Below are 142,310 nucleotides of genomic sequence, written 5' to 3' on the forward strand. Positions count from 1 at the left end.
AGTGCATTCTCACCACTGCTCACAATCAGCTTAAGCACTTCTCAAGTTGTTATTAAAGAGTATATCTTCTTAAAATAACTAATATTTCTAATACAGAAGAATTCATATCTTTTCTATATTTTCTATTATATAGAAAATATGATAGTTCTAAAAATACCACTAACATTGAGAACAAATACAATACTTAATTGAACACAATATATATGTCAAAGATTATGACAAGTAAATATGTACACTATATGTGAAAAGAAATTATGCCCCATGGCCACCAGAACTGATGCTGTATCAGCTAAGTAAAGAGGACTCATAAATGAGACTTAAAAAAAATGTATAACTATAGTCTGTGTTTTCTTCACTAGATTTTACCATTAGCTTTCTTGTTCACTCATGTATTTCAAGTATGTAGCAGACTGGTTCAAGGGTGAATGATTGATGAAAAGTTAAAATTATTTAAATGCTGCATACGGATTTCCTGCAGAACCCATATGTACAACCACATGTCAATTAAGCAAAGAACAGACTGTAGGAAATCTCTGTTAACGATAAAAAAAATGGAAGATTTTAAAAGAAGGAAAGGGAAAAGTTCTCTGTCTAATTAGAAATCACCAAATAAGAGGAGAAAGCTGGCAACTTCCAGAGAGGGCTTTCGAGAAATGCATTGCTCATTTCTCCAAGTGCACTGCACATAGACAGCTCCTGACTGGGAAAAGGAAATTGTCATAGTCTACTCCAAACCCTATGATTTTGTCATTTGGAGACAATGGAGTATTAAAGAACACAGTTCTTCATATGAGGACTAAATGGTCTATGGGAAGCAATTCCATTCTTGCAATTCCAGTATCCCATCTGAGTGGTATCCCATGGTGCTTCTTACTCTAGCAAGATTAGCAAATGACTAGGCAAGTTTATTGCAGAATCCTCATTTGGCCTGGGAAATTCATTACAGGGAGCCAGCGATGTAAATGCAGGAAATGCAGGGAGTACTAAGGGAAAAAAATTCCTTCACTATTTCTGTCTATAAAGTGCATTCTCACCACTGCTCACAATAGGCACTTCCTCAAGCTGTTATTAAAATAAAGAAGTATGTCTTCTTAAAATAACTAATGGGCTACATAATTAAAAGATTAGCAAAAAAAAAAAAAAACCTGCTTAAAATGATTAGATTAGAATTAATACTGGAAATTAAATTTAAAAACAAAAAATTGAAGATAAAAAAACAAGAAGTTAAAAATCTAAGCACAGTAATCTCAAAATAGAAGGTGAAGTATAAAATGCAAGCTACAACAAACTAACAATTTGGAAAATTTCAAAAGAGGCTTAGAATCATTACAGTAAAAGGTTAGGAGACTTAAGGTTGATCTTAGAGCTCAACCCTCAAGAAAAATTATTTTAAAATTATTTAAAGGCTGCATACGGATTTCCTGCAGGACCCATCTGTACAACCACATGTCACTTAAGCAAAGAACAGACTGTAGGAAATCTCTGCTAACCATAAAAATGGGAGATTTAAAAATCTTGAAGAAGCTTAAGGTAATATGAATTTAGAATTAGCAAAAAAATAAAGGCAATAGGCAAAGAAGTAGGTAGGCTGGGAAGGGCCGGGGCGGGTTCTTTGAGAAGTGTAACACCTCCAAGCCAGCGCTGGCAGGATTGATACCAGATATGCAGTAAGCCGTCTAATGGCTGTAAGGGAGAAACACATCCCTTGTTGAATACACAAAGTCCCCCTCTCCTCTTTATTTCCCATATGTTCTTTGTGATGGCATTATTTTGATTAGCAATATTTAATGGATTATTAAAAAATAAGAGGGAAATGTGTAATTCATGCTTTCATTTTACATTTGTATATTATTCCCCCCAAATACCTTTTTGTCACATTATATCAATTCCGCAACAAATATTAAAGAAACTGGAAAAGAAATGGCATTATTAAATAAACCTTAGATTGGGGCCATAGAGTCCTCATGTTATTGTTAATCAAAGGACAATGAAGGGAACCCTACAAAACAGCTTTCATTAAAAGTTGCTTTTTTGCTGGGCGCGGTGGCTCACGCCTGTAATCCCAGCACTTTGGGAGACTGAGGTGGGTGGATCATGAGTTCAGGAGATCGAGACCATCCTGTCTAACACAGTGAAACCCCGTCTCTACTAAAAAAATGCAAAAAAATTAGCCAGGCCTGGTGGCGGGCGCCTGTAGTCCCAGCTTCTCCGGAGGCTGAGGCAGGAGAATGGAGTGAACCCAAGAGGCGGAGCTTGCAGTGAGCTGAGATGGAGCCAGGGCACCCCAGCCTGGGCGACTGAGCGATACTCTGTCTCAAAAAAAAAAAAAAAAAAAAAAAAAAGTTGCCTTTTTAACATAAGGTCTTCCTTATGGTAAAGCAATTTAGCAACATTATGATGACCAAACAAGTCACTGCAAATATTTTGTTCTTTGTGATGGACGACCTTTAGAAAGTGAAAAAGCTGTGACCTGTGAGAGAGTCACTTAGAACTCATCTGATGAATTTTGTTTTTTAATTCATCTGCTTTCGTTGTTGGGAAGTAAGGCAGGATTTTGAAATTTAGGATTCTCTTAAAGAATAAAATTACTTGTGAAATAAAGGTAGTCTGTATCTATAGGTCTGAAATGTTCCAAAGACATGCAGCTTTGTCAACATTTCTTAAATACCTTATTGATGTCAAATAATTCATTTTAGCATTTTCCTTTAGAAAATGGTAAATTGTTTTTTCATTTTTTTCTGTAAGTTGTACCACTCTAGATTAATAAAAAGCAGAGGGCCAGGCACAATGGCTCAAGTCTATAATCCCAGCACTTTGGGAGGCCGAGGAGGATAGATTGCTTGAGCTCAGGAGTTTGAGATGAGCCTGGGCAACATGGGGAGACCCTGTCTTTACCAAAAACAGAAAAAAAAAAAAGCCAGACATGGTGGTGCACACCTGTGGTCCCAGCTACTCAGGTGGCTGTGGGGGGAGGATTGCTTGAGTCCTCTCTCTTAGTAATAATAATAATAATAATAATAATAATAGAGGATGTGTTTGTTTATTGGCAAAATAGCACAGCAAATAAGGAATAGACCATGAACCTAAGTGTCAGGCTTATGTCTGTTGGGCTATGTTTTATAGTTGCCCATGAACAGTTTGGAAGTTTCCAAGAACTTGTTAAAGAAACCTGGACATGCTCTGCTCAGAAAGTTGTGTGCCCCAGAGTGTGTTCCTTTGGGAACATTGCTCACCCACAACAGGGGTTTGGTGAAATGAGTTTGAGAAATGTTCCATACTATATAACTCTTCTTGGACTTTCAAATGCACATCATTATATTTAAGTCAGAGACGTCATGCAGTAAGCCTGTTTAAGTTTGTAACAGTGTTCCATGACTCTTCATATTTTCCATGGATCACAGCTCCGGCCTGGGGAGTAATGGATGCTGCCATGAGCCTGTTCAATTGACCATTTTCTACTCATGAAATACCGGTTTGACTATGTTGGATTTAGATACAACTGTCAGTTAAAGTCTTGTAGGGCTAAGATGATCAAAATGATATAAACTAAGTTCATAGTCCAAATAATCTACGGAGAAAGGATGGTCCATGATGATGATGTAAGCTTTCCGTAAAGCTAAATTTATTCAGTTTGAATAACTGATATTTATTTTGAATCTTTCCAATTTGTAAAATGAAATGTTGGTGATAGGAGGTTTAGTGTACTCAGCTATGGGGCTTCATCACAATTGTAAGCCCAACACTGTAGTACAGAGCATGGTTCAACATAAACTCGATACAATTTGTTGATTTATTAAATAAATAATAACTATTCTGTTTAGTATCCTATTTTGCCAAACATATAGTTGACAACCCTATGTTGGTTTGATCATTGTTTTTAAAACTCAAAAACCTTGGAATCATGTGAGTAGATGAAAGTCAATTTTACTGAAAATACATATTGCAGCAGAGATGGCTTCCTTTCTGTAGTGTTGTCATTCTACAGGTACCCAGAGAGAGATGACATTCTTAGCCCCTCTTGCATTTCAATGAGATCATGTGATTTATTTTAACCAACATGGTGAAAGTGGAATTGATTTTTGCCCTTTCCAGATCAGGTCCTTCTCTATTAGCAGGCTGAATGCAGATGACCCTGAGGCCCTAGGAATGATAAGGCCACAGGATCCTGGGTCCCTGAACCACCACAAGAAGGAAAGCCAGTGACTAAATGAATCACACACATTGAGCAATTAATTGAATACAGAATAAACTTCATTGTGTTAAAGCATTGATAGTTTGGAATTTGTTTCAGAAACTAGTGTTACCTAACATCTATATCTCCATCTACATATGAATACACACAGATACACACCTTCACGGACATATACTAGAAGCATATGCACATAAAAGTTAGAAGTGGGGAATAGAATTAACATATTTTATTTATTTGTATTTATTAACAGGTTTTATTTATTCTCTGGGCAATAGGATTAACAGATTTCATTATTTAAAAAATTATCATACTTGTCTAAATTTTCTTTAGCAAATGGGCATTATTACACATTAGGTTTATAATCAGGGGGAGAGCAGATTTCCAGCCTGCAACACCTCGTCCTTTTCTTTTTTTCTTTTCTTAGTTTTTGGGATTTTTCCTCATTCCCTGGGTCCCTCAAGCCCTCTGTTTTTTGGTTGGTTGGTTTCTTTCTTTCTTTCTTTCTTTCTTTCTTTCTTTCTTTCTTTCTTTCTTTCTTTCTTTCCTTCCTTCCTTCCTTTTCTCTCCTTCCTTCCTTCCTTCCTTCCTTTCTTCCTTCCTTCCTTCCTTTCCTTCCTTCCTTCCTTCCTTCCTTCCCTCCCTCCCTCCCTCCCCCCCTCCCTCCCTCCCTCCCTCCCTCCCCCCCTCCCTCCCTCCCTCCCTCCCTTCCTTCCTTCCTTCCTTCCTTCCTTCCTTCCTTCCTTCCTTCCTTCCTTCCTTCCTTCCCTTCTTTCTTTCTCCAAACTGGAAGCACATCCTATCTTTAGTCTGAACTGACAAACTTGCAATCATCTCTGCCCTCTCTCAGGGGCATCTGAGGAGTAAGCACCATCCAGTTTCTCTCTTTACCACCTCAAAATGGAGCAATACTGCATAGGGAAGAAAACCTACCTGGATCACTGTGCTGTAGCTGGATCCTTCATGATGTGTTTTGTGTTTCTAGCTTTTTATTCTGAAATAATTTCAAACTTAAAAAACTGTGACAATAGTACAAAGAAATCTTATGTTCTCCAACTAGACTCACCCATTATTATCATTTCACATGTCTCTCTCTGTAGATAAATAGACAAATGCCAGATAGATAGAAGATAGATAGATAGATAGATAGATGATAGATAGATAGATAGATAGATAGATAGATAGATAGATAGATAGATAGATAGATATTTTTCCAAACCATTTGAGAATAAGTTAATCTGGCAATATTTCTTCAAAATTCTTGAAATATGCAATGATTATTTCTGTCATTCCACTTATTATGACCTAAATATAAGAAAATACTTAGCGATATAAAAAAGTTTTAATTTCAAAGCTGTTAAATCAGCAATACTTATATTAGAAATTGAAATGACTTTGATACCCAATAGTGAGTTTAGCTGAGCGAATTATACATAGCCATTACATACTGCTTCCAAATGTCCTTTTGTTTGCCAACCATCATTGGCCTCTGGAGCCATTAGGACAAAGTCCAAAACTATTAATATGTTTACCTTTATTGACTACATACTCTTATCACTGCTAGGACTCCTTTGATTCTGCCTGAGCCCCCTTCAGAAAAAAAAAAAAAAAAAAAGATCACCTAGTATACCTTCAATTTCACATGGCACTGATGAATATTGGTTTCACCAGATATGTCTTCTCCACACTCCCTGAACCTAAGGATCCAACCAGGGACCATCGTACATGGAGACCCCATACTCCCCGAAGTCTCGGGGACTTGTGCCTGACAGCCTAGGCGTCAGGAGATGCTATTTAATCCAGGAAAGCAATTAAAAGCCTCTCTGAAAAAAGTGTAATAAAAAACCTGGCTATTCAGGAAGGTGTGCTCAACATAAGATCAAACAACTTAGAATATAATCAGGATTCTATAGAACTTACAACAGATAACCTATCCTAATTTGAAACAGAGTCTAGTCCTTGAAATCACATGTATTCATGAGAATTTCCAGAAGAATAATGTCAACTTTCTTCTTAGTAACATCAGTGGAACAGATTCCCTGGCCTGGCTCCATAAATGTAAGATTCCAAAGCTATTTACCTTCTTCTAGCTGGTATGTTCACCTTGCTTACCAAGAACAAATATAATATTACAGAATATTTGTTCTTGGTAATAACAAATATAATATTACAGAATCTCAAGAGGAAATCATTTGACGTTGATACATCAAATTCAGAAATTCTGAAGTAAAAATCAACATAAAATTTCAAATAGGGAGTATTTGGAATTATATTTCTCATATAAATATTTGAATGGAAAATCATAGAATGTGAAATAGCACTTATAAAATAAAACAAAAAGAAATAAAGTAAATTCAAAAATATACCTCATAAATATTAAAAACATTTCATCAAATGTACAAGTTCTAAGAATCAAGAAGGAAATACTCTGAAACATATTTATTTAAAAGGCAATATGGTTTGTGTTGAAGACATTGTGGGGCAAAAAGGGCTTCAAAATGGAATGGAAAATGCAACATTCTTAATTGACTTTTACTGTCAATGCTAGGACTGAATCACTTATTTTTCTTAAGGAGTGTATAAAATACCACACAAAAATATCATTTCATTTAGTTTATTAACATGATCCAAACAGATTTAGCTTAAGAGATGAGGAGAGGACATAAAAAAAGATTTGACTGAGTTATATAAAGAAAAGCGAAAGAGTGACAAGATTTTCAACTGCTGACGATTTTAAGTCATTTATTAACTAATATAAAAATAAATCTACAGTAGAACCATGACTTAAATGGAGACAGTATGTGGTACGTGTGTCACCCAACAATCAGCAAGGAATATTCAGAGAACTTACACCCTTCTGGACTGGCTCACACGGTTTGTCTTTGACCTGGAACCTCATACAAGTCCCCTCACAGCACTGGGTTTGCAGTCAGCTACATTTTTTTCTCTTCCGCCTATAATCAGTTATTAATGCATACCATTTCTGTGTTTCCCACAGCCTCTTTCTTTTCAGATAGTGACAGAGTGCTAGGAAAAACTCATCTGGCCAGTACTAAACAGGGAAGGTGAAAAAAAGTACTTTAAGATGGGTGTGGGGTCATTTGGGGTACCAACAGACTCAGATAAACAAGGGAACCAGAGTGGGCATCAACAAAAAGCATTGAGGTAAGGGGCCCAGTGGTAGTTCACAGAAAAGACCAGAACTGGACAATGTTAAAGACAGGAAGAACGGTGTTACACTTGAAAAGTCATACTAGAACAACAAGAAAGAAGAAGAAAACTGGAATGAACAGTAGTCCCTTTTATATTTTTTAAAAGGAAGGAAATTTTTAAAGAAATACAAAAGTCAAGTCAAAAAGTGAAATAGCAACAATAAGTATTTAAATAAAACAGAATGTAATAGGAAATAAAGAACATTCCCACATGATGGCCCAATTTTTAAAAATGGTTATCTTAAGTCAGGCCAGTTTTATTTTATTGACCATGCATATGTAACATCAGATATTTCTATGAAAGATAAGAGAACCTGATTGATGCCTCTCGTGTAACATGGAAAGGAAAAAGGAAGGAGGGAAAAGGGGGAAGAAAAGTCTCCACACTCTTCATGCCCAAAGTGGGCACAGTCTTTAACCTGTACTTCAAATGACAGGTTCAGATCATAGAAAATATTGTCAAGTTCAGCAGAATTTTGATCACAAGCGCTTGGTGGTCAGCGTGCAGCTGAGTAGCAGAAGGCACACAAGCAAGTTGATGGAGAAATCTCTGTGCAGGGAAGAGGAAGAAGACGTGCCACACACCAAAGGCTCTGCTTTATAGGGTCTTTCTATATCTGGAGGTAATGCTGTCATTCCTTGAATCTGAAAACGGAAGCACAAAGAATGCAAATGAACATCTGATTTAAAGCAGGGCAGTGACCAAGCACGCTCAGCTGCCCACACTTCTGCAGGGGATAAAGGAGGCACGAGTGGTTACCAAAGGAGTCACACACTGGGGGAGTCAGAAACCTAGGATTTAGGAGGCAACGGAAAAGAGGACCAGGCATGCCTTTGGAAAAGAATACAAAGCAGGCTCTATTGCTTTTTGCAGCACTCATTCCAGCCTGTTCCTGCTCTATCCCAACCTTAGTTTTAGAACTAATGTATCTCTTGAAAGGGGGTAGAATGAGGAGTTTTCAGTCAACCCAAGTAATCACTGAACAAAAATTATCAGACATTAAAAGGCAACTGGACCCCTGCATTTATGGATATTTGTCTTCTCCTTAGGTTTTCCTGTAATAGATTCAGGTAAAATATGTCATCTGGGTTGTCAGAGGTTAAAAAGAGCTTACCGACCACTCGGCATTGTCTGTCTTGGAACATCTCACATTCACTGGCAGGCTGAGGACCAGCTTGTTGAAGGAGAGACCTTCCTTTTTAGTCCATTTAAACTTATTCATAGCATCCATGAAAGAAAGGTTTTTATATTGCTTGGGGCTTTTGATAATGAAAGGCCAGGTCCTGAATTTAAAAGACACAATTAGTCATATTCAGAACAAATGCATTACATGTTTCCTTTACTTTTCAGCATCCTAAAATAGATCTCACACTTACTCATTTTCATGCACATAGATAACCTAATGCAAAACGTTAATGAGCTCATCAGCGATTACTAGAAGAAATGTACCAAATAAAATCTTTCTAAAGAATGATTTTTTTTTAGTAGCAGATTGGCAATAATTTTATTTTTAATTTTATATTTTTAAATACAGATGGGGTCTCGCTATGTTGCCCAGGTTGGTCTGGAACTCCTGGGAGCAAACAACCCTGCCACCTCCATCACTCAAAGTGCTGGGATTATAGGTGTGAGCCACCATGCCCGGTCAAAGTTTAAACAAATAATTTTGTCTCAGAAAGCTTCTACGGAGCCTCACAATTCTACACTAATTTGGTTTGGTTCTAGTTAACAAATTAACTGGTAAGTATTCATTTCTAAAGAGTACAATGCTAGTGGTGTAATCAAGAAACCTGCACGTTCCTAAAAGACACTGTGAGAGATGGAAAGTTCAAATCCATACACTATAAAAGCCTGACCCCTGCTGGTTGCTCTGTTTTGGTTTCGATAAGTGAGAAGATAAATACAACAAAAAACGTGATGCAATCAATGTTTCGAAAATTGTACTCATTTCTCAAAAGAAGACATACATAAGGCCAAAAACATGAAAAAATGCTCCACATCACTAATAATCATCAGAAAAATGCAAATAAAAGCCAGAGTGAGATACCATCTCACCAGTCAGAAGGGCTATTATTAAAACGCAAAAAAAAAAAAAAAAAATTGATAGTGGCAAGGTTGCAGAGAAAAGACAATGCCTATACATTGTTGGTGAGGATATAAATTAGTTCAGTCAACTGTGGAAGTAGTTTGTAGATTTCTCAAAGAACTTAGAACAGAACTACCATTCAACCCAGCAATCCTATTACTAGCTATATATCCAAAGGAAAATAAATAGTTTTAATTGACCACATGCATTCATTCATATGTTCATCATAGCACTATTCAGAATAGCAAAGACATGGAATCAACTAAGGTGTCCATCAAAGGTGGACTGGATAAAGAAAATGTGGTATATATACACCATGGAATACTATGTAGCCACAAAAAAAGAGAGAAATCATGTCCTTTGCAGCAGCATGGATGCATCTGGAGGCCACCATCCTAAGTGAATTACACAGGAACAGAAAACCAAAAACCACTTGTTCTCACATAGAAGTGGGATCTAATCATTGAGTACACATAGACATAAAGATGGGAAAAACACACATTGGGAGCTACTAGAGAGAGAGAGAGAGAGGGAGACAAGAATTTAAAAACTACCTGTTGGGTGCTAGGCTCACTACCTGGGTGATGAAATCATTCATACCCCAAACCTCAGTTTCACACAGTATACCACTGTAACAAACCTGAACATGCATCCCTTGAACCTAAAATAAAAGTTGAAATTTTTAAAAGTACTGAGAAAAAAAAAATACTGTATATAGAATTACACTCAGCCTTCACCTGCCACTCAAAAAATCACATGCTCAATATCCAAGAAAGGAGAAAGAAATCACAACAATGATATGAGCAGACAGAAAAAGTGACAGAAAAAGTGAAGTGAAAAAGTGAAAGACGTGACTTGCTTGAAAAGATAGTTTTCAGGTGTTGTCTTTCATTAAATATAATATTATTGATTCCTGAAAAACAGAAAAATGTAAGTGTTGGCATATCACAAAATTTTACATTAATCCATGGACCTTGCAGGAAATTATCATGGTGCCTAGGAAGTATTTGGCACCCATAACATCCCAAGATGTTCCAGTAATTTCTATAATTACCAAATAATCTCAGCTGAAAAACATACATTAATCTTCACAATTTTTAAGTTTATTTATGCCATTTCTCTCTCTCTTTATCTCTCTCTGACATACATAACCCACTCAGGCACATTGAATATCATCTTCTTAAGTAAATTAAACATTCTTTATTAATTTTTTGGAGTTACAAAGATAATTTTTAAGTCTAAATTTGAAATGTTTCTTCCATATCTAATCAGTGAGACAATGAGGAAAATAGGTAATATATGCAGATCTTTACATTTTTGGTAACTTCCTTTAATTAGAATGAATATATATCTTTGTTGAGTTTTTAAATGCATAATTTTATACAAAGACCTTAAAGCGAAGCCCCATAAAGTAAGAACAATCAGCATCACATTACATAAACATACCTAGCAACAACCTGAAATCTACAGCATTTGAAAATTAAACATATTGTGACAATTTTATAGAGATACAATCCAGAATTAGTATAAAGCAAAAACTTGACTTGAAAGAAGTTTTTATATTCGCATACAATGTCCTTTTAAACGCTCTAAAAGCTACAGCTATTGATGATTTTAAGTCAATTATTAAAAATGAAATTTACTTTTCAAAAAGATAAAATGCCTAATTTGAAAAAGAGAAAATCAATTTTATAATCAGAGAAATGCTAGGGGAAAATCATCAGTCTGTAACCATCTGAAACACCAACACCACAAGGTGGCACTACAGTCTATACTATGGTGCTTAGGCGGCCTAAAGCCTCTGGCACCTGGCTGGTTAGAGTGAATAGTGTCACCATTATACACAGATGAAATCTTAAAAAGCTTTGTTGCTGTAATAATTCAGCAAATTGCCTATTACTGAGATTGCCCAACATAAAGTGACACGAGAGGTGTAACCCTATTTGCCGGTTTTTAGAACAGATACGTAGAAGGGCCAAGCCCAAATGGCTCGTATGTTGGAGACACAATGACAGAGGCTGGGTGACCTGGGGATGTGGTCATCAACCTTTCTGAGATGGCATCTTTGTCTCATATTTATCATCTCCTTTCCACTCCTACTAACTTGGTTTAGGTCCGTGTTCTATAATAACTTTATACTAATAAACATCCTACTTGTCATCTCTAATCTTCTTAGCCTATCCTACACACTTCCAAATTATCTTCTAGAGAAAAGAGCAGACAGAAAAAGTGAATATTTATCCTGAATACTTTTTTTTTCAAAAAGACTAAGCTTTAAACCAGAAACAGGTAACCTTAAAGTAGCAAGTATTTCTGCTTTTACTGGGTTTGGGGATTAGTTAGAAATAATTAGGAATGTTACAGAAATAAAAACAGTTACATTTCTTCATATCTTGTCAGTGTGTAAATGTCTATCCATACATACATGTAAATGAATGGTATTATATATATATTACTGTAGTTGATAAAAAACAGTGTTACTATTATGCTTTAATATTGATGGGTAATTTTCCTTTGTAAATTCCATCTAAACTCTGAGACATGTTTTTCTAAGAAGATAACAAAGTTCACTGCAATACACCATGGTAGAGTAATTTTTTTAATTTTTAAGTGAAACATAAAGCTATTTATTCTTATAAATTCAAACTGATCAATGGAAATTTTAAAAGTTTAATGATTTTTATACTTGGTCCCCCTGTTCTACATAAACTGAAAAGCAGATGGAGAAAGATAATCTGTGGTTACATTTCTTATCTGAGCCTCTCTGGAATCTTGTTTTAAAAGTTTTATTGCTAGTGTCTTTCTTAGGGTAGTGAAGGAGGAGGAAGGAAGAGAGATGGAAGATCTAACCAAGAAACAGTGTCCATATACTTATAGCTAAATGAACTATATCAGACTCTCCATCCATCAAGCAAGTAAACATGTGATCAAAAACTAGCAAAAGGAACAAAAATTCCATAACAGACTTCCACTTTTGGCCATGTTGAAGTAACTGACACTAACTTCCTGTAAAAAACTCAAAATTCAACAAACCATATGAAACAGCTGGTTTGGACATTGGAAAATGGCATAGAACTATGATCCCCCAAAGGAAGGAAAGAAATAAGGTGTTTGAATATTATGTTCATCCCAGCTTTCTGCCTAGAAGCATTCTCTGGACCAGAATGCAGGAAAGGCGATTTTGAAACAGAAAATGACAATCTCAATAAGTTAAGGAGATGAAAACCAGAGTTAAGGGAGTCTGAAGAAGCTTATGTATTCAAGGTAGACTATTGCAGAGGAAAAATCTGTATAAGGATCCTCTGAATCAGTAACTAAGCAATAAGTCAACTATATTTAGGGTAAAATGCACAAGACTGGGCAATGAACAACTAGAAGATTGTAACCTAAACAATTCCCAGAGCCTGTATAGAGTTAACAGACATTTGAGCTCAAACTAGCCAGAGTGGAATGTCTCTGTTGACTACACGGAGTAAACATCTGTTCTAGACTCACACTAACAAGGCTCTTTAAAGAAATAAAAACAACCTAGTACTAATTAACACAACATGCATACTGCCCTGTTGTCTATGCCTAGTCAAAAATTATTAAACACATCAACAAGTATGTAAATGTGAATCTAAACCAGAAGAAAAAATCAGTCAATACTCCAAGATCTTGAAATGACAGAGATTAAAGAATTAGCAGACAAGGATAACTAAAACTTAAAAAAAAAAATATTAACAAAACGTGCAAAACTTCTATATTAAAAACCACAAAAAAGTGCTTACAGAAATGAAAGAACAGTAAATAAGTGAAGAGGCATACCATGTTCATAGATTAGAAGACTCAATATTGTTAAGATATTGATTCTCTCAAATTGTCTAGAAATTCAGTATAATCCCAATCAAATACCAGCAGGTCCTTTTTTAAAAATGAAATTGACAAGTTGATTTAAATATATGTATGAAAATAGAATAAACCTATGCTATCAAAATAATTTTGGGAAAAAATGACAAAGTTTTGGAGGCTTACATTTAAGACTTCCTATAAAACTATAATAATTAAATTTGGTTTTAGAGTAAGACTGAACATATACAGCAATGAAACAGAATAGAAAATCCAGAAAGAACCAATTTATGGACAAATGATTTTCCAGCTAATATTCCAAAGTAATTGAATAGTAAAAAGGTAGTTTTCTTTCATCAAATGGTTCTTGCACAACTTGATATCTATATGAAAAACAATGAACGTTGGATTTACCTCACACTACACACAAAAATGTGTTCAAAATGGATCCACCTAAATGTAAAAGCTAAAACTGTGAACTTTTCAGGGGGAAAAACAAGAGAAAGTCTTCCCTTGGGTAGGCAAAGATTTTTTAAGCAGGATATGAAAAGCACAAAACAAACCAAAAAATGATGAAACAAACTGCAATAAATACAGCTATAAAATGAAAGTCAAACCACAGACTGGGAGAAATGGTCTGTAAACATGCATCCAACAGAGAACTTACATCCAAAGTATAAAGAACTCTTACAACTCAATAATAAAGCAAGTAATTAAATTAACAATGAACAAAAATTCTAATAAACAATTAAGAAGAAATACAAAGTTGTCCCTTGGTATCCATGGGGGACTGAGGATTGCAAAATCTGTGATGTTCAAGACATTATATAAAATGGTGTAGTAGTTACATATAACCTATGCACATGCTCCCATCTACTTTAAATTATCTCCGGGTTACTTATAATACCTAACACAATGTAAATGCTATGTAGGTGGTTATTATGCTGTATTGTTAAGGAATGATGACAATAAAAATATTCTGTACATGTTCAATATAGATGGAATTTTTTCAAACTTTGTTTTATCTGAAGTTGGTTGAATCCATGGATGCAGAATCCATGTTCTGCATCTGAGAAAGCAGAGGGCTGACTGTATACACACACACACACACACACATATTTATTTATACACACACACATATATATACACATATATACACATATATATGTGGGTGTATATATATATATAAAACTTTAGGACAATTCTCTGAGTGGCCCTGGACCAATCCGATCCATTCTCATTTTTGCCTGTAGTTTTCAAGAATAACTATAGGATGTGCTAGACATGCAAAAATCTTGAAATAGGAAGGGACTGACTGGAATAGCCCAGGTTCTGTTCCAGTACCCCCAATAGGGTTTGAATGTTCATGTCCCTCCAAAACTCATGTTGAAATCTCATCTCCACTGCAGTGTATTAAGAGGTGGGGCCTTGAGGAGGTGATCAGGTCAAGAGGGTTCCATGCTCATGAATGGAATTAGTACCCTTACAAAAGAGGCTTGAGGGAACCTTCCAACTGTACCTTCTACCTGTGAGAACACAGCAAGAAGATGCCATCTTGGAGTGGAGAGCAAGCCCTCAGAAGACACTGAAACTGCTGGTGCCTTGATTTTGGACTTCCCCATCTCCACAACAATAAGCAAGAATTTCTGTAGTTTATAAATTACCCAGTTTATAAATTACCCAGTCAATTTATAAATTACCCAGTCTAAGCTATTTTGTTATCACACCCCAAGGTGACTAAGAGACTCCCCTGGAAACAGAGTGTTTCAATTGTTAATTGAATTACTTCAATGCTTTAGCCTTGAATCTCACATTGCCCCCGGATATAAAACCAAGAATGGGCTGCTTTTCAAGCTGCAATGCAACTGGGACATGTACAGTAGAGGTTCCATCTATTCCAGGCAGATTACCTGAGCTTTGGAGAACTGGCTTACAATAAATTCTAGGATTCTGTTGTTTTTGCGGCCTATGTGTAAGCAATAAACCCATTTAATGTAACTTGTTGTGTATAAGTACAATCTTTCTTACTGGACTCAGACAACCTGCACAGTGAACCTGCTTTACAATAACCAATAAACATGTGAAAGAGGCTCAATATCATTAGTCACAAGGAAAATGGAAAATAAAGCCGTAAGAAAATACCACCAATACACATTAAAATGGATAAAATGCAAAATACTGAAAATACAAAATGCTGCCAAGAATATTGAGTAACAGGAGTTCTTACACTTTACTGGTAAGAACGAAAAATAAATCATTTTAAGAACATTTTGAGAGTCTATAGAGTAAACATAAACTTAGCCAACAGTCTCTCAACTGGAATCTGCTTAAGCCTACCGAACTCCCGAGGGCAGGGTCGACCAGCACCACAGCTGCCTGCTGTCTAAGCTGTTTGAGCTCCTTGGGAGAGGAGCAGCAGCCAGCGCTGGGACTTGCAACTGCCTAACATACTAAGCTCTCTGGGTGGGGGAAGGGCGACATCCATCTCTATAGCTCCAGGCTGTACTTTTCCCCTGCTGGAGCCAGAGAGGCTGGATGGCTTGGTCACAAGATTCGTCACCCACAGCCCCACACACTCTGTGGCAGTCTTCCGCCAGAATGCCTCTTCAGACTTGACCCTGACCCGTCCTTCCTCACTGGGTGGGGCTTCCCTGGAGGAACTCCAATGACTCCAACTGGAGGCTCAGGGACAGAAGCTGGATCTCCCTAGCCCTGAGCCCCTAGCAGGAGGGGTGGCCGCAGTCCCTGTGGACCAGCAGACTTAGCCTTTCCTCCTGGTAGCTCTGAGGAATCCAGGCAGCCCAGATGAGTGGGTTTTCTCCCAGCAAGGCACACCCCCTCCACCCAGGGACAAAGTGCTTTGTTAAATGAGTCCTGTTCCCTGTGCCACCCAAATGGGTGAGAACCTCCAACAGGGGTTGTCAGACACCCTGTACAGGCGTAATCCTACTGGCATCAGGTTGGTGCTCCTTAAGGTCAGAGGTCCCAGAAAAAGGAGCAGGCACTCATCTTTGCTGTTCTCTAGCCTCCTTGAATGACATCTCCAGGTGTGGGAGTAAATCAGATGAATAGGGCCTGAAGTGAACCCCCAGCAAACTGCAGCAGCCCTATAGAAGAGGGACCTGACTGTTGAAAGAAAAACAAGCAGGAAACAACAACAGCAGCATCAACGACAACAAAAAAAACACCCACAAAAATCCCATCCAAGGGTCTGCAACCTCGAAGACCAGAACTAGACAAACTCTTGAAGATGAGAAAGAGTCAATGAAAAAATGCTGAAAATCCAAAAGGCCAGAGTGCCTCTTCTCCTCTAAATGATTGCAACATCTCTCCATCAAGGGCGCAGAAATGGATGGAGGATCAGATGGATGAATTGACAGAAGTAGGCTTCAGAAGATGGGTAATACAAACTATGCTGAACTAAAGGAGTATGTTCTAACCCAATGCAAAGAAGCTAAGAACCTTAGTAAAAGGCTGAGGAGCTGCTAACAAGAATAATCAGTTTAGAGAGGAACATAAATGACCTGATGAAGCTGAAAAACACAGCACGAGAATTTCGTGAAGCATACACAAGTATCAACAGTCAAATCAACCAAGCAGAAGAAAAGATATCAGAATTTGAAGACCACCTTGCTGAAATAAGGCATGCAGAGAAGACTAGAGAAAAAAGAATGAAAAGGAATGAACAAAGCATCCAAGAAATATAAGACTTCATAAAAAGACCTAACCTATGACTCATTGGAGTTCCAGAAGGAGATGGGGAAAATGGAAACAAGCTGGAAAACATACTTCGGGATATTATCCAGGAGAACTTCCCCAACCTAAAAGACAGGTCAACATGCAAATCAGGAAATACAGAGAACACCATTAAGATACTCCACGAGAAGATCAACCCCAAGACACATAATCATCAGATCCTCCAAGGTCAAAATGGAGGACAAACTGTTAAGGGCAGCCAGAGAGAAAGGCCAGGTCACCTACAAAGGGAAGCCCATCCGACTAACAGTGGACCTCTCAGCAGAAACTCTAAAGCCAGAAGAGATTGGGGGCCAATATTCAATATTCTTAAAGAAAAGAATTTTCAACCAAGAATTTCATATCCAGCCAAACTAAGCTTCATAAGTGAAGGAGAAATAAAATCTTTTTTAGATAAGCAAATGCTGAGGGATTTTGACACCACCAGGCCTGCCCTGGAAAGCTCCTGAAAGAAGCACTAAATATGGAAAGGAAAAACTGGTACCAGCTACAGCGAAAACATACCAAATTGTAAAGACCAATGACACTATGAAGAAATTGCATCAACTAGTGTGTGGAATCACCAAATGACAGCATGATGATAGGATCAAATTCACACATAACAACACTAACCTTAAATGTAAATGGGCTAAAGCCCCCAATTAAAAGACACTGATTGGCAAATTGGATAGAGTCAAGACCCTTTATTAGCGTGCTGTATTCAGGAGATGCATCTCACATGCAAAGACACACATAGGCTCAAAATAAAGCGATGGAAGAAAATTTACCAAGCAAATTGAAAGAAAAAAAAAAAGCAGGGGTTGCAATCCTAGTCTCTGACAAAATAGACTTTAGACCAACAAAGATAAAAAAAGACAAAGAAGGGCATTACATAATGGTAAGGGGAACAATTCAACAAGAAGAGTTAACTATTCTAAATACATATGCACGCAATACAGGAGCACACAGATTCATAAAACAAGTTCTTAGAGCCCTACGAAGAGACTTAGACTCCCACACAACAATAATGGCAGACTTTAACATCCCACTGTCAGTATTAGACAGAACAACAAGACAGAAAATTAACAAGGATATTCAGGACTTGAAATCAGCACTGGATCAAGTGGATCTAGTAGACATCTACTGAACTGTCTACCTGAAATCAACAGACTATACATCCTTCTCAGTGCCACATGGCACTTATTCTAAAATCGACCACATAATTGGATGTAAAACACTTTTCAGCAAATGCAAAAGAACTGAAATCATTAAACAAACAGTCTCTCAGATCATAGTGCAATCAAATTAGAACTCAGGATTAAGAAACTCATTCAAAACCGTACAATTAATGGAAATCAAACAACCCGGTCCTGAATGACTCCTGGGTAAATAATGAAATTAAGACAGAAATCAAAAAGTTCTTTGAAACCAATGAGAACCAAGAGACAACATACCAGAATTTCTGGGACCCAGCTAAAGCAGTGTTAAGAGGGAAATTTATAGCACTAAATGCCCACATCAGAAAGCTAGAAAGATCTCAAATCAACACCTTAACATCACAGTTAAAAGAGATAGAGAGGCAAGAGAAAATTAATCCAAAAGCTAGCAGAAGACAAGAAGTAACTAAAATCAGAAAAGAACTGGTGGAGATAGAGACAAGAAAAATTCTCCAAAAAAATCAATGAATCCGGGAAGTGGTTTTTTGGAAAAAAAAAAATAACAAAATAGATAGACCACTAGCTAGATAATAAAGAAGAAAAGAGAGAAGAATCAAATAGACACAATAAAAAATGATGAAGAGGATGTCACCACTGACCCCACAGAAATACAAACTACCATCAGAGAATATAAACACCTCTATGCAAAAAAACTAGAACATCTAGAATAAATGGGTAAGTTCCTGGACACATACACCTTCCCAAGACTAAACCAGGAAGAAGTCAAATCCCTGAACAGACCAATAACAAGTTCTGAAATTGAGGCAGTAATTAATAGTCTACTAACCAAAAAAATCCCATGACCAGATGGATCCACAGCTGAATTCTACCAGAAATACAGAGAGGAACTGTTACCATTCCTTCTGAAACTATTCCAAACAATTGAAAAAGAGGGACTCCTCCCTAACTCATTTTATGAAGCCAGCATCTTCTTGATACCAAAACTGGGAAGAGATGCAACAAAAAAAGAAAACTTCAGGACAATATTCCTTACGAATATCAATGTGAAAATCCTCAATAAAATACTGGCAAACCAAATCCAGCAGCACATCAAAAAACTTATCCACTACAGTCAAGTCAGCTTCATCCCTGGGATACAAGGCAGGTTAAACCCATGCAAATCAATAAACATAATCCATCACATAAACAGAATCAAAGTCAAATACCACATCTCAATAGATGTACAAAAGGCCTTTGATAAAATTCAACATCCCTTCATGTTGAAAACTCTCAGTAAACGAGATATTGATGGAAATATCTCAAAATAATAAGAGCTATTTATGTCAATGCCACAGCCAATACCATATTGAATGGGCAAAAGCCGGAAGTACTCCCTTTGAAAACTGGTACAAGACAAGCATGCCCTCTCTCACCACTCCTATTCAACAGAGTATTCGATATTTTGGCCAGGGCAATCAGGCAATAGAAAGAAACAAAGGATATTTGAATAGGAAGGGAAGAAGTCAAATTATCTCTGTTTGCAGATGACATAATTTCATATTTAGAAAACCCCATCATCTCAGCCCCAAGACTTCTTAAACTGATAAGCAACTTCAGCAAAGTCTCAGGATACAAAATCAATGTGCAAAAATCACAAGTATTCCTTTACAGCAACAATAGACAAGCAGAGAGCCAAATCATGAATTAACTTCCATTCACAATCGCTACAAACAGAATAAAATACCTAGGAATACAGCTAACAAGGGATGTGAAGGACCTCTTTAAGGAGAACTACAAACCACTGCTCAAGGAAATAAAAGAGGACAAAAATAAATGGAAAATCACTCCATTTTCATGGATAGGAAGAATCAATATCATGAAAATGGTCATACTGCCCAACATAATTTATAGATTCAATGCTATTCCCATCAAACTACCACTGACATTCTTCACAGAATTAGCAGCAACTATTTTAAATATCTATGTAATCAAAGAGGACCCTGTATAGCTAAGACAATCCTAAGCAAAAAGAACAAAGCTGGAGGCATCACACTACCTGACTTCAAACTATACTACAAGGCTACAGTAACCAAAACAGCATGGTACTGGTGCAAAAACAGATATACAGACCAATGGAGCAGAACAGAGACCTCAGAAATAACACCAAACATCTATAACCATTAACAAACTTGACAAAAACAAGCAATGGGGAAAGGATCTCCTATTCACTAAATGGTGCTGGGAAAGCTGCTTAGCCATATGCTGAAAACTGAAACTGAACTCCTTCCTTACATCTTATACAAAAATTAACTCAAGATGGTTTAAAGACTTAAGTGTAAAACTGCAAACCATAGAAACCCTACAAGAAAACCTAGGCAATACCATTCAGGACACAGATATGGGCAAAGACTTCATGACAAAAATGCCAAAAGCAATTGCAACAAAAGCCAAAATTGACAAATGGGATCTAATTCAACTAAAGAGCTTCTGCACAGCAAAAGAAACTATCATCAGAGCAAAGAGACAACCCACAGAATAGGAGAAAATTTTTGCAATCTACCCATCCAACAAAGGTCTAATATCCAGAACTTACAGGAAACTTAAACAAATTTACAAGAAAAAAAATCCCATCGAGAAGTCAGCAAAGGATATGAACAGACACTTCTCAAAAGAAGACATTTATGTGGCCAAAAAACATGAAAAAAACTCAACATCACTAATCATCAGAGAAATGCAAATCAAAACCACAATGAGATACCATCTCATTCCAGTCAGAATGGCACTTATTAAAAAGTCAGGAAACAACAGATGCTGGTGAATCTGTGGAGAAATAGGAAAACTTTTACACTGTTGGTGGGAATGTAAATTATTTCCACCACTGTGGAAGACAGTATGACAATTCTTCAAGGATCTAGAACCAGAAATACCATTTGACCCAGCAATATCCCATTCTTGGTATATACCCAAAAGAATATAAACCATTCTACTATAAAGACACATGCACTTGTATGTTTATTGCAACACTATTTACAATAGCAAAGCCATGGAACCAACTCAAATGCCCATCAATAATAGACTGGACACAGACAATGTGGTACATATACACTATGGAATACTATGCTGCCACAAAAAGGAGTGAGATCATGTCCTTTGAAGGGACATGGGTGAAGATGGAAGCCAATGTCCTCAGCAAACTGACACAGGAACAGAAAACCAAACACCACATACTCTCACTCTTAAGTGGGAGTTGAACAATGAGAACACATGGACACAGAGAGAGGAACAACATACACTGGGGCCTGTTGGGGGATGGGGAGTGAGGGGAGGGAATTTAGAGGATGGGTCAATAGGTGCAGCAAACCACCATGGCACTCATATTCCTATGTAACAAAACTGCACATTCTGCACATGTATCCCGTTTTTTGTTTGTCTGTTTTTAGAATAAATAGATAAATAAGAACACTTTGTGTTCCAGGAAAACTTAATTCAGATGCTCAACACTAAAGTGTATTCAGTTTGACTTATGAATCCTACAGGTAAAGGAAAAATTATTCCATTGGTCCAGAGAGATCTCCCAAGGGAAAGAAATATGACCCCAAAATATTATATCCAGCCAAACTGCTGTCCAAATAAAAGCGTAGACATTCCCACATGTGAAAGAACTTGAGGCATAAGGCACTCAGAAGCGCTTACTGATTAAACAACTTGAAGATAAAATTCTAATGACTCAAATTTAAAAACTCGTTAATGTAGAAATCATAAAAATTAGGGTTATCATTGAATCGATTTATACATACAAGTCATGTTAAATATTCTGGGAATTACAGTTTCATAATTAAGTGTAAACATTAAAAATCTTGACAATACAGTAATTATAATATAAATAATAAATATTTGGTGGTATAGAAAGCAGAAGTGGGAAAAATGTGAAAGTATAAACATCTTCATCTTTCATGACCTAAAATTGAAACATAGAGTGAATCTAACAACTTGACAAAACCTATTTTGTCTACATTTGCAATCCTCTTTATAAAATATTATTTCTTGTGGTTAAAACACCACCACCAACATTTATTTGAACTTCAGCAAATGTTCAGTTTTACTTTAGTTTCTTTCTGATAAGTTAAAACAAAATTAAAATTCAATGGTTTTTAAAAATTACTGCACAAATTATAATCTTGTAACAGTATTTAATCAATTCATTTTATATAAATATACACATATTAAGATGTCTAGCATAACATTCAATCAACACGTTAGCAATGTTCATTTTGAGTAGAATTTGAGGTGGTTGCTTTTGCCTTCTTTGTAACAACTTGTTCTGCATTACCTGAACTCTTTGTAATAAGCATGTGTGAGTTTTAAATAGTAAAAACACAAAGTGATTTTTCCTGCACAGAGGAAGAGAAACAGCTATGGATGCTTTTTTAGGAACAGAACCAATAACACAGGAAATTTCCATTACTTATATCTCACCAGACCTGCATATTCAGTCTTGATTTATGGTACGACAGGGAATACACAATTTATCTAAACTCATTATCTATTTTGTTATTTGATCTTTGTGAGTTTTTTGTTTTTCCCTAAGACTTGCCAGATCTGTAGGAGGCAGACAGAAATAGCACCCCCGAGAACAGACAATAAAATTGAGACAAGACGTAGTTGTCTCATGTTTTCTATCAATCCTTCCTAGGATTGCTATAGAATGTTTAAAATAAATTATAGAACCTGATTAATCATTATATGAAAAGCACAGAATAGAAGATTTTTGTTCATGTTATATGATATTCCTTTTTAGTACTGTATGCTGAATTGGTGATATTCTTTTAAGCAAAACAGAAAAGAAAGCACCTAAGCCATTTTTCATTCTGATTTTTGAGCCAGCACCTTGTTAGTTTGGCCTTCACTATCATTTATGTCACTGCGGTGATGAACTAGATTTGAGTGTCTAATCTAAAGTCGAAACGTATTTTTAAATAGAGGCTCTTTTTTGCTCATAATTTTGAGGAATAAATTTAACCATGAAGTTAAATGGGTTTTGTCCTTTTTTTTTTTTTTTCTTTTTTGGCACTGGAGAATGACATCTCAAAACTAGCCTTATTCTGTAAAGCAATTCTTCCTGTCTTTCCAAATGATGAAAACCCAACTTGAGTATTTCCTGAGGGAGACCAAAGTTACGGACACTGGCAGAGCCCATTGGGAAACAGGAGCTGAGCATTTTTAGAGGCTTCATACCATTTAAACTTAAAAAAAAAATAAAATAGGCCATAGAATGCATTTCAATCATCTTGCAAACACACAGCTTTTAATATCCTTTTGTTTTTAACATTCTCTCAAATTAACCATCGATTAGAAAATTTCCATTCAATATGTAAAACATATTCTAAATGAGAAAAAGACTACTCAAAGCTAAGTAAGGAACAATATAACATCAATATTTGAGAACCAAGATTATATCCTAGTGTTTTTAAAATGATATTTTATGTGATGCTTGGATTTTTGTTGTTTTAATTTGTTTCAATACGTAATTATTTATTTGTTATATATTTATGTATATTTATACATTGACCTATATGTTCATATTGTATGGAGAGAAAGAGATCAGAGACTACATACAAACCCCACTCTCCCTTTTATTATGTACTATATAGTGTTGAATAATTTCTTAATCTCTTGGTTTCTATTTCCTCCCCTATAAAGCTGGGATTACATGTCTTGCTCTACCTGTTGGAATTGTGTAAAAATGAATTAAATAAAATCATGCATACGAAAATACTTTAGTAAACTATAAACCAATTTATATAAGCATTTTGTTATTTGTATATCTAATAGGCATTTCTTCCAGTGGTTATTTTGTTGTTTGCATAAAAATCCAGTAAAACCTATCTATGAATGATAAATTTAATTCAAAAAGAGAGGTGAGTCTCAGTTCATAATTTATAATCCTGTAATATGTAGGCACAAAAACTTGATCATATTTCTATTCTCCTTCATCATCTGCATTTTACCATATCCTCACTGAATGTTTTTTCACTCTCTCCTTAAATACATGTCTCAAAACTCTATGTATGGCCAGGCACGGTGGCTCAGGCCTGTAATCCCAGCACTCTGGGAGGCTGAAGCAGGCGGATCACCTGAGGTCAGGAGTTCGAGACCAGCCTGCCCAAAATGGCAAAACCCTGTCTCTACTAAAACTACAAAATATTAGCTGGGCATGGTGACAAGCACCTGTAATCCCAGCTACTCAGAAGGCTGAGGCAGGAGAATCACTTGAACCCAGGAGGTGGAGGTTGCAGTGAGCTGAGATCACATCACTGCACTCCAGCCTGGGCGACAAGAGTGAAACTCTGTCTCAATAAAAACAAAAACAAAACCAAAAAACCTCTATGTGTATATTTTCTCTAATTACGTAATTACATCAGTACCTTTCATTTTGAAAAGTAATGATCATTAGAAAATTCTTCTTTATATTAAAACAAATTCAGCCATCTCCAAATTTCCACCAGTCATTCTAATTCTTCTCACTGACATCAGTAAGAATAGATACATCAACCTTAATATATCCGAAACAGAATTCTCAATATCATCCTCAGGCTTGTTCCCCTAACGCCATTCACACTCTACTCTGTCCTTCACTGCCTCCCTGAGATGCCATTGATCAGCAAGCCTGTGGGTGCTCCTTTGAAAAGGTAACCAGAATGGAACGTGTCTAATCAGCTCAGTGTCACCACCTTGGCACAAGTGACCTTCATCCCTCAACTAGACAATCACAATAGTTTCCTGATTGATATTCCTTCCAGTCTAGCCCTCTTAGAGTCCTTTCTCAACATAGTAGCCAAATTGACTTTATTTATATCCTTTAATTGCTTCCCTTTGCACTTAAAGCCCCAAGGCCTTATGTTGCCCATAAAGTCCTAAATAATCTGGTCCCACCTGTTCTCATGTGTCCTCACTTATTCTTTACCATACTTCACCCTTCTCCAGACAAATGCACCCTCTTGCTGCTCCACAAACATGGTAGTTTCAGACTAACCACAGGGTCATGGGTCATTACACTGGCTCTTTCCTTTGCAGTATTTGCATATCTCTATAGCTGGCTCCTTATCATGGAGGTCACTGCTCAGATATCATCAACCCAGAGAGGCTTTCTTTATCCTATTGACAACAGCTACATACTTCCTTCACTGTTTTGTCTTCATAACATCTATTACTATTTAAAATATCATATTTATTTTTTTGTTTATTACCTCTCCCTCACTCCAGAATATAATCTCAAGAGGGCAGGGATAATATGAATCTTGTTTATTATATCTTAAATAGCTCCTATAATTGTACCTAAAGAGTACAATTGTACCTAAAGAGTTAACATAATAGGCCCACCTCAGAAAGGCCTGCTTGCAAGGATAATCCTTGGCAGGTGCCTGGAAACTTAAATAGTAGACGATTTCCTATATGGGCATAAACTTTCTTTAATGATAAGAGTGACTCATTGTGCCTAGACTGTGCAACAATGCAGTTTATGCTGAACACCTGCTTTCCATCTGGAAGTATGGAATTTTGGTAAGTGGTAGGCAGAGCGCACCTGTGTGACTAGTTCCCCCCAAAATCTTTGGGCACTGAATCTGTGATGAGCTTCCCCGATAGACAACGTTCCATACATGTTGTCAAATTTGATGATGGTGGAATTTGGTGCATTCTGTGTGACTCCACTGGAAGAGGGCTCTTGGAAGCTTGCGCCTGCTTTCCTCTGGACTTTGCTTCATGTAGCTTTTCCTTTTGTTCTTTCTGTTTTGTATGCTTTCACCATAATAAATGTTTTCCATGAATACAACTATTTGCTGAGTCCTGTAGGTACTCCTAGCAAATCACAGAACCTGAGGGTGGTCTTGGGGACTCTGGACATAGTAATCAAAAAGATTATTTGGTCTCCCCAGTTAAAAGTAATCAAATAGAACAGAGTGCATAAGAATTTCTATAATGTGGTAATGGATACAGTATGACAATAAAGCCCATCTTCCTCTGAAATACATTACCCCGTCATGAAATACATTTACTACTTACGTGACTGGTCTGTAGATCTCCTTAACACCAATGAACTGAAGTTGTTCCATAATGTCTGGAATACTTGCACATCGAGTAAGATTGATTCTTGGGTAATAAAGAAGGTATGAGAGACACATTTCACTCCTGGTGCTTAGTCCTCCCTAAAAACAGAGAGTTTATTTAGCAAAGTATGTGGTCTACCAACTTTGACATTTAAAGTACACAAGTCATCAATGTCATACAGTTCCTTCCAGTATTAAAATTTAATAAACCTTAAAGCTGAAAAGTAAAAAAACTGGCTTTTTAAAAAGGTAGTGATACAATTAAAAATTAATAGAATTATTTCCACTTTTAAAATTTGCCTTTCTTAAATAACCTAATAAATTCTGCTGATGGGATGTAAACTTTTCAACACAGTGAACATTTCAGAGAATCATAAGGATGTTTAGTTAGCATAATACCAATCAATCAGGAATTTTTTCAGGACATTTTTCTGATTTAATTGAATTTTCTAGAATCTTGTCTTCATGTGTATAAACATTAGCAGCTGCATAACACAGGGGAGAAAGATTTCATGTTTTGAATCCAGGTAGTTGATTATCTATTAAAATTTGGAAAAAGATTAAAGACCCTCAAAAGAACAGAATCCAGAGTTACTACAACATATTATCTAATATGTCTAATTTCAACCAAAAATTATTAAGTGGGAAAAGAAACAGGAAATTATTGTCTATATTCAATGGAGAAAAGTCAGTAGAAATGGATTGTAAGATTGAGATGCTGGATTTATCACACGATGACTTGAAAACAGATAAAAAAATATGTTCAATAAAGCTGTTTTAAAAAGTGTTCAAAGAGTTAAAGAAAAACATGCTCAAGTAATTAAAGGCAAATATCTTAAAAATGAGTGAACAGAGAAGGAATGAAATCAGGAAAGAAAAACATTTTTAAAAATAGAAATTCTATAGCTGAGAGGTACCAAAACGAAATAAAAACTTCACAGGATGAGCTCAACAGCAGGTTTCAGATGAGCAAGGAAAATATCACTGAACTTGAAGATTAATCAATAAAAATTGTCCTATTCAAATAATAGAGAGATAAAAGACTAAAGAAAAGTGAAAATACTTCAGAGATCTATGGGACAATATTAAATGTTCTAGCATTTATGTCTAACATATACATATGTTTTCATTTATGTTAAATACATGTAATTGGACTTCTAGAATGAGAGGAAGAAGACATAAAGGTAGAAAAAATATTCAAAGGAATAATGCCTGAAATAATCTCCAATTTAATGAAAAACATTAACTTACAGACCCAAGACGCTCAACGAAAGCCAAAGGTAAATACAAAAAGAGCCATACCTAGACACATCACAGTCATACTGCTGAAAACCAAAGATAAGAGAAAATCTTGAAAGCAGCAAGAGAAAAATGACACATCACATATAGGTGAACAAGAATACAGCTGACAGCTGATATTTCATCATAAATGATGGAAGTAACAGATATTATAATTATATATTCACAAGTGTTGCAAAGGAAAAAGCAACTGCCAACCAAGAATTCTGTATCCAACAAAATCCAACTTTCAAAAACAAAGGTGAAAAATTTAATACTGTTTATATTCTAAATTAATGTAGGGGCTAATATACAATGATTTTACTAATTGCAAAAACATGACATTTTGCACTTGATGAGCAAGGTAGGATTAGGCAAAGGGAGATGCTGATCTGCAAATGAAGTTGCATCTGATGCCTCAGTAAATGCTGTATTTAATATATCCTTAAGTTAGGATGGCTGTTCAGAGTTGTACCAAATTGTAGAAAGAAAGCTGGGCCTTTGCAGCCTCTTATCAACTAGTCATTGACTGCTGGCTCTCCTACTGTAAGAAGTATAATTTTAAGGAGTTATTCTCTAATACCAAGGGGAATTTTCATTGAGGTACACTCCTGTTAACTATCATATTGTCATCTGATATTCCCAGTGGCTGAGGTTTGGTTGTGTTGGCCCTGAAGAGGGTATCAAGACAGTGCACCAAAATACTCACTACAATAATAACTTATTTATTATATATTTAGTAAAATATTTCAACAACAAAAATTATAAATAAGGCATGGGAAAAAAATAAAACCAACACCAGTATCTTGACTACTCCGTGTGTGTCCAGCTTCTAACCCTCTTCTTCCCATTTCAACCAAAGGTGATTACTATGTTAATATTTTTTCTTTCTGTTGCTTTTCAGTACACTTTACATTCAGTATATTGAAGTTTGTATCCCCAAATAATATACTGCTTAATTTTCTTGAACTTTACATACATAATATCACACTATATATATTCTGCTACAAGCTCACTCTTTTCAATCAACATTATTTCTTCTTCAGATACATTCATGTTAATATAGGCAGCTTTCATTCATTAGTTTTCATGACTTTACACTGTTTCATTATATAATGCCATATTTATTTGTTCTCCTTTTGATGGGTATTTGAGATATTTCCAGAATTTTTTCATTCCTATATTATTACATGTAACTATGAATAGCTTATATATTTCTCTCCTGAAACACATTCTGCAAAAGTAATTCCAAGGTTAAATCTACATAGGAATGGAATTGAGTAGAGTATATATGAATCTCTAATTTTACTAGATAATGCCATGTTTTTACCCAAGATGGTTTTACAAATTCAAATCACTACTAGCAACATATAAGTGTTCCAGTTTCAGCACAATGGAAATGCTATTTTAAATGTTGCCAAACCGGTGAGTTCAAAATATCTTACTCTAGTTTACATTTGCATGATTTTGGTTTTAAACAAAATTGAGCATCTTTTCATATATTTATATTACCTATATGGGTTGTTATTTCTTTGAAATGCTTTTGTCTTATCCTATTTTATTGTATACTTCTCTTCTGTTACTGATTTGTGGACTTTGTTTTATAAGCTGGATACTAATGGCCTGTTAATCTATGTATTGCAAATATTTTTTCCCAGCTTAAAACTCCTTTTAATTTCTTAATAGTGTTTTATTTTAGTAAGCAAAAGCTTTGATGTAGTCAAATTCATTAATCTTTTATTCATAGTTTGTGCTTTTTATGTTTTGCTTAAAAAATTCTTAAGTACTCCAAAGTCATGAAGACATGTTCAAGTACTTTTTCTTCCAGTGGTTTTAAATTTTCACTGTTCACATTTAAATATTTAATACATCTGGCATTGATTGTTATGCATTTTGTAAAATTAAGACTCAGTTTTATTTATGTCAGGGATATCCAATAGTGCCAGCATCATCCTTTAATAAAAAGTTTATCCTTTTCCATTTATCTAGGTGCTATGTCTGTCATAAACTAAGTTTCCATCTGCAGAATTTGTAGGTCTGTTTCTGAGATGCCTCTTCTGTTCCAAGTCTTCTAACTTGGGACTCAAAGCATACTGTAACAATCACCAGCTTTAAAATAAGCCTTCTTATCTAGTAGATTGTTTTCTATTTTGTTCTTTTTAGTTTTGTCTTGCCGATTTTTAACATTTTGCTCTTCTGTGTAAATTTTAGAATCAACTTGCTCCACATAAAAGCTAAAACAGCAAAATATTTACCTAAATAAAAATAGATGAAAATATTTGCAGCCTTGGTCCAGTAAAGATTTCTTAGCTAGGATACCAAAATCTCAAATTGTAAAATTTCTCTGATTTGTTTTTACTAGAAAATATCAAATTTATGGGCCAATTTGAATAGAAGTATTTTCTTTATTTTACTGAGCCTTTCTATCCATGAACACAGTATGTCTTACTGTCTTTAGGAATTCTTTAATGTTTCCCAATAAAGATTTATACTTTTTTTTTTACAGAGATCAAACACATCTAGTGTTAGATTTTATTTCTGTTTAATTTTTATTTTAAATTGTATTTTCTTGAGATAATTTCTTATACACTGAAATGCAATTAATTTTAGATAGTATCAGTTTGGAGGAGGGTTTGATGCAGAAAACTACAATATCTGTGAATAACGTGTTTTGCTTGTTCACTTCTTCCTTTCTGAACCTTATATCTCATTTTCGTTTCTTTTCCAGTACAATGTTGAATACAAGTAGTGATAACAAATACTCTTATATTCTTCCTAACTTGACAAAAACACTTATGGTATTTCATTTAATTTAATATTTGCTATAGCTTTTTCATAGCTAACTTCTACCTAGTTAAGATAATTCCTTTCTATTTCAGGCTTGCTAAATGTCTCCCCTGTCAACAATAAACTTGAATTTTATGACTGCTTTCTCTACCTCTGTTGAGGTGATTATATGTCTTTTTCCTTCCATATCTTCATGTAGAAGGCTTTAATATATTTTCTAATTTAAATCCATTTTATATTCCTTAGCTAAACTCAAGTTGGTCTTATCATTAGATTTGTATATAAAAAAGGATTTGGTTTTTCAAGCTCTTGTCCAAGTTATTTCCAACGGTGCATACTACTGGCCCCTTCTATACTATCCTTGTGAAGTTTTAGTTTAAAGGTTATGTTAACTACATTTTATGACTTGGTGGGAGGTGTTCCCTCTTTTTGTGTTCCTGAAAGAGATTGAGTAAGACATGAATTATCTATTTCTTGAACGCTTGGTGGAATTCCCCCAATAAATCTGTTGGGACCAGATTTCTCTTTGAGTCAGAGGCCAAGAGGTCATGAAATTCATTCTTCCTTTGGAGGTCTGGATTTATCTAAGCCAGACACAAGCATACAGTCAATTAATGACCACAGTTCTTTTAAAACTATTAGATGAGAAAAATTAAAAGACTAAGGATAGCTTTTAATGAAAGAATCAATAAATTATACTCCAAATATTATTTAATACTATAATATCATTAGTTAATTTGAAGTCTTAGAAAATGCTAAAACATCTCCGATGTCACTTTTATGATACTTGATGCTCAAGATTTTCAGAACTTTTCTTTCCAAATGGAAATGGTTTTTACTTGTTTCTTCTAAAATCAAGTTTATTTCTTTTTCTCCATAAATGAACTTTATTAATAATAAAAGTTTTCTTACCCAAGTCATCTCAGCTCTATCTTTCGTGTTGTAGCGACATTCAGTAATTAGGTTATCTCCCTGAAACATAAAAGTAAAAGCTTTCAGATTGAAGTTTTATGCTGGCTTATTTATCAAATATATTTGTACTTCAACAGTTAATATTTGCTGTATGAATGGATGCACCAAGTAATTTGATTCAGCAGAAGACCTCTGATCTGTTTAATTCTAGGTTTGTTAATATAACAAGCAAGCAAACAAATAATACTCTCTGTGTTTCAGCCAGACTCCACAACATTCTAGCTGGATGACCTACGTATAACCCAGGCATAATTTGTTCATCTAAAACCTAAAGATAAAAATTGTTCTTATTTTTGGTCCCAGCGATGAGGCTCATGCCTGTAATCCCAGCACTTTGGGAGGCCAAGGCAGGTGGATCATGAGGTCAGGAGTTCAAGACCAGCCTGGCCAAGATGGTGAAACCCCATCTCTACTAAAAATGCAAAAATTAGCCAGGCATGGTGGTGGGCACCTATAATCCCAGCTCCTCAGGAGGCTGAGGCAGAGAATTGCTTGAACCCTGGAGGTGGAGGTTGCAGTGAGCCAAGATCGCACCACTGCACTCCAGCCTGGGTGATAGAGCGAGACTCCATCTCAAAAACAAACAAACAAAAAAGTACTTATTTTTTTCACAGCTGTTACAAGGAGATTAAATGACATAACACATAGTCATTAGCAGCAAATGAACACTTAATAAACCTTAGATATAGATAGTAGATATTGTGATCACCTCTTCATTTACATTATTTTCTTTAAAGCTCTCTAATCAAGCTTTTATTTCCTTACAATTGAATTGTGAGGAAAATTAATAGAAATTTATTGATCTAGTGTTTTCTACCCTTTTGTACATAACAATACACATGGAAAATGATAACATTTTTATGTCTCCCATTTAAGGTAAGCAGATGAAGCTATTCATGGACCTGAGACTGCCATCTTTGGGCTTTCCCCCTTAAATTTGACCTCCCTGCAACACCACTCAGAGGGCCCGCAACACCACTCAGAGGGCCCAGAGATTAGTATCTCATCGCACTTAAGCCATAATCATGGTACAACAGTTAGGAAGCTCTGAGATAACACTGTTTGGAAAGCCCCGGAGACATCATAATAAAATAGAGTGCAGTCCTTAAGAACCTTGACAAGATCACTGTTTCTTAAACTTCTTCTTTCTACTCTCAGGATGTATCAAAGAATTTCTAAGATCCAAAGCTATGGATTTGTAAAAAGAAGATCCCTTTCCTCTTTATCACTTTCTTACGTTTTTTTCCAACTTTCCTTTTATATCCTATTGTGCCATGTCTTCTCCTTGACAGTTCATCCCATCTAAAAACCCTATCTCCAGCATCACGTAGAAAAGATATTGCCATTACTCTCATTTAATAAATGGTATAGGGATCTAACTTTTAAAAGTAAAATAAGGGGAGAAAATTAAACTACAATTAAACTTGATGGTCATGGAATAAAAATTTGAGAAAACAAAGTATTATAACATTTTTAAAGTCTTCATTCTCTTCTCTCCTTCACCATAACCTCAAATATGTGTCAAGCTTGATCACACAGCAAAGTTTAATTAGCTACATCCAAGTAGCTTTATCAGATAAAAGAATTATCCTTACATTCCTTCTTCCTGAAATGAAACTTCTAAAAATATCCTATCTTGTCAATGTAGCATAAATACACCTCTGATTTTACCGATGCAGGAATCGCAACCCAAAGAATCACTAACTGGAATGTCAAATATAAAAAAAAGAGTAATGTTTAGTCCTCAGAACCTGAGATTTTTGTTTGGGGTTGTTTTTCAGTCAGCAACTTGAATTACTCCTGTGAATCATAAGAAAAATGAGTTTCAATTTTGGAAAACAGATCAAACACATTCTATCTGGGTTGTACAACACCCACAGTGGGTGGTGTTAAGAATACAGATACAAAGAAAAATTCATTTCACTAGTAGAAACCTTGCACATCTCAGCAAATACGTCTCATGACTTTTATAACAGTCAATGAAAAAGAACAAAAACAAGCATACTGGTAAGATTGTTTGCTCTTCCTTTAGATACTGAAACTCCTGGAAATTGAAGTCAAAATCATCATCATAGGCAAGTAATTTCATTTCCTTCCCTTTTCGAAAATGACGCAGCCTGATGCCTCTGCCAGCCAGGTGAGCATGGAGAAGAACAGCAAACACATGAATTCCACTTGGCTTTTCGGCTTCCAGAGCCTGCAGGGGACACCGAGGAAGACCCGATTAGCCCAAAGAAATGCATGTTCAGACAGTTCACATTCAAACACACTTGGAGGGACAACTGAGATGAAAAGCTAAAGCAATTTAAATGAATGCTTGAGCTGCCAAACATTTTGAACTCGGATTGTTCAGTGTTCTCCTTGTGAAGCAACATATGCCGGGAGAAAAGGAGGGGAGCTGATGCCTATGAGGGGCCTCCCAGACAATCTATACATGTTATCCTCCTTTTTCCTTCTTTTAGGAGGATAAGAGGCAGTAAACACTCTTAGCAAAAAGATTCCAGTATGTTAGTAACCTGAAAACCCAAATTCTTAAAAGGAATATTATTCCCACTTTTGCAGATAAGAAAGTGAAAGTGGGTCAATGGAATTAAGTGAATCACTCATGGTCCTACAGCTTGTAAAAGAGGTCATGGCAATTTGAATTATGAACTGTGGCCTAAATAACTCGGAAGAGCATAATCTTTCCACTTCGCCAGTCTGCCATACTGTCCTGAACCACAATATCATATAATTCATAAACAGTCTGATCCATGCTGAAATATTTTCATTAAAAAACTTTAAGTGAAAACTGTCATTACTAAATACTTATACTTTTCTCCTATTCAATGTCTTTTTTTATATTAGTTATTTTTGCTCTCTGGTGAAGGAAGGGAAGGAAACTATAAGGCAGAGAAAAATGAAAATAAATGATGGAAAAAATCAATATGGATAAAAGATAAACTAGAGAAAGGAAAAAGAGACTACACAAAAGTCGAAATTGTAAAAGATGATATAAAGCATGCAACATGCAACAAACAAAAAAGGTAGGAGTAAGAAGGAAAACACCCTGCCAACTATTTCCATCTTTAGAGTTCTACTCCTGTAGCTTCAAGACTTAAAAAAGCAGTCAAAAGTCCTACTAAAATTGCATTAATGGTTTCACAGTGTGTCAACAAAAAAGGAATCGATAATAAACATGCACAGAATGTTTCACACAATAGTTTGTAAGAGCATTGATGAATCTGCAGAGAGCAGCTCAGACTCAGATGCTGCATACCTCTTCTAGGCACTCCAGAGTACAGTGACCCTCAGACTGGAACTCAGGCATCCCTGGAGGGATGGTATGGAAGAGGCTCACCCAGAGGCCAGCCTCAATTACCCCAGCATCATATTTCCTTATATCCATGGTATAAAATAACCTCAGTCCAGAATTATCTATTAAGCCTAGAACAAAAGCACATAATTAAAGGGAGTTTCAGTTCTTAAAATGTTTTCATTCCCAAGAAAATTCTTGGTTTGAATTTTTTAAAGTTTTCATATTCTGTTGAAATAGGTTTATTTATTTTCCATAAATTGTCATGAGGGAAAGAGATACAAGCAGAGATTAGTGGCAGACAACATTCAGTTGCATAAACAAGAATTAAAAGATGAGTAGCCATATTGCCTGCAACCTTTGTGGACTCACACAGCATACCACAAGAGAAATGTTTCAGTTATCTGGCTGTTATATTCCACCAATTATCTAATATGAAGACAGAATGAAGATTCTAAAGTCATTCATTAGAATATAGAATAAATAACTCAATAAAAGTTTTACATTGTTTCAAGATGAAGTTCGATAACATTTACTTTGAGGTAAAAACTCCTTAGTTTAGAAACCATCTGCTGATTAAGAAAACTGCTAAAGATTCACTTTATTTCTTTAAAGTTTGTCACCATTTTCTTCTTCATTCAACAGCCATTCAATCAACACACAGTCATTAAGAATCCATTATGTAAATGGCACTGCATTAGGCACTGTGGGGATGAGAGATGAAGAAGACATACTTGTTGTTATGACATATTCATTACAGGGAGGGAGAGTATAAGCCCTAAACATTTCATAAATTCATTTCACTAACTTGGAAATTAATTGACTTCCTGCTGCAGTAACTAATAGATTGATTCCTTCCCCTCAGTTCCTTTTTTGTCTCATTTAAATCAATCAGCTTAATCTATTTCTAGTCGATCATTTTTAAACACAAAGTCTTTATATCAAATATTCCTCATTGTATGTTATACACCCCTCGGTCACGAACACACACACACACACGCACACACACACATTTAGAAGATATCCATTACTTTGAATGCTTTAGGATATAATAAGTTGTTAAAATTAAGTATTCCAACAATTATCCCAGGAAATTCTTACCTCTTAACCTCCCTAACAGCCTTGGAAAAAATCCAAGCTTCCTTTCCTGCTTTGTGAGTGTGTTATTGTGAACATAAAATAATTTACTATGTGTTTGTTGACTCCAGCTTGTTCAGATATTCAGGGTCATCACAAGGAAGCACTGTGATGTGACAATTAAGGACACTGACTCTGGAGCTGACCAACCTGGATGCAAATCCCAGCTCTGCTGCCTCTGAGTTATGTGACCTTGGGCAAGTGCTATGGTTAAATGTTTATCCCCTCCAAAAAGTACGTTTGAATGCTGTCAAAATTTAATGGCCATTGTGATGGTATTGAATGGTGAGACCTTTGAGAGGTGTCTAGGCCATGAGGGCTCTGCCCCTGCGATTCGATGAATGCCATTATTTCAGAAGTGGCTTTGTACTATCTTGCTCTCTTTACCCTTCCACCATGTGAAGCCTACTGCCATGTTATGACACAGCCCTCATCAGATGCCAGTACCTTGTACTTGTACTTCTCAGCTTCCAAAACTGTGACGAATAAGTTTCTCTTCATTATAAACCACCTAATCTGTGTTATTCTGTTACAGCAGTACAGAACAGATGAAGACAGGAAGTTATCTAAACTGTTTGTGCTTCAGTTTTCCAGTATGGAAAATGGCCATAATAATAGCACTAGTACCTCATAACGGTGATGTGTGGCTTGAACACGAAGTTCTAAGAACAGTGTTTGGCACAAATGAGGTGCTCAATAAATGGCAGCTAGTCACACATATATTGGTCACACATCTACCAGGGTTTCAATCAATTGTTAAACAAATAAATCATAAAAATCAATTCTCCTTTTGTGCTATTATCAGTGCAGATACAAATGAGCATGATAACGTAGAACATCTATAGTGACCTTAGAATTTTCTCTGGACATATCTTGCAAAATTTTGTTTTGTGTTTTATATTTTTGGGACCTACCTCCTTATAATAGCTTGACAGGGAAAAAATATGAGTAGAAATTTCAGTTGCATTTAGTATAGTTAGGTTCATTAGTTGCATTAGCTGTTTGGACCATTAATAGATAATCTAGTAAATAAAGTAATAATTTCTTAAGCAAATATAAAATGATTATTAAAAAACTTTTCTGGAAACATAGATTTATATTATGCTACATTTATAAAAATAAAATTATTATAATCTAAAATTTGGTCTAATTATGTATATGAATAAAAATAGAAAGTACTAAAAATCCTGAGTTCTCTATTAATCTGTTAGGAAAATAAGCTTATGTTTCATTTTTACATTGAAACTATGATAAAGTCAACTTAATTGACAACAGAGAAGGCAAATAAATTAAACCTTCTACTTTTGTAATAAACACTAAAAGGAAGAAGTAGTTCACATGGAATTTCCAATTGGAGAAGTATCATACATTATATAACATATTTATTCTATTAATAATTTAAAATAAAAAATGTAAAAAATTTTTAAAAGAAAAGTTGCAATGTAAGACATATTCAATAATTAATCCCACTGTTATTGTGATGAAAATTTTTATGTTTTATAGTCACATATAATTTCATAGAAAATCTAACTTTTAGAATTTATTAACAGGTTATTTTGCTTGGTTTATGAAAGTTTTAAACTTTATCATAGATTCATGGTTCAGAGTATGGGATATAATTGGTGGGTAGAAATTAAAGTGAATTCAGAGAGAAACTATTTCCTATTAATTACTTTAGGGTATGAAAAAGATACTTCATTGGCTTGCTCACAAATAGAATAGCTTAACACCTACTTTTATAGAAACATCACTCTTCAAATATCATACCACGTGTGCTCTCTTCAAAATCTATTATTCATGCTGCAGCAGCCAGAGTGTTCTTTCCAAAATACAGATCTCAATATTTGATTCCACTGTATCAAACTCTTCAATTGCTTCTCATTGTCTTCAGGGTAAAAATCCTTAACAGGCCCTACAAGATCTTAGATGGTCTGCTTCAGCCTTCCTCTGCAGGTTCATCAGCATCTTTCTTCACTGCACCCTAACCCTTCAGCATCTCCAGTCACCCAGATGAACAGTTTGAGTCTTTAACAAAGACTTTCTAGCCCATCCTCACCACCACACACCCCTGGCTGGATGAGGTCACTAATTAAATACTCTCATAGTGTCAGGTATCTCCTTTGGATCAATTGGCACATATATAATTTCATATGATTGCTGTGATCATTTGATTGTTTCTCTTTCCCACTGGGCTATAATTTCCATGAGGGTGGGAGCAGCATCTGTTTTTCACACACATTATATCCTCAAGCACAGATCTGGCACATAGGTGGAGCTCAGTATTTGCTAAAAGATTGCATGAGTCAATACAAAATAACAACTTGGAATTACTCCTGTTGATAATTTCATGTTAAATCTACCAATGTTGGGATTTGGAATATCATACAAATGATTTCAGAAATCAAATGCACATCCTTACATTTCTTCACTTCAATATCATATTACACGGTGTCACTGCATAAGTACTTTGTATCTATGATTTGCTTACCACACAACAAAATGCTTACACTTTTTAGTATAATAAATGGTATCTTTTTCTTATGTGCAGTTAGAAAGAAAATGTTCCATAAACACCATGTACTGGGACTAATCTACATCACAAAGGAAAAGTCTATTACTCTACTTTCTGGTAGGTAGTATGCAAGTGTTTTGTTAAGATTAGTGACTGCATGTGCTCATTTACCTAGTTTGGTGCTGGTTAATGCCTGCTGTTACAGTATAATTATAAACAGTACCCATTTTCACTTCTAAAAGTCTCCTAATTTGAATGACAAATGTATAGGTTAATTCTTTCTAGCATTGGCTTCCGTTTTGTTTCAACTCTGTTAAAGACACGACTTACAAGGTACAAAACTTTTTATAAAAACCATAAGTAAAATATGTGAACAATAAACTCACCTTCCTCATAAGTCGGATTGTCATAATGGACTTCTAGGAGCACATAATGCGGATCTAATGGAGTGCCGAGGGATAATCCAACATGAGGTGGATAAGAAAAACCCTAAATATGGAAAATGCCATGAGACAGTGTCCTGTGAAAGTCCCTGAGAGCTCTATTCCACTCAAAAACCCACCATCTTCAAGGATATTTCAACCCTCTGGAACCGCATTCATCTACAACTGATGAAATAAAATAAAAATAACTTAAAGAAAGGATCCCTTCCTATGAAAATGGAGTTAAGCCACCTTCATATCAAAAGTAGCATTAGAGCTTTACTCCTAAGTACTAATTTACTTCCAAGTATTTACTTCTAAGTAATAATTATTAATCATTAGCCCCACCTCTCCACCAATAGCCCAGGCAAAAATCACGGTTTCACAGGTGAGGAATGCATCGGGCATGTTGGGGTGATAGCACTCGTGGCCGGACTCCAGAACACTGTCGTTAAAGTTGCTGCTGCACTGATAGAGCAGGATGTGGTGCACCAGACTCTCGTGGCCTCTCTGTATCACTGGCTCAACCTACGCGAACATAAATGAGAGGGAGGACACAATAAATAAAACCATCCTACAACACCCCACAACAAACATGAAACTAGCATAAATTATTATCAGTTTCTCAAAGGGACATTCTTCTCAATTATGTCAAGGTTGTGTAGTTCAAGTCTAATTTGTTCTGGAGATAGTGACAATGGTAAAGATAATGATGATGACAATGGCAACAACAAAGATGAGATAACCATTTACTCCAAGAAACAGGACTCTACTAATCGGCTTTTTTGGTTGTTAATTCACTGATGGTGTCCCTTGCCCATTCTGCGGAGCAATTGTTTTGAAACTTGTTTGCTTTCCCCCAGACTTGCTCTTCCTCTTCCTCCTTCTTGCTTTTTTGTTTAAAAAATTATACTTTAAGTTCTAGGGTACATGTGCACAACGTGCAGGTTTGTTACATATGTATACATGTGCCATGTTGGTTTGCTGCACCCATTAACTCATCATTTACATTAGGTGTATCTCCTAATGCTATTCCTCTCCCCTCTCCCCTCCCCCCACCCCATGACAGGCCCCAGTGTGTGATGTTCCCCTTCCTGTGTCAAAGTGATCTCATTGTTCAATTCCCACCTATGAGTGAGAACATGTGGTGTTTGGTTTTCTGTCCTTGCGATAGTTTGCTGAGAATGACGGTTTCCAGCTTCATCCATGTCCCTACAAAGCACATGAACTCATCCTTTTTTATGGCAGGATAGTATTCCATGGTGTATATGTGCCACATTTTCTTAATCTAGTCTATCATTGATGGGCATTTGGGTTGATTACAAGTCTTCGCTATTGTGAATAGTGCTGCAATAAACATACGTGGGCATGTGTCCTTATAGCATTTTTTTCCACACACACAAAAAAAAGAAGTCAAGGCTGTGGGCACAAACGCTCTTAGTCTCCCTCTCTTCCACCTCAAAATGTTATCTTTACCCATCCCTACCAGAGGTAAGAGGTGAGATCTCATTCATCTCTATAAATGCCTGGTGCTGAGAAGAAGGCTAGGGCTTAATCATTTTTAGTGATGATTTTATCATCAATAAAATTCAAGAAGAATTAAATTGTAAACTGACCTCCAGATTACAAATTGAGGGTATAGCCTAAAACACGAGGATTTCCGAAGAAAATGAATCCACCCATGAAACAACAAGGAAACTTGCTGCAAGTTTCCTTGCACATTTTATTTTTATTTGAATGATTAAGATCAAAAGCCAATAACAATTTTGTTATTAGAATTTGGAAGAGAAAAAATAAAACATTGTTAGCTATGTGCTCTTGTGACACTGCTCAAGTTAAAAGAGGAAAACTAGAAACAAGGAGAATGGGCAGTGAAATTGGTCCTAATGTGAAAAGCGTGATCTACACGAACATGCTCCTTCCACTGTTTGCTCTGTTAGTTCCCTTCATGACGCTACCCGCTTTAGTCTAAGAACCTAGGAATCAACTCAGAATGAGCAAAGCACACCCTAGCATCCCAGAGATTCTATATGTAGACCAAATGGAGCCTTGTACTTGGTGTAGGTGGGCTGTGGGTGTTGGCATCAGTTAGAGCAGCGGTCCCCAATCCAGTACTGGTCCGTGGCCTGTTAGGAACTAGGCTGCACAGCGGGAGGTGAGCAGTGGGCAAGTGAGCAAAGCTTCATCTGTATTTATGGCTGCTCCCCAACACTCACATTACCGCCTGAGCTCCACCTCCTGTCAGATCAGCAGTGGCATTAGATTCTCATAGGAGTGCATATCTTATTGTGAACTAACTGTGCATGTGAGGGATCTAGGTGGCGTGCTCTTTACTAAATTCTAACTAATGTCTGACGATCTGAGGTGGAATAGTTTCATCTCAAAACCACCTCCCCCATCCTCCAGTCCATGGAAAAACTGTCTTCCATGAAACCAGTTCCCTGTTGCCAAAAAGGCTGGGGACCGCTGAGTTCCAGGGTTCCTTTTTCTCCCCCCCCTCGGAGTTCTTTGAATCTTTGTTCAGCTGGTAAAGAAGCTCTGGTGTACTCCTAAATATCCAAGAGTTTAGCCTTAGAGTTCATCAACACTTCTGTGTTTAGTCCTAACTACTCAAATTCAGGCACTGCATTTTGAAATCTTTGCTTGCTCTCTACTTTCAGCATGCACATTTACATGAAGCGTTTTCAGCTGTTTTCTCCTATGGCTTTGTTTTCCATTTTCTCCATAGTTTTTCTCTTTTTTGTAGGAAAATATAAGCAAGTGGGGAAACGGTATGTAGTGGGTCGAGTCTGAATGGGCAGCCAAGGACTTCAAGTTTTTAAATCCAGTTTTCTTTTGTGTTACATAGTGAGTCATGGCACACCTAAGCCTCAGGTACATTTTCAACATCACATTCATGGAAAAGACATTGCACACGGTTTTGTTTGCACTTGTTTTGTCTCTAAAAGGTCGTGAGCCCTGAAGGCAGAAACTTTTCTGTTTTGCTTGAAGAGGGTAGTTATTGTTCAAGCATGATTGCATAATAACAATGATTGCACAGAAGTATAACCCAGCATTTCTATAAGAATTTCATTTCTATGTCTAGTTTGAGCTTCTGTCTGAGACTTGACATTTTTGGGTTCCTCAGTCCTCCAAGGGGGACAGGGCACTGCTAAGATGTCAACAGTAAAATATTCAGGCTCATGTGAGATTTTTGCTTTGCTAAGTACCTCATAAGTTCAGGCAGAACCTTAAGGTTGTACTGAGCTCTACAAGGTAGGTCTTGGAAATAAGCCGTTAGGGCAAAGGAGAGTTGGTTACTGTCACGACAGTTTCAGAAACTAGTGGCTTTCACTGAAGAGTAGGAAGAGGGAGTTAAGGGTGTGTGATGCTGGGTGGTGCTTGACTTTGGAGAGCTTCAAATAAACAGTTTGAAAAAAACTTTTAAGAGCAAGTGTTCTTTTTTTTTTTTTTGTCTTCATAGGAAGCGCTAAAACTAACACCAAACTGCAAAGCTACCAATTTATCCCTGGAATAATAATAACATCTATCTTTTATTTAGACCTACTATCTACTAGCCACATATGAATCTTTCTATGTATTTCATTTAATATTTACAACAAATTTATAAGAAAGATGTTATAACCTCATCTTACAGATTTACTGAAACTCAGAGATTAGACAACCAGCTCAAAGTACCACAGCTGGGAAATGGTAGATGGGATTTTAAACCAGGCTGGTCTGACCCCAAAATCTGTACTTTTCTACTGGATACACATTATTGCAGGAAGCATGTTGGAGATGCATCAAGGACCATGGAAGTTACTGCCAGTGGGAGGGAGGATGAAAGGCTTCAGTAAGGCAAGTTGCTGACAGCTGATAGCTGTCATCAACAAGGGTGATGACCTCAGGAGCCAATGCCAGAAGGTGCTTCTAGAAGTCATTAACAGGGACCACCACATGCTGATGCCCTCAGAGGTGCAGTGCCAGACTGAGTGTCTTACACCTGGGGGAAGGGGCTCCTGGCCTCCCTGCCACTCTGGTCCCAGTGCCCCCGGGCCTCTAGGATGAGAAGACAGACCCACGGCCTTTCAAGGTGTTCCTTCCTAAAAAGGACAAATATCAAGGCTTCTCTCTGAAACCTGATGAGGGCTTCAAGAAGAATTAAACTGTAATCTGACTTTCCGATTACAGATTGAGGGAGCAGTCTAAAACATGAGGATTTCCTAAGCAAAAACATCAACCCATAAAACAACAAGGAAACTTGCTGCAAACTTGGGTACTGATCACGGGAGGAGAAGATAAAAAGGCTTAGAAGAAGCAAGCCCTTGGCAAAATAGAAATGATGTGAGCAAAGAGAGGGAAAAAAAAGAAAGAAAAAGAAGTGCTTGGAAATGATATGTAAGGATAAATATAAATTATGAGGCTGATAATATGGGAGAAAAAATTACCTGATTATCAAACTCCTGAAAAATAGAAGAATAATTTCTAGAGAGGAAATGTTCAGACCACCATGGGGATATTAAGTGAGACACCAAGAATGTTTCTTAAGGATGGACATAACCTGTTTAGTGGAGGGTACAACTCGAGGAAATGGGAGTACTTTTGATCAGTGCAGGACAGGGCCATTGGCTCAAATATTTAGCACAGGATAGGATTTCCCACAACCCTTCACGCCATGCTTAGAGAGCCTGATGAAGCCAGGGCACTGCTACCAATTCCCTAATGGAGGCTGCTCATTATTTTTCACTCCCACAACAAGTTCTACAAACATTTTAAGCAGTCAACAAACTTGTGTTTTAAACTCTGTTATGATCTTCTTCTTTAGCCAAAGCACCGTCTGAGGAAGCAGAGTGAGGCACACACAGAGCTCCATGCCCCCTTGTGCTTGTTGGCTGAATGCGGCATTAACCCGACTTTCTGATGTGCTGGGCAACCGTCCACAGAAAAGACAAGACTTTTGCTTTTGTATTACTACATTATTTGTAATGACGATAGAGTTATACATTTTTAAATTAAAAATACTAAGACTGTAAAGTATCAGTATATTAAAGAGTAGCACTTAAAAAGTGTTCCTTATTCTGGTTACTTCACACATTCACATTATTATCACAATCACAGGGGGAATGCCAAGAGTTGCCTCTATTCAAAAAGATTAAAATTGTAGGAATTATTAAAGAAAGTCATGGCCATAGAAAGTATACAAATATAGATATATTGGTATTCCTGACACTGGAATGAACATTTAATTTAATCTTGCATGTAGCCTGGCTATATGATGACAGAAGAAATAAATAAAAAGAAATATAAAGCAGTGCATACGGAAGTGGAGGCAAGACACAAACGTGGAAATTCCCCTGATGACATCAAATTGTGTTATTGATCCCACATTCTTCTACAAAGGTGGGGTGTACAGACCCAGAACGGTGACAGGCCTGTGAGCTGACCTTCCTATGGCAAAACAGACCAAGCAAGGAGGGTCTGGCAGCTGTTACAATCTGTAACTGCTGTACGTATTAAAGGAACAGCCCAGAAACCAGAACACAGATAGAAAGGGAAAGATTTCAACGTGAAAGAATCTTTTAAAGAGGAAAACAGTCTCCTCCATTAGATCAAGTAACTGGAGCTTTCAGATACACTTGAGGTATCTTAGCAAGAAAAGAAGAGAACAGCAATAAACAGTTGCTCAAGAGTAGCCAAAACCAAGGTGGAAATTAACATTGACCATAAAGTTGACCTTGGCAATGACCGTTTTTCCTAACCTCATCATCTCTTCTTACGCACTTTATCCACGTCAAGTATGCCTAACATAGCCCCTGCAGCACAAAGAGTGCTTAATAACTATTTATTGAATTGAAATAAAATGAATACAACCCTTTCCATGAAGCCAACATCAATGAGGCTGAATCACTAAATTCATTTGCCTCTTAGTTTCTTGGTTATCTCCACTCTACTGCATCCCACTTCAGCTACAGAATCCCATTGTCACACCCTGTCCTTGTAATTGTCCATGAGTACACTACCTCTGAAATTCTCTTTCTGTGCCTCTTTCCTTCCCTGTTAGCTCTTTCACACCTGTCCAGTTGCTCAGCCTGCCATTTTCTCCTGGGAGGTCACTTGAACTTATCACTCATCAGCACTCACAACTGACCCAAAGCTCAAATGGTGAATCACTCCTGTAATCTGCTACTTCTCACCCTCCACTTAGGACACTGGAGATATACTTTACACAATCATTCGCATAAGACTTCAAAGATCATAACTCACACTTTTGCCTCAGAACATCAATCTTTCTTTGGTTTTGCTCTGCATTCTGTTCATCTCTCTGAAGTGGCTATCCTAAAACCTTTCCCAATCTATGCACACCTCCTAATCAGTTCTCAGCAAATGTCTTCATTATTTTGGTGGGAGAGGAAAGCATTTCTATCCACTCTGTAGTTGCCTGAGGGCAGAGCTGGGGGGATGGAATTTGATGCAAAGGACACAATATGATTGAAAAAATCTTAAATGTCAGCAACTCATTCTATATATTCATTTTTTACAATGTAGAAAGTAATGAGATGATTCAAAGAATCTACACTTGGTGACATCTTATTCTACTTAACTTGAGCTATACAGGGTGGGATGAGACATAGAGAACCTAAGACCAAGTGACTGAGTATAGTGATAAGACCAAAAGAATTCCCTAGAACTTAGAACAAAGAAAATGTTTCAGAATTTGAGGCAAGAAAATCTTAGGGGAAATGTGTATTTCCCTTCAGTGACTGAAAGAATGAGATCTTTGACAAAACTGTGCCTACATGCTGATCTCTCTTCACCAGCACCTACCCTGAAAACAGATTCAGTTCAGAAAGGGCTTTTTGTGAAAGACACCGAGTATTGGCAAACAAAAATCCGTATGGTTTTGGAGGCTTCAAATAGCCAATTACCTAAACAATAACTCTGGCTGAAAGAAACTTTTTTTTTTTTTTTGCTTGATTCCCCTGTGCTGGGTCGAACAGTGTCTCCTGAAAATTCATGTTTACCTTGAACCTCAGAAGGGGACCTTATTCAAGAATAGGGTTTTTGCAGATGTAATTGGTTGAGAGGAGATCATACTGGATTAGGGTGGGATCTAAATCCAATGACTTGTGTCTTTATGAGAGAATGGAGAGAGAGATTCAAACACAGATACGCACAGAGACAGGATGGAGGCATGAAGATGGAGGCGGAGGTTGGAGTGTTGCTGCCATAAGCCAAGGAATGCCAGAAGCTACCAGAAGCTGGAAGAGGCAAGGAAGGGGAGCTTTTGGAAGGAAGTTGGCCCTGCCTATATCTTGATTTCAGACTCCTGATCTCCAGAGCTGTGAGAGAATAAATTTCTGCTGTTTCAAGCTACCCAGCTTGCAGTCATTTATTATAGCAGCCCTAGGAAATTCATACATTCTCAATTTTCTACCACAAACTAACAATTTGGAGATTTGTACATTTATACCTAGGTCATGGTTGTCCCTGTCATTGTTTGTGACATGAACTCATCACAAATACACATTTCTCATACATGACTGAAGTTAAATAGGTTTTTTTTAATTTATAGCTCAATATATGTGTGTCATGCTTTAGTTATTAATTTTGGGGGTAAAGCTGGAGAAAGAATCTTTCTTGTCTTGTCTGATTATACTCAGCAAAATGTGAGAAACACAGAGGTTACTAGCGCCCCTTTGAACAATTTTCCTGTACTCATTCTTCCAACTCTACCCATTTAACCTGTGGCTCCTTGCCTGTTAAAACATGACTGGACAAGTGGAACATAGCTCTTCAAAAACAACTTGCAACTCAATAAATTTAAAACTAAAACAAAAGGAGAGAGGTGATGGGTGTAATCTGTAATGAGCTGGAAATTTTGTAAATTCCCATCACTTTTCTTCCTGCCTGTTCTTGTTCTTGGCACCCAGCTTTATATACCCACCTGAGGCACAAGTTGCTGCCCACATAAAAGCCCGCAATCCATCTCTGAAAAAAGTTATCCAAAGGTCAGCTAGCTCCTAAATTGATGCTGCCTATGGGAACATTTCAGCCAGAACTAACTGTGTAGATGGGTGAGCATATGATCATGCCGACATGCTCATGTGACAATGGGAGCACAGAGGTATCTGCCCCTCTCTCTCCGTGTCTCCTGCCATATCCTCATCCCTAACAGGAAGGGCTCTTTTAGCATGACAATATATCCGAGGTATGAGAGGCAACCAAAATTAACAAGGGAATGGCATCTTTGCACCACAGACACTCCACTCTGAAGAAGGTAAGTGTGCAACGCAAATCCTGACTTGCTGATGTGGTGTCAGGGGGCCACAGTCAAAGGGCCACAGCATGAATGGACCTGTTAGCTAAAGCACACGAGGTGATGGCAAGAAGAGATGAAGTGGGAAAGAGATGAAGAAAAAGAAGGAAAAAGAGAAGAAATGAGGGCGAGGAGGCTTCTGGGAAATAACTCACCCCTTACTTCAATCCCGAATTCTCACGTGTCTACCATCTTCAAACACAACCTTGCCCTACCAGCCACAATTGATCAGTTCAGGGAAGGGTGCCCAGCCTATCTTGGAACTTTTCTAACGATGAAAAAGAATTCAACCCCCTCCAAAAACTGAATATGTGTTGTGAGGCTCAGCAACCTCCAGGGATGATGTTTCTGAGCACATGAAAGAAGCCAGCATTCAGTGAGATACCATCAAGCAAGCACACAGAGAGGTACCAGAGACAAGATAAGACAGGTTTGGCAGAGTTCGAACACTTCACTGAAGCCGTTCCTGAAACCAGTTGCATCTCTGCCAACTGTGGTTTATTCACTCAAGTTTTCCTCTTGATAAATGAGTCGATACGTTCCTTTCTTTTTCTGAAACTAGTTCAGCTTGGGTTTCTATTACTTGCAAATAAAAGTCCTGATTAACAATCTAACACAAATAAGTATAAATCATCAGTTCATCAATATGTATGTGCGATCATGCATGGCTACCTGACATATGTTTCTTCACATTGGAACATTGCCACATAAAATACTTTGCTTTTGTTTTACTCTTCCAGTTTATTTGCTCTTCTTAATTGGACTGGTGTAAGTTAAAAATAAAGTTACTTCAGTAAATGCCCTTGAAGAGTGATATGTTGGGAGAGAATCACTTCCTCTACCCTACATACTGATGTCTTTCTCCCTTGCTTACTGATTTCTGAATTTCCACCTAGACACTTAGGATTAAAGCTGTTTGACTTGATGAATATGCAAGCACCCTTGGAAAGAGGTAACATGTTATGATTTACAGCCATTATTTTTAAATATGAGCGAATTAGGTCCTCTGGCCAAACACTTCAATAATATAAAAACAAACAAAACAGAACATTACTTTTAAGACAGTTTATAACACAGCACGCTTAGTGTATATATTGTTGTTTGAATTTTTAATAGATTACTCATGAACTCTAAGGTACCTTCTGACCCTATGTTAGCATATATATTAATTTTCAATTACTTGAGATATTCAATACATCAGAGATCACCTAGAACTTTATGAAATTTTGAAATTAACATATCTATGGCCAGCAAGAAGTAGTCAATTTTAAATTAATACATACATGGCCAGTAAGAAGTAGTAGTGTCCTGGAGGTCCCGTCTTGGCTGTGCAACTAATCAGCTGTGGGACATGCCATAAGTAAGTCATGTGATAATAGCCCTGCTTCCCATCCAGCTCTAGTCTACGTACGGACTAGATGAATATATACATTCATGTAATCGTCAAAACAACCTTACGTGTTTAGGTAAAAGAATTACTCCACATTTCACAGATCCAGAAAATAAAGCACATATAAGTTAAGAACCTTGCCCAAGTGTCACAGCCCAGATTTGATTTCAGCGGTCTGGATCGAGAATGTGCTCCTAACCACCACATGATATACTCGCATCTTTATTACCAGGATCACACATGGGACAGCATCAGTGATCTACTAAGAACACTTCAGACCCCTGGAGCCTTTTCCGTGAACCCACTACCCAGGTTCTGTTCTAAGTTTCTCATTTCTAATCACTTGCATCTGCAACTTTCCTCGGAGGACTATCTTGCAGAGAGCTAGTGCCACAAAATATACATTCCACTGGGGTAGGTGAAAGGTATGGGGATGGGGATGTCCCGCAACCTTGCCCATATGGGACATGTTCTCCATGGGTTTGGGTTGAGGCTGGAACTGCAATAGAATCACACTCTTGCTCAGCTTCTTCTTCCCTAGCCTTACTCTCCCTACCAGCCAACCCCCGACCCAGTGTTTTCTCCTGGCACTTCCTTAGTAAATCAATTATACACAAATCCATGTCTCAAGGGGCTACATTTCAAATAAGACAAGCAGCATAATGGTGGAATATTTTTCCGGAACACATTTTATTGGGTTTGATTCATGATTTATTATTTTCTGTCTCCATTCCTTTGTTGTTTAACTTCTCAGTTCCTTTAGGAGTAAATTAGTGATAACGAGGCTTACTTATAAGACTATTTAAGCATTCAATGGCTGGTCCATGTGAAGCAACAGATACCTTGTAGGTTCTCAAACAATGGTACTAGTATTACTATCTTAAGTTGGATCCTGAGTTTTTAAATGCAATTTTAACATTTTACCCTCACAGACAACAAGTAAATCTATACGAGTAATCCATTCTCAAGTTCCAATATTTCAAAATCTAATTTTAAGGCTTGTATGTCACAAATATTCAGGCAAAAATATTTCCATAAATATTAATGTTATTGCAAACTGTGTAATCACGAAATATATATTGGTGTGTGCTATCTCAATATATTAAGGATTTGATTTTCTAATTTTTATGCATAAAACTTAGCTATATTTTCTCTACAGAGATCTTTTTCTGAAATACGGCATCCCTCTTTTCTCAAAGGAAACTTATCTACGTTCGCTCATGTATGTTTATAGTTTTAAGTATAAATTTTCCTTATCACTTTGATTTAAAAGTGTTCTCTTTCAAGAGATCTTTCTATGAATGAATGAATATTCATTCATGGACTCAACTGACAACTCCCCACCTGCCAACAAAAGCCCCACCTATATCTACATACTATGTGCTTTTTGTTAGGTGCTGAGGGAGGAAATAATGATGCATCACACATGAATCTGACAGTCTTACGGGTCAAATTCTAGAACAGTAGAGAAGCTAAAGCTAGAGAATAATCATTTTCTGTTGCCTTTCAGCGTTAGTTCCTCAATATTTTCCTATCAGGAATCCTGAACTTCCGAGCTACAGCTTTTGGCTAAGAATGATCACCAACTTCCTTGGGTGGCCTAAACCCACTTATGTAATCCCATCCTTGATATGAGCTGAAATTGATCCAATCACAAGGAATCTGTAGACTTCTACACGGTAGCTAAAAACTATCCTCTCCTTTCCCCTGGATGTGAAAGAGAAACTGTGCTATATCAGAAGTCTGTGCTGCCATTTCTCTACCATGAGGCAAAATAGCCTAAGGATGAAGACAATACAATAATACAATATTGAGGGCAAGCTCAAAATGAAGTTACAGCTCTTTTTTATTTTTTTTCCTGTGATGGAGTCTTACTCTGTCGCCCAGGCTACAGTGCAGTGGCATGATCTCGGCTCACTGCAACCTCCGCCTCCCAGGTTCAAGTAATTCTCCTGGCTCAGCCTGCCGAGTAGCTGGGATTACAGGCACGCACCACCACACCTAGCTAATTTTTGTATTCACCAGGCTGGTCTCAAACTGGCTGGTCTCGAACTCCTGACCTTGTGATCTGCCCGCCTCAGCTTCTCAAAGTGCTGGGATTACAGGTGTGAGCCACTGCACCTGGCCAAAGCTACAGCTCTTGAAATATCATGAACCTCTAGGCTAAGGGATTTGCTTCAAATAAATCCAAGCAACACTCAGTTGAAATAAAAATGGGTTTGATGATGTTAATAACTGTCAATGACAATTATTTTCTTCAATCACCCTTTATTTGTTTCTTCCCCTTTTCAGACAAGCAATGAAGGCTGAGGTGACTACTCAAATCTGGATTAACCCATTTCTTGTTTGCCCTGAGGAACGAGTACTGGCAGCAAGCTACATTATTTTTTTTTTTTTCTAAACAAGAAATGGGTTAAGGTAGAAATTTTGTTAATTCAGCTATCTGGAAAAATATACATATAAAACAAAGCATTCCCAAAATAGCTAATAGCTAAGCCTGGTTCTATAATGTGCTTGAAAAACAATGTTTTTAAGAGAACAATGAGTATTTAGAACATACTAAAACAACCAGACTCATCTTGTTTCCCATTTCTCATCTTCAAAATGTCCTTTAAGTTGCTTTATAGTCACAGCTATTATCCTAATCCACATCTCTCATTAATCCTATAGGAATTATATCAGTAGTCATCTACTTATCTTCTTGGATGTTGCTATTGGTATGTGTCCCCCAAAAATTCTTATGTTGAAATTTAATCATCAATGTGATAGGGTCTTTAAGAGGTGATTACATGAATGGGATTAGGGCTGTTATGAAAGGGTTTGAGAGACTGAGTTCATTCTCGTGCCCGTCTACTTTCTACCATGTGAGGACACAGCAACAAGGTGCCATCTTGGAATCAGACAATAGCCTTCACCAGACAGCAGACACCAATGACAGTGCCTTGACTTTGAACTTCCCAGCCTCCAGAACTGTAAGAAATACATTTCTGTTCTTTATACATTACCCAGTGTAAAGTATTTTGTTATAACAACACAGACTAAGACAGACATTTAGTAACTTGCCTTTTGGAGAACACTCTATATCCCAAGCAGATGATCTTCCCAAATCAGCACTTTTCACCTTGTTAATCTGACCAATCATATTCAATGGCTCCACATTGCCCATCCTATAGCTGATAAAGGCAACACTTCTTTTTCTGACATTCAGGGCCCACTGTCATTAGCTGCATGTTACCTCATGGTCCCATATGCATGAATTCCAGTCATAGAAATCCCTTCCTTTTATGTACTATGTTCATTCTTACACTCATGATTTCATTCATGCTGTTCTCCTTATCCAATAAGTCCCCCTTATGCAACTTTGCTTATTTAAATTCTATTCATTTTTGAAAGCTCAAGTTTTGTTTTCCCTGGATGCTTATTTGATTATTTTGACTCACATTTGTCCTGTCTCTCTGAACTTCTTTCAGGAGGCAGTACTAATGTGGTAGCTTAAAGTCAAAGACTTGGTTTGGAATCCAAGGTCTGCCCCTTACTAGCTGTGTGACCTGAGGCAAATTACTTAACCTTACTGAAACTCAGTTTCTTTAGTTATAATATAGAAATACAAATCAACTTTTTTTTTCTTTGAGATGGCGTCTCGCTCTGTTGCCCAAGCTGGAGTGCAGTGGTGTGATCTCGGCTCACTGCAACCTCTGCCTCCAAGATTCAAGCGATTCTCCTGCCTCAACCTCTCAAGTAGCTGGGATTACAGGCATGTGCCACAACACCAAGCTAATTTTGTATTTTTAGTAGAGACGGAGTTTCACCATGTTGACCAGGCTGGTCTCAAACTCCTGACCTTGTGATCTGCCTCATCCTCCCAAAGTGTCAGGATTACAGGCGTGAGCCACCATGCCTGGCCCAAATCAACTTTTAATCTATTATAAAAATGAAAGCAGAAATGTGTCTAGCACATAATTTATTGTAAACATTAGTTTAAAACTATACTAAGTTCTGTACAATTTATCACATACATAACTTTTTTACTGAATGCAATTATTTCATATGCGAATATTTTTCTCCTTAGCTGGAGTAACAACTCATTGTTTTACTACTTGCTGCCAATTCATTACATGGGGCTGACTTTTTCAAAGCCTTTGTTATTTGTGTATGAGTGTCTGTGTGTGTGTAATTAAGAAAACATAACATGAACATTAGATCTTGCCATTCTTTGACATGCTATTGCTTACATCTCTATAACTATGAGCTGTTTTTAAATGATACACGAATTGATTTTTAGTTTAACCCGTATTTCAAATTCTAGCATTTCATAGAGTCAAATGCACATGCAGTTCATATAGAGTAGATATATATGATTTTGCTTTTTCATGCTGCAGAAAAAATGATTCAGCAAACTTTTCCAATAGTGTTTTGGGGGTTTGGTTTGTTTGCTTTGGTCAATACATGTGCTTCAACTCAGCAATACATCAAAGGGGTGAGTATATCTGAATTTCTTCCAGACCTATGCAGGATAGATAGATGCACATGGACCAACATGTTTTAATGGAGGAGGAAAAACTGCAGAAATGGGCAATATACAGGAACATAACTCCACATCACAGAACGACAAGGGAGACAGAACTATGCAGTAAACAAATGCATGAATACTACAACTTTATTTTATGTGACCCATCCTCCTATCCTGGGGAAGTAAAGATTAAGAGAAGAAACTGAAAGCAACATTAAACTAAGGAAAGATAAGTAAACACTAAAGTACGAAAACAATGGAGAAATTATTTGCAACACTTACATCAAACAAAAGGTTTAATTCCCTTCATATAAAAAAATTCTGATAAAACAAGTCAAAAAACAAAATTGTGAAAATGGGCAAAGTACATGAATCAAAAGTTCATGGAAGGCTGGGCACGGTGGCGGCTCATGCCTGTAATCCCAGCACTTTGGGAGGCTTAGGCGGGCGGATCACCTGAGGTCGGGAGTTCAAGACCAGCCTGGCTAACATGGTAAAACCCCATTTCTACTAAAAATACAAGAATTAGCTGGGCATGGTGGTGCACACCTGTAATGCCAGCTACTCAGGAGGCTGAGGCAGGAGAATCACTTGAACCCAGGAGGCGGAAGTTGCAGTGAGCCGAGATCACACCACTGCACTCCAGCCTGGTCAACAGAGTGAGACTCTGTATTAAAAGAAAAAGAAAAAGAAAAAGAAAAACAAAAACAAAAGTTCATGGAAAAGAGATCTACATGGTTACAGAGAAAAAGGTGTTAAATAAATATATTGAATTAAATATACTGAAATGAAACAACAATGACATACCTATCAGTTTGGCAATATTCTTCCATCAGATTGGCAACATTTAAGAAGTCTGTTAATAGGCAATTTGAATAGAAAGAATATAATAGCATAGAACAGGAAAAAATTTAATATTGCTAATTAAATTATATTAAATTCAGATATTCATACAAGAATAAAATGGATCTATACATACTGAAGAGGAACATTTTCCAAAAGGTACTGTCAAATGTTAAAAGCAAGTGTCAAAATACATAGCTTAATCCTATCAGGATCTAAAAGTTAAAACAAGAAAGTTATACATACATACAAGATATATGAAGTTTTTTCTATATCTATAAAGAGAAAGGAATGAAAATATAAACAGAAATAGACATAAAGGTAGTGATTTCATAAGTATAGATAATTTCAGAAAAAATACAAGAAAATATTAATGATGGCTTTATAAGCAGTGACACTTGAGCTGTATTAATAGAAGTTAGGGAATTTTACTTTTCACTTTACAATCTTCTATATTTGAATTTTTACAGTGGACAAATATTACTTTTATAGTGTATTTCTAAAAATTCTGGTTTCATCACTTACTAACTGAATGGTCCATAACAACATGACAACTTAATTAACTGTATGAGTCTCTGTTTCCTACCACACAAGGTGATCATGAGGATTGCATGAGATAGAAAATTCCATACAGGACAAGAAAGTCTTCTTAGTAAATGACCTGAGGTCAGTTGGTTATTCATATGGTGGAAAAAATCAGTCTTGACTCTGATAGCAGCAGGAGGCAGACAAATTCCTAGGCAGATAGGGGCAGGTCCCTGATGACACCTGACCTTCAAACTAAAGACAATTTAAAGCTGGAAGACCAAGCCACAAGTCTTGGATAAATCCACGGACTGGATTGGGAACCTCTGTTCCCATTTGATGCACTTTCCTCTGATTGATCCCCACCCATCACCTATTTTACACATATCTACCGTTCCCTAATTGGTGTTTTACACTGTTGTACCACCTTTGAGTGGTGTCTTTATTTTAGCCTTTTTTGCATACTCACAAACCAATCTGCACACATTGTCTTATTCTGAACCCATTAAAGTCCCAGACTCAGCCACATTGGGGGACTGTCCACCTTTGAGTCATGAGCACTACCCAACTTTGGGTAAGTGGGCTGCCCAACTCGTATCTTCCTCTCTGCCGAAAGCTGTCTCATCACTCAGTAAAACTCTCCACCCTGTTGACTCTTCAGTTGTCCAAGTAATCTCATTCTTCTTGGACACGGGACAAGAACCTGGGACCTGCCAAATGGCAGGTGCAAAAGGAGCTGTAACACAGCTGCCCCATGTGACAGGAAGCAGCAGCAGGGTCAGGCCAGCCCAGGGGCCATGGTCCAGAGTGGGGCAATGGTAACAAATGATCAGAGGTCCCACCAGCCACAGAATTTTCTCGCTTGCGAAGTGGCATCGAAAAACATCTTGTGTCATTTCCTACCCCACACTATAAACTATAAAATATCAATTGCAGGTAAATGTTAGATTTAAATGTAAAAGCCTAAAATAATATTTGTAGTAGATGACATAGAAAAATACTATCATGTTGTTGGATTCAATGTTATAGTGTTTTGGAGAATTTCTGTGTCTACATTTATGAGGAATAATGGTCTGTAGAGTTATTTTTTGTGATGTTTTTGTCTGGCTATATTATCTGCTTAATGTTGGCCTCATAAAATAAATTGGTAAGTTTTTCTTCCTCTTCTAAAAAAAAAGAATAGAAAAGAAAAGAATTCAATACAGTGCAGGGTACATATAAAGCATTTATCCTATTAATTCTCAAAATGTTAGTTCTCATAATCCCCATCCCTTATCTGTCTATAATATTTCCTTGAAAATTAAACTTTGGGAGGCCGAGATGGGCGGATCACTAGGTCAGGAGATCGAGACCATCCTGGCTAACACGGTGAAACCCCGTCTCTACTAAAAAAATACAAAAAACTAGCCGGGCGAGGTGGCGGGCGCCTGTAGTCCCAGCTACTCAGGAGGCTGAGACAGGAGAATGGCCCGAACCCGGGAGGCGGAGCTTGCAGTGAGCTGAGATCCGGCCACTGCACTCCAGCCTGGGTGACAGAGCGAGACTCCGTCTCAAAAAAAAAAAAAAAAAAAAGAAAATTACACTCATATTGTATTCGTGGTAAGCTATCATACTTAATTAGATAATAGTCTCCAAAGACCTTTGAAAATATTTACTTCCCTATTACTGAGTCAATGCAACATAATTTATCTCCTCTTTTTTAATGTAAAATTTCTATTAAGAGTAATAATTGACTAGGAAGGATTTCAAGCTGGGTTTCTAGAACAACAGATATTTCTTCTGTAAACCCAATTATATCCTCTGAGTTTTTAGGCCTTTAAAATAACTAAAAGAGTCTCTTTTTTTTAAAATCTAAATCTGCTGTCAAGATTGACAGACCAAATAACAGATGTCAGTACACGTGGCTTTACCTCTGACCAGTCACATCTCCTGATGGGGGGATCCCAGCAAAGATACCAAGACCCTTCCTTGGTTCTATATCAAACTGTTTCTCTGGATTATATTTTACTTTTTTGGTCTCCTTTGAAGTTATAGCTGTGGGTCTATTTTTTTGTTGTTGTGTTGTTGTTGGGGGGGGATTTTTTTTAATGATTTCAAGGCCTAATAATTCTATCCAAGAAAGGGCAGAACTTAATTACTAACACATGATTCTCATGATAAAATGCCAGAGCCCAAATTAGAAGAAAGAAAAAAACTTAGTTTTTTACTTAGTCAAATATAACTTACATATAAAAATAATCAATTTAAATATGCATGTCCTTAAATTCCTTTAAAAAAAAATTTTCGTATCCTGAAACTTCTAGTACCTGTGCTAATATGTAATTTGTCATAATTTTGGCAATTTTAAATAAAGTATATTATTTTAGCACTTATTCATCATAATTTAAGGATTTTATTTAATGAAGAAATGTAATAAATTGCCCATCTTTTTTTTCCTGGAGTAGGGAAATAACATCAATGACATTTTTTTATTTCTCTGAGCATAGTCTAAAGGCTAAATCTAATTGTGGGCAATACAAATTAATAATATTGCTTCATGCAGAATTCTATGTTGCTTTTTATCCAAAGGTCTAGAATTCACTGGTCTTTTAAATGTCTGCAAAGTAAGTTCTGTTCTATCTGGTAATGAAAGTAGGAGAAATTGATGATAAGTGGTCTCTAAGATACAAAATAAATTTGCTTTAGAACTGATAATAAGTCCAGGTCTTTAAATCATATTTTTTTGCCCTTTCCATGAACTATCTACAAGTAGCACAGCAGAGCTGTTTTTCGATTAACCAGATGCATAATCCACAGTGCCACTCATTCAAAATGCATTTGTCCCAGGAACAAAATAAATTTTTTGAACATCATTTACAACTCCCCATTATTAGCTTGTGTCTAGATTTGAGTCACTCATCCAACAAGCATTTACTAAACACTATAATAAACTGTACCCAAGGCTGCAGATCTAAGGCACAATTGAATCAGTTGTCAAGGAGCTAAAGTTTCATGGTCAGGTAAAAGATAAATTCCACTCAAAAAGGTGCTAATATATCAATAATAGCAATCATTTGTGAGTATTTACATGTACCAAGGACATTACACAAGTTATCACATTTAGTCTTTATACAACACTGAGACTGGTATTACTGTCTTCATTTTGCAACCAAGAAAATTGAGGCACAATTAGGTAAATGGAAGACATTAACACATATTCTTAGTGTCAGGCTTGGATTTGTACCCTGGTCCAACTGGTTTAAGTCTCATTCTCCAGGTGACTGATTGTCTACCTTTATTATCTGTACAGGATACAGTGGAGATACAAGAGAAGGAGCTATGGTCAGAAAAGGAATTAAAATAAGGTTCAAAATAATTTTGTACTTTAATTTTGTAGGACTGTTTTAAAATGTCATTTGGGCTGGGTATAGTGGCTCACACCTGTAATCCCAGCACTTTGGGAGGCCAAGGCAGGCCGATCACCTGAGGTCAGGAGTTAGAGACCAGCCTGGCCAACATAGTGAAACCCTGTCTCTACTAAAAATACAAAAATTAGCCAGGTGTGTTGGCAGGTGCCTGTAATCCCAGCTACCTGAGAGGCTGAGGCAGGAGAATCGCTTGAACTCGGAAGGTGGAGGTTGTAGTCAGCCAGGATCATACCACTGCGCTCCAGCCTATGCGACAGAGCACAACCCTGTCTCAAAAAACAAAACAAAAAAAAATTGATTTATTTTATGGAGTGTTGCCCTCTAGTTGGAAAAGGGACAACAAAAAAATTTAAAAGACTATGCTTAACTTCTCGCAGAATTTGTGGTGAACCATTGCTACAATGAAGAAATAGTCTTTTATAAGTCATGAAAGTTAAACAAATAAATGAATAGGAGTGGACAACTTTTTTAGTTCTCACTCTTCTCTCTCTTTTTTTCTCTTATTCTCCAGTTGTTTGAACATGAGGCCCCCATTTAAAAAGTTCTCATTTATAGAACAGTTCCATGTAAAACAGAAAACAAACTAAACTAAGGCTATGGCTGTGTTAAGTGAACACTGGCCTTCATGTCTGTAGGTGAATCTCCATCCTAGGTAGACTCCCTGACTTCAGGAAGTCTGTTTATCTTAGTAAAGAGGTTCACACTGAACTTACTTTTTCAAAGCTCCTAAATCTCCTGTTGCTTTCCAGATACTGTATAAAAAAGTCTTCTCTTATAAATGTAGGTTTCTTGAGAGGAAGGCAACTGTCTTATTAATCTTTGGGTTTATTTGATTGTTTGCATTTTGTTTAATTTGCAAAGATAATAGAAAAAAATAGTGTAACACCATTCATATAACAACCACCCGGGATTCTGTCATTTTTACTTTGCTGTTTATCTTCCCCCCTACTGAATCCAGTACATTTCACTGTTCCCACTGGGTACGCAAATGTTGTAGTGACCTGCCAAACTCACAGATCAAGGTAGGTCCCAAGGACAAACTCAGGGGTCATTAGTCTTAACAAGTCTGATGTGTTTTTTCCCTAAACTTGTCAACATCTCTTTTAAGTTAAGCCTAAAATAACTTTTGCAATTAATACTTTTTATCAGAGTTTAAATATTGTCAGTATGCAGCCATAAAAACTACATTAAAATGGATGTATGTATGAAGAAAACATAAAAAACATGGGTGATTTATTCCATATTGGATTAAAACCACACTTAATCTAAATGTCAAAATTCACAACCTGCGTAAGTTTTCAAAGAAAAATTTACAGTTTCAGGAATGTGGCCAATCTCTTTTCTTGGCAAACAAAGCAAGAAATCTAACAAAAGATCATAAAAATCAAGTTATGATAATGGTTCCAAAAAAGACTGCATCGTCTTCACTCCCCGCTAAACCAGCATTTCTTTTTGGATTTTTACTAAAGTCCTAACCCCTAACATCAAAGAAGCTGCCAAGTCTTTCATCTTCTACCTCCACAGTAACCCTTGTGTGTATTCTCTCCTTATTTATTTTTATTTTATTTTTTATTTTTCCAAGGCTTACAGGGGCGCAGGTAGCATTTGGTTACATGAGTAAGTTCTTTAGTGGTGACTAGTGAGATTTTGGTGCACCCATCACCTGAGCAGTATACGCTGCAACCTATTTGTAGTCTTTTATCCCTTGCCCACCTCCCACCCTTTCCCCCAAGTCCCCAAAGTCTATTGTATCATTCTCATGCCTTTGCGTCCTCATAACTTAGCTCCCACTTATCAGTGAGAACATACGATATTTGGTCTTCCATTCCTGAGTTACTTCACTTAGAATAATAGTCTCCAGTCTCTTCCAGGTCGCTACAAATACTGATAATTCATTCCTGTTTATGGCTTAGTAGTATAACATCATATATATAGGTATATTCCATCATATATATATTCCATCATATATACATTCCATCATATATATATATTCCATCATATACACACACACCCCCACACGCACACACACATACACACACCACAGTTTCTTTATCTACTTCTTGATTGATGGGCACTTGTGTTGGATCCATGATTTTGCAATGGTGAAATGTGCTGCTATAAACATGCGTGGGCAAGTATCTTTTTCGTATAATGACTTACTTTCCTCTGGGTAGATACCCAGTAGTGAAATTGCCAGATCAAATGGTAGTCTACTTTTAGTTCTTTAAGGAATCTCCACACTGTTTTCCATAGTGGCTTTACTAGTTTACATTCCCACCAGCAGTGTAGAAGTGTTCCCTGATCACCAAAACCTCCTGTTTTTTTTTATTTTTTGATTATGGCCATTCTTGCAGGAGTAAGGCAGTATCACATTGTGGTTTTGATTTGTATTTCCCTGATCATTAGTGATGCTGAGCATTTTTTTTTCAAATGCTTGTTGGCTATTTGTATATCTTCTTTTGAGAATTGTCTATTCACGTCCTTAGCCCACTTTTTGATGGGATTGTTTGTTTGTTTTCTTACTGATTTGTTTCAGTTTGTTGTAGATTCTGGATATTAGTCCTTTGTCAGACATACAGATTGTGAAAATTTTCCTCCACTCTGTGGGTTGTCTGTTTACTCTGCTGACTGTTCCTTTTGAGGTGCAAAAGCTCTTTAGTTTAATTAGGTCCCAACTATTTATCTTTATTTTTATTGCATTTGCTTTTGGGTTCTTGGTCATGAAATCCTTGCCTAAGCCAATGTCTAGAAAAGTTTTTCCAATGTTATCTTTTAGAATTTTTATAGTTTCAGGTCTTAGATTTAAGTACTTAATCCATCTTGAATTAATTTTTGTATAAGGTGAGAGATGAGGATCCAGTTTCATTCTCCTACAAGTGGCTAGCCTATTATCTCAGCACCATTTGTTGAAAAGGGTGTCCTTTCCCCACTTTATGTTTTTGTTTGCTTTGTCGAAGATCAGTTGGCTGTAAGTATTTAGGTTTATTTCCGGGTTCTCTATTCTGTTCCATTGGTCTATGTGCCTATTTTTATTCCAGTACCATGGTGTTTTGGTGACTATGGCCTTGTAGTTTGAAATCAAGTAGTGTGATGCCTCCAGATTTGTTCTTTTTGCTTAGTCTTGTTTTGGCTATGCAGGCTCTTTTTTGGCTCCATATGAATTTTAGAATTGTTTTTTCTAATTCTGTGAGGAATGAATGATGGTGGTATTTTGATGGGGACTGAATTGAATTTGTAGATGGCTTTTGACAGTACAGTCATTTTCACAATATTGATTCTACCCATCCACGAGCATGGGATGTGTTTCCATTTGTTTGTGTCATCTATGACTTCTTTCAGCAGTGTTTTGTTGTTTTCCTTGTAGAGGTCTTTGGCCTCTTTGGTTGGTATATTTCTAAGTTTTTGTTTGTTTGTTTGTTTGTTTTGCAGTTATCGTAAAAGGGGTTGAATTCTTGATTTCATTCTCTGCTTGCTCACTGTTGATGTATAGAAGAGCTACTGATTTGTGTACATTAATCTTGTATCCAGAAACATTGTTGAATTCTTTCATCAGTTCTAGGAGCTTTCTGGAGGAGTCTTTGGGGTTTTCAAGGTAAATGATATCATCAGCAAACAGTGACAGTTTGACTTTCTCTTAACTGGTTTGGATGCCCTTTATTTCTTTCTCTTGTCTGATTGTTCTGGCTCGTACTTCCAGTACTATGTTGAAGAGGAGTGGTGAGATTGGGCATCCTTGTCTTGTTCCAGTTCTCAGAGGGAATACTTGCAACTTTTCCCCATTCACTGTTACGCTAGTTGTGGGTTTGTCATAGATGGCTTTTATTATATTGAGGTATGCTCCTTGCATGTCAATTTTGCTAAGAGTTTTAATCATAAAAATATGCCAGATTTTGTCAGATGCCTTTTCTGCATCTATTGAGATGATCAGGTAATTTTTGTTTTTAATTCTGTTTATTTGCTCTATCACATTTATTGACTTGCCTATGTTTAACCATTCTTGCATCCCTGGTATGAAACCCACTTGATCATGGTGGATTATCTTTTTGGTATGTTGTTGGATTTGGTTAGCTAGCATTTTGTTAGGGACTTTAGCATCTAAGTTCATCAGGGACATCAGTCAGTAGTTTTCTCTTTTGGTTATGCCCTTTCCTGATTTTGGTATTAGGGTGACGCTGGTTTCGGTATTAGGGTGATGCTGGTTTCATAGAATGAATTAGGGAGGGTTCCCTCTTTCTCTATCTTGTGGAATAGTGTCAAAAAGATTGGTACCAATTCTTCTTTGAACGTTTGGTAGATTTCTGCTGTGAATCCATCTGGCCTCAGACTTTTTTATTGTTGGTAATTTTTAAATTACCATTTCAATCTCGCTGCTTGCAATTGGTCTGTTCAAGGTAACTAATTTTTCCTGATTTAAGCTAGGAGGGTTGTATTTTTCCAGAAATTTATCCATCTCTTCTAGGTTTTCTAGTTTATGTGTATAAAGGTGTTCATAGTAGCCCCAAATGATCTTTTGTGTTTCAGTTATCAGTTGTAATATCTCCCACTTTGTTTCTTAATGAGGTTATTTGGATTTTCTCTCTTCTTTTCTAGGTTAATCTTGATAATGGTCTATCAACTTAATTTATCTTTTCAAAGAATCAGCTTTTTGTTTCATTTATCTTTTGTATTTTGTTTGTTTGTTTGTTTCAATTTCTTTTAGCTCAGCTCTGATCCAGGTTATTTCCTTTCTTCTGCTAGGTTTGGGTTTGGTTTGTTCTTATTTCTCTAGTTCCTTGAAGTGTGACCCTAGAATGTCAGTTTATGCTCTTTCAGTCCTTTTGATGTAGGTATTTAGGGCTATGAACTTTCCTCTTAACAGCACCTTTGCTGTATCCCGTAGATTTTGATAGGCTGTGCCATTATTGTCACTCAGTTCAAAGAATTTTTTAATTTCTATTTTGATTTCATTTTTGACCCAATGCTCATTCAGGAGCAGGTTATTTAATTTCCATGTATTTGCATAGTTTGGAAGGTTCCGCTGAGAGTTGATTTCTAGTTTTATTCCACCGTGGTCCGAGAAAGTGCTTGATATAAATTCAATTTTCTTAAATTTATTGAGACCTGTTTTATGGCCTATCACATGCCCTATCTTGGAGAAGGTTCCATGCACTGTTGAAAAGAATGTGTGTTCTGCAGTTGTTGGATGAAATGTTGTGTATATATTTGTTAAGTCCATTTGTTCCATGGTATAGTTTTAATCCATTGTTTCTTTGTTGACTATCTGTCTTGATGGCCTGTCTAGTGCTGTCAGTGGAGTACTGAAGTCCCTCATTATTATTGTGTTGTTGTCTATCTCATTTCTTAGTTCTATTAGTAATTGTTTTATAATTTTGAGAGCTCCAATGTTAGGTGCATATATGTTTAGGATTGTGATATTTTCCTTTTGGACAAGGCCTTTTACCATTATTTAATATCCCTCTTTTTCTCTTTTAACTGCTGTTGCTTTAAAGTCTGTTTTGTCTGATGTAAGAATAGCTACCCCTGCTTGGTTTTGATGTCCATTTGCATGAAATGCCTTTTTCCACCCCTTTACTTTAACTTTATGTGAGTTCTTATGTGTTAGGTGAGTCTCCTGAAGGCAGCAGATAGTTGATTGGTAAGTTCTTATCCGTTCTGCAGTTCTACATCTTTTAAGTGGAGCACTTAGGCAATTTACATTCAATGTAGTATTGAGATGTAAGGTATCATTGCATTCATTGTGCTATTTTTGCCTATGTACCTTGGATTTTCTGGTTTTTGTTTTTGCTTTTTAAATTGTATTTTTGTTTTACAGGTCCTATGTGATTTATGCTTTAAAGAGGTTCTGTTTTGATGTGTTTCTGGATTTGTTTCAAGATTTAGAGTTCCTTTTAGCAGCTCTTGTGGTGCTTCCTTGATAGTGGTAAATTCTCTCAGCATTTGTTTGTCTAAAAAAGACTATATCTTTCCTTCATGTATGATGCTTAGTTTTGCTGGATATAAAATTCTTGGCTGATAATTGTTTTGTTTGAGGATTCTGAAGATAAGGCCCCAATACCGTCTAGCTTGTAGGGTTTCTGCTGAGAAATCTGCTGTTAATCTCATAGGTTTTCCTTTATAAGTTAACTGGTGCTTTTGTCTCACAGGTCTGAAGCTTCTTTTCTTCATCTTAACTTTAGATAACCTGATGATGATGTGCCTAGGTGATTATCTTTCTATGATGAAAGATAATCTTTGTGCTTCTTGTATTTGGATGTCGATGTCCCTAGCTAGGTCAAGGAAGTTTTCCTTGATTATCTCCCCAAATATGTTTCCAAACTTTTAGATTCCTTTTCTTCCTCAGGAACACCTCTTCCTTATTATTAGATTTGCTCATTTACCATAATTCCAGACTTCTTGGAGGTCTTGTTCATATTTTCATATTCTTTTCTCTTTGTCTTTGTTGGATTGGGTTAATTTGAAGACCTTGTCTTCGAGCTCTAAATTTCTTTCTTCTACTTGTTCAATTCTATAGCTGAGACTTTCCAGAGCATTTTGCATTTCTATAAGAGTGTCCAAGGTTTCCTGAAGCTTTTATTGCTTTTTCTTTAAGCAATCTATTTTCTTAAATATTTCTCCCTTCACTTCTTGTATTGTTTTTTGGATTTCCTTGCCTTGCTCTGGTGCCTCCCTGATTAGCTTAATAAGTAACCTCCTGAATTCTTCTTCAGGTTAACCAGGGATTTCTTCTTGGTTTGGATCGATTGCTGGTGAGCTAGTGTGATTTCTAGGGGGTGTTAAAGAGCCTTGTTTTGTCATATTACCAGAGTTGGTTTTCTGGTTCCTTCTCATTTGGGTGGGCTCTGGCAGAGGAAAAGTCTAGGGGTGAAGCCTATTGTTCAGATTATTTTGTCCCAGGGGATGTTCCCTTAATATAATACTCTCCCCTTTTTTCTATGGATGTGGCTTCCTGTGAGATAAGCTGCAGTGATTGTTATCTCTCTCCTGGGTGTAGCCACCCAGCAAGTCTACCAGGCTCCAGGCTGGTACTGGGTGGAGTTTGTCTGCACAGAGTCCTGTGATGTGAACTGTCTGTGGGTCTCTCAGCCATTGATACCAGCACCTGTTCCAGTGGGGGTGGCAGGGGTGTGAAATGGGCTCTGTGAGGGTTCTTACCATTGGCGATTTAATGTTCTATTTTTGTGCTGGTTGGCCTCCTGCCAGGAGGTGGCACTTCCCAGAGAGCATCAGCTGTGGTAGTATGAAGAGGAACCGGTGGTGGGTGGGGCCCTAGAACTCCCAAGAGAATATAGCCTTTGTCTTTAGTTACCAGGGTGGATAGGGAAGGTCCATGAGGTGGGGGCAGGGCTAGGTGTGTCTCAGCTCAGACTCTCCTTGGAAGGATCTTGCTGCAGCTGCTGTGGGGAATAGGGGTGAGGTTCCCAGGGCAATGGAGTCAGGTACCTAGGAGGATCATGGCTCCCTCTGCTGAGTCATGAAGGTTGCCAGGGAAGTGGGGGAAGCAGTCACAGGCCTCATTCATCTCCCACACAATCCGAAGGGCCAGTCTCCCTCCCGCCATGCCCCTCCCCCAACATCCTGTTTCCAGGCAGTAGGTGAGCAGGGCTTGAGAATTTGCCCTAGACTAGCCACTTCCCAGGTGCAAACGAAAAGGGATTTGGTTCTTCCCCCACCTGTGGAGTCTGAGCACCAGATTCGTGTCCTTCCCCGGGTTCTGGCCAGGAGGCTTCTCACTGGGTTCAAACTGTTATAAAGTTCAGCTGGGGCCTTCCTTCTCCCTGTGGCATTTTACCCTGTGCCTCTGGTCACCCTCCCAAAGGATCCCTGTGGTACCAAGCAGGGATGGCATGCTTAGGGACCCAGGGAGCTCCCAGGTCCTTTCCCGCTGCTTCCTCTACCCCTGGATTTTGCTCGGCTCTCTAAATTGACTCAACTCCAGGTAAGGTTGGAAACTTCTCCCACAAACTAGAACTTCAGGGGTTGGAGACTATCACCATTCTCTGGTGTGTAGGCTGGGCCTGCTTCTTATGGCAGGAGTAATGGCGTGCTAATCCCAAACTAAGCCTCAAGTGGCCTTATAGTTTCTACTGTCTCTTTTGGAACTTTGCCATCACCATTTGAATAAGCCCAGTCTAGACTTCTAGAGAACAAGATACTATAAAGGAGAGCCCACTTGTTCAGCTGAGGCCTCCTAGACCTGCTTACAAAGAGCTGACTCCCAACCAGATGAGAGAGCCCAGGCACCATTAGAGAGTTGCATACCCAACCCAAGCTGGTTGCATACCTGTTTGTAGCCCAGTTACAAACACAAGAACCACCAGCTGACTTGTAAACTATAACATGGGCTTCTTCATTTAAAGCTTATTTAAAGCTGTTGAAGTTTGGGTTGATTTGGTTCATAGAAATAGCTAACCAATACAAATGAATAAAAAATTCTGATATGTTCAGAAAATGAAATTCAAAGATGAAAATGAACACATTATTTTCTACAAACAACATGGCCAACTTGCACATCCTGTTAAGCAAAAAAAGCCAGACGCAGAAGAACACTAGTGTTTCTATCTACAAAAAGTTCACAACAGGCAAAATTAGTAAAGACTGATTTAATCAGCAAACTGGTGACCTCTGGGGACAGACAGTACCTGGGAGGGGATTGAAAGGACACTTCTTAGTTGATACTCTATTCTTGATCTTGATCCTGGTTTCATGAGTCAGTTCACCTTATGAAAATTCAATGAGTTGTATACTGTTTTTGCACTTTTATGTAGGCAATTCAATAAAAGAATGTTTTAAAAAGAAATAGGTAAATGGTTGAACAGCAAATTGACAGAAGAGAGCATAAAAAGAGCATCACCCTCACTAGTAGTCTAAGGAAAGCAAGTCAAAGCAATCAGAAATATTAGTTTTCACCCATTAATAGGCAATAAATTTAAAAGACTAAAATATCCAGTGCTCGAGAGGGGATGAGAAAATATTCACATATGGCTAGCATGTGAATTTTATAAAGTAATCTTACAAATATATTAAAGTTTGAAAAACATGTAATCTTGATTCAATCCATTTATCAATCTAGCCTATAGAAATGAAACCACCAATATATAAGGATATACTTACAAGAACATTTACTGAAGCAATGTTTATGGTAGCAAAAAGCTTAACATCTTGAGTGTGCATCAAAAGTAGATGGCTGCAAAAATTGTGGTTTATACATGATAGGAGATTAAACTATGTAAACATTAAAAATAAAGTGTTACACTATTTTGTCCAGTAATGATAAGGGCATTAATTTGAAAAGCAAAATTCAAAGTAATAGATATAGAGTGATTCTAATTTGTTTAAAAATAAAAGTGATTAACCCAAAAAAATCCTATGTAAATGTTGTAAATGTTTTCTTCAGCATAAAACTTTAGGAAAACACAAATAAATCTGTTAGCATTAGTCACCTCAAGAAAGTGGAATTTGGAGAAAGAGGACACTACTAATTTTTATTTTATATATTTTTTACTTTTTTACTTGTTATAACAAGTATATGTTACATTGGAAATGAAACAAATACACGTTAGAAAATATTCTCATATTACAAAATAAAGTGTTCTCTAGAGAAACGAACTCCTTAATCTTTCAAATGAGGAGAGATAAAAACTCAACAGTTGTGATCTCTTTGCAAGATTGTTAAAAGTCAGTCCAGAAGCACATCATATCACATATGAATTTTATCTGATTATTAATTCAAGCTGAAGAAGAAATAAATTACCCCATAAAATATCTCTTAGCACTTGGAGTAAATACAGTTTGAAAAAAATGTGACTGAACCAACAATCTGTTGGAAAATTCTATTTGCTATATGAGTGGAAAATATTACTCAGAGTACTGACATTTCCTGTTTATCATTGAAAAAAGAACTTAGTTGTCTAACCTTGTAAATGTAATTCAACTGTGAATCTTACAAACGCTTGCAATAAGAGTTCGCCTTACTAAACAAATAAGGTGCATTTGGCGGTCTAGTTCTTAAAGGAACTAAACTTTATCTTAAAAGTAAGTATAGAAATAAGAAGGAAAGATAGTAAAAGTAATGAATTCCAAGTTATAAAGGAACTAATATACCATATTAAATCTAGTTAAATATAAATATTTCAATTTTTCCCTCTTTTAAATGTCTCGGAAAAGTCAATGAAATCAAAGTGAGTGTCCAGCTGTTCTAAATTACTGGATAACAATATCCAAGTAATTTAGAGCTTTTTGAAAAGCTTAAAACTGATTTAATTATAGATTGTTAAGAGATGATAAAATAAAGATCTAAATCTTAGGTGTATTTTTTACTTTGAAATTGTTTTATATTTCATATTTTGAAGGAGAGATAGAGATAAATAACAAAAATTTATGACCTAAATTTCAATCTCAATTTCAATTAATTAACTGGATGAGAAAGGCAGTTTTTTCCTCTGGACTTTATTTTCTGCAACCATGAAATAAAATGTTGACAAAAGCAAACAGAAGGTTTAGACTGTTAGAGGAAAGAAGGGTTACCATAAAATGACAATATTTCACATCTATTGTACCTCAAGTGTTCTATAAACATTTTTCAAATAATTTTACAGTAGTTGTATGCATAGGTCATATCTCCATTTTACCAATGGGAAAACAGATTCAGAAAAGTTCCGTAAGTTACTCAAGGTCATATAAGTGGTAAATGGTAGAGCCCGGATTTGAAATCAGGTCTATGTGACCAGAAAGACAGAAAGGGCCCTTCAAACTTAGGTTCATATTGGTAAAATAAAGTGTTAAAGCTCCCCCTACTACACTAAATAAATGGTGTTCATAATACACGTACTAATAACACCTATGTGTGTAGCACATTTGCACTGAAAAGAGTTCAACACAGTAATTCAGATCTCGGGCATTAGAATTAAACAAGGCTAGCTTCCCACCCCATGTTTACCACATCTGGCCCCATGACATTAGAGATGACATTACATTTTTCTGAGCCTGTTTTCTCATCTAGAAAATGGCATAGTAAGTAAAGCACAGTGTTTGGTACATGATGAGCAATTCATAAATACTTGTTTTCTAAAATTCAGTATTTTAAAAGCATTTTCAAAGTAATCTTGAGAAGTTAGAAATTGTTATTTTTATGTTATATATGGGTATATACTAACACCAAAATCACAAAAGTTAAGGGAAAAGTAAAGGGACATATTCAAAACCAGGGCATGATATTGATTATTATGATAAAAACCCTGTGTTTAGTTTCCATCCAAAAGGACCAATTTTACCTTGAAGGTATGAGGCTAAAACCAGCTATTATGGAGAAAATACCCAATTTTATTAATAAAGGTAATTTTATAAAGATTATGGAAGATTTTGATAACTAAGAGAAACAAACATACATCTTTGGAGGATGAATTTAAAGCAGTATTTTTTCAAAGCTTGGGCAATAAATAAATAATTCCTCGAGACCTTTTATTAGGCCCATGTTTTAATAAAATAGAAAACAAAATGAGACAAGCCTTTTCTATAAAGAAACCCACATATATCACATACCTTTAAATTATTAAGAAAACACAGCTGACGTTAGCAATGGAAAGGGACATGGCTCTAACAAACTCCACTGTCAAGTCACTAGCTCTAGGGAAGCCCTTGTCATTTCCACAAGAACTGAAAGGTCATCATCCTCTTAGGAACTGCCTGCAGCTTTCCTTTTGTTTTGTTGTTGTTGTTGTTGTTTGTTTGTTTGTTTTTCTGAGACAGGATCTTGCTCTGTCTCCCAGACTGGAGTGCAGTGGTGAGAAAATGGCTCACTGTAGCCCCAAACTCCTGGGCTCAAGTGATCCTCTCACTTCGGCCTCCCAACTAGCTGGTACCAACTAAATGTTTTAAATTTTTCTGTAGAGACAAGAACTCCCTCTATTGCCCAGGGTGGTCTCGAATTCCCCTCCCAAGATGCTGGGATGACAGGTGAGAGCCACTGCACCCGCCTAGCTTCACTTTAAAGAACTAAATGGTTACTTGCATATGTGTGGAATTAAGAGGTTGGCTTTATTTCTATTTTAGAGAATATGATACAAATTGCCAGAGTTTTAACAATAAATAAATTTTTTAAAGCCACACAAGAGTAACATTCAAGATAAAATCAGTGACCCTATTTAGGTATTAAAGGCCTCGGACTTCAGTTCCCCCATCAGTATTACACACTGGAGACTTTGGTATGGTTAAGGCATTCTCTGATCAAAAAATCCATTTATCCTGACAACAAGTAACTGCAGGGATTCTGCATTCTAATTTGATGTATTAGACTATGGGTTTAAAATTTAGCCAGCAGCTGTTAGCTGGTTTTAGTATGGGCAGATGTTGGTCGTATCAAGTATTCTTTGCCACATGTGGGACCAAGTGGAACTTCCTCAGAGACCAATGTGTAATACTTCAGAATGTTAATGTTGAAGTCAGGGTCCTTTTTTTTTAGTCAACGAATGCTGTTTTCTGTAGACCTAGCAGTCATGTTGGAGGCTAAACCAGCGAAAGTGTTTATATCTCTTTTCTTTTTAGCTAGATCATATTCCCCAGGGAAAAGAATCCTAAAGGAGAACATTTGCAATGGGCAAATTACTTAACCTCTCTGGGCTTCAATTTCCTCATCTGTAAAATGAGAATAGTAACACTGCCTACATCATAGGTTGTTTGTGAGGACTGACAATCCACAAAATGTACAGTGCTCTCAATAAATGTTGGTTCTTAATATCCAATTTTATTTTGATGCTTAAGCACATAAAACAGAGGTTGCCTCTGTTTATGCCTCTGCACTCATCCTCACCACATCACTACTTCCCCCTACCTAAAATTTATCTCCTCTGTGCTTTCCCCAAATTATTCTTTCCATATGGCATGGGACTCTGCTCAGACAATCATGGCTTTCTCCTTTCTTCTTGCCCTTTACTGCCACTATCACACAGCTTGACACGAACGTTCATTCGGCAGCCTTGGGGGCTCTCTATTATTTATGTGTACATCTCTTCCTGCCATCCAGACTGTGAGGTCTTTGGGGTGAAAAACTACGTGTTATATTGCTCTATATACAAGACATAGCACTGAACGCTGTCCAAAGCAGACACTCACTAGATACTCTTTGATTCTTCTTCATGATTTGCAGATGTAGTGTGAAGGGATGTTTCCAGCTGATTAAGATATATGGTGGGCATATCGAGTACACATCTGAGTTCTGAAACATACCATAAACCAAAGTGTCTCTCCTATATGTTCAACATTTCCTCAGGACAAGCTAAAGACCGAGAGGCTATGGGAGCATTATTAACAGTTATTTACATGGTCTTGCCTTCACTTAATTTTTAAAATTCCACACAGAGCAACTCATTGAGATTTCAGTGGTGCAAAGATCTCTCTTTATTGGTAATAGGATACATTTTAAAGTCAGTGAGGTGGTTTTCAGTGTATGGTTCCTAAAATGGACCAATTACATTATAAACATGAATGTATAGCATTAACTTCCACGTATATATTTCACTAGAACATAAATCTTTTTTCTTTCACAGAAGAAATTATCCCTTCTATCTGAATTAGTTCAAATTTTATCATAAAACTCAGCTGTGGTTCCAGGAAACAGCTGGGGTTTTTGCCTCTCCATTTTCACCAAAAAATAGCAAGCAATGCATCAAGGAATACACTATCGCAAAACCATAAACTGCTTAACTCTTTTTCATGTGCCTGCAACTAACGTAGTATATTTTGGTAGACATTGAATGTGTGTTCACTTTTTACCATATTTGTCTAATAAAATAGTTTATTACTATAATAAGATGTATTCGTGCTACTTAATATGAAGGGCATTTTACTAGGTGCTATAAAATGTAACTTGACAAATGCAATCTCCTGGGAAATTTTAATATACATTAAACAGTTATTTTCAAACAAAGGGTTTATATCAGAGTCACTTGGGGAACTTTTCCCAAAAAACAGCAACAACCACTATATCACAAAAGCCTGGACTCCATCCCTAAAAATTCTGATTCTAACATGCAGCCTAGGTTGTGAATCAAGAAAAATACAATAATGGCTCAATGAAGCAAACCTCAACCATAACATCTTTGATATGTTAGTGTAGTATTTTTCTTCATAAAATAGATACACTATTAAGCTGATATATAATCTGAATTTTTGATGCACAAACACATTCATGTTAAATGACCCAAAGACAGTCTTGATACCTTAAAGAAGGTATTGATACCTCAGTAAAGGTGTGAAAAAGTATCCTCTGATTTATGAGTTTTATAAACTTGAATACAAAATATCTCACTTATCAAAAGTGAGTTTCTACATATAATTTTTCGTGCTAATCACTAAAAGCTCCATTTATAAAAACTATTAAAAATTTCATTGTTGTATCATAGGGCAATAGACATCTTCCTGTTTTGATAAGTATACAATTGTTTACATTGAAAATAGAAAACATAAAAATAAAATTGACCTGTTATATCCTATGGCAACACACAAAAATGATCTGAATTCCTTTCACCATTTTAAGAAAATCTTTTATTATAATTTTATTCATATATATTTATACATTTATTCTATAAATTTCCAACTTTGTCAATTCCAATAATACAATGAAAGAAGTCATAGAATTTTAAGGGTTAAAGATCACTTAGAACAACTTCTCAGTTATACAGATTTATAGTCTTTGAGTTGTGTTATTAACATGAATTTGGTCTCTTGAGAGGCACTGTGGTGCAGTCACATTAATTTTCAGCTGACCAAAGGTTAAGGTAAGATTAGAACCCAGACTGTCAGCCTGGTTCTTAGGTCTTTTCTGAGATGACAACACTTCTAGTTTTCTCCCCAACAACATATATCTCTTCGTGTTTTAGAGCACTTTAGGCATTTTGTCATAAATTTAACTGCCAAGTGAAAAATGTTAGTATTTCTTCTCACGAGTAGCTTTTTACAGATCGTTATAGCAAAGGGGAATCAAACAGTCCATTACCATTATTTTCACTTAACTCCAAAAACATCTTAGCTTGGCTTAAACAGAAAGCTTCTGGCTTACTTCCAGCAATCTTTATGCTACAAGACGTGTCCAATAAGATTAGCAGGCTCATTAACTTCTTTCCACTGAAATTATTTCCAATTCCTTTCTCCCTAATATCATCTCCAAGATTTAACATGAAGCCTTTTTGCAGCCATATGCATAATCTTTAGCCTAATCATCTTAACTCTAATCTTACTTAAACGACTTCCTAAATCACAAATGAAACTTCGTATGTGTCATCCATTCTTAATGAGCATTTGTAACCCCCAAGGGTGAAATCACCCAGCCTCTGTGTACTCATAGGTGACTAGATCTAAGTCAGTTTCCAGGATCTCTGGACTGATGTCTCTGGAAGATTCTGGTGGGGTCTGCTCACACAGTCCTGTGTCTATGCATTAATTCTGTAGGACTCAAAAGTAGTCCAGCACAATATAGTATTGTGCACTTCCAAATTTGTTGAGCGTAAATCTCATCTCATGTCAAATGTTCTTACCACAAAAAAAAAAAAAAAAAGAGAGAGAGAGAGACAAGGAAACAAGGGAGGTGATGAATACATCTATTACGTTGGGTGGTGATGTCACTATAAGTGTTTGCATATGTCCAAGCTCATCAAATTGTACAAACTAAAACTGTGCAGCTCTTTGTATATCTGTTATACCTCAATAGAGCTATCAAAAAATAAAAAGTAGCTCAGGTTCTGACAAGTGCACTTAAAGAACTCATGGCTGGATATAAGCTATCAGACATCTTCTACACAAATTATTTTTCATTGTAACGTATGGATCTTGAAAAAAATCTAAGGCCTGAATAGATATTTAGAAGTAGAAGGCTAGCAAAATTGTATGGAGAAAGCCCCATTAGTATTGCTCAGAAGATCTGCGTTCAAATCTTGGCTGTACTTCACCTAATTTGTGTAATGTTGAGCAAGCTACATAAGCTTGCTATGTCTCAGTGTGTTCATATGGCAAGTGGTGGTTATTCAACGTACTTTGTGGGAGGCTGTGAAAACCTAGTGAGATAATGTATTTAAAATATCAAAAAAACCAAGAAAGTATTTTACCTACATAGTTCCTTGTATGTAAGTAAAAGTCATTCATAATTTAATGTTACCACACCTCTTAATCCCATTGTGTTATTGACATCTAGAATTCAACATAAATATCTTAGTATTGTTTCAATAAAGTGCTGTTAAATTATTTACTAATTTTTATAAAGAATGACTACCAAGAAATATGCTAGTGCTTTTCAATTTTGTCATCTAAACTTTTGTACTACCTGAAAAAGATATACAAGGTTGGAGTAGACTTGGGTGGTAGAAGAAAAACTAAAAAATAAAAAAAAAAAAATGGTTTCATGTAGGTTGAAATGGCATTATTTTAAGGCCATGGAATGGAAGACTAATGGGTGACTTAAGAATGTGAAAGATTATTTCCCAGAGGATAGTCACCAGTTGGTTTTTATCCTTACTTAGACAAGAACAGGAGGAAATTAGCTTAAATTTCATTTGGGTTAGAGTAATGGAAGCAAGCTATGAAATCTAATTCCCAGGGAATCTTTTCTTCAAAATAAAATAGAGACTTACTGCCTACCATTGTTTCAGTGCAGCCCTGACTCCAAGAATGAGAAAACACTAGATGAAGTTTTTGTCGTTCATCTCTATAATCCCCTGCAAGGGAAGAAAACAAGCAATAACGAGCCTATTATGCAACAGGTGTTTTCACTTGTTTTCATTTCATTTTTGCTGAAAATTATTTTCCTTACTTTGCAAGCTATGAGCATTTAGTCTTCCCAAGGTTATTGAGTGAATGAGAAAGAGAGTTTGAACACAACTGCTACCTACCTCCAGAACCAATTCTTGTACATTGCACCAACTTATCTCAGTAAAGTCTTGCTCACCCTGGCACTCCTAATTTTTATCTTTATTTTAAAATGACATTATCTCTGTGACTTAAGAGGTATCTGAAAACTGAAGCAAATTGGGAATACAGCCAGTACTTATTGAGCTATCTAATACATTGCCAAACATATAAGCACTCTACAGATACTGCCTTCATTTGATGACAGCTAACATACGAGGCAAATACTGTTATTAGCCCTATGTACAGATGGAACCTAAGGCTCAAGGAAGTTAAATTGATTGCCATGGATTCCACACTAGTAGGCTGAGGAGCCAAGATTCAAACCAGTTGGTCTGACCCAGTAGGCCATGGTACAACCACTAGATAATATGGATATTATAAAGATTTGTGGTTTCAGAATTTGATTTGTTGTGAATACCTTACATTTGCAGCCTTTCTGTGTTTAGAACCAGCTGTTACCAAAACTTAATAGCCATTAAATAATATCAGTAACAAGTTTAGTTAAGTGCGTGGGAATTTAGAGATCAAAAAGTGAGTGTTGTATAGCCCAGAAATAATAAAGTCTATGAGCCTCTTTTCAAAACATCAAGTATTTCTGTCAACAGACCAAGCAGCCACACATGTCTCTAGACATTCTGGATTCTCCTGGGGATTCTGGGGCACTTTGGCATGCTCTAGAAAGGACTAAGATGCCTCAAAACTTATGCTCCAAGTCCATGCTCGAGGTGCTAAAGAAAGGGGCCTTTTTAACTTCAAGGGAGGCAGTGGCGTACTCAGTATTTTCACCTCAGCGTGCCCCGTGACTGAAAAGCATGCACGTCAGGAACTCAGACCACAGGGCAGCAGCCAAACCCCAGCGCAGACTTCTCTTTTTGTTTTCATCAAATCACAGATATTTAGAAGTAGAAAGAGCCTATTGAGGTCATCTGGTCCAATCCCTTTATCTTACAGACAAGGAATTTGAGGACCAGGCAAGGTTAAGTACTTTCTCTAGGGTCAGAAAGCTAATTAGTGACAGAGTTAGCAATAAATCACTTCCATGAAAAGACATGCTTTCAAAGCAAATTTAATTACCTTGTACTCTCAAGTGACTAATAAGAACACCCATGTAGCTAGACGATCTCCAGTGTTTCCATGAAGTAGATGTAACTCAAGAGGATCTTGAATGAACTTTCTACAACATTGAGTCAGCAGTCTTTCAAATGCACTAATTTGAGTCAAATCATTACTTTTAGGGGAAGTGTTCCTACCATCTTGTTTTCTGTACAAAGTTACAGTTTCAGCCACAGTAAATGCTCCAGTATTTTCGTCTCTTGTCTAGTAGATAAAAAATAGTAAAACTTAAGATACATTTAGAAATGAGGAACAATTTTTGGCATCCATAAACACTGTACCACAAATTCTTAAAGGAAAATATTCTTTTGATTTTATGGCATAACTTTTTCTCTAGATGATCAAGAATTATCTATTTTGTCAATTGATGACAAAACCCAGAGATGTAGGGGTAATCCATTGGTGTTAATAATTTCATAACCAAATAAAGTGTTGCAAAACATTTAAAAGAAATGGAAAGTATTTTCATGTAAGATAGATTATGAAAGTTAATTTCTTTCAACATGAATCTAGCTAAAAATCCAAAAATTTGCCTGTAGAAATTACATAGAGTTAAATAAGAAAGGACAAAAAGGAAACATCACTAAGTAAAAAGAAAAAATTCTAGAGATGAAATGGATATGGGTTAAAAACACAAATAACCATTAAGTCAGTAGTCAACAGCAAACACCTAGTCTTCCATATGAAAAAGTGAAACAGAAGGTGAACACATGAAAAAACAGTGAGAACTAGACGGGGCAGTCTGTGCAAATGCAGGCTGATAACAAACCAAAATGCTGCTTCCATCAGCGGGATAAACTGCATCAATTAAAATATGTCTTGAAACATTATTTCAGGAAAGAAGGAAAGAGATATACTGTCAGAGAAGAGCTAATTCTGACAGCCATAAAAGCATGTAGTTTGACATTGAGAATGCTCAAATTCCCACAGTTTACTAAATTTAACTCCAAAGACGTACACATTCTCAGAAAATAGAAACCCTCTATCACATTTAACATTTCAGAAATGTGTTAATGATAAGGTTTTCCATTTGACTGTGTCTTTTTAAGTGAACTCAGTAGAAAAACGGGCAGCAACGTCCATTTGACATGTTGTATTAAGCCTAATGTTCATGTTATGTGCCTACTATAGGAAAATCAATTTTCGAGGGGCTATTTCATGGCTCTACAGTAATCTGGCTTCAAGGACATTACATGGCTGTTCAATGTCAATTATTCTTAAATTTTCATGTTCTAGGAAACACTCCTCAAATGAAATCATTGAGATTTATGAATGCTACCAATCGAAGAGAACAGAAGCATGGATGTTTCATGGAGAAAAAGAGATGTTCTGATCAGTATCAAGTAATAAAGCATAGCATTTCTCTTCCTGTAGCAATTGATGATGAAGAGGATGATGACAGCGTTTTACCTCAACTTCACATTTCTCCAAAGCTGAAGATTTTCTAGATGACCTCCCTAAATGAAGTGATGGACAAGCTAGGTTTTCTTTGGAACTCTGACTGCCTAGAAAGGATTGACTTGTTTGGGATTCCTCTGTGATTCAGAAACCTAACAAGATGATCAACAGATTAGCAATTGTGTGTTGCTAGTGATCTACAAAATTTTACTGAATTTACTTACTTTGTTTAATAGAAACTATGTTCCCAGCACTGTTATAAATACTTTACAAATATTAAACTCATTTGATTCACTTAATACTCATAGCAATCTTGTTAGGTAAGAACTATTATTGTCGCCAATTTCCAGAGGAGGAAGCTGAGGCAGGCAGACAGAGGTAAATTAATTTGCCTGAGGTCACATAACTAGTAAGTATAATCCTCTCTTAAAACTCAGCAGTGGTCAACCTTTTAGCTTGATGCTGCATCCTTTTCTGGGCCTTCTCACTAAATGGTAGTTTTCAATGAAAAGTCATTCAGGGAGCCACATTGAAAATGAATAGTTGCCTGATCATAATAGTTGAGTTTATTAATAGTTTACTAAGTGTCAGATACTGTGCTAAGTGCTTAAAAAACAACAACTCCTGTTTGATCCTTAATGTAAGCAATTCTATTAGGAGGTACCACTTGCATTTAAGTGAAAATACTGAGCTGTGGGTGGCTAAGAACTTTTCTGTAAATTACATGGCTAATAAATGGAAAACAGGAATTCAAACCTGAATTATCCATCCAGTCATGGAACCCATCTACTGTAGCATGAGGTGTACTGCCTCCCTATTAAGGAGCTAGTCGTTTAAGGAGAGAGGACTAAGGGATAATGATTTTGGCTGACTGTTGTTCTTTTTTCTCCTCTTTGCCATAATAGGCCATCAGCAAGTTTTCTATTAAATGGAATGAGCCACATCACATTTAAACAGATAGATTAGGAGTGTAGTTCATCTATGAGAATTCCCTGACAATAAAAGCCCCTCAAAAAAAACAGTGTGTTAAACCAGTTCAATAACCCCCATCTCTAGCAAACTATATCCGACCATGACTAACAGCCATGACAATGCCATTACTGTTGACTAAAGAGAGTGGTAGAGTCAACCTTCTTTAAAAAATTTTAAATTTACGGTAAAGTCACATCTAAAATAAAGCTTAAAAAGAGTCATGCTGCAATATGGAGAGGTGGGCTGCGGAGTGGTCTCATGTTCCTGACACAGAGATGATCTCACATGAGAAGTACAGTTTAAATATAAATTACCAAGAATATTCTTTTCTACAATTTCCATATTCACCTGCAATGTGATATGCTGTCATCTGATAATACCCGCACTGTCAAGCCACAATTTTAAACATTTTTTTCAAGACTCAAAATACAAATCAATAAATTGAGATCACAAATGAGTTGCAACAGCCAATAATTTTATTATAATCCTATCTTTTCTAGAGATAAAATCATTTATGTTTCTTTTATATTTTAGTATTTTTAGAGATTATTTACCTTATTTTATAATTTTAGAAGCAAATGATTTTTACGTGGTTAAAATTTAAATTTTAAATGTAACAAATATTTTTAAATTTAGTGATTCTTATCAAACTACTGATATATTTTCTTTGCTTAGTCTTATAGTTACCATAAGTATAAAATGTATGCAGTAGTCTTCCTTCATCTGAGGGGAAAACATTGCAGAACCCCCAGTGGATGGCAGAAACTACAAACTCTATACATACTATGCTTCTTCCTATACCTGCATTAAAGCTTAATGTATAAATTAGGAGATTTCTAATACTTTATTGTAAGAGCTTGACAACAATAACTAATAATAAAGCAGAACAATTATAACAATATGATGTAATTAAAGTTATGTGAATGTGGTGTCTCTCTCAAAATATCTTCTCATACTGTACTCACCCGGAAGGTGAGTACACCTTCTCTGTGATGCGAGATGATACAATACCTACATAATAAGATGAAGTGTGAGGAATAACATAGGCATTGTGACACAGTATTAGGCTACTACTGACCAGAATTTATATTCCTGAATCTCTGCAACTATTCCTCACTTGCAGTAAATGACTTGGTGTCACTCATTTCAGGCGATCCCTTGTTGAAGTCTTTGTATAGGCTCAATGCTTTCTAGCGCAGCACGCTGTCGTCAATCGGAACACGTTTCTGTTCATGTCTTCTACCCATAAATTTAATTTCTTTTCCATTTCAACAAACACTTATCATGCACTGTAGCCATAGCTTTTGCAGTCTGAAGTGAGACAGCAAAACTGGCATGAGTCTCTTTTTCCTTCTTCACAATTTCACAGAGAGACGATTCATTCTTAGCATAGGTCTTAGTAACCTTATCATTTTTTTTCTTTATTAAGTTGAGAGCTTTCTCCTTTTCACTTAAAGAAGCACTTGATGGCTTCTCTTGGGCATATCTGAATTGCTAGCTAGCATCACTACTCTTGTGCTTTGGGGTCCATTGTTAAGGAAAATCAGGGTGACTTCAACACAAGAACTCCGATACCATGACAATCTGATAACTGCAACAGTAAGTCTAATAACTGAGATGGCTACTAAGTGACTAAAGGATAGGCAGCATTTCCAGTGTGAACATACTGGACAAAGGAATGTTTCACGTCCCAGCTGGAATGAAGCAGGACAGTGCAAGATTTCATCAAGCTACTCAAAATGGCATGCAACTTAAAATTTATGAATTGTTTATTTCTGGAATCTTCTATTTAATATTTTCAGATCACAGTTGATCATGGGCAACTTAACCCCTGGAAGCGCAGATAAGTTGGTCTAGGCACTATCAACATTTAAACTGCAAATACAAACGAATTCTTTGTGCGAATTAGACACAAGAAAATGAAACTGATTTCTCACAATTCAACTGTAATCGATATTCTTACAACTCACTGCAAATGACACACCACACAATACGATATAAAATCAATCTTCTCATTTCTGTGAAAGTACCTTTTGTTTGCAGCAGAAAAGGACTGAGGCTTTTTGATACAGTGATTTATGGAACTTAAAATAAAGAATAAGGAGAAGCCCTTAACTGATGGCTTTTCAAAACATAGGAGTCTTTAATTTTATGAAAACAATATATACTTTTCTTAAATTATTAGAAATTATCTCTACTAGAAAAAAGAGCATGGAAATCAGACAACTTAAGGCAATTCCTAGATTTATGAGTTCTACATCATTAGAATTTTGTTGAAACCTTGAATAAGTTGCAAATGAAAACTGGTTTTGAAAGGCTGCCTTAAAACCACTTACATATTACTAAATATTTTGAATTTATTTTTTCGGTAGAGCTCTGTTTTTTGAATAATATCCTATTTGAGTTCATTTTCAAGGAAAATGTTTCATAATACTTAATAAACTTTAAAATATTTTAAGGTTTAGCAAGATAAGGAATCTATACCATAAGTAGTATTCTCACATAATAATAGGATTTTAAATTCTAGCCACCAAACCTCTGTCCCCTGTAACAACAAAAGTTTGTATGGGCACTCCCTTGTGACCTACTGTCCTTCCCTCAAATCCCCTCTTGTTCAAGGTAAAGAATTTTTGTTGTCTAGAAGACCTCCAAACATTGCAAAAAATGCTCCAATGCCTTTCATGTTGATACAAATGTCTACTAAAGACAGCTATGTGTTCCCAAAAGTACTTAATTATAAGTTCGTGTACCTGAGAATTACTTGATACGCTTCTTATAGGAAAGTTTATCTCAGTATTATTTGATATGCTTCATACAGGAAAGTTAGTGAAGAAAGATGAGGTACCAAGCAAATATCCTACATAGAGGGTTGAAACATACACTGACCTCTGAAACATACATAATTAATTTATATCATTCAACTCAATTATTAGCATTAACAATGTCAAGAATAAAAATGCATTAACAGTAAGTGGTTAAGAAATTTACAATTAATGTTTGCCAAAAAGTGGATAAAGGACCGATTGTTTGAAATACTTGTTTTTATTTCTGAATCTACAGTTTTACATTTGTCTCTTAAGCCAGGTTCCAATTAAATTTACCGCAAATGACATACAGTATATACAAATGAAATATTCTCTTTCCTGAGAAAGACTTCTCATTGGTACAAGGGAAGGACTTAGGCATGATATTAATTACACAAAATTAGAATTTGCATTCCCCTTTTCCATACACAAGGTAGAAAATAACTTACTGCACAGAGGTAAATGATTCACCTGCAGTCACACTGTTGGTAAGTCTCCTGTTTGCAAAAATATCCTATAAATATTTAGGACTACCTATTAACTCAATAACATTCCCTAAAGCCAGCCCCTTTGCCTCTGTATGTAGTTATGAATCATTTTGTAAACTAAAGGCAGAACTGTAAACAAAAATATTTGTAAACAAAAGGAAACTAGGGAAATATATTAGAAATTAACAAATTTAAGCCACAAATAAACTTATCAAATGTGCTCAGTGTTTCTATCTCTGCTAAAATGTCTTGAAGTTGATAGGAAAAGTGTTATGACTGTCCACCTTTTACAGATGAGAAAACCTAAGGCTACAGCATTACCCCAGAGTGACTTACCTGAGAGCACATAGTTTAATTAAAGGGTGGACTTACGATTTTCAAACCCATGTATTTCCCTCTAGATTCCAGAGTCTGGCAATTCATTCCTTATCCACACCGCTTCATTACATAGTCTGGGGACTGACAGAAAGGGAGCAATGTCTGGCCTTCTGAATGTTTACAGTGTTCCGTATGCACTATTTAATTCTATCTTATTCTTTCTTGTGTCTTGGCCATGTCTCCCCATTCACTGTAAGTTCTTTGAGAGCATGCGTCATACCTTTGGCCTCTGTGGAACTGTCAACAATTACTAGCACAAAGCCAAGGACTTGTAACTTTTAAAAAATATTTGTTCATTCACTAAGTAGATGCAAAAGTTCTGGAAGGCCTGTTCCAGAAGGGTGGAAAATAATTGTATGGCACAGGCAAATTGGGTTTATCTACTACCCAATTCTGTATTTTTTTTATTTCTGTAGAAATTCACTAATTTTCTTTCTTCTATTTTCAAAAAAATATTATAACTGTTCTTTGATGACAGTATCCAGTGTTTTCAATGAAGCAGATGTTCTCAAACATTATTGGTGAGGAACGTAAGCTTTATGGGTATAATTTATCAATATGTAAACATGCTACTTTAAATGCAATTCCAGTAATTCCAATTGTAAAAATGTTGCCTAAAATAATAATTAGCAGTGTTCACGTGCATACCAAAACTTGTACCTTTGACATGTAAAATTAGGAAATAACCAAAATATTAGCTATAATCCAAGCTTTCAGACTCTTGAAACAGTATGCAGGTGAGCCAAGCCAGCTCTTTTTTCTCTAAAAAACTTTCAAATAATTGAAAAACGTTTCTATATTTTGTACTGTTTTCATTATATTAACAACATCAGTTTCTTCTTCCATTCATGCAAATTAGTTTTAGCCTATGAATGAGTCACATACCTTTATTACATGATGCTTTTCTTGGAACACAGGAATCTTAAACATTTGGCACCAATATGTTGTATCTTTGTTTGGGATGGGGACCTGTCTTAATAAAAAGGGGAGGAAGACACAAAGTCACCTTCTCTTAACATGCGCCTGAATACAATAATGTAAGCAAAAATGTTCATACGCACTTTGAATAAGCCCATCCCTATAATCATAAAACCTGAAAACACTTACGTCCTGATTTACCAGATCAAAGTACTGTAAGGCTGCAGACAGCACACTGGTTTTCTCAGGATTCAATAACCGCAAACTCTTGGTGCCCCTATTGGAGTCATGGTACTTGGGACCAGCTTCTCCTGCATCTTCATGGTGGTAGGCCCAGATCACTCTCACAGTGCTATCCTGGGGATCAGACATGGGCATGGTTAGGTCTCATGAGAGCACTTTCTTTACCACTGAGTTGAGTTTAAAGAACTCTATTGTAAACAAGATATAGAAGCGAAGAAAAGACAACAATGACATTTGGAGTTCTCAACATGGTCTCTAATATTAATTGCACAAATTTGATTAATTCATTAAGGATCCAAATATATGAGTCACTTTTTGGAAGGAATCATCTCTCAGCATGCAAGATTATGTGTTCCAAAACATACTGAAGGACAATTGACTCAGTAAGTACACTTTTAAGTATATGACAACAATAAATCATTGTCATGCCAAAACTTTAAACTTGCAACTGGTAGCTTCTAAACAAATATTCTTGTTCAGCAGCAGAGACTTTGGAAAATTAAATGCCATGGAATATTTTAGGGAAAGATAAATTAATACAACAAAAATTAAAATTACCTTAGACTTTTCCTTTTACAGTAGATGTTTTCCTAAGCACTAGCCTAGTCATACATATAAATTTACAGAAAGTATAAATATAGAAGGATTTCTAATTCTGGATTTTTTAATTACACTACCGTTAATCTATAGTCATTTTATGAATCCGGGGAATTTCCTAGGGACTGGTTTACCACAACTAAGGAAAGTACTGTCAGATGAAATTGGTTTCCATTAAGCAACCAAGAGAGACTGCCCAAAGGGCTATGGGGTGGGGAGGGTTTGAGGGGTGTAAAGAAATTGTTCAATCTTCCCACAGATAAAGGTGTTTTTGCCAGATCTTTGTAATAAGAACTTTGAAAATAAATAATAAAGCAAAACCTATTTATTTTAAACGTTCTCTTTGCTATATTCTTTCTTAATAAGTCAAATGACTATAATTATTATTCCAATTAAAGTATAATTGCACTGTATATTGCATAAAAAGTAATCCCTCTCTTTGCATGCATTTTTTCTGCCTCGTTTACTCTTTACGCTGAATGTTAATCAGAACTGCTTCATACTTTTTACATTCCCATTTTTGAATCTTTAATCTACAAAAAAAAGGTAATTGTATTGGTCTACACAAAATAAAATTAATCCAAGCAATTCATGGACATTTCTGAAGTATTACATATCTTCTAAATATTTAATTTGAATGCACATAAAGATATTAATTTTTGCATGAAGTCTGAAAATAAGAAATCTCATTTAATGTGCCAGTGGGCAATTATAATCAGCCACCTATTCATCTTGATTTTAGAAATTTACAAAGATGAGTCCATTACAAATCAGATGAATTATATCCTAATATTCAGATTCATAATTCTTTCTTGTGTAATGCATTTCTTCAAACATTTATCTGTTGTGTATTTTCAAACTTTATGGAGAAGAAACCAAAATGTATTTATGGCTAAATCATACAAATTTTAAAGGGATCTTCAGAATGTTAAACTCACACAAAAAATGGATTTTATTGAAATTTATAGTCATACATTTTTGGCTTCTAAAAAAAAGTAAAAAAGAAAAAAACTAAAAAAAAAAACAAAAAAGATTTCAAAAATATTACAAAAAAGACTATATGACTTATTCCTCTTATTCTTTAAAGTGCTTCACAAGTGTAAATATACAATTTTTTCATGCATGCATTCACTCATAGATGCCTTACCGTTATACTCTTGTCATTTATGTCACATGTATGCAGCTCTCTGGTAAATTCAATTATTGTGTGTGTGCTATTTTCCATGGCATATTCTAGACGGTAATCTTGCTGAGTATCTTTTTTCAACTCTCTATTTGCATTTGTAAAATAATCCTGTGGAAAATATGGAAAAGAAAAATCAGGATACCTAAATACAGACAGAAAAGAATTTATAGGACCTTTATAAACAAAGTCTTGTTATCTAGAGTTATTTTATAAATCCCGGGAATTTCCAAGGGGCTGGAGTACTCCAATTGGGGAATCAGGTCCTTGGGAAACTAGTCCATCTTTGAACTTCTGACCTTTCAGGAAAGCATAGTGTAGATTGATAGTATCATAGAGCATCAAGAGATGGAATGAATGAACATTTGATACTATCGTGTGCCTTTCCTTCCTTGTAAAAATTAAAAGAGGGACTATAGCACTATGAAATGTCTTACCGCAAAGTTAGCATGTATACAAAAAAAGTTTAACAGCTAGTTAGCAGCAAAGCCAGAATCGGCCCTAAGGTCATCACTCTTTCCATTACAACTCCTGGTGGAGCTCCACTTCACCGTTCACAAGAGCAAAGAGATGTGGGCAAGTGCGGATTATAGGTTGTTTCAATATGACTGTTAATGGCATATTCTTAATAAAATGCAATGGGAAATATGCAAAGAAACAAAACTAGTTGAATTACACGATATCGAAAAACTAGGGAAGCTTTGTTTTGGGGGAGTAGCCATAATTTGCGTACTAAACTTCTTCAACGGTGTACCTATCACTTCTTTTTGAGACGGAGTCTGGCTCTGTCACCCAGGCTGGAGTGCAGTGGCGCGACCTCTGCTCACTACAACCTCCACCTCCCGGGTTCACGTCATTCTCCCGAGTAGCTGGGGCCACAGGTGCCCGCCACCACGCCTGGCTAATTTTTAAATATTTTTAATAGAGACAGGGTTTCACCGTGTTAGCCAGAATGGTCTCAATCTCCTGACCTCGTGATCCGCCCATCTCAGCCTCCCAAAGTGCTGGAATTACCGGTGTGAGCCACCGCGCCCGGCCAGTGTACCTATCACTTCTGGGAGGCAGACCAGTGCAGCGGAGAGAACATGGGATTTGGAAGAAAATGACTAGGATGTGACTCCCAGCTGTACTCTTAAACAGCCTTGAAGAATTGTTGAAGTAAAACTCTGAAAGCTTTAGTTTTAACATTACTAAAATGGGGATAATATATACCTATTTTATAGATTTTGAAAAATAAACAAATGAGATAGCATGGGCAGGGGCATAACTGCCTACATGGTTAGCGCCCATTCGATACATATTTTCTCCTTTGCACCATAGTTTGGTTTTATCCCCAAAATATCTTCTTATGCCTTTTACCATTCGCCTACTCTGTTGAGTCATCAAAATCACAGTATTAATTTTTGTCACTTATAAAAGACACAAAATTTGCCTTAATGACAGCCTTTCTGTTTTTCAGTACCTAATGATATTTTATTTTTGAGAAGTTGTACAGTTGATTTAGAATATACATGCTGAAACATAATTATAATTACTTTTACTAACAGTAAAATTGTATTTGAAGAACTGATTGCTATGTTTGACTGAGAAAATGCGATATACAAGACAAAACCTCACATTGTCTATAAAAGTCATAGTCAAATAGATGGCATTTGGCATTTTTATTCCTAGCACCTTTGTATGGTAATTATCAAGTGTGCGTGTATTTCCCATCCAGGGTACCACATCTAGATTTTCTTTAGTATCTTAAAATCCCAAATTATTGGCAATGCAGAGTCTAACTCACCTTTCTTCACAATGTTAACAATAACTACAGCTTCTTATATGCACCAGGCCCTGTTTACACCTGTTACATGTATTAACTAAACTAATCTTCAAATCAAATCTATTAGATAAAACTATTTTTCTATTTTACAGATGAAGATATCAAAGAACAAAGAGGCTAAGTGACTTGCCCAGGATTTACAGCTGATAAATGGAAAGGCAGGATTCAAACCCTGGCACTCTGGCCCCAGAGTCTGGATCCTTTTTCACTCATCTACAGTGCTGGCATAGGATGGGTACATTTATTTTTGTTTATTTTTTCTGTCTCCAGAAATTAGCTATGTCAGTTTTTCACATAAAATGTTACTTTTCTTCTGCCAAAGTTGAGGTTTGTCAAAATTCTTATTTTGAGAACTGGGTTGCAATTGTGAAAGCAATTTAAATGAAATACTCCTGTGAATCTGTGATTTTCCCATTTTTCATCACATAGATTTTCAATATGTAAATGAAATAACAATGTCTGTAGACAACGAGAAATTTCGATTAGTTAACTGTGCCTTTTCACTGAACTCATACTTCATTACATGATCCAAGCAATCAGTTTTTGCAATACAATACAAACTGTAATCAGTTCAAAGAGTAGAATAATTATCCGACTCTTGCAAATATGTTTCCAAAACCATTATTTCCACAAAATATCCAGTTGGTTTGCCAATTTTCCACTCATTCTATTTCCACTCAACAATAGCAACTCCTTCCAGCTATTCCACCTTTTTCTGGCTTTTCAGATAACTCAGTTATTAGAAAATGAGAGAAACTTTGCTCAACTTATATTGATGACCCCTTGCGCCATCTGCCCTGTGTAATCAAGTGAGTGCTTAATATTTAGAAAAGACAGCTGTCAATTATTTCAAAGTTCTGAACTCCTGGAAAAATGCAGTTGTCTGAAAGAAGCTCATATCTTCAACATTCCTGAAGGAAAATATGGTTGGATCTTATTTTAAATAAAATTTAAATATGAACTAACCTAACCACCATGGTAATTCCACTATAATTTTTCTCACAGGCTGGACGCAGTGGCTCATGCCTGTAATCCCAGCAATTTGGGAGGCCGAGGGGGTTGGATCACCTGAGGTTAGGAGTTTGAGACCAGCCTGGCCAACATGGTGAAACCCTGTCTCTGCTAAAAATACAAAAACTAGCTGGACGTGGTGGCAGGAGCCTGTAATCACAACTACACAGGAGACTGAGCTGAGGCAGGAGAATTGCTTGAACGTGGGAGGCAGAGGTTGCAGTGAGCCAAGTCTGCGTCATTGCACTCCAGCCTGGGTGACAAAAGCAAAACTTCATCTCAAAAAAAAAAAAAAATTTTTCACATTTTCTAACTTTGAGGTCCTATTTTGGAGGCAGATCTTCAGATCTGATTACAATACACCTTAGTTATCCAAATAATATTATTATTTAACATGTTTACTTCAGCTGGGCCCTTCTAATGGCTGGCAATCCATGTTAATCTCTTGCTATTTTCTGAAGACACCTCCCAAAACAAATATTCTAAACCTTCTCTATGCAAGATTCTGACATGTCCCCACCCTCAGCTTGTGATTACACATCTCAGTTTATTGAGAGAATTTCAGTTATGAGATATGAGAGCTCCCATTTTCATGCTTTTTATCCTAAAAAATATCTACTTCATGGAATAAAAATAACAATAATGATTTTAAAAGAAAGCAGAAAAAGAGAAAAAAAAATAAAGAGACGATGGAATAAATAGAAAATAGATGTCAATGAAACATCACAATAGATTCTACAGACACTAAAAGGTTAATAATATTATGCTTATCTTGAAGCCAAATAATTGGATACTTTAGATGAGAAACAAAGTCCTGACAAGACAAAAACCAGCCAAAGTCATTCAGAATAACAGAGGTACTCTGAATAGCCCCATAATCTACTCATGGGTAAAGACCTTCCTAAGAAAATTCTAGGCCAAGATGCTTTCACTGGGAATTTTACCAAATATTTGAGGAAGAGGTAATACCAACTGTTCACAAATTCTTCTAGAAAATGAAAGAGGACAGAACACTTCCTAACTTTCTTTCTTTCTTTCTTTCTTTTTTTTTTTTTTTTTTTTTTTTGAGACAGAGTTTCATTCTTGTTGCCCAGTCTGGAGTGCTGGAGTGCAATGACATGATCTCAGCTTGGCACGATCTCAGTTTACCGCAACCTCCACCTGCCGGGTTCCTAATTCTTTTTTTTATACCAGCATTATTTTGTCACCAAAATTAAAGACACTACCAAAAAAATTACACACCATATTACTCATGGACCTAGATGTGTATTTCCTTAAATATAGAAATAAAAATACTTCTTAGCAAATAGAAGCCAGCAACATAAAAAAAGAATAATACAGCACGATTGTGCAGAATTGTCTTAACATTAGAAAATCAATCAATACGACTTAGCACATCAAAAGTCTAAAAAAGAAAAACCATATGATGAACCCAATAAATGCAGAAAAAAACCAGTTGATAACATTCATTCACTGCAGAATGTCTCAGTAAACTAGCAATAGAAGGGCACTTCTTCAGCCCTTTAAAGGGCACCTATAAAAAACCTACAGCTAACATACTTGATGATAAAAGACTGAATTCTTCCCCTTAAGTTTAGGAACAAGTCCGAGAAACAAAGCAAGGCACATTCTCCACATGGAAAGCCCTACAGTGATTGTCCACCTTGAACGGTTTATTTCTGTTATTCCCTGGCTCTATTTTCACCTCCCATCCCCTAACTAAGGACCTCAAAGTTCTGTCCTTAAAATTATATTTCTGTCTTCATATTTCACCATTTGGGAATCTCATCTGCTCCAACAGTTACAAATCATTACCTTTATTCAGCATCACATATTCAAAAGTCTTTTTCACTTGGAAGTCTTATTGTCATTTCAAATGCAATAGATCCAAAATTGTATTCATATTTTACTTGTGTTCCTAAATTTCTTTAATTATACTGCCATTCTCCTAGCTATCTAAATTCAAAACTGTAGTCTTTATTTTTTTTTTCTTTTTTGAGACAGGGTCTCACTCTGTCATCCAGGCTGGAGTACAGTGGTGGAAACACAGCTCACTGCAGCCTCATCCTCCTGGTTTCAATTTTATTTCTTGTAGAGATGAGTTTTCACCATGTTGCCGAGGCTGGTCTCAAACTCTTGAGCTCAAGTGATCTACCTGCCTCAGTTTCCCAAAATTCTGGGATCACAGGTGTAAGCCACCATGCCCAACCTGTAGTTTTCTATCACTTCTTTCCTGTGACTCACATCTCCACACGTAGCCCCTGCTTCTATCAAGTCTTCCTTTGAAAATGAACCTACCTTTTATTTCTATTTCATTTTGACTTCTCCTATCTCCCACAGTCTACATTTACATACTCTGGCATAGTCTTCCTTGAAAAATCACTCTCAGCATGTCACTGCATTGTATTCAACTGTATATAGTACAAAGTCTGTAATTTAGAGTCCAGGTTTCCTCACATTGAGCCTAACCTGGCTTTCCAGGTTACCTATTATCAATCTCACCACAGCACCTGTACTAATTGCTCCCTTCAATTACTCTGCCTTTTCCCAGCTCTTTGCTTTTGTTCACATTCTTCTTCCCTATCCCCCCCACCCCACTGTCTTCATTCAACTAAGATATACTCTTCACTAACTCCACCTACTGAATCTCTTTTTTCTGCTAAGGCTCATGCTTCTATTTCCCCTGTGAAGTTTTCCTTGATCATTCCAACCAGAAGTGATGATTCCCTCTCTGAATCCCTATTCCTCTATTTACATTCCCATGTAGCATGCAATCTATTCTAGGCATTGCCTTATCTTCTCAACCATGTGATAATTGCCTAGAATTAAAAAGTTAATCTGAGTATTTCAGTTATAAAGTTGTGCCTTTAGAATACTTATTTACACTGTCAATGGAACAAAAAAAAGCGGGGAAAGAAAATTATTTTCCCATTTGCTCTTAATTATATTTACACATGGTTAAGACCGGATATGGAATGTGTTTAACCAGATGCTAGAATGAGTTTAGGTCTGTATGATCTGCCATACAGACACATCTGGCACTGAAATCTGGGAATGTTATTGTGACCTTTTAGCTGCTACATGCACATGAATCTTAGGAGGCTGACATTAGTATTCAGAAAAAAGAGTTTATACATGCAACAACTATTTTAAATCCTTTTACACAAGGAGATAATACCCTACCTATTTTAAGTAAATAAGAAAAAAGAATAGATCTAAGAGGGAGAAGTCATGTTTCAGAAGGAATTCTGATGTTAATTTACATCCTCAATACCCAACGCAGTGACTGGCATGTTGAAGATGCTCAAGAAATACATGCACATACTTTGAAAAGGAGCGTCCTGCTTTTCTTTCTGTTAAATCTAAATAAGGAGATAATTTTGAAAGTAAAAGATAAAACACAAGAATCTATCATCTGATATTCACGGCTTTGTGGTACAGAAATAGTTTAACTTAATGGGACCAAAGTATTCCCCAGTAGTACCTTATTTCTTCTGTCCGTATTAAGAAAATACATGGACTGTAATCAAACACAGCTTTAATGCTGTCAATATTATACAAAAGAAGTGGTATATTGGCCAAACTTAAAAGCACAATTAAATGAAGTAAAAGAAGAGAAAAAGGCAAAAAAAAAAAAAAAAAAAAAAAAAAACCACCAAAAAACAACAACAAAAAAAACAAAACTGGAATCCTAAACTTCATAGCATTCAACTATTCTTGCCCGGAGGATGAAAAGCAGAAAAGAAAAGAGGGAAATAGAAGGAGAAAAAGAAAGCAAGCCACTGAAAGAATAGTCAGCAATAAAACCATCAGTCTTGAACCAGATTTAGATTGGTTAAAGCTGACAACAAGTGTTAAATGAGTTTAAGTTTCCTGACAGTCTGACAAAAGGATAAATGTTATTCAAGTGGATAATCAATGGATATGTTATTGTGTTACTATCATCCTCTAGGAAAAATACTAGAGAATGAAACAGATACAGTAAAACACTGACCAATTAAGAGTTCGAACACGGGTAAAGTCACTTAAAAGTTGATATTCACAAAACCATACTGGATAGTACTTAGGAGATATTTAAGAAAACTTCCTAGATCATTTTCACTACATCTGATTTCACCTTTAGAATTAGAACTAAATGACATTCTCACCCACTCCTCATTTTATTTAGCGAATAGAATCAAATGCAGCCCTATTATGCACTCATGGTAAAGGCCATTCCTCAGCTATCTTCCTACGGTGCTTTATATTCCAGGATTTTAGAAATAAAAATAGAAATGTTGATCACTGTGCACTCTTATTATTGTGGCCTGATATCACAGTTATTATAAAAATGTAATTGTATAATATATCTATTTAACATATCATATATGTATCATAAATATACAATATTGACAAAAGTCACTCCAATTAAGAATCATTAAAATTAGGCTTTATGGGGGTAAGAAGGATGGAGAGGATTCAGAGAATCATGATTCTGCATAAATTTTGTAAGAATTTAAGAAAAAAACATGTAGATTTTTTAAAAATGTAAATATAAAAGCTGATACACACAAGTCATTCTCACATTTATACAATATTAATTATCTGCAAAGTGAAATATACTTGAGGTAATGTTATTCTATACAAATGGCTTTATGTGGCTCTCAATCATATTCTAATTCAAATACTTTGATTTAGATCAGTTTCAATATGAATCATCACTGAGGTATGATTTTTGGTTTTGTGATTATGTTGATTATGTATTTAGCTTGTTTATACATTTTTAGATAAAAATTACTTGTTACACCTGAAAATATGAGTCAATAATTAAATTCCAATAATAAAGCTAATTTTCAGTTGTTCCATAGACTATTACTCCTGAAACACGTTGTCACAAGATATTTTTTCTTTTGAACACTTCGTGCTTTGAAAAATGTATGAAATATATACTTGAGGTTTTGAAATGCTGTGTAGCAACAGTAACATAAATTGCCATCAGAAGCTGGTGGTAAGTTGACATCTATTATTTAGCATGATAGCATGAGTACTTGCTGTCACTTTCAAACTGAGATAACATATACCAAAAAACCTTGCTATGACCTCTTGTTTAAAAGTATGATGACACAGATGTTAAATTGATTCTCACTCATTGTTAGTCTATTTTTCTCTCAAATAAAATCTGTGACTGGTGCTGTGTTACACAGGAGGAAGTAAAAACTCTTACGGGTGTAATGAAAGAAATGAATAGACCTTGGCTGAGCTTGGAAAACTGAATGTAAGCACAGCTGCAGGGAGATTCTTGAGAAAAATGTTACCATCTATCATCATTTTCTTCAACAGGTGCTTGTAGTTTTTCTTTTTCTAAATCTCAAAAGCCTCGTTACTTCAAACATTTGTTTATAATATTAATTTCTATAATAAGTATTATGGTGGTTTAGTAATATTGATAGTATAATAATAAATATTTTGTATTAAAGGGAATCTTTGATCCTAAAATATCATCGAGCTGTATAAACAAATTATATAAACACAATCTTCAGAGTTCAATATAAGCTGATCTTAATAAGTTATTTCTTCACTAATCTTAGAAATTTAAGTGGAATGTCAAAATAGAAGGTGCTTACCTTTTAGAAACCACTTCAGATAAAGCTGAAACTGCCTGTGTCTAATAAGGGATCTGTTAAATACCTACCAAAATGCCAAAATATGAGCGCTGTAGCTAGTGTTCCAATGAGAAAGAGGCCCACCTGAGCAACCTGTTTGTTCTTTAAGTTGTTGTTCACCTAACAACAAACATCCTGAATTTTCTCCCATGCCAACTGTCTCATTTCAGTTGTCACGTAGGATAATGTAATACCTTGCTATAATTATAGAATCATGAAAGATACAGAATAAAATCAAATTTTTGACTCTTCATTTGGAATAATATATTTCAGCGGAAAAAACAATTTCAGACTACACCATGCGAGTAAGATGCTATTTTGCCTTCATCCTATCCTTCATCCTATCACCTTAATTTTTAAAACATTTGGATGATGGCTGGGCACAGTGGCTCACACTTGTAATCCCAGCACTTTGGGAGGCCAAGGTGGGCGGATCACCTGAGGTCAGGAGTTTGAGGCCAGCCTGGCCAACATAGTGAAACCCCATCTCTACTAAAAATACAAAAATTAGCTGGTCGTGGTGGTGTGCGCCTGTAATCCCAGCTCCTCAGTGGGGTGAGGCAGGAGAATCACTTGAACCCAGGAGGTGGAGGTTGCAGTAAGCTGAGATCATGCCACTGCAGTCCAACCTAGGCGACAGAGCGAGATTCTGTTTCAAAAAAAAAAAAAAAAAGAATTATCTTAACTGGTTATGTCTATTTTTTGCAAGGAACAAATTTTTAAGTTAAAACTAGTTCTTTTCTTCTCTCCCTTCCTTCCTTCCTCCTTCCTTCCTTCCTCCCTCCCTCCCTTCCTTTCCTCTGTCCTTTCTTCCTTCAACCCTCCCTCCCTCCCTTTCATTCTTCCTTTCTTCCTCCTTCTCCCCTCTCCTTTCTTTCCCCAGCATATACTTTATTGAGTGACTATTCTTCAGACCTTGTGTAGGCTTGAGGATACATGACTATACAGGACAGTAGACAATGGAACTTATAGTTTAGTTGTGGGTGGGGGGGCAGACAATTTCTGAAGAAATTTAAATAATAAAATATCCAACAATGTTTAGAGAAATACTTACAGAAAAATAAAACAGAGATAACAGGCGAATCAGAAGGCTATTTCAGGGTGAGTGATCAGAAAAGTCACCACTGAGGCGATGATACTTAGGCTGAGACCACAATTAGGAACCGTCCATGCAATGTGTGGAGAAAGTAGTTTCCAGGAAGAGACAGTAGCTATTGAAAAGGGCCTGGACAGGAGGTTGGGTTATCCAGTGTGATGAAGCAAATAAAAGCTAGTGGGACTGAATTACAGTGCCCAAAGGGGTCCCTGAAGTTAGCAGAGATCAGATGAGGACCCAGACATTGTGATAACTTATATGCCATGGTAGGGAACTAAAAGCAGCAAGTGGCATAATGTATATCTATATCTGTATCTCTATATTTCTGTGGCTTCCATGTGAAGAATGAGGAGAAGAAGGAATAGGAGTGGTGGTTGGAAGACACTTAGGAGCCTGGCAGTGGTCCTGCAGGTTCAAGCTTGAGTGGTAGTATCACTGGAGAGAGGTAGGCAGGTGTTAGATTTAGTTTCGAGGAAGAGTCAATAGAACTTGAAGATCGGTTTTATATATTGGGTGAAGGAAGGAGCAGAAAGAAGGATGGCTCCTAATTTTTGACTGGAGCTAAAGCTAACAAGAAGTGCCATTTGTGAGATGGGGAAGCCTGGGAAGGAAACAGGTTGGAGTTAAGTCAGGTCAAGTTTCAGATGCCTACCTAGAGGGAAGGCCAGGAAGCAGAGAACATGTAGACCGTTCTTAGGTCAAAGCAATGCATCACTGGGGAGGGGCTCAGGACCTCGGAAACTTCACATTCAGCTTTGCTTTTGAAGCCCTCCACCTTCTTTTGAGTATATACCAGTCAGAAAACATTCTTTTCCCTCTTTTAATTATTTTTTCAGATTTCAAAACTTATATATAACAACTATAGAGAACTCAAAATATACTGAAATTATTATTATTATTATTATTATTATTAGTTATTATTTGAGACACAGTTTCACTCTATCGCACAGGCTGAAGTTCAGTGGCACGATCATGGCTCCCTGCAATCTCCGCCTCCTGGGTTCAAGCAATTATCGTACCTCAGTCTCCCAAGTAACTGGGATTACCTGTGCCCGCCACTATGCCTGGCTAATTTTTGTATTATTAGTAGAGGCAGGGTTTCACCATGTTGGCCAGGCTGGTCTCAAACTCTCGAACTCCTGACCTCAAGTGATCTGCCTGCCTTGGCCTCCCAAAGTGCTGGGATTACAGGCATGAGCCAGTGAACCCAACAATATACTGAAATTAAAAACAGGAAAAGAGATGAAATACTCTCATAACCTTTGTAATGATTCAATGTATGTCTATCCAGAGACCAGGCGAACTTCTTGAGGCAGGTGAAAAAACAATATAGATAGTTTTATAGTTGTTAATGGCTTCCCCTCCATTCATTTCTTGAATAACCTGAAAGTGTAAAAGCAAAGTAATTTCAGCATCACACATAAGTTGGAAGATAGGCTGAAGGAAACTTAATTCCAGCTCCCACCAAAGGAGAATTTGTCTCAAAAATGTTTTAAGAAATGATCACATAGTATTCAATACTTCCAGTGACAATGCTCATGATCTCACAATCTTACAAGGCAACCCACTCAATTTTAATAGCTCTGGTTGTCAGAAATGTATTCCCTATAGTAAGCTAAATTATTCTACTCTTTAATTATATTTATTGGGTCTTCTTTCTTCTGGGGCCTACTAAGTAGGAACTAATCCACCTTTCCTGAGCAAGACTGTCCACTACTACTCCAAAGACAATGACCATGTCTTTCTCGTTGTTCTTTCTCCAGGCAAAATATTGCCAGCTGTTTTTCATTCCTCAGGTACTCAGATTTCCCAAGGTTTCAACCATCCTTGTAATTCTTTGATATGCTCCAGTTTATCCACATGTCCATTAAGAGCTGTTTCCAGAAGGAGTCCTCTGGTGTGGTCAGCCTAAGATAGGGTGCTATGTCAATATTACTTCCCTTGATATGAACAGTAGAATTTTAGGCTAATATTGCATTTATCAGTTTGGCAGCCACATTGTATTGAGCTAATACAATATGAGCTAATACTTAGAGCTTTTTCATATGAATTCCAGTTAAGTACAGTTTTATACTGTGTACATGCATGGATCATTTTTTAACAGAGTTGTTGAACTTTACTTGTATTCCCAATGAATTTTTAACTTTTAGTTTCCTTTTATTCTTTTAGAATGTCACTATCTTTTAAGTCCTCATTATGTAATCTAATGTAGATAGTCTATTAATAATGAGTTTGGAGCGGGGCACAGTAGCTTACGCCTGTAATTCCACCCGAGGCAGGTGGATCACTTGAGGTCAGAAGTTTGAGACCAGCTTGGCCAACATGGTGAAACTCCATCTCTACTAAATATACAAAAATTAGCCAGGTTTGGTGGTGCACGCCTGTAATCCTAGCTACTCTGGAGGCTGAAGCAGGAGAATCATTTTAACCTGGGAAGTGGAGGTTGCAGTGACCTGAGATCGTGCCACTGCACTCCAGCCTGGCAAAAAAGTGAAACTCCATCTAAAAAAAAAAAAAAAGAGTTTGGGGTATGGGTTTAAAATATTAATGATTACAACTAATTCAACTTTATTAGTGCATCCTCTATAAGGATATAGTGAGAAACCCTGCAAAATACCTTACTGTCACTCAGATGCACCTATATTTAATACCCTAATCTACAGGTCCGGCAAATCAAATGCAAAATAAAATGCAGTCTTGTATAATCTGTGTGTACTGAAACCATGCCGGTCTCTAGTGATTAATGATTACAAGGTGTTCACAAACCAATTACTTCAAGTTTCACTTCGAAGTTTTTTCAAAAATTACTATAATCTCTCCTACCTATACATTTAGTGCAGACCTTTTCCCTAAGTTCAAAAGCTGGAATATTTGTCTTCATCTGGTCTTCTGACCATCCTCTCATTACGCTAAGCAATTGATTCATTATAATATCTTGTATTTATTAAATATTTTCAGTGTGTCACACACTCTACTAAGAGTTTTACATGCCTATTTCATTTAATCCTCATGAAAGCCCATGCATTAAATATGATCTCCCTTCTTCACAGAAAGAAACTGTCACTTAGGTTAAGGAGTTTGCCAAGGGCCATACAATGAATAAGTAGCAAGCAGTGCAGGGATTCATACCCAGTCTAGAAGATTTCCTGCTCTTCACTTCTCAGCAGATATTTCTTGAATACCTGCCAACCACATGGAATTATTCCTGGTACCTCTAGAAGATTTGGCAGCATTGACACAGTCATCAACTTGCAAATGTTCCTTCATACTCTAATAAGATACTAATTATCCACCACTGCTGTTACTCTTCCTCCTCCTCCCTCTGCAACTATAGCTTGAGGGCATTTCACTGCTTATTAGTAACCTTGGAGAATGGAGACAAAAGGGAAGGGGTATCTATTTACATAACTGGAAAGACGCTGGAGAATTTTTCAGAATAAAAAGGGGGTCCATTTTGTTACTGTGAATTCTAATAAAAGATTTTGGAGAAGAATACTTCTCTTGGCTTAAATACAAGCCTAGAATTACCTAGGACTTTCATTTACTAATGAAATGAACTAACATTGCTTTGACGCCCTGTGACCACACACAACTGTTAAATTTTAAACTCTGTGTGTGCAGTTATTCATGTTGCTTAGAAATAGAGCAGCTGGTACCGGTTGACAAAAGGTGTGTAGGAATGGGAGAGGGTTATGAGGATGAAAGAAAGACTCCTAGTTCAGAAAATTTTTAAACACACCTCTACCCTCAGTTCAACAATTGTTGTCTCAGTCCACAAATTATTATTATTATTTGGGGGACAGAGTCTTGCTCTGTTGCCCAGGCTGGAGTGCAGTGGTGCAATCACAGCTCACGACAGCCTCAAACTCCTGGCTTCAAGTGATCCTCCTGCCTCAACCTCCCGAGTAGCTGGGATTGTAAGTGTCAGTCACTGTGCCCAGCCTTCACTATATAAATTAGTGAAAATACTTACCCATTAAGCTTATCCTAGAAGAGTTTCCATGTCAGGAAAACCCAGCTTATTTTCCTATCTAAAAAAATAATCTTAAATGTGCAAGCACATGCTAGCCCTTGCTTAAAACATCAGATGGTCACTCTGAATGGCTGTGTATGGGAATCTTGCTTTGTATCCCCATGTCCTATGCCTGGAATTTTCCAGGCTTCTGCAGGTTGAGTTGCCTGATTCCCACCAAAGAACCTAACCACATAAGGTCAGTAGTTACTGTACTTGCCCCACATCAGAATCAAAGGAGAAACTTGAAAAATATATTAATGCCAGTGTCCACCTCCCAAGGATTGTGCTTTGACTGGTGGGGGACGGGGTTGCCTGGGCACTGGAATTATTAAAACATCTCCAAGTGATTCTAATGTGCAGATGAGCTTGAAATTTTGACATAGGAATAAAAAGTATCTTTCTCAGTTCTCACTTCTCTATTAACTCTGACTGCTCATGACTGGACTGCAGTCTGCCATAGCATGAACTCATCTTGGCCCTATCCAAAAGGATCTGGGTCTCCCAAGTACCAGGAGGCCCAGTGTCTACCTGGTTACATCTATATGAGTTTCCTTTTATAAGTGAGATTTCAATGTATAAACTTCATAGGGGAAAAAAGGCAGAAATTTAGTTTTTCCTAAGAAACTTGAGATTTCAAAGTTTTAGTTTAAAAATTGTATGAAAGATGGAAATCTTCCCCAGATATACATTTTTTATTGATCTATCTTCTCAAAGGCCTTTAGCTCTTTAATATTATTGAAGATGAGAAAGAATACAGAACATAAGAGAAATACATCCATGCCTAGTACTAAGAAAGAAACTTCTATAAAATCACCAAGTCTCTAGATCAAAGCTTGAGCTTACTCTAGCTGAGCTTACTAAACATCTGTGTAACAATCCCACAGAAATAGAAAAGAGAGCTCATGCAGTTCAGACACATTTGAAAAAAACATTAATTATATTTTCCTCAGGTAGGTAGTTTCCTGTATTCAAGGTCTACTGAGTTCTTTGATGCCCATGCCAGATAATCTTCTTCATAGTACATAATGCTTTGAATTGTACACACTATGGTTAACGTCGAAAGACAATCTTCAAAACTTGGGACACTTGTTTTCTTTCATGTTTTGAGTATCGGCACCCTAATCTCAAATAGCCACACAGACACACTGCTTATCACGTCACTCCGTTTTAATTATCTGCACAGCACTTAGCACTTTCTGATGTTTCTCTTGCTTATTTATTTGTTGACTGCTGCCACCCCACCCCCCACCACAATACGGGCTCCTTAATACCAATGGTTTTATCTCATTCAATATCATGTCCCCAGCATCTAGAAGTGTTCAATAAATATTCAGTAAATATTCAGTAAATGAACATTCCAACATTCTGAGTATCTTCCTGAAACAGTCATATGACAGCCACAGATGATTTCTATGCTGTGTGACATGGAGCCCCAGGTTTATACACCTAAGAAATGAGAGTAATAAGATATTGACCTCACAGGACTATCATGAGAATTGCATGAGGACACACTGTAAGGACTTATCACAAGGTATGGCATATGATGAATGAAAAATCATAAACATCATGTTATGGAAATGTGTAAGTGTGCCATTTATAGTGGAATAAAAGCAGTAAGAGAAATGCCATGATTTCATTTTATGAATTTGTTTAAAATGTATCTGATTATACATGTTCTTTCACTATTTAGGAGGAAAATTAACATACGTTTTTATGTAAGTTACAGTTTGCTTTCAGGAGAAGAAGACCACCAAATTGGGCCTCAGAGGAATAAATCCAGGCTGCTGATCTGTATGGCCCTAGTAAGCCATTTAACAGTTACCTAAGGTTTGGTTTTCTCACCTGAAACATTGAAGGGAGAGGCAAGCAACAGTAGGAGGTTTGAGGGCAATCAACCAAAGTATGAGCTCTTAAGAGGCAGCAAGTAAATACACAAAACATCAATATTTAGCTCATAAAAGCAGGAATGGTGTCAAGATTTTCTCACAATGTTTGGCTAAATTAGACATAAGACAGACCTTCATAATAAATTAAATCTGATCCATACATTACTCGTATGATATTCAGATATATAATCCCTAGCTTACAGTTAATAAAAATTATCCATTTGAAATTATTTTTGCAGACATTTTTGCGTGTATGCTATATGGTGTCCTTATGAACAGCTTTTTTCCCTACTGAAATTTAACAAGTTAAAAAGAAATAGATTTAAAAGAAGCTTCCTGGAGAAATGTTTTTCCTGTTTAAAAGTTATTTACCAGTTATTTTTTTAAGTTACAATAAAAAGCATTGTGAGTCATCCATATGCAGTTTTTTAAATTACATATGGATCAAATACTTACAGAAACATGACAATGTGTAATAAATTCATCCCTTTCACCAGTAACTTTATTTTAACAGGGCTCTATTACAAATGAAAAAATCAATAAACCACCATTCAGTTTCTTTGAAGTAGACTCTTGCCTCTCCTTCCAACACTCCAGAAATATGCCATCGGTTGCCTAAAGCCTTGAACTTTGTTTGTCAATTCAGGTGCATTGTTTCCTTAGCGGTTAGGTCTGCCTGTTTCCTCGGGCTAATTATGAAATCATCTGCTCTGCCAGTGAGAAGCATACAGCTGAAGAGCATCATCCTGTGTTCCAGCATTACTCTGGAGCATGTGTCCTTATTACTAATGCACAAAGCATGATGCTTGGAGAGGTCCCTTCGTTGTCTGGAAATCGGGGGGCATAATCCGAAGACTTATAAATATCTCTTAACAAAGCACCAGCTGAGCTGTGTCAGGGTTGCACACTCTCTTCATCTGTCCCTTACAGCCTTTCAATTTGCTTTCCAAACATTTCTTTGTTGCCGTTGGCTGGGGTGTGCTTAAAAGAAGCACATCGTTAACCACAAAGAATGCTGGCTGTTTTCTGTGATTTCAAATCAGTTCCAAGCACTTCCTCAGCAAGTGGCCCAGCAGCAATTACCCTGCTGCTGAAGGCACTTCGCATCACAGAAGGCCTCAGTTTTTGAGACAAGCAAGCAAGGCTGTAAGAAGTAATAACATATGTTTCAGTCTCCATTCACCGGCAATTTATACCCCCATAAGAAGGGTGAATCAATTTTTGTGCAAATTCAACAGGCATATTCAACAACGTAGCTCTCTTCTCTAATTCACACAAACTCAGCATTCATCAGCTGCATTACTTGCCTCAAATGGGCACTCACAGTTGCTAAATGATTCGGGTGGGGGTAGAGTTGCTCTGTGTCAAAAAGGGGCAAACAACAAGGAAAGGACATGAATCCTTCAGGGCAATGAGAGTTGAGCTGATTCACTAAGACAAAATAGTGAGGTTTTGAAAAGCCAGTGCAAAAGGAGATGGCTTCCCACCTCACCCCGGCACTTCTGTGAAAGACGGCGTAGAAACTGACCTTGGCAGCATTCAAGGAAAATGTTTCCACAAGCATGAGCTGCTCCAGAACAACATATCCAATAGATTATGCTGAGATAGGCTTCACTTTACAACCACACTTCTCTCTTTCTTTCCCATTTTGATCATACCTGTTAATATCCTCTTTGCAGAAATATCTCCAGAAGGAGTCAGAAAGATTAAAATAGGCAGTGCAGATTTCCATATGCCAGGTCCCTGGATATAGTTTTAAAGGGCCTGTGGCCTTAAGTAAAATCTGATTTCTTAACTCCACAAGTCCGCAGGTAAATGTCACACTGCCTTCTGGAGGTAGTCTCATTGGATCTAACCCCGAATTAGTGATTGCCAACTACTGAAAAATATATGGTTGCTGAATTTCGAAAGTCTTCTTCTAGGATGGAGAGGGTATGGAATAGTAGGACAGTTGAAAAATTACCAACTGCTTCCAACTCCTTGCGAGCAGAGTGTATGTTTGTGTGTGTGTGTGTGTGTGTGTGTGTGTGTGTGTTTGTGTGTGTGTGTGTGTGTGTCAGAGAGAGAAGGGGGTGGGAAAGGAAAGGAGAATAAGTAAAGATTGCTCCCAATTTCAGTAGTGCCAAGATAGAATGGATGCCTGTAGACAGGTACTCAAAAGTGGTAGTAGGGAAGCTTCAAGATGGCTGACTAAATGCATCTGGTACTCACCTTTTCCAGGGAGATGAGCTAAAATAGCAATTAGATAATCACATTTTAAATAGATCATCTGAGACAGAATACTGGAATTCAACAGAGAAGTGATGGGAAGCACTGAAAGCAAGGAATAAAAAGGAAGCAAGGAAGCCAGCTTGGCTGGGATCAGCTGGGAACCTGGAGAGGCTCCTTAATGTGAGGAAAGGGTAAGTGAGAGACACCAAGTGGTCCACATGCCTGCCACAGAATTCTACAATGCTAGCCATAGGAGAGCCCCTGGACTCTCATGGGCCCTAAGACTCACAGAGAACTGCCTGGAGATCACACGACAGCATTGCTCTAGAGAGGGAGCTCATGCTGAGTCCTACAAACCCCCAAGTCCTAAGCAGCTGCAGCACAGTGCCATTATGAAAGCCCTGCCCCAGACACAATGTGTCCTGCCTGGGGGCCCAAGAGACCCTGCACCTCCATATCCCTGGTGCCCAACTGACACTCATCACTCACAGACACCACTGTTGGGCTGAGGCAGGAACCACTGGAAGTGACCTTGCCACCCCAACAAAAAGGCAGCTGTACATTTTCATGTGCCATCTGCAGGACTGAGGACCAGCTCGCCCAGTTCATCATGGACATCACCAAACCAGCACTGACCACGTGGGTTCCAGAAAGTTGTCCCACCACAGCTACTGCCATTGCCACAGCATACCTGCTACCCAGGAGTATGATAACGTGCCCACCCTCCTGACCCACCCTGATATTCCCAACACCTAGAGAGGCTAATGCTCAACCCACTGCTGCCACCACTGAGGCCCAAAGACTGGCCCACCTAATGTCCTAGTTCCCAGCAAAACTTCACCACAACCTCCACTAATAATCACACCCTAAACCACTGAGGAAATCACAGACACCACTGACACTGTTTACAGCTGGAAAAATTACACAGAGACTATACAACCATCCACACCTAGAGTCAAGGCCAAAGTGCCCTACCCAGCCAATGCCACAGATAAATCTTCAAAAAATGTCATCCCCTATGAAAGCAAATTCAAAAAATTGGAGCAACCGTTACATCAGATGCACAAATGATAAATGTAAGGACACAAGAAACATGAAAAAAATAAGGAAATATGATATCTCCAAAGGCACACTATAATTATCCAGCAACAGATTCTCATCAAAAAGAAATTTAAGAAATACCCCCCAAGAAAGAATTCAAAATATTGATTTTAAAGAAGCTCAGTGAGATACAACAGAATACTGAAAAATAATGCAAAGAAACCAGAAAAACAATTCAGTAAATAAATGAGAAATTTACCAAAGAGGTAGATGTCATAAAAAAAGAGCCAACAAATTCTACAATGGAAAAATTCATTGAATTAAATACAAAATACATTCTAAAGCTTCAACAATAGATTAGATGAAGCAAAAGAAAGAATCTCAGAACTTGAAGACAGGTATTTTGAAATAACTCAGACAAAAATAAATAAAAATGATAAAAAAAAAAAAAAGAATGAGCAAAGCCTATATGACATCATAAAGTGACCAAATATTTGAATTTAGGATCTGAGAAGGTGAAGAGAAAATGAAGGAGTTAGAAAACCTATTTAACAAAACAATAGATAAAAACTTTCCAAGTCTTGCAAAAAACTTTAGACATCCAGAAACAAGAGGCTCAAAGGTCTCCAAATACATACAATTCAAAAAGTTCTTCTTCTCAGCACATTATAGTCAAAATATCAGAAGTCAAAAACACAGAGAAAACTAAAAAAAGCAAGAGAAAAGCATCAAGTCACTTATAAAGCTACCCCTATCAGACTAGACTAATAGCAGAAACCTTATAGACTAGGAAAGAAAGGGCCGATATATTCAAGATGTTGAAAAGAAAAAAAAAAAAACTGCCAACCAAGTATACCATACCCAGAAAAGTTATTCTTCATAAAATGAAAGAGAAATGAAGTCTTTCCCAGACAAGCAAAAGCTGAGGGAGTTTATCACCACTAGACCAGATCTACAAGAAATGCCAAGGGAGTCCTACACCCAAAAGTGAAAGAACAATATCTAATATCATTAAAACACATGAAATATAAAAACTACTAGAGCAAACATACAAAGAAGGAAAAGACTAGAATGTTACCACTACAGAAAAGCCACAAAACCACAATAATGAAAAATAAGAGAGTAAGAAAGGAACAGAAGATACACAAAACAACTAGAAATCAATTAATAAAATATGAGGAATAAGCGCTCACATATCAATAATAACCCAGAATGTAAACAAATTAAAACTTTCACTTAAAAATACAGACTGGCTGAATGCATTAAAAAACATGACCTGACTATACACTGCTTTCCATACTCATCTCACCTGTAAAGTCACATACTAACTGAAATTAAAGGATGGAAAAAGAACTTCCATGCAAACAAAAATCAAAAGTGAGCAAGAGTGGCTACACTCATATCAGGTAAAACATACCTTGAGTAAAAAACACTAAAAAGTGACAAACAATGTCATCATGTAATGATAAAGGGATCAACTCAGCAAGAGCTGCATGTATATTTAGAAATACAACAATTCTAAATATATATGCAGTCAACACCAAAACATCCAGATCTATAAAGCAATTATTACTAGATCTAAAGGGAGTGATAGACTCCAATACAGTAATAGTTAGGAACTTTAACAGCCCACTCTCAGCATTAGACAGGTCATCTAAACAGAAAATTAACAAAGAAACATTGGATTTACATTGCACATTAGACTAAATGGACCTAACAGACATTTACAGAACATTTGATCCAACAGCTACAGAATATACATTCCTCTCATCAGCACATGCAACATTCCTTAGGACAGCCCCTATGTTAGGACACAAAACAAGTCTCAATAAATTTTAAAAAATCAAAATCATACCAAGTATCTTCTCAGACCACAATGAAATAAAACTGGAAACCAATAACAAGAGGAACTTTGGAAACTGTGCAAATACATGAAAATTAAACAACATACTACTGAATGACCATTGGGTCAAAAAGAAATTAAAGAGGAAATCAAAAAAATTCTTAAAACAAATAAAATGGAAACATAATATATCAAAACCTATAGGGTGCAGTAAAAGCAGTGCTAAGAGGAAAGTTTATAGTAACAAACACCCACATCAAAAAGTAGACAGATTTCAAATAAACAATCTAATAATTCATCTAAAAAAACTAGAATAACAAGAAAAACCACAACCAAAATTAGTAGGAGAAAATAAATAATAAAGATCTGAGCAAAACTAAACAAAACAGAGACAAAAAAATACAAAGGATCAATAAAATGATGAAAATTAGTTTTTTGAAAAGATTAACAAACTTGATAACTTGCTAGAACAACCAAGAAAAAAAGAAAGAATACCCAAATAAAATCAAAAATGAAAAAATAGACAGGTATAAGTGATACCAAAGAAATGCAACAGATTATCAGGGACTATTATGAACAACTATACACTCACAAACTAGAAAACCTAGAGGAAACAGATAAATTCCTTGACTCATACAACCTACCAAGACTGAATCAAGAAGAACTAAAAAACCTGAATAGACCAATGATGAGTAATGAGATTGAATCAGTAATAAAAAGTCTCTCCCAACATAGAAAGTACAAGACTTGGGGCTTCACTGCTGATTTCCCATGTAACTGTCTTCCAACGTGATGTTCAGATGAGAGTCTACATTCCTTCTTGAATCTAGTGGGCTTGTGACCACAGCGAAAGACTAAGTCATAAAAGGCTATACAGTTTCCACCTGGCCTCTTGGTTCCCTCTTGGGACCTGCCACTATGCTGTGACGAAGTCAAGCAGCCACACAGAGAGGCTATGATCCTACCACAGCACCAGGCAAGGTCCCTGCCCAGAGCCAACATCAACTGCCAGCCATAACTTCAAGGAAACAAGGCTTCATATTCTTCCAACCACCCACCTTGGAGTTGTCCCCACCAAATTTCGGACTTGTGAGCAAAAGAAATTTGTCATTGTGTTAAGCTACTCTGTATGGAGATGGTTTGTTACACAAGAATAGACAGCCAAAACAATGCGCAAGGCCCCCAATACTGTACCCATTTCCTGGCACAGAATAGAACTGGCCTAAAAAGAAATGGGACTTGCCTCTCTGCCTTTCATGAATTTTCATTACTTGGGTTGATTCTTTATTAACATTAGACTTTCTCTCCGAGTCCCAGATTAGGCTGTCTATGAGATATAACCCAGCTGAAATTGTGCGTGTGTGTGCACGCACACTATATGATGGTTGAATTGTTGCCAGTATTTAGTAATTAGAAGATTTTTATATAAACACACACACACACACACACACACAGAGAGAGAGAGAGAGAGAGAGAGAAAGAGTAGAGAGAATCTAAATTTTTGTCTTCTCTCAAAAAAAAGAACAAACAGAAGATCTGGCAATACTGGATTTACATTCCCTTTTAACAGTAATTCGCTCACAAAACCCCCGGTTCCCTCGGTGCCATCTCCTCTCAGTTGCATTACATCCTGCCTGTTCCATTCAAGCTCTCATCACTCTTTTCTTTTTCACATTTTTTAATTTGTATCAATGTATGGGTTACAAGTACAGATTCTTTACACACGGAGATTGCATAGTGGTGAAGTCAGGGCTTTTAGTGTATCCATAACTCAAATAACATACATTGTACCAAATAGTAATTTCTATTCCTCCACACCTTCCCACTCCTTCACGCTTTTGAGTATTGTCTATCATTCCACACTCCACATCTTTGTGTACACATTATTTATCTCCCACTTATAAGCAAGAACATGCATCTAGTTTGTTTCACTTAAGATAATGGCTCCCAGTCATTCTTAGATTTATTTCCTTACATCTATAGACATTTGGGCTTGTGACCTCTATTAAGACAATGATTCTCTACCTGATCGATAAAAATTTACACTTACATAGTTCTTAAGGAGTTAACACCCTTTTGAAAAGAAGAGTTTAATATACTTAGAAAATAAAAGTCAGAATAATTTTTAAAAACTAAAGTTTTAGTTTAAAATTAAATTTAAAAGGATAAAATAAAATATATGCAAAAAAGCCACATGATGAGGTGACTAGGATAGCAACTTACGTTATTATCATACACCCTGGTGTAATTGTCCAACTCTTAGTGGCTGTTGTGCATATATTGATGCCCCAGAAGCCAGTGTTTTTTGTGTCATTTTTCTATATAAATGTTGTTCTCACCAGGAGCAAAATTGCATAAAACATAAAGTCTACAGTAGAATCAAATATGCTACATTTCAGAATCCTATTTATGGCCAGGCACGGTGGCTCACGCCTGTAATCCCAGCACTTTGCGAGGCCGAGGCGGGTGGATCACCTGAGGTCAAGAGCTTGAGACCAGCCTGGCCAACATGGTGAAACCCCGTCTCTACTAAAATACAAAAATTAGCCTGGCGTGGTGGCGGGCGCCTGTAATCCCAGCTACTTGGGTGGCTGAGGCACAAGAATTGCTTGAACCTGGGATGTGGAGGTTGCAGTGAGCCGAGATCGCACCACTGCACTCCAGACCGGGTGTGCGACAGAGCGAGACTCCGTCTCAAAAAAAAAAAAAAACAAAAAAAAACAAAAGAGAATCCTATTCACTTTTTGGTATAGTTGCTGAAAATACCCTTCTCACACTAGTGTATGAAGAATCTTAAATAGTTTCTAGAGAGGAGATTGAATTTCGAGCATTGGAGAATGGAATCATTCTGCCTGAATAATAAAACTGAAATTGATACATTTATTTCATTTATAGTATTTGGTGTATTTCATCTTATTAAACAGATTTTAAGTAAACTGTCTTTCCATTCAATCGAATAGCATAATTTTAATGCATTTTATATGTCCTAAAATGAGTAGAATGTTTAGGGAAATGGAATGGTAAAATATGTCAGCCAAATAAGAAAATGATCATCCTTTACGTGTAAAAATAATTTTATTTCCTTAGTAATAAAAATGGAGGTGAAATCCTATTTATTGCTCATTAAATGTATTGAGAATGCAGCCAGTCATAATTTATCTCATAGTGATGTGTATTCACTAATTACTTTAAGAAAATATCTATGTTTGAAAATCAGTCTAAAGAGTACTTAACTAAGTCCTATGCAATCTTTATGAAGAACCACCAACAGGGTGAAAACACTGAGTTTAACCAAGTTTATCTTTGTGGTGGGCCTATTATGGCACGTAGAATCAGAATTCTACTCGCGGCCTTTCATTTGACATACAGTTGGGTGGGCTTTCTAGAAATGCTACTCTTTGGGGGAAAATAATACGGAGTTAACATTCAAAGTGTGTCCCATTTTATAATATTAGTATAGTAAGAGTTACGCTCCCTTTTGTAGAATATGCAAGGAGAGTTAAGGGGCATACTATACTCCTCACCCTAAACAAACAGTCAAAAAAAATTTTTTAAGAAAACGTTAAATAGGTATTTGTATAAGGTATTGTCTACTTTATATCACAGGAGAGTAAGTCATTCCCCTAGTGAGGCCTGCGTTTGTGGTCAAATACTTGGTTCATAAAGTTAATGTCTGAGATGCTGCAGGAGGAGAATATTTATACATCAGTGACTTCAGCAGAATGCAATCCTCATAAAACTTTATTTTATTGGAGTTGTAAAGTTACTTATTTGGGGGAAGAAACGATAAATTTATGAAAAAATAGACAATAGAGTGGTTTTGAACTTTTTATTTTTGTCACTTTATTTCCTGCCAGAGTTAACAGCTCAGTGCCAGAATCAGGGTTCAAATTTGATGGCATATCTCAGTCGAAAAGGTGTGGAAATCTAACCGAGAACTTGGGGATAAAATCACTAAGAAGTGCACTCTAAATCCACCGAGAGCACTGATTTAAATACTATCACAAAGCCTTAATGCAATGCCAGAACAATTCGGAGATTTCATCTGGATCAAGAGACTTTTAGCAAAGGCCATTATGTTCGGATGAATTCTTACGAGTAAAAAACCGTGTACATTCACCGTCATCCAAACATTGGTCACGATCAAACAAGGATGTCCAGGAAACCTAACCACCTAATCATTCTGGTCATCTCACAATCTCCTTCTTCCTTTTTTTTTTTTTTTTTTTTTTTTTTTTTCCTATTTAGTAAGGCACCCATGAACAGGCAAGGTGGTTACTTAGACTCCTTCAAAGCAATCAGCAGCGGTCAAATTGACTTTGTTGGTTATTAAAGTAAGCCAAAGTTTTGTCACTTCATAGGATATTTTGCCTGGGGACCTTCGATTTCGGTCTCTAAATGTGGCTTCCTGAACGCTCTCGGAATAGCAAAGTCCCTAAGCGATTCTTAGGGACCCTTCATTCTTCTGGATAATGGCGTAGCTGACATAGCTGACATCAGCCCCGCGCCTGGTGGCTCCAAAATAGCCACGATTTGTAAAGTTCTGAGATTTCTACTCCTAGATAGCAAGTCCGCGAAGTGCTAAAGCGCTCTGTCCCCTCCCTCCTCTGAGAGCTGTCTCGTTAGGTTCCCAAAGTCAAAGCCTAGGTCCTTCTCCCTTCCCATCAGGGATGAAGGGGGGTGTGTTGCAGGTGTGTAGGCTGGGGGGCGGGGGGGCTCTATTAAGTGGGGCGCTGGGGACAGGAAAGTGTTCAAAGAAGGAAACCTGCCTGGGGTCACCCGGGCTCGGCTTCCCTACCGCGCGCCTTTTGGGGTCCGGGAGCGCAGGCGCTGCCCGCGGAGGTGAGAGTGAGCGTGTCTAGGGGCGCGGGGCTGCGCCGGGTGAGAGGGAGCTGCGGTCCCGGGGACGCCCCGCACCTGCGCCCTCGCTGGGGTCCGGACGGGACCGGGCTCGGCCGGGGGAGCTCCGGGAGGAGACGCGCTTACCTGGAGGTAGGGCCGCCCGTGGGCCACCCCGCCCACGACGATGTCGGCGGACGCCATGGCCCCGGTGGGCGAGAAACCGAAGCCCACGTAGCCTGCAGTGCGCACCTGGAGGCGGAAGGCGATCTGGCTGCCCCTCTGGCTCCAGTCCAGCCAGTACTTGCCCTCCGAGTCCAGGAGGGTCCGGTGCGGGTAGGTCCGGCCCGAGACCCCCGCCGCCACCCGGGGGAGCAACCCCCACAGCAGGAGCAGCGGCCAGCAACACATCCTCGGGCGCCTCCTGCCCGCTGGTACCGGCCTCCAGCCGCTGGGGAGTGAGGAGCAGAACGAGGAGCGGCGGCGGCGAGCGGGAGCCCAGGGACCGCCCCTCGGGCCGGCCGCGCGCCCGCCCGGGAGGGGCAGGACCCGCTCTCCCCGCCCCGGGCGGCTTGCAGGGCGCGCCCCGTCCGGTCCGGTCCCGTCCCGTCCCGTCGGGTCCCCGCCCTGCCAACTCTCACCCTGCCCGGCCGCCCGGCCCTTCCAGCGGATCCACCTGCCTCCCCCAACCCCTGACTTGGTCCCCGAAGTCGGGGTTCGGTGGGAAGGAAAGCGAGGGGCTTACCGGAAAGAAAGGGAGGAGGAGGCAGACGCTGACAGAGGAGAAAAGGGGGCCAGAGGCAGAAGGAAAAGGAGGAGGGCGAGAGAATCCTAGAGCGGGAAGAGCGTGGGCTCTGCGGGACGTGGGCGAGAGGTTCCCGGGGAAAGAATGGACATTGACGACAGAGAGCAAGTTTAGCCTGGAGGGGAGGAATGGAGTGAGCAAAGTGGGTAGTCTGGGGTGCGATGGACACAAAGCCCCGTCCAGGGTAACCTTCACGTTTCTGTATCCGTTGCTGTCGACTTTCCAGAGCCTTTGTTCCCAGTGACGTCCCTGCTTCCATGGAGGGACACAGTTCACCTTCCCCCACCCCGCTTCCAGCATTTCTTTCACCCTCCCACCCTGCGGGGCCCCAGAGCTTGCTCCTCACAGCAGGAGTTGGAGCCCTGATGCTTGCCTTCACCTAGATTTTGTTTGGTTTGGTTTGGCGTTGATGGGACAAAGTCAGCCAAACTACTTTGCCATCAGCAGAGAAGGTAAGGGGTGAATCGTCATTTGAGAGTTATATTTTAATTTAACATTCTCTTTTCTTGCTATTCCAAGTTCTGACCATAACCATGTTTATCAAAATATGTTTTGTTTTGGTTTGCCTCTACCTTTGACCACTCCTGTCAATGCTAAATACAATATGGCCACTAAACTTTACCTTGCTTATTTATTCCTTTATTTATAATCTGCCAAGTTTCCAAAAAAGTTCGAAAGTTTGTATCTATAAAAATACAAACAATGCAAAATAGAAAAACAAATAAGAGAGAATATCAGATGAGAAATATGGGTAAGAAGAGCAGGCGCCACACTAGCCACCTTCACTCCTCATTCACTCTCCTCACCTCGTATTTCAGCCTATTTTTCCCCCTACTTATCTTTTCCCAAAACTTTTCCAAAGTTACCGTCTTGCATCTAATCTATATTCTTCTAAAGATACAGGAATATTTAACCATGTCTGGAAGGTGACCTGTAGGTGGATCTGCTTACCAAAGTGCTCAGGGACTTGCCTGGGAAGGGACTTTTCCCAAGGAGTGATTGGATTAAGGTCCGCAGGGCTGGCCAATGGCAATAGGCCAGCATCAGAGAAGAGTGATGTTGGAACCTCAAAATAAAATGAGAAATAAAAGAGCCTACAAAGCCTTACAAGAACTGGGCATGGAGACTGTGAAATATAAGTAGCTGGTGCCTCACCTCCACCAGGACCCACTGGGCAACTGTCAAGGGCAGTAACAGCCATACAGCAATGTAAGGGTGGCAACCTTAGAATTGGGTTTCTACAAGCACCGCACCAGGGACTTGGCTTCAGCCATGAAGAAAGGAAGGAGGATATGGAGAGAAAGAGGAACAAAACAGGGGGAACGCAGTCCCAGAGGAGTGGCTCATGGCACCAAGTGGGACACACTCACTATCCTCTCACTATCCTGGGCAGGGATTTCGGGAAAGATAAATTACTGCAGAGTGATTAAAGGCAAACTTTCTGTTTTGTGACTCTACTTTTATTCCTAGCTTAGAGGAACCTGGAACAAGCACATTGCTACATCTGCTTCCTAGGGTTCATTATATAAACCCCAAAATCACATCTATTAGGACATTTTGTCTGCTTATTAAAACAAAAAGAGGTCATGCCTTCCAGAATTCTTCCCCCATGAACTGTTTTAGCTTTGCCTTCCATCACTTCCATCTCACTCACCCACTGGCCTCTAAACCACATGAAAACTCCCTCTGGAATCCTCAATGGACAGCCGTGCCATTTTGCATCACTGTGCCTATTAGGATTGCTTGCTCTGCAGGGTTTGTCACTTCTCCCCTCCTTCCTTTGAAGTATGTTCTTGTCCTCCTTCTCACACTTCACTGTAAGATAGCATCCTATCTGTGGATACTATCCACAGTAGTCCCTATGGAATGTTCTGCCAGACCTCTTATGGCACCCCTGACACTTCAGTGTACTTTTTGTCTATAAAACAATGTACTTGTTTTCCTCCAGTAGCCTCTTTAGGTCAGGAACCACATCTGGTTTCTCATTGCCTAGAATGTGGACATCATGCTACAGGTGCTTAATGAATACTTGTAGGAAGAGTGAACAGATTCATGCCCAGATCCTCCTGTAAGCATCCTCATAACAAAGTTGTTCTGTGGGGGAAAGCTTGGCCCCAGATGTAATTGAGTGTTCTGCTCTGCATTGGTATTGAGGGAAAAGGAGAAAAGACCACACATGAATATACAAAAGAGAAAGTTTTAAATTGTTTTCATTTATTATTTTCATTGAGTGTGAAGTTATTGTCTTTTGTTGTAACTGGCATTACATCCGAAACACCCTGAGCACTCAAGAAACATTAAAACTAATATAACCATTTTGAGATGAAGTCAACAAACAGAACATTAGCATAATTCATACTCAAAACATCCACTCTGCTTTGGCTTGAATCACCCCAGTAATTTGAGACAGAATAGAAAATTTTATCTATGTGTGCTTTGTACACTGCTTGAGTTCTCTGGATTAAAACCAACTCTACACTTCAGTTGCATAGAGGACTCAGTTTTCTGACTCTGGAAATCAATTACTGCATTGCTGCTTGTCTTAAATTTGTAAAGAAGGCAGGAAGAAAGCATAGGTCTGTTAAAAACTTAGGGAATATGGCAAAGAGGAGAATGAAATTAATGGTAAGGGTTTCAAAATTAGTTTTTAAAACTATTGTTTTTGTGAAAACTGAAACTTGCTGGTTATTTAAAGAAAAAAGCCAGGAAATGCCGAAAAGTGTGAATAACAAACTTAAAAATTCACCTGAAATTCCACCATCCAAAAATAACCCTTGTATGCATTCCAGGAACATCATTCCAGAACCCAGTTCCGTTAAAAGATTGGAGGAGCAGTCTGTTGGGCAAGCATTTGCAGAGAAACAGGTGAATTAGTTTTGTAAGACTCTGCTTGAAATAAACAGAGCGACATTAAACATATTAGTTACAAGCACATTTTTTAGGCTTCTTCTCTCCACATATATCCTTTGGATACATGAATAGACAAAAGAAATCAAACAGACAAAACTAGCTATTCAGTGAGGTCTTACTTAACTTCAGAACATTCAACCAAATTAGTCATTCCTAAAATGAATCATTTTCTCACACTTTTCAATCAAGGATTTGAAATGTTATATTTATTTTAACTCCTCACTTTGATACCTAGCTTAATATCTGCCAGTGTGACTGCCCCCATGCTGAGTTTCCTTACCTCCAAACCCTCTGTTGCTAAGGTTTATTTATGTTTCTACATTAGTCAACTGCAAGGGGTTGGGGGAAGGAGTGAGGAAAAAGAGAAAACCCAAGGGACAATTATAAGCCAATGCAGTGTCCCTATATGAGCTAGGATGGTCTAAAATAAGTGTTTCTTCTTGAGAGTATCATAATTTTCCTGTCTACTTGTACCTAAGGTTCAACAATAATACTAAATATTTATAAAGTTCCTGTCTTCTAGGGAGCTCAAAGAAAAATATTTATGTAAGTGATCTCAGCAGTTCTCCAAAATAGGGAAGCTGAAGCATTTTCTCACATTAGTCTATAAACTAAGTCACTTGTGTGGCTAGGTGACTGGTTCAAGTTCATACTGTGAGTCAGTGGCAGAAAAGCCAAAAATAGAACAACGGTGTTTTGAGTTTTTTTTAATTACATACTTTCTCCAGCTCTCACCTCATCTCCAATAAAAAAAAAAATTAAAGCTATTAGGTAATCATCATGAAACATTCTTTCAGCAGGGATGATATTTTTTACATGAGCAAGATGCTATGATCTACTATTAGCTCAATGTTATATATTCATTTTAATAACAGATGATACTGATGATAGGCATGTGGATGGAGAAGGTGAGGATATAGTGCATTTACTCATATTATCAGGAAATTGTGACTTGCTTAACTGAATTCTTGAGGTTTCTTTGAAATTGAGTGCCAGTTGGCACTGAAAATCGCTCTTAGGTTCTTCCTTATGCAAATCACAGCAAGCAAACCACTTTCTCTGTACAAATCCTACACTTTAGTATTATCTATAAACTATGCTTTCAAATAAAACTTTAACTAAAAATAGTCTGTGAAAAAAAAGGAATGTTCTTTTTTTTTATCACTAGTGATCATCTGTTATAATTTCCCTTTATAGGGAACCATAATGTATATAAAAAATGTGGTAGGGAAGAAATAGATTTACTAAATACTCAGTCTATATTAATGTAAAGCCATGTTTAAAACGTTGTTTAGGGGATGTATGAGAGTAATGGATGCTGAAATTGTACTCATCAGAGTGGTCTGTGGCACAAAACAAATATCAGTGCCCTCACACCTGGGCAAATCTCACTTATAAAAGGGCAAGCCAACCGAAGCTGCCAGTGATTATAGTAACAGAAACTAGGAGTAGTAAAATGTGCTGAATTAGTTATAAGGATGTCAGTCTTGCAAAGATCCTTAGAGACTCTCTAGTCCATACCCTCATCTTGCAAATAAAGAAAGTGAGTCCTAGAGAGGAGTGAATTGTTTAAGGCTACAGTATTTTTAATAGATAAAAGCAGGAAGGTTGGTGGCCTGACATAATTAACAACAATGCCTGGCTCCCCCACATCCCCTTCTTAACAGCTGTTCTTTTGGGTTTCTCAGGTCACCACTGGAATTACTTTTATCAAGCTTTAGCTTCTATATACATGTTGAGAGAAAAAGTAGAAAGGAAGAGGGCATTGTGAAAATAGTGATATTCTCTCTGAGTAGAACTCCCTAGAAACCACCCTTTTGATTATTCCATAGACTTGGCCCTTAAATACCTGTGCTTCTGTATGCTTATAATTCTATGGCCATTAATTTGACAAAAAGTCTAGACTTCGTCAAATTGGCCAACCAGCATCAATTCAAAACTAAAAACAAATTTAACTCCAAACTGAGAATAAGAGGATTCAGTCACTTGATTTCAAAATCCCACATGTGGTTTTGGGGAGCTTTAAAGAAATTTCTACTATGACAAAGAAAACATAAGGACTAGATATATAAATATAAAAATTTAATTTTCCAAAAATCTAATTGAAGTCATTACAACCATTACTAAGAATAACAAACAATGACTAGAGGTTTCCTTAATTGAAAAGCTGAAATAATTAGCAATTATTTTTCATATGGAAACTGGCAAATATGACATATTCTGGGAATGGGTGTTAAGCCTTTGAAGCTTCTAATCAATACATGAATAAAGAAGAAAATGTGTATGTTTATTTTCCATGCTGCAAGATTTTATTTTCTTTTATTTCTAAATCTAAGCTCTCATCTCAATTATTTGAAAATTTCCACATTTAAAGATCCAAATTAGATAATTAACTCAGCTTTACAGAAATACTATTTGATCTTCAAAGGCATCTTTTCCCTTACTTAAATACTTAAATAAAAGACTGTACATGTTAAACCAAATAATCAGGTTGACTGTCACTGCTATAATTGATCAGATAACTTGTGTTACTTCCCTTAAAATAGTATTGACCAGACAGGGTCTATCAAAACCCCAGACCATTAGAAAATTAACCTTAGAAGTTAAACCGTCACTAATAATGATAACACAGGAACATAACCAGAATGATAATTTTGAAGGAGTCCAGACTTGGAAGAATATCACCATATTTACAATGCCCTCTTCCTCTCTACTCTTTCTCCTTCTCAAATGTTTATGGAAACTAGTACTTGGCAAAACCAATCCCCCACAGTGAAACTGAGATACCAAAAGAATAAAGAATAACTTTTAAGAGGGGGATATGGAAGGAGTCAGGCATTGTTATCATTAGGAATAAAACCATGACCATAATTATAATATGCTTAATGAGAGGTACAGGTGTGTTACATAGATTGTCTCATTTAATCTTTACAACAACCTTATGAGGTCAGTGTTGTTCTCTCCATTTGGAGGAAACTAAGGGAGAAAATTGTTTTTCAGTTATTATAAAAGCAAAGACAACAAGATATTTTCTCAATTGTGAAGGAATTCTTTTTTAATATTACATGTTGCAGGACATGGTGGCTCATGCCTGTAATCCCAGCACTTTGGAAGGTTGAGGCAGGAGGATCACTTGAGGCCAGGGTTTGAGACCAGGGATCACTTGAGGCCAGGGTCTCAACATGGTGAGACCCTTCCCTAAAAAGGAAAAAACAAATTAAATGTTTCACAAGTTATTCCATATCTTATTAAACAATTCTATTGGTAGTATTTTTGTTAGACACAAATAAACCACAGTGAGTCAATTTGCTACACATGTTTGGAGAATTTTTTTTGACACAAGTTTCTAAAATTTTATGTGCTTACTGAGTTCCCAGAGGAGTGGCTATATACTGAAATTGGTTATATAGCAATGGGACATATAAAAATTTAGTGTTAAAAAGGGCATCGTGGGGGATGTGATGTGGAGAGGGAAAATGATTTTGAGTGAAATCAAAGGAAGAGAGTCATCTTTTTTCTTTTTCCCTCTTATCCTGTCACTCTCCATACACACACACACAGACACACACACACACACACACACACACACACACACACACATTAAAGTAAGTTCAATTATTCTTGTTAGATGAAATGGTAATAATTATTTTTCTCCTCTTTTCAAATGTTAGGAAAAGGAGAACTAATCATGTAGAAAATTTAAACTTTATGTAACATAAAATGAGAATGGATATTTTTTAAGGAGCAACTTAGAAAAAAGTGAGCTAGCTATCTTTTTCAAGTATATCATCAGTGCTTAGAATATACAGCAACAGAAAGTTATGGAGAAAATTGCCATGATTACATTTGTTTTAAATTGTGAGTTTATCTTGTGACCCCTTGTGTTATTAGAGAGTACAGGCACTTAGATAATTCAGATCATGACTACAAACATAACATTAACCAATTAGTGGGCACAAAATATTTTGAAAATCTAATTTTAAAAAGAAAATTTTCCAGGCCTGGTGGCTCATGTCTGTAATCCCAACACTTTGAGAGGCCAAGGAAGAAGGATCACTTAAGCCTAGGAGTTCAAGACCAGTCTGGACAACATAGTGAGACTCCCATCTCCACAGATTTTTTTTTTTTTTAATTAGCCATGTGTGGTGGTGCATGCTTGAGGTCCCAGCTACTCAGGAGGCTGAAATAGGAGGATCAATTGAGCCTGGGAAGTCAAGGCTGCAGGGAATCATGATCACCCCACTGCATTCCAACCTGGATGACAGAAAAAGACCATGTCTCAAAAAAGAAAAGAAGGAAAAGAAAAGGAAAACAGAAAGGAAACTTGTTTTCCTTTTAAAAACTGACAAATAATATTTATTTTTGCTAGTTACACTGTAGAACTGTTAAATCAGAAAAATAATCGAACCTAAGAGAGTCAAAAGATATCATGATTTGGTATCTAAACCGGAGAAATCCAGTATTATTTGTATATTTAATATATTGTTAAAAAGCCCTTTTGACTAGTAGAACCAAGGTTTTGATTTGAAAATATTTCAAAAATATCTAATCTTGTGATTTATCTTGTGTAGGTTCATCTATGTAAAGAATATTTAGGGAGCCTAAATATTCAAGGAAAGGAACTTTGACTTGACCTCTAGGAATCACTTTCATCTGCCTCTCAGAAAGAGGAAGCCAAATGACCAGCCAACACAGACCATGTCCAGCTCTGAGAACTTCCTCTTTAAAAGTGATCTCTTACTTCAGTGTTGCAGAAATTCCTGGATTGATCTGTTTCCCTAGGGAATAATAAGTAATAGTGAGGAAAGCACATTCATTCTTAATTCTTTAATTCACAGTGAACAAGAGCAAATGCCATGTGGTAAACTGCATGTTATTTAATAAGAGTGGTAAAGTTAGACAAACTGATTGATCATGTGATAGTCATTCTTAAAGCACATTTATTGTCCAATCTGCATTACCTAATGGAGCAAATGACTCCTTTAATATAAAGAAATTACCTGAAAAGCGTGTATTTAAGGTAATGTCAATTCTGCATGTTTCTTTTGGCTGAAAAGAGAAAAAAGAACTGGAAAAAACAGCAGATTGAATTCCTCTGAATGAGTCAGAAGAGTGGGAGATGTGTAAAAATCAGAACGAGGGTGACAGTGAGATACCAGAGTCCTACCTACATCAGTCCCATGGCCTCAGCCCATGTGATCCCTACTTCCCTCAGATACCACATTTCAAGGTAAATTTCCATCAATTACGGCCACTGCATTAGTTTGGCTAGTTTGTAGCATTTCACAAGAGAGCTTCTAAACCTGGAGAACAAGGGCTTGGGTCATTCCAACAGACAACAGAATTTAACCTAAATAGATTATCCAGGAAAGCTCTGCCCAACTGAAATAGACATGGACAAGAGGGAAGAGAAGCTAGTGCAAAGAGATGATAGTAGCAGTACAGCTGATCTAACACTCCGGCCTGAAAAGGAAGGTTAAAGATTAAAAAACAGTTTAAATATATATGAGATACTATGTCAGATTTGTGAGCAGTTTTCTATGTGGTTGTGATTAGAAGAATAATATTCATCTATAGAACAAATTTTAGTTGAGGGAGCACCACAGCTTTAAAACCAGAAAGTCTAAGAATATTGTGATTTTATGGAAAGAACACTTTAAGAAATAGTACTCAAATATTTAATAGAAGGAAATGTTCACAGGATTCATTCTATAATGGAAAAATGTTGTTTTCTAAAAAATCTGCCTTTCGTAGTTACCATGAGTTACAAATCTCTCTACTTTTATAAATGATTAAAATTATTAAAGTAGTTGATTTTCATGTAACTAGAGAATGTCTAAGCAAGAAAACATTTAAAAATTTCAAGTGTATTGTGAAGCAAAACCTTTCTAAGAAACCATCCACTTCCTTAATTCATTGGGATTCATCCGTTTGTGTATTTTGTTTGCTTGAAATTTGTGAAACGTTCACTTAGTGATTGCAATGCAGGATTTTACTTTATTCATTTATTTGCAAATGCATTTGAGAATCTGTTGTGTACCTATAGGTTGTAGGGACTGGAGATGTGCTAACAATACTCATTTGTTCCCCTCGTGGAGCTTGCATTCTAGTAATTTGAGTAACTCAGGAAACATTAGAGGTAGAATCAATATAGAGGTAGTCACAAACCTGACAGATTTTTTCCCCTTTTGAATTGGACATGAAACATTTTTCTTTAATATAAAACCATTTTTGAAATATTATCACTTTGTTATTTTGAGCCCCTTCAAAAGAAAGAACAAAATAAGGGCCTCCATTCCCCTAAATAAATAAAGTATGGTGTGTTTTCTCCATGTGGCAAGAATTATTGGAACAAAGTAACTAAAACAAAGCAAAAATTTGGGGGGAGAGTATTTATATAAAAGAGAACAGTATCAAGATACTCTTATGGAGCCAAGACACAAAATTTAAACCACCATAAAGAAATAATGCATCCACACACTAAAGAAATGAAGAGAGATGTGTCATTCTGAGCAAAGCTTGAGTACGGTGTTCACCAAGGTCTGAAATGCCAGTGCATTCCATTATGTGATATCCCAAATACCTAAAGCATAGATGTTTAAACCTATCAACTTAATTTATTGGGAAGAAAATTCAGTCAACAAAATCAATGTTTGGGTATGTATGGAAGTTTTTTTTGTTTTTTTTTTGTTTTGTTTTGTTTTTGTTTGTTTGTTTTTTGCTCCCCTGTGGGATCCAAGTATGGAACATTTTGAATCTTTGGCTTTCTTGCATAAATATTCTCAGCCTCCTCCTTTCTTGCATTCACTCAATGGAATCTACACATTCACAATCATTCTTTGAGTCTCACTATTTCAGCTTCATTTCCCAGCTTTATTTCCTCTGTAGCGTGACATCACTGTCCAGGACCCAGGCTCCACAACACACACAAGCACAGAATTAAAATACATCTCCAATTGTGTAGTATATTTCATAATCACATGTTATGGAAAAGCTGTATTTGCTTAGAAAACATACATTCTCACAGAGCATCTCTCTAATATCTATTTAACCCATTTTTTGCAAAAGTTAAGACTCAGTTACTGAGTCAGCATATTGAAACAGAATATAATTTTTAGGAACATAGTAGAAACTTTCTTCTACTATATAGATTTTTTCCTTAGATATTGAGAAGCTTTTGAATATCCTGAAAAATATGATGAAACAACTTCTTTATTCCCCCACACTCCTAGTCCACCAAGCAAAATAAAATGTCTGATTTAAAGCAGATGCAGATTTTAATCAATCATTTCTCTGTTTTCAAGTGCAGGCACACTTTATTTTGCAGCATATATAAGATTACATTGGAAGCATTTTTTTTCAACTGGCACATACTTTATTTTGAATTAAATAAACCCAGCTTGTGATGATAGTGGTGAAAGTGACTGATCATTGAAATTTATGAATCTCTTTTCTCCTCCCTCTCTCTCTCTTTCCTCTCTCCTTCTCTTCCTCCATCCCTTGCTCTCCCTGTGTCCTTCCTTCTTTTTCTCCTTCCCCATCTCCCTCTCCCTTCTTTTCTTTCTTCCCTTTGTAATTTCTATAGGCAGAGCATACCTATAAATAACATGTCATTTTGGGGGAAAAGAAAGAACATGGACTTTGGCAAAGGGGATTGCCTGCAATTGAAATTTGGCCCTGCCACTTACCAGCTATGCCATCTTAGGAAAGTTAGTTAACTTTTCTGTGCCTCATTTTCATCATTTATTAAATGTGGATAAATTAGTAACTATCTCATAGGATTGTCAGACTTAAAGGAGCTCGTATTGGTAAAGTCCTTAGAGCCTGGAACAAAGAAGTGCTATATGAGTGTGCAGTAATAAAATAAATCAATCAGCCTAAAGACAAAGCTCTTCTTCATTTCAAGAAATAATTTCTCCAGAACCAAGCAATAGAAAGTGAGTTAAGCACCTAATTTTTGTTTACCTCCCACATTGCATCTGTTGTTGTGTAACAAACACATTCTATTTCAAGAAGTTGAAATGCCTTGCTTTTTGTCCATCTAAGTTTTCTATTATTTCTATGCCATGGGTCATTAATGAAAGGCAGGATTCCCTCTGAAATTACACAGTGGGGAAGTCAACTGGAAAGAGAGAAAAGTGCAGCAGAAGTGACTAAAAGTGAAATACAAGAAGCAGAAGAAAACATTTAAAAACCCCGTAATTAAAAGCATGCACAGAGTCCTGTTAACCTCGGCTGACTCCAATAACATGGTTACAAGAGAAATGGTCTACTCCAGCATGTCGTTAGCCATAAATACAGAGGTAAAGTGGTCCAGGGCAAATAACATCAAAGGCAAAGGGAAAGTGGGATGGGCGAAGGAGACCCACCCAACCTCCCTGGATGAGCTTAGCTTAACATAGTTTTCCAGCAGACTAACCAAACCAGCAGCGTTGACCTTAAATATGAATTTTTCACCATCGCTGGCAGATGAGTCTGTAAGTGGCGTCAGAGGCGGTTACTCCCGGGACCAAGGGGCCCACTGAAATTAGAGACAGACTTTTTATTCCCCTGTCTCTTGAGTGTTGACTGCTTGGGATCCTTGAATTTGACTTGGATGAATAAAGGCCCTCTCAGACTTGCAGATTCCCCCTAAGGGTTTTGACATCACTTCCAAAGCACTCGCCCCTATCAGCTGCATCATGCTGACCTCTGACCAAATGGAAAGACCTAGTTCCTGAGAGAATTCTGAGATGGCTATTCATTTGTAAGAAAGTTCAAACACAAGTCTGTGGGCTTAGGAAATCGTTTCGAACTACTTATTAATTCTGAGAATTTAAAATGTGAATACATCTTGTTATTTTGTATTGCTCTATAATTACGTTTACTAAATTGCTTTTCAATATCTACTCTCCTTAAAAAACAAACAAATGAATAAAATTAAAGGAGTGCTAAATGTAAAAATGTGTAGCAAAAGGCCAAGAAGTATTTTTATTTCTATTTGTATTTTGAAAGGATAGTAATTTTGCTTGAGCTCAGGACAAACGTGATTTCTCTGTGTGATGGAGACAGGTGGTTCCATATGGCTATGCTAACTACGCAGTGTTGTTATTCTCTTTACCAACAGCCAACCACTGGCCTTGCCCTGGTTGTCCCTATTATTTAGCATAAAATTTTCTAAGTAATTAATTTAAATTATGAAAACTTTCTGCCACATAAAAACATATAAGGAATACTATAACCTACTTCTGAATAAAGGTGTTCAGCTGAACACCTGATTTGCATGGACTCCCTCCTGAAACCCACCAACATAAGTTTTTGGGGCTCTAAACCCACAAAGAAAAAGAGAATACAAGGAGGAAAAGAGCAGCAAACTTTTGGGGAACTATAAAGCCTATGGATCGATGGCAACCTACCTGGCAAGTTGAGAAAACTAAATATTAACTTGGTAGTAGAAATGTTTCAGGAGAAAGGTGATTTAAGTCATAAGATCTTCAGATGATGAAACACTGGGGACTCAAGAGGGCCCTGCAAGTGAAGGTGAGGGAGTGGGGAAGTGTCTGAAAACTTTAGAAGAAGTCAGGGAATCAAACTCTCCCCTCTGAAATGGCCTTTTCAAACATTATAACAGTGAGAAAATTATAACAGTAAAAGGAATCTGACCTAACCAACTCCATCTTGTCTTTACCCTCCAAACTGCCCTCGTTTATTCCTGGGCATAGACAAGGCTACCTTTGGGAAGAATTTAGTTTATAATTTAACTTTGAAACAAAGATAATAGGCCTTCTCCAAAACAAACCCCCTTCTTGCTTAGCGACCAGACCGCCTTTGTAAAACCAACAAATTAGCCATAAGATTAGAACTTATGGCTTAGGAGTCATGCAGCCAGAGATCACAGGATTCCTAACTTCCCCAGCTGCTCCAAAACATAATATTACTATTGTAAAATCTAAGATGGGTGTTTGAGTTATTTTTCAGACCCTGCATTCTGATGGATCAGCTGGTGCCACCCAGACAGGTAAACTGGCTCATCTAGTCTTACGGTCCCCACTCAGGAACTGATTCAGCGTAAGAGGATGAGGATGGTTTCAACTTCCTGTGATTCCCTCCCCGACCCAACCAATCAGCATTCACCATTCCTTAGCCCCTTCCCCACCAAACTATCTAAAAAAATAAAATAAAATAAAATAATTTCACGGAGACTGATTTAGGTGATAATAAAACTCTGGTCTCCCATTCTTTCTCCACTGCAATTCCCCTGTCTTAATTAACTGGCTCTATCTGGGCAGTGGCCTAGAAGAACCACTGGGTGGTTACACCTCTATTCCACTCAGCTGCTCTAATGATTCTCTTCTATTCCAGGCCAAAATGAAGGTTTATTCTGCAGAAAAGATAACAGAGAAATTTTAATTGGGAGAGACAGGGACCATGCAACACTGAAGACCAAAGTCCTTTAAAGGAAAGAGGGAGAAGAAATGAAGTGCTGAATGTCAAATGACTGCCCCTTCTTCTCCACTAGCTCCTAGAACCCTAAGAGCTGACTCAAACCCTCCAGACAGGAGATAGATTACTCACTGGAGGATCTACTCAGCCTAAAGATATTAATGTTGGAGACTCCTCAATAAAAGTGCCAAGTCCGATCCCAGGATGAAGCCCACAGTGTACAAGTCCCACTAGGCCCTAGAATTTCCTATTTTGCTGTACAGCTTTCAGTACGAGTGAACTTCAAAGAATCTTTAGGTATTTGAGGAAATCTTCTACTGTTTTAAAATGAAAGTCAGAGACCAAAACAGCAATGAAAAACTAACAAAGGAAAGTAGATCATCCAAAAAAAAAAAAAGCCAGCTGAGAAGGAAAGTATGAGGGAGGAATGAAGAGAAGTTTGTTAATAGGTACAAATATACATTTAGATGAAAGGAATAAATTCTGGTATTTGGGAGTGCAGTAGGAAAATTATAATTAACAATTTATTGTATATTTCAAAATATCTAGAAGAGAAGAATTGTAATGTTCCCAACACTAAGAAAAGATAAATGTTTGAGGTGATGGATATCCCAGTTATCCTGACTTGATCGTTACATGCTATATACATGTATCAAAATATCACATGTGCCCCAAAAAATGTACAACTATGATATATCAATTTAATAAAAACAAAAATTTCAACTTGAAAAAGTAGATACTATCCTGAGAAAACAAAACATAACAAAACCCATTCATTGATATACTCAGAGAGCTAAGAAATAATATAGCATCAATTAAATAATAGCAGGATACTAGAAGAAAGAACAATTTTATAATAAAAGGAGTCTGAGAAATTAACAATAAAATATCAGCAATGAAAAACTCAAAAGAAGATTAGGAACATAATGTTGAAAAAAGAAATGCTCAAGAAAGTAAAGGAAAAATAAGAAAATAGGATTTTAACTACTTGATCAAATTAGTCAAGTAATTCCTATCCAAATAACAGAAGTTCCAGAAGACAAAGCAAAAAGATTTGGGGAGAGGGAGAGAGAGATCAAATAATTTACAAAAATCTCATGGAAGTGAAGAAATGAGTCCACTGGGCCAAAAATGAAAATGAAATTATAGAAGATCATCATGAAATCACTGCACGTGGATGATTTCCAGAGAAGGAAAAATTCATTAACAAAGAATCAGATTGACTGGAACCTCTCAAAAGCTAATTGGAAGCCTGCATTCATTAGAATAAAGCCATCACAATTCTTAAGGAAAGTGATTTCCAACCAAAAAATAAACATCCAGCTCAGTTACTGTATCAGTCCATTTTCATGCTACTAATAAAAACATACCCAAGGCTGGGTAATTTATACAGGAAAAAGGTTTAATGGACTCAGTTCCACGTGGCTGGGGAAGCCTCACAATCATGGTGGAAGGCAAAGAAGAGCAAGTCACATCTTACATGAATGGCAGCAGGCAAAGAGAGAGTTTGTGCAGGGAAACCCCCCCCTTATAAAACCATCAGTTCTCGTGAGACTGATCTGCTATCACGAGAACCGCTCAGGAAAGACTTGCCCACATGATTCAATTACCTCCCACAGGGTCCAACCCACAATACATGGGAATTGTGGGAGCTACAGTTCAAGACGAGATTTGGGTGAGAACACATCCAAACCATATCAGTTACCTATTGTGCATGAGAGTAAAATAAAGAATTTTTGAATTTGCAAAATCTTAAAACTTATCCCCAAGCATCCATTCTCTGGTATGCCAGAGCAAGAAAGAGGATTATTATGGAGCCATGAATCAGAGTCCCAGACACAAAAGAAACAGAGAACTTCCCAAAAGTTTGATGAAGAGAGATTCAAATATGTTGACTTAGTCGTAGAAATAAACTGATACACATTTGCACAGCACGAAAACTCCAGGAGAACTTTCAGAACACTGAAATTAACGGAATACAGAGTGTGTTTGAGATATTTCATACATCTGGGAGAATTTAAGGATAGATAAATGCAAATACAAAGAAAACTAAGCAAACAACACACACACAGGGCAAAAAATAAGACATTTAGCTCTTACATTTAGCTCTATCATCTATTTTAATTGTTTTTTGTGTATGGTATGAGGTAAGGGTCTAAATTCCTCTTTTTGCAAGTAAATATTCATTCGTACCAGATTATTTTTTGAAAGGACTATCTTTTCTCCCAAGGAATTGCCTTGGCATCTTTGTTGAAAATAAATTGACCATAAACTTAAGAGTTTGTTTTAGAACTTAAATTCTATTTCAGTGATCTACAGGCCTATTCTTATGCCAATACAACATCATCTTGCTTATTGTAGTTTTGTACTATCTTTTGAAATCAGGAATTGTAAGTTCTGCAAGTTTTTCTTTTATTTTTCTGAAACTGTTTTAATATTCTGGGTTTTTTGCATTTCCATATATATTTTTTAAGACGAGTTTGGTAATTATTGCAGTTCTTCTGCTAGGGAGAATTTGAAGAGAATATGCCATCTTGATATTGAGTCTTCCAATCCATGAACATGAATTATTCCTCCATATATTTAGATCTTCTATATATTCTCTCAGCAATGTTTATATATTATAGTTTTCAGTGTATCTGTCTTTCACTTTTTTTGTTAAATTTGCTCCTAGGCATTTAATTGTTTCAATGCTATTGTGAATTGTTTTCTCTTCTTTCCCTTTTTATTTTATTTTATTTTAAGTTCTGGGTTACATGTGCAGGTTGTGCAGGTTTGTTACATAGGTAAACGTGTGCCATGGTGGTTTGCTGCACCTATCAACCCATCACCTAAGTATTAAGCCCATCATGCATTAGCTAGTTTTCCTGATGCTTTCCCTCCCGCTGCCCCACTTCTGATAAGTCCCAGTGTGTGTTTTTTCCCTCCCGGTGTCCATGTGTTCTCATTTTTCAGCTCCCACTTACAAGTGAGAACATGCAGTGTTTTGTTTTCTGTTCCTGCATTCGTTTTTGAGGATAATGGCTTCCAGCTCCATCCACGTCCCTGCAAAGGGCATGATCTAATTCCTTTCTACAGGTGCATAGTATTCCATGGTGTATATCTACTACATTTTCTTTATCAAGTCTATCATTGATGGGCATTTGGGTTGATTCCATGTCTTTGCTATTGTGAATAGTGCTGCAATCAACATATATGTGAATGTATCTTTATAATAGAATGATTTATATTCCTTTGGGTATATACCCAACAATGAGATTGCTGAGTCAAATGGTATTTCTAACTCTAGGTCTTTGAGGAATCACCACACTGTCTTCCACAATGGCTGAACTAATTTACATTCTCATTGTATGAAAGCATTCCTATCGCTTCACATCCTCACCAGCATCTGTTATTTCTTGAGTTTTTAATAATCACCATTCTGACTGACATGGGATGCTATCTTACTGTGGCTTTGTTTTGTATTTCTCTGATGATCTGTGATGTTGGGCTTTTTTTCATATGCTTGTTGACTGCATAAATGTCTTCTTTTGAGAAGTGTCCATTCATGTCCTTTACCCACTTTATAATGGGGTTGGGTGGTTTTTGTTTTTGTTTTTTTTTCTTGTAAATTTGTTTAAGTTCCTTGTAGACTCTGGATATTAGACCTTTGTCAGATGGATAGATTGCAAAAATTTTCTCCCATTCTGTAGGTTGTCTGTTTGCTGTGATGATAGTTTCTTTTGCTGTGCAGAAGCTCTTTAGTTTAATTAGATCCCATTTGTCAATTTTGGCTTTTGTTGCATTTGCTTTTGGAGATTTCACAATGAAATCTTTGCCCATGTCTATGTCCTGGATGGTATTGCCTAGATATTCTTCCATCATTTTCATAGTTTTGGAGTTTGCATTTAAGTCTTTTATCTATCTTGAATTAGTTTTTGTAGAAGGTATAAGGAAGGGGTCCATTTTCAGTTTTCTGCATGTGGCTAGCCAGTTCTCCTGGCACCATTTATTATATAGGGAATCATTTCCCCATTGCTTATTTTTGTCAGGTTTGTCAAAAATCAAATGGTTGTAGATGCACAGTCTTATGTCTGAGATATCTATTCTCTTCTGTTGGTCTATGTATCTGTTTTGGTACCAGTACCATGCTGTTTTGGTTACTGTAGCCCTATAGTATAGTTTGAAGTCAGGTAGCATGATTCCTCCAGCTTTGTTCTTTTTGCTTAGAACTGTCTTAGCTATATGGGCTTAAGGATTGTCTTGCCTATATGGGCTCTTTTTTGGTTCCATATGAATTTTAAAATAGTTTTTTCTAATTCTGTGAAGAATGTGAGTGGTAGTTTCATGGGATAGCATTGAATATATAAATTGCTTTGGGCAGTACGGCCATTGTCATGATATTGATTCTTCCTATCCATGGGCATGGAATGTTTTCACATTTGTTTGTGTCCTCTCTTATGTCCTGAGCAGTAGCTCTTCTTGAAGAGGTCCTTCACTTCCCTTGTTAGCTGTATTTTTAGGTATTTTATTCTCTTTGTAGCAATTGTGAATGGGAGTTCATTCATGATTTGGCTCTCTGCTTGTCTGTTATTGGTGTATAGGAATGTTTGTGATTTTTGCACATTGATTTTGTATCCTGAGACTTTACTGAAATTGCTTATCAGCTTAAGAGGCTTTTGGGCTTAGGTGATGCAGTTTTCTAGATATAGGATCATGTCATCGCAAACAAAGACTATTTGACTTCCTCTCTTCCTATTTGAATACACTTTATTTATCTTGCCTGATTGCCCTGGCCAGGCTTTCCGATACTATGTTAAATAGGAATGGTGAATGAGACCATCCTTGTCTTGTGCTGGTTTTCAAAAAAAAAAAATGCGTCCAGCTTTTGCCCATTCAATATTCAGTATGATACTGGCTATGGGTTTGTCATATAATGCTCTTATTATTTTGAGGTATGTTCATTCAATACCTAGTTTATTGAGAGTTTTTAACATGAAGGAATATTAAATTTTATCACAGGCCTTTTCTGCATCTATTGAGATAATCATGTGGTTTTTGTCTTTAGTTCTGTTTATGTGATGAATTACTTTTATTGATTTGCATATGTTGAACCATCATTGCATCCCAGGGATGAAGCCAACTTGATGGTGGTGGATAAGCTTTTTGATGTGCTGCTGGATTCGGTTTGCCAGTATTTTATTGAGGATTTTTGCATCAATGTTCGTCGGGCCTATTGGCCTGAAGTTTTCTTTTTTTGTTATACCTCCTCCAGGTTTTGGTATCAGGATAATGCTGGAATCACAAAATGGGTTGGCAGGAGTACTTTCTTTTCAATTGTTTGGAATAGTTTTGGAAGAAATAGTATCAACTCCTCTTTGTGACTCTGATAGAATTCAGGTATAAATCTGTCTGGTCCTGGGCTCTTTTTTTTTTTTTTTTTTTTGGTTTGTAGGCTATTTGTTACTGCCTCAATATTGGTTTATTCAGGGATTTGACTTCTTCCTGGTTCAGTCTTTGGAGGGTGTATGTGTCCAGGAATTTATCAATTTCTTCCAGGTTTTCTAGTTTATTTGCATAGAGGTGTTTATAGTATTCTCTGATGGTTGTTTGTATTTCTGTGGGATCAGTGGTGATACCCCCTTTATCATTTTTTATTGTGTTTATTTCATTCTTCTCTCTTTTTTTCTTTATTAGTCTATCTAGCAGTCTATCTATTTTATTAATTTTTTTTCAAAAAACCAGCTCCTGGATTCATTTATTTTTTGAAGGATTTTTCATGTCTCTATCTCCTTCAGTTCCACTCTGATTTTGGTTTTATTTCTTGTCTTCTGCTACCTTTGGGATATGTTTGCTCTTGGTTTTCTAGTTCTTTTAGTTGTGATGTTAGGATGTTGACTTGAGATCTTTTAAGCTTTTTGATATGGGCACTTAGTGCTATAAATTTCCCTCTTAACACTGTTTTAGCTGCATCCCTGAGATTCTGGTATGTTGTCTCTTAGTTCTCATTGATTTCAAAGAATGTCCTAATTTCTGCCTTAATTTCATTATTTACCCAGGATCAGGTTGTTCAATTTTCATTGTTTTTCAGCTCATGTAGTTGTGTGGTTTTGAGTGAGTTTCTTAATCTTGAGTTCTAATTTGATTGAGCTGTGATGTGAGAGACTGTTACGATTACAGTTCTTTTGTGTTTGCCAAGGAGTGTTTTACTTCCAATTATGTAATCAATTTTGGAGTAAGGGCTATGTGGCACTGAGATGATTGTATATTCTATTGTTTTGGGGTGGAAAGTTCTATAGATGTGTATCAGGTCCACTTGATCCAGAGCTGAATTCAAGTCCTGAATATCTTTGTTAATTTTTTGTCTCAATTGTCTGTCTAATATTGGCAGTGGAGTATTAAAATTTCCCACTATTTTTCCTTGGGAATCTACGAGACTTCTTTGTAGATCTCTAAGAACTTGTTTTATGAATCTGAGTGCTCCTGTATTGGGCATGTGTATATTTAGGACAGTTAGCTCTTCTTGTTGAATTGAAACCTTTACCATTATGTAATGCCCTACTTTGTCTTTTTTTGATCTTTGTTGGTTTAAAGTATTTTTGTGAGAAACTAGGATTGCAATCTCTGCTGTTTTTCTGCTTTCCATTTGCTTGGTAAATTTTCCTTCATCCCTTTATTTTGAGCCTATGTGTGTCTTTGCAGATGAGATGGGTCTCTTGGACTACAGCACACCAATAAGTCTTAACTTTTGATCCGGCTTTCCATTTTGTGTCTTTTAATTGGGGCATTTAGCCCATTTACATTTAAGGTTAATATTGTTATGTGTGAATTTGATCCCATCATCATGATGCTGGCTGGTTATTTTGCAGACGTTTTAATGTAATTGCTTTATAGCAACTGGTCTGTGTACTTCAGTGTGTTTTTGTAGTGGCTGGTAATGGCTTTTCCTTCAGGAGTACTTGCAAGGCAGGCCTGGTGGTGACAAATTCCTTCAGCATTGGCTTGTCTGAATAGGATGCTATTTTTGCTTTGCTTATGAAGCTTAGTTTGGCTGGATATGAAATTCTGGGTAGGAAATTATTTTCTTTAAGAATGTTGAATATTGGCCCCCAATCTCTTCTGGCTTGTAGGGTTTCTACTGAAAGGTCTGCTGTTAGTCTGATGGGCCTCTCTTTGTAGGTGACCTGGCCTTTCTTTCTGGCTGCTTTTAATATTTTTTTTCTTTATTTTGACATTGGAGAATGTGATGATTATGTATCTTGTGGTTGATCTTCTTGTGGAGCATCTTATTGGGGTTCTCTGGATTTCCTGAATTTGAATGTTGGCCTGCCTTGCTAGGTTGGGGAAGTTCTGCTGTATGGTATCCTGAAGTGTATTTTCCAGTTTGGTTCTATTCTCCCTGTCTCTTTCAGGTACCCCGGTTAGTCATAGGTTCAGTCTTTTTACATAATCCCATAGTTCTTGGAGGTTTTGTTTGTTCCTTTTTATTCTGTTTTCTCTAACCTTGTCTGCTTGTCTTATTTCAGCAAGACAGTCTTCAAGCTCTGAGATTCTCTCCTTCACTTGGTCTACTTGGCTATTGATGCTTGTGGTTGCATTGTGAAGTTCTTGCGTTGTGTTTTCAGCTCCATCAGGTCATTTATGTTCCTCTCTAAACTTGTTATTCTGGGTAACAACTCCTGTAATGTTTTATCATGGTTCTTAAGTTCTTTGCTTTGGGTTAGAACATACTCCTTTAGTCAGCAAAGTTGGTTATTACTATTACCCACCTTCTAAAGCCTACTTGAGTCAGTTCATCCATCTCAGCCTCAGCCCAATTCTGTGCCCTTGCTGGGGACGTGTTGCAATCATTTGGAGGAGGCACTCCTACTTTTTGAATTTCCAGCATTTTTGCATTGATTCTTTCTTATCATCGTGGGTTCTCTGAGTCTGCTGACCTTTGGACAGCGTTTTTATGGGGTATTTTTGTTGTTGTTTTTGCATTCTGTTTGTTTGTTTTTCTTTTGACAGTCAGGGCCCTCTTCCGATGGGCTGCTGTGGTTTGCAGGGAGTCCACTCCAGAGCCTATTTGCCTGGGTGGCTCCTGAACTTGGAAGTGTCACCAGTGGAGGCTGCAGAACAACAAAGATGGCTGCCTGCTCCTTCCTCTGGGTGTTCTGTCCTTGAGGGGCACCTGGCCGATTCTGGCAGGAACACTCTTGTATGAGGTGTCTGATGATCCCTGTTGGGAGATGTCATCCAGTCGGGAAGTACGGGATCAGGGGCCTGCTTAATGAAGCAGTCTGGCTGCCCCTTGGTGGAGCAGGTTCACTGTACTAGGGAGAATGCCCCTCATCTGTACTGCCACTAAGCAGAAAAGACTATGTCCCCTGAACTGTGGAGACTACAGCCTCTCCTCCTGCCAGGGGCTTTTTCCCGAGGAAATCAGAGTTCTGTCTGTAAACCCCTGGTTAGAGTTACTGAAATTTCTGCAGGGAGAAATAAGCACATGAGGTATTCTCCTGATGTGCTTTTTCACTAGCTAGTATCTTCTCTTTTTCACTAGTTAGTACATTCTCTGGCCACCCTATCTAAAATTTCAAGTTTTTTTTTTTTCATACTTTCTATTCTCTTTCCCTTCTGTTTTTTATCTGCCTTACTACTTATCACTATTTGAACATAATAATCACTTCATTTATGTTAATTGTCTATATTCCAACTGCAACATATACTCTATAAGGGCAAGGATTTTGGTCTGACTACTTCATTGCCTCATCCCATGATACAAGAACAATACCTGGCAAATAGTTAAGTGTCCAATAAATATTTGTGGAATTAGCAAAGGAGTAGATGAAATTTTAGCCTGAGCTTCAGTGAGATTATCCTGATAAAACCTTCCCCTATTATACTCTGCTATGCCCCCAAAGCTTTCATGTTCATTGGTTATTCTTCACTAGAATGAAAGGTGTGTTTGTTATTATAAATATTAAAGTGGAGAAGAATGCTAGTTTCCAAATAACAATAATGTGATCTTATTAGAACTATTCCTTCCTCTTCTCTTACAGATTTTTGTTGTGCCAACACAATACCAACCAAAGCATGGCCATTTATTGTATTAAAGGAATACAAAGGAATAGTTAATTTAAACAATATTGCCCTTAGAAATACTGTAAGGAAAGTTTACTTGGACAGAGCATGGAGGGGGGAATTATTTCTGGTTCCTAGAACATATGGATGTTTTAAATATGCCGTGAGACTATCATTTGGCTGACTAAAGTCAGATCTCCACACGGCAACTGAACTCTGCCAGTTGCACAGAGAATACTTGGTGCTTTGAAATGAATTCAGCTGTCAGGGTGGCAGAGCAACGAAACATTCAAAAATCACTTGAAATCCATGGTCTACCTACCAAAATTGAATACATTTGTAGTTTTCCAGGATGTTTTTCATAATATAGAAAATTTAAGAAGAAAACACATACCAATTTTTATAGTGTATTCTACGGATGCGGCCACTATTGTTATTTTCAAGTTAAATAGAACAGTTAATAGTTTTTACAATTCACAATTACATATGAAAATCCTAAATTCTCCTTTCTTTGAGATAGACGTATCTTGTTTTATTGAGACCAACTCTGAAATGAGTTTAGAGTCTGCAATTCACTAGGGAGAACGTTTTTCAGGGTGTGTACAGGGGCAAAGAGCAACGTGTATGTGAACCTGCTTGGAGGTAGGGAAGGAGCGCAGATGAGCCTACCTTTCATCCATCCGTCTAACCTGCAGCCCTCAGGTGGAGCTGGCAAGCTTGTATCTTCTCAGCACATGGAACCCATTTTGTTGAGTTTGTAAAAACCTAAGTACATGTAATTTTCCTGGAGAAATGTTTCCCAGGACACCTGTGCCTGCATATGCTATTCCAGTAGGTATTCAATTCCAGACTATTTTCTTCTGGGAAATCTGAACTACATTAATTTAATAGTAATTAATGCAAGAATGTATATACAGATAATAGAGTAATAAGCGGTTGTTTTGAGGTCACAGGGACAACAGCCACTGGGAAGACAAAGAGACTCAGGTCTCAGTGGAATATGAGGAGGAAAAGACTATGCTAACCTTTAGAGAATCCCTAAACTTGAGTGAGGAACATGAATTTGGACTGATTCTCTTTATTTATATACCATTGGAGATAGCAAAATTGTGGAAGGGATAGAGTATTGCAAGTGAAAAGGGAAAGTCTACAAGACAAGACCAGAGACAAGCAAGACCCCATGCCCTTACATGCAAATAACTGATTATTTAGCTCTCTGGGCCCCTACTTCCTCCACACTTAAGCCTGAGAGGAGCTCATTATGTTAATTTCTTAGGATATCTTTCTAAATGTAGGATAAAAGAGTTAATTTCCTACTCCAAGGGATAGTAACTCCATATACCTACTCATATTGCATCCAACATATTTTCACTCCTAGCTGTATTTCCTAAACTGTGGGTTCTGGAATATGAGTGTCTGAGACACTTTATCCATCATACACACTCTGCTGCCATCTTCAAATGGAAAAAATAAACACATATCGCCTGCCTACATATTACTCACTCAATAAATATGTTTTGAATGTAAAGAGTGAAGGGTAAAAATATAAACATGGAACTCAGTCCCTAACTGAACAACCTCATTCTGCTATGAATTTTTTAAATTTATTTTTATTGACATATAGTAATTGCACATATTTATGGGGTACAATATGAGTTTCAATATATGCATGCATTGTATAATGATCATGGTAATTAGCATATCCATCACCAATTTATTGCTTCTTTGTTGCAAGAACATTAAAAAAATCCTCTCTTCTAGCTATTTGAGATATACAATACTTTACTGTTAGCCATGGTACCCCTACTGTGCAATAGGGTATCAGAACTTATTCCTCCTATCTAACTGTAACATTGCACTCATTGACCAACCTCTCCTCATCTTCCCTCTCCCCCTCCTCCCAGTCTCTGCTTACCACTATTCTACTCAACTTCTACGAGATCAAGTTTTTTTTAGGTTCTACATACAAGTGAGATCATACAATATTTGTCTATCTGTGCCTGGCTTATTTCACTTAACAATTCCTCCAGGCTCATCCATGTTGTCACAAATGACAGGATTCCGTTGTTTTATGGCTGAATAATATTCCATTGTGTATATATACCACATTTTCTTTATCCATTCATTTGGTGATGGGCATTTAGGTTGATTCCATATCTTTGCTTGTTTTGAATTTTTTAAAATTCTGAAGTCACACATCTATATCCATAATGTATCTTGTTGTACACAAGATTTAATACCCTATTTTACATAAGAAATTCAATAGATTAACTGGGTAAAATATTTTTATGTTTTTCCTTTCTTTGTGTATTCTGGCTATAAATTCATGATTTGTTACTCTATTCATAACTTATTTCCCAATTAAGAACCTATCAAGTGTTCATCTTTTTGTTTTAAAATCATTTTTAAGTGGGGAAATGTTTTGAACTTAAGTGTAATGCAAATGAGAGTTAAGACTGTTGTCTGCTTTGGACATATGGCTTCATTTAGCATGTTTATAGTTATTGAACTTTTGGAAAAATATAATTGAAGAGAAGTAATATGAACATAGAATACAGTTTACTTAAGTCTTTATAGACCCCTTTAAACTCATTAAAAACAATCTAGAGTGAACTTTCTTAATTGTAAACAATGTTGATTTTCAAATGTCAAAAGTCGCTCACTCTTTTCGCTTATATTCTTTCTTCAAATGCAGCCAAATGGTGTAGTCATCACCATTGTACAATATAATTTTAAACAAAATCTGAGGCTGCAAACAGAAAATGTCTCTTTATTTCTATTCTTTAAAAGTTAAGTGTTAAGAGGTTTAGAAAGCGAATTTGGTGTTTCCTAGTATTTTCTTTTTTGTGATCCTTATTCTAAATATTCAATGTCTCTTAGTTCTGTCATTTACTGGTTTAAAATATGCTTTTCAATATTTAGATATGTTATTTGCTGGACTAGTTGATTGTATTGTTTTTTCTGTGAAATCATTTATATATATATATTATATATATAATATATATATCCATTTTTTTTCCTGTATTCAATTGAATCAAATTAGATATCAAGTAATGTGAGTGAGATAGAAAAAATTTTAAGACATTTAATTTAAGTATTTTGCTTAGGAATAAACAAATAAGCATGCCATTCAACGTTTCAAGTTCTGCTTTAGAGAAAAATCATGGCATTATAGTTGAAACTAAAATGTGTGTTAATTGTGTGTTTGGTTTACTCCATTCATCCTGCATGAGGCTGATTCTTTGAACATAAATATGAACATAAGTATGTTTAAAAATAATACCACAAATACCCTCAAAATTATAAACCAGTTAAAACAAGTTTTCTGATACACCAATGCTAAGATTATAAATGAATTTCTATAAGCATGGCTAGACATACCCACAGTCAGGTACCTCCACAGGAGACAGAAAGCATTCCTCAAAGGGGTTAATATAAAGGTGGGCCTGCCTGACACACAAGGCTGGTGAACTGCATCACCAGTCAGGTGTCTGGATTGAAGAATCAATTTACTCATTGAAGCTTTCTATTGAACCAATAACCTGTTAAATTCCTGGGAGACTCCCTATTGAAGCTGAGAAGAGAAAGCATCTTTATCTCTGCTAAACACACTGCAATCTTCTCTCAAGTGGGATAGCATATACCACAGAAGAAATTTCCATTTTGAAGTAAAGGGAGCCAAAGGTTACTTTCAGGTCAATGTGTTTGATTCACTTTTTAAAGCTGTTGTCTTATTATTACCATTATTATTTGAGAGATGATAAACTCATTTAACCCATAATGCCAATTGATATGGTTTGGCTGTGTCCCCACCCAAATCTCATCTTGAATTGTAGCTCCCATAATTGCCACGTGTGTGGGAGGGACCCAAGGGATGTAATTGAATCATGGTGGCAGTTTCCCCCATACTATTCTCATGGTAGTGAATGAGTCTCATGAGATCTGATGGTTTTACAAGGGGTTTCCCCTTTCACTTGGCTCATTCTCTCTTGCCGGCCGCCATGTAAGACATGACTTTGCTCCTCCTTTGCCTTCCACCATAATTGTGAGGCCTCCCCAGCCATGTGGAACTGTGAGTCCATTAAACTTCTTTTTCTTTATAAATTACCCAGTCTCGGGTATGTCTTTATTAGCAGTGTGAGAACAGACCAACACACCAACCAAGCACTAATACATAAGGAGGATGTCATAAGAGAGCACATGTTCACCCTGGAATGTTCACAAGATGTGTAGACGGGAGAGCACAAGTCATGGAACCCAGGTGAGTCCCCTTCGTCCCTGGGGCAGGGGAGTATTGGAGCTGCTTACCTCAGTCACAGAGACTAGTATGCCCACAAATATTTTGGGAGGAGGGGAAAAATCACAATTCATCTAATCTTCTGTTGTCAAGTAAAGTGCTTTTCTAAATGTATTAATAGATGGAGATGAGAAAATCAAATCTCTAATCATTTAATTTCTGGAGTTCTCGGCCAACTTTTGGCAAAAGTGCAAACAAATTGTGCCTATATTGTGCACCAGTCTGCATTTGAATTTGAAAGTGATGTATATTAGAGCATCCCCACTATATAAATATGTACTTCCATGCCCAGATATATGGTGTTGATCTTGATTCTTCACGCTGATTTTTATCTTCCCAGAACATGGTAGATACATGCAGAAAATCAGTGCCAATTTTATTCTGATTTTTTGTTTGTTTTAATAAAAAAGTTAACTGATGATGATTTTTCATAGGGAGACTTCAAGAAGCAGGCCAATTTGGAATTTGTAAAACATAACTGACAGTCTCTTTCAAATAAATACTATTGTTGGATGAATGATTCAATCAAGAAATGGGAAACATGCTGTTTTCTGGAGGTTATGCAAATCTTTTTAGTATTTTGGTAAATTAAAAAGGAACTTTAACATATAATTTATTTGCTTGTTTTTGTTTTTCTATATTGAATTGGGGCAGGGTGCCACAAATACAGGTCAAGAGGAAGAGACTATAACCATATGTCATGAGAGGATTGTGACATAGAGAATGGTGATATTTTGGCAGGGAAGTCATTAGTGAATGTTATTGATCCTCCCCAATTTCTCATGCCTCTTCCAAAGGTAAGTGAGCAGAGGACAAATGTGGGGAATGCTTGAGAGACATATGGTATGGGGTCTAGTTGCTGAACTGCGGAGCTGCAGAGCTACAGCTGCTTCTTCATAGTATTTTTTTAAGTCAAGCAGTGCTGTAAAGCACATGGAAAAGCAGAAGTATAAAATTCAGAAATCCTAGGTTCCTAATGATAATGGGCCTTAGATGACAAACCTGAGGTGCAAAACCAGGGAGGGATGCAGAGCCAGGGAGGCAAGAGCCAGCCGAAGCACTAGTAATGCAGGAGGAAGGGAGGGGGTGAAGCCTGGCAAGGAGACAATGTGATAGGGTATCATAGTTCTGTGAAATTTTCTGGGAAGGTTAGTAAAATAAGATTCCTGGACCATAAAAACAGGGATTTCTGATGCTGTGGGTTTCCTACAATCTCAGGAACATGCTTCCCCCCCCTCCCCCGCCCCCCTGCAACTCCACCTCCCGGGTTCAAAGGATTCTGCTACCTCAGTCTCCTGAGTAGTAGCTGGGACTACAGGTGTGTATCACCACGCCCAGCTAATTTTTGTATTTTTAGTAGAGACAGGGTTTCACCATGTAGCCCAGGCTGATCTTAAATTCCCGACCTCAGGTGATCCACCCCCCTCGGCCTCCCAAAGTGCTGGGACTACAGGCCTGAGCCACCATGCCTGGCCAGAAACCTGCATTTTAACAAGCACAAGAGGTTATTTCGACTGAGGGTCTACCAACTATACTCAAGAAATCCTAGCTTAAGGGATCAGAGGCAATATGGCCTTGGTCTTCTGGCAACAAGGTATGCACTTAAATATTTGTTCAAGGAGTGGGAAAAGTTTCTGTCCTAGTCCTTATGCATGATCAATTTCTATCTTTTGAGAGGTGTGTGGGTCCAGACTCTGGGAGTTATGAAGCTGACACCATTTGCACTTAATTGTAGCTCTGACCATTTTTCACCATCTGAGGTAATAACCCAGGGAGAAGAAACTCCAGGCAGCATGGCAAGCAAGGAAGAAGACCAGGAGGCAGACAGCAGTCTTCTCAGGAAGCTTTATTCCTTCTTTCAGAACATACAACTACATAATTGACATTGTTGTAAGCAAAAGGAGCACATCATTTCGCATATACTTTATTTATACCATATCTTTAACATTATTTCATACTGTTATGAAATCTTTATATTTGCATAATATGCAATTAAGTACATTCAATAATTTGAACAACTATACCACAATGTTGAGCATAACTTCTAATTTTTTTCTATGACATATGTTTGCAATTAAGATATTTAATGATATAGCATCTTTTTTTGTTTCCTGGAGTAAATACCCAAAGTCCCAGGACACAGGTTGGGACACTGGTCAAATGCCATATACGTTTTTAGTTGCATTGCTAAATTGTGATAGTTGTTTCAGAAAAATGCAGCATAACCTTTTTTTCAAGATGATTCCATTTGTAGTCAAAAAGGACTGTCACGAAATCATCTTTAGAAGACAGTGGTTCATAAGTCTAGGAACTCATTTTCAAAGCTTCTGTGACATTACACCAGATTTCTCAAGATATTTTTTAAGCATCTGGGATAGGGTGGAGGAAACTAATATTCCATCTGGACCTGCACATTTTATTAATTCACTTGGATGTTAGAAATTTTTTTTTTAATGGCTGAATGCAGTGGCACATGCCTGTACTCCCAGCACTTTGGGAGGTTGACGTGGGCAAATCCCTTGAGCCCAGGAGTTTGAGATCAGACTTGGCAACATGGCAAAACCCCATCTCTACAAAAAGTACAAAAATTAGCTGAGTGTGGTGGTGCACGCCTGTAGTCCTAGCTACTCAGGAGGATGAGATGGGAGGATCAAATGGGAGGATTATTTGAGCCCTGGAGGTTGAGACTGCAGTAAGCCATGATTCCATCACTGTAGTACAGCTTGGGTGACAGGAGACCCTATCTCAAAAAAAAAAAAATATATGTTTTTTATGTTATATGGAAGGGATAGAAATAGATAAGATTGGTCAGATCAGATATGGGTGTCCTTCATACTTTATTTCAATTATTTATTTATTTATTTTTGAGATTAGGTTTTGCTTTGTTGCCCAGACTGGAGTACAGTGGTGCAATCATGGTTTACTGTAGTCTCAATCTCCTGGGCTTAGGTGATCCTCCCATCTTGGCCTCCCAAGTCGCTGGGACTACAGGTGTGCGCCACCACACTTGGATAATTTTTTGCATTTTTTGTAGAGACAGGGTTTCATCATGTTGTCCAGTCTGGTCTCAAACTCCTGGGCTCAAGCAATCTGCCCGTCTTAGCCTCCCAAAGTGTTAGGATTACAGGTGTGAGCCACTGCACCCGTCCCATTTCACTAGATAACTGCATCTTTGCTAAAACTTTTTGTGTGTTTTGTGAAGACAAATGCCTTTGTGACAAAGCTCTACAGCATCTGCATTCATGTTCAGGGACTACACTCAGCTAGCTCCTTGCTAATGCACAGTTTGACCAAAGTTGCCTAGCATATCATATATAAAATCGCCCATTTGACATTTCTGTGGCCTCTCAGATTTTCCCATGTTTCGTGGAGACTGATTTCTAGAGTTCTCCAACAAGATGCCCTTATAGGAGAAGAAATGTTTTTGGCCTAGGGAAACATGTTTAAAAAGGTAACAGAAAAGTAATAGAGCTTAATATAGACATTGATTTATCTTAATGCCAAGGTGAGTCTTAAAGGGAAATTAAGGGGATCAGGCTTATTTAAGATTATTAAGGTTAGAATGGCCAATGGGGGGGTGGGGGGAGAAGAAAATCGATTTGGAAGGAGATTTTAAGAATAAAACAAAATAAATGTTTTGAAAGAGGAATGTCTCAGTCCATTTATGCTGCTATAAAAAATACCTAAGACGGATAATTTATGAAGAACAGAAACTTATTTCTCACCAGCTGAAGGCTAGAAACTCCATGATTAAGGTGCCGGCAGGTTTGGTGTCTGGAAAGGGTCTGGTCTTTGCTTCCAAGATGGCGCCTTGTTTCTGGATCCTTCAGAAGGGAGGAGCACTGTGTCCTTACATGGTGGAAGGGTTGCAAAGTCAAGAGAGCCTCCCTTCAATCTAAGTCCTTTTATAAAGGTGCTCATCCCATGTATGAATGACCAAGCTCCCAAAGGCCACCTCCTAAAGACCACACCTTTTAATATTTGTGCACTGGGGATTACGTTTCAACATGAATTTTGGAGGGGAGATCATCATTCACAGCAATGGAAATGTATACCACAGTAAAGGCTGTAGCTGCTACGTAGGATGTGATCCAAATGGGACTAATTTTTGTGAAACACATTAACGATCACTAGGATGAGCAGCATTTATATCCTTATGAAGGCATGAGGGCAGAACAGCATAGTGATTGAAAACATGAACCTTCAGAGCCAGACTGTCTGAGTTTAAAACTTAACCATACTTTAGTTAGCTGTGTGACCATGGATAAATTAGTCTTTCTTAGCTTTGGTTTGCAATATGTAAAATAATGACTATAATAATAACTACTTCCCATGGGTTATTATGCAAATTAAATAAGGCAATGCATAAAAAGTCCTCAGCATGAAGACTGGCCTCTAGCAAGCATGGTGTGAATGTTAGTCATTAAAGATGATATGTATCATAATGGTAATTGGTAATAATTGCCATAAATAGCAAAAGACCAATTACTATAACCAAGAAAAAGTTAAATGTAAAGCAAAATACGAACAAGAGTTAATTTCCATACCTTCTCCCTAAACCCCAAACCTTCAGTAAAATTTAATTTCACACAATAGCTGGACACTGAAAAATAACGTGAAGAGGCTGTGTTCAGGTTTTGAAGAAAACCTGGGGCAGTCATCAGGGGTAAGGAAAAGGCAACAAAACCAATAAGCAATTAAGCATGGAACAAGAATCCAGAGTAAGAGGTAATAACCACTCTACC

General features: G+C 37.0%; 1 protein-coding gene across 1 annotated transcript; it reads right to left on the minus strand.

Moving 5' to 3' along the window:
* Positions 1-6,787: 6,787 nt before the first annotated feature.
* On the minus strand, positions 6,788-110,546 carry MOXD1 (monooxygenase DBH like 1). Its single transcript, XM_005551851.5, has 12 exons — positions 110,234-110,546; positions 84,642-84,788; positions 82,844-83,011; positions 82,622-82,705; positions 39,065-39,244; positions 38,681-38,783; positions 34,610-34,776; positions 33,356-33,547; positions 31,291-31,350; positions 26,270-26,412; positions 8,517-8,685; positions 6,788-8,046 (listed from the first exon to the last, which is right to left on the minus strand). The coding sequence occupies exons 1-12, from the start codon at positions 110,495-110,497 to the stop codon at positions 7,882-7,884; spliced, it is 1,842 nt and encodes a 613-aa protein (XP_005551908.3). The 5' UTR covers positions 110,498-110,546; the 3' UTR covers positions 6,788-7,881.
* Positions 110,547-142,310: the final 31,764 nt, after the last annotated feature.

The sequence above is a fragment of the Macaca fascicularis genome, chromosome 4 (genome assembly GCF_037993035.2).
Source record: "Macaca fascicularis isolate 582-1 chromosome 4, T2T-MFA8v1.1".
Classification (NCBI taxonomy): domain Eukaryota; kingdom Metazoa; phylum Chordata; class Mammalia; order Primates; family Cercopithecidae; genus Macaca; species Macaca fascicularis.

What these genes read in the sequence shown, in the direction of transcription:
- MOXD1 (XM_005551851.5), bottom strand. Translation starts at nt 110,497, where the DNA reads ATGTGTTGCTGGCCGCTGCTCCTGCTGTGGGGGTTGCTCCCCCGGGTG. An exon ending in TAAATGACAAGAGTATAACG is followed by an intron (nt 83,012 to 84,641) that starts GTAAGGCATCTA and finishes TCTGATCCCCAG; the next exon opens with GATAGCACTGTGAGAGTGAT. An exon ending in CTCTGGAGTGCCTAGAAGAG is followed by an intron (nt 33,548 to 34,609) that starts GTATGCAGCATC and finishes TGTCCCCTGCAG; the next exon opens with GCTCTGGAAGCCGAAAAGCC.